Genomic DNA, 143208 nt, shown 5'->3' with positions numbered 1-143208 from the left:
GTAAGAAGAGTAAGAAGTGCTGGACTCCAAGAAGTCCCAATATAAACTTGCCTCAGTGGGAAAAAAATTACCATCTCGCCTCATTTTATTTCCTATACAGAACTAAATGAATCATATAAGAGGAATCACAGGCTGAAGGAGGCAGTGATTTGCAGGAAGATTTGTTTCCACTCCTTTTGAGCAGCACGGAAAAAATGGATCAGAAACATGAGCCCAGAAAGGACCAGGATAGATTTGACTCTTTAGGATTAATTTTCTTTTAAGATGCCTATTGTAAGAAATGTGATTGTGTAAAAGATGGCATAGTTACAGATTAGGAATGATGGGCTGAGGAAATAGCACATAAAAGAAAAAAAGAATAAAAGCAAAAGATGAAATGGGTCAATTAATTATCTTTAAAAATGATTTTTCTTTTTTTGAGTAAATCATGCCTTTCTGAAATGGTGCCAACCTTTGGTCACAGCTCCCTGGTTGTACTGAAAGCATCCTCTAATGCATGCTAAGGAAATTCGGGGTGGGAGTGTGTCTGTGTGTGTGTCTCTTTCTCCACTCCCCAAATTCAGCTCCCAGCCCTGCACTGGCTTTGCTGCTTCCATGGAGAGAGTGACAAAAATTGTCCCTGCAAGTTAACTTTGACCTGAGCTGGGTGAAGGCTTGAAAAAACAGGAGGTTTCTGCTTTCTCTTGCTGTTCAGGTGTGGATGGTGACTGACTGCACTGGAAGAGGTTTTGTGTTCAAAGGCTGAGCTAAAGCTGAGTGTGGCTCAGGGATTAAGGCGAGAGCATCTCCCTTGAAGCTCTCCCTTACAGCACCCAGCACTGCTGGAAACACTTCCCAGGGAGCAGGTTTAGTCCTGGTTCCCTGCAGGAGTTCTGGGGCCACCAAACACTTCTGGTATTCTAGAACAGAGAAGGTTTGATCTGCCCAAGATGGTTAAAAGCTGTCTTTTCCTTCTCTTTTCCTTCTTCACCAGTAATTGCCTCCACAAAGCAATAAAAACAGCAAAACCATCTCAGTCAGACTCATTACTTTGTTTGCCAGAGGGAAACTGGCTCAAGCTGAGGGTCTCTGGGATTGGTGGGAGCCCTGAGCATGTTCCCCACCTTTGGCAGGAATAACTATCCAAAATTTCCCTAAGGGGTCCTTGGGAGCTTATTCTCACTCACTCTTTTTTGGGAACCATCCACTTGGATGCCATGTTGAGTTCCTCTCTAGGTACAGAGTTGTCTGGAAGGTATTTAAAACACTCCCATTACAAATTCTAATTGTATTTTCAACTTAAATTGGTTTCATACCACAGGAGGTGTGACAGTCTGTGCTGGCAGGGAGAGCTGGTGCTGATTTGCAGGAAGGGTCTCATCTCCATGTATTCCTCATGCTCATCTTTCAGACAAGTGGCTACAGGGGAAGACCCCACAGACAACACATCTGCAGAGAAAAATGGTTACAGCAGCAGCTTCCTGAAAGATCTCTGGGTGGACTGAGGCAAACGGAGGCAAATAAATCATGGGGAGAAGGGAGATGGGGACGTGCACTCTCTCCAGGGCTCACAAGCAGGAGGATTTCATCCAGCTTGTTTTTATAACATTATTTTCACTTGGGTTGACAGAACTGGTTATGCTGTACACACGAGATGTGTTTGCTGTGGCAGGAGTAACTGCTGGTCCTCCAGCAGAGCGTGTTTTGTGCTTACAGGCGCCACGGGACACTCTCCATCCTGAGCCCAGGCTGGGGCTGCAGAAAACAGACCTGAACTGCTCTGTGCATGTAAACATCATGTGATTTCTAAGCACACACTGATGGAGAGACACATCTGATCCAGTGGAAAGGGCTGGGACAGGAAAACAGGGTGTTTTCACAAGGCTTGGTCAGGTCTCGTCCCATCCGTGAGCTCCCAAAGTCCTTTAGATATGGGAAGGCCCTGTGAGAATAGGGAAGTGTTGATAATGTCTGTTAGGCCAAATATAGAGATATTTCAGAAGATTTAAGGATTTGTGCTCCTCAGGAGCTCTCTGCAGACAGCCAGGGTCGCACATCTTCTGGGTTATTAGAGCAGTTCTGTCAATACTGGCCAAACTAGGCTAAACTGTCTCCTTGTTTCCATAGTGACATTTCTGCCTGTGTGAGTAATTTTGGGCTCTTCCTTGTTGCACTCAAAAACACAAAGCAAAACAGAGGCTTAGCAGGCAATGTACCTATTGTGCATCAAGGGGATCTCCCAATGGAGCTGCATCCACAGGGACAGCACGGTACAGATGTGCCTTCCCAGGGCAGGGCAGCCACGCAGATTTCCCTCCCCCATTTACTGGTGTATAAATACCCCAAAAAGCACATCGTCTTCAGCTCTATTTCCCAGTTACTAATGGTGTCTGCCCAAGGACTATGCTCTGTTTTGAGAGCATCACATATCCAAAATAACCTCAGAGTGCCGTGCCTGGTAGCTGGGATGTGGAGCAGCATGAGGGCAGTGGTGGTGCTCTGGTGTCCATCCAGATGTGACTCTGAACCTCAATTCCCAATCCTTTAAATGGGAATAATCTACTCTTCAGAGAAAACCACTGTGACTCTTCTGATCTCTGCTGGTTAGTTAGGACCTAACCCTGAACTAAACCCTGCTACTAAACCTAAACTGGGGTTTAGGTCTTTGTGGTGTCCAGTATCACCAGTGTGGTCAGTGCTGTGCTCCAACGCTCTCCCCAGTTCAGTGGGAGCTGCAGCCACATCATTCCTCTAACCTTATGCAACCTAGTGAAAAAAAACAAGCTGTGTTTCCATGTGTTTTACCAAATTCACATTCTCTGATTGCAAAAGAGATGCCCCAGACTGGAGAACAAACGGCCAGGGTCTGGTGATCAACATGATGAATTTGGCCATGTGTGCTGTGTTTGTTCAGTGAAGTACAGTTGTCAAATAATATGCTTCCAGGCTCTGTGAAGCAAATTAATTTTGTATCCTTTAATCAAAAAACCCTTATATTTTTCAAAACAATACCCTCTTCTCATCCCCTGAGGGCCCTGCAGAGCATAAAGCAATGCACAGAAACGGGAGAAATAGATGGAGAAAATAAACGTAGTGACAACATGACAAATCTTTATAATCTGGGAGAAATTTCTGTCGTTTTTTATTGCTGCATGGATCTGAGCCCGGAGTTCTGTTATCTGCTGTGGTAAATAAGGATGAATTAATGCGAAAAAAAGTGTATTTATAGCATGAATATACTGCTGAGTAATATAGTGTGTTTTTGCTGCTTGGGAACACAGAGACCAAGTCTTATTCCAATGGAACTCTTCTGCAGCCCTGACAAGTCCATCCTGCTGGCACATCCTAAAGCCAGGAACATCCAGGGTCATGGGATTGTCAGTGTGGGAGGCAATCGACTTCAGGAATGGAAGACAACAAGCAGATAATCAGTTAAAACCAGAATTTTAAAGAGAATATGTGAATTAACATTGGAACTCCTTGCCATAGGGTGCTGTGGGTGCTGGAAGATTACAAAGCTCAAAAACAAGAGGGGAAAAATTATAGAAGGAAACCTCATTATGGGATCTCAAATACCAGGACAGAACCTCCAGATTGGGAAGTGCCAGTGCTGCATGGGGGAGCCTGGGAGCATTTCCTAGGAAAATGTTGCTGTCTGCTTGCCCCCTTTGTAGTCTCTCCTGGCTGCTAGAGTGATGTCCAGCACGATCCAGCATGGACATGTCCAACTCCTGAGTGAAGGGTTTATCCACAGCCTCTCTCACTCATGCTGCACAGAACCAATATGGACTTAAAATGGCAAGAAATTACAGGATTTATGGTCTCTAAGTGTTTTGACCTTTCTGTTTCAGGGACACAAAGAACAAGGGAATTTGGGTTAAACTGATAAGACCCCTGATGTAGATAAGGCACTTATGTCTTTAGTATCATGCCACAGAAACCAGGGGCGAGCAGGATTTGACTACAAGCACTGAGGCCTTGGAGGTGCCCCTCTTGAGTAGTGACTTAAGAGTGATCTTCAAAAAGGCACAGACCCAGCACCTCAGTGTTTCTTAACACAGATGAGCTCAGTTTTTAACCAAAAAATCTTCCCCCCCGGTCAGTTTTCCACACAAGCTGTACTGTAAGTGTCTTTATATTCACTGTCTGTGATTAAGCTTTCCTAGGGCTCAGCCAGGTACAAGTTTTGGGTTTTATGGCCCTGCTGTCTCAGCAATCTCACCTGGATGAATAAGAAAACTGAACATATCTCTTATCTTATTCTGGAGTGTCAGAAGAGAATGAAAATGAGCTGAATGGCCTCTCTACCTGTTCCAAACAAATTCCTGTCCTCTCATGCAAGTGTGGTTGAAGGAAGCTGTTGTTCAGACTAGTGCCCACCCCAAAGAATAAGCTAACAGGTAGGGTTAAGAGCGGGAAAAATGGTTACTTTTCCAAATCACCAGTTTTGTGTACTGCAAATTCATCACTAAGGCTGGGAAATCTCCCCTTGCCCCAGTGGGAGCAGAGTTGTCATTCCTGTCTGTGTCATCAGCCTTCCCAGCCACTTCTATCTCATGGCATAAACAGAGTTCATGGCCTCAAGGGACGCTCACAGCAGCATTTTGGCTTCCCTGCTCCCTCAGACCTGATCCCTGCTCCAGATTAGGGGATGCACTTCAGTAAACACCTGATTTCCAGCAAGTGCAGTAACTCCAGTGGAACTTCTCCTGTGCCAAGCACCAGGCACACACCTGAGCATCTCAGTGATTCGAGCTCTGCAACTCCCTCTTTGTGCAGTGAAGGTGTGCCCAGGGATGGACCACGTGCAGTCAGTGGTGGCCCAGAATTTCCCATACACCTGAACTGGCCATTGGCATGTTGCCAGGAATGATGGCCATCCCTGCATGATACCTGTAAGGGATATATTTATCAGCAGAGTGTGTGAGCCTACATTTCAAGCACTCAGCAAGCCTCATGTGTTGCCACTAAGGAACACCCAGTAAAGAGCAGCCACAATAATCCTGGCAGAAACACCAGCCTTGGCTGTGGATGTGTGGAGATGAATCTTTGGGCCTTTGCCAAAAGAAAGGTCAGACTCTGCTGGCTCAGATCCCTGTGCCCCCAGGCATTGGGTCAGGTCTGGGAAGGAGGTCTGAGAGCACTGGCTGGTGCCAGCCCATTTCCTGCTGACAAAATCACCTTAGCACAGAGAGAGTTTTGTTTTGAGAGCAGTGAGGGAAGGACTTGCTACTAGAGAGCAAGGAAGACGTTGGAGCACCGTGTTATTACTCACTACAGTTACACTTACGTTTAAAATTATGGATTAAAACCTAACCACGAAGTCTACAAAGAGTAACAGATAAATTCAGCCTATGCTCTGCTTCAATTTTTTCAGATGAATGTTTCTTTTTATACCAAGCATATGGTGCACTAGATTTCAAGTCTCATTGATAAAGACTCCAATCTCTGTCGTGTCTTTATTATATTTTTCCATTTTCTGCTGAGTAGGAAAATGACATTGCATACCATCTGTCAGCACGATCACAGTGCAATTTGCAGAGGTTTCAGGCCAGTACAGTACTAGTGGCAGCTCACTCCTCTCCTCCAGACTTGGGTTCTTGTGGAACCAATATAGCCCCATGAAACAGTCCCTTCCCAAACACAAACTCGTTTGTGCAGCATGCTAATGATAATAATGCAAATGAATCTGTCATGTTCTGTAGCTACTATCCCTAACCACCCTATTCATGAATATATGGTAATTAAGCTATTGCTGCAAATGTAACTGTGTCAGCACTACTAAATTAAGGGCTGTACTGTAAATAAAAATGGGGTCATAAAAAGGAAAGAAGGCAGTAAAATATAATGGGTAGAAATACTAAGAGCAAAGTAGTAGAGGCTTTGCACAAGCAAAGGAAATTACTTTAAAGGCTCCTACTAAAGGACCTATTTTGATACCATGGTTTGAAATTGCAGATAGATGCTGATTCCTTACAAAAATACTTCTTTTTGTCCTCAAATGCAATATTAAATCCCATGACACCTGAAGGTTTGCAATGAAATCAATAAGGGATCATTAGTGTGTTAGCCCTCTACTGTGTCTCCATCCCTGAGCTCATTAATAACTGTGTAAGGTATGACAACATGACTGAATGGACTCCTTTTGTAAATGTTTGCCACAGGAAAATGAGAGGTTCCTATTACCAAAGAATAATTTGTAGTCTGGACTATGCAAAGTCAGGAGTTTTTTTACTTGGAAAACTCAGTCCCCAGTGCAGCCAGTTTTAAAAGCCAAACAGAATTATTCCCACATGAAGAATCATATTTCCATTAAATTGGATGGAAAATGGAGATTTGTAGCAGGAACAATTTTGTTACACAAATGTAAATCATGAGAAACACCACTGAAATCAATATTTTGCTTAGGTTCCATGCATAAATGATATCAGAGTCTGGCTGTAGGTGAGAACTGCAGGGGCACACCAGGCTTACTGGTGGGACCTGGACAACCACGATGCTGCTTAGGTATGAGAGACTTGAGGGTTGAAGTGATGAAAAGACAAAATCCTTAATTAAAAGACATGTCCTTGCTGAGGGGGAGAGAGAAATGATGGGAATGATTCAGTTTGGGGTGGGGGGAAACAGATGCACAGAAAGAAGGATGGACACTCATGAGCCATTTATTGCATATTCTGCATGTGCAGACTTCTCCTGAGTCCCTGATTTTCGTGGCACATAAAAACCAAGGGCACAATGCTCAGAACTGCAGGACACTGCACACAAAGAAAGCCACTGCCTGTAATTAGCCTGGGAGATGCAGAGAGGATAAACAGCCCTGAAGAGGGCACACAGGGAGATTCATCTGTAAAGTGAGAGTTTTCTTCAGCAAGTCAGACAGAAGTTTATCTTTCTCTGAGGGATCTAATCCCTTCTGCTCCAGCACAGAAGCCGATTGTCAGCAGAGATAGGAAGATTTTCTCCAGGATTTTTATTCCTCTTGCATCCACAGTGTGGTTTTCTGCCTTTTTGTCTCAGCCACAACAGAGCCCTGAGAAGGACAGGGCACAGGATTTGATGTCCCCAATATGCAAATCCTAATTGAATACAGATGAGTGTAGGCTGCATCCAGGTGCAGCATAAATATATATACTTATATAAATATATAAAAATTATATTGGGACATGCATAGTATAGAACTGTGTGGTTCCACGGCATTTTGAGATACTGACTGGGAAGTTCTGGCTGAACTCTCCAATCCCTATCACCTGGCAGCCACCCCCCACAGCAGATCCCCTTCAAAATACCTTTGCTTTGACAGTGCTGAGTGTCTGAAGTGGAGCCTCTGTGGATTTTGCAATGACCCCCCTGTTCCTAAAGCACTGGGCACAGAGCATCCAGCACAGAAGGGAACACCTTCCTTCTTGGCATTTCAAGCAGTTTGCACCCCAAATCCCCACTCCTGTCTTGCCTCTGGGGTCTCCCCTTGGCTCACCCTGAGGCTGAGGATGGGGAATATGGTGCTGGGGAAAACAAATACTGCAGCTCTGCAGGTATAGCTGACAGCAAAGCCTTCTCACTGCCCTCTCAGACACGCATTTGACAGCATTTGCTTTTGCCCAGCTGGCATGGGGTGAAAGTAATGACAGTGAGTTTCCAGTTCTATGCAGAGATTTCAGTGGTTTTCTTGAAATGGACGGTGGCTTGGAGTTGCTGGGGAAAGGAAGTCTGTGAACCAAGGACTAAACATAGCAAAAAATAATATGAGGCAGTGATGGAATGTAAAATAGTTCCAGCCACTTAATACAAAGTAACCATGCCCAGCTCCAGAGTAATTATAGATAGAATCACAGAATCATGGAATGGTTTGGGTTGGAAGAGGCCTTAAAGATCAGCCCATTCTACCTCCTGCCATGGGCAGGGACACCTTCCACTATCCCAGGGTGCTTGCTCCAAGCCACATCCAACCTGGCCTGGGACACTGCCAGGGATCAGGCAGCCACAGCTTCTCTGGGCACCCTGTGCCAGTGCCTTACCACCCTCATAGTTAAAGAATTTCTTTCTAATACCCAAAACTCTCCTTAAAAAAGAATTAATAATTGCACACTAAGGAAAAGACCAGGTTTGAAGACAGATATCCAGGGCAAGAGAGCATAAAGGCGACACTTCAAAGGTATTCATCCTAAAGGCTAAAATTAGAGGTGAACTATGGGAAGATAGGAATTAAACTCCTTTGGCCTCATACAAATATTCTCACATGCCTGCGTGCTCCTGGCTGCCAAGCTCTCTGCAGTTCCCTGGCACTGTGTGCCATTACACCATGCTCTTCCCAGGAGATTTATTGCCAGGTCAAGGTCTTTGCCTCCTTTCTGACAATTCCAACGTGCACCGAACCCACGTGTGTGTCTGGTGGGGGGATTTGCTGGGGTGTTTCTGAGGACTCACACTGGGTTCAGGCATCCATGCCAGGATCAGTGTGTCCTGTAGAGCTCCACGCAGGGACCACGAGCACAGGGAGGGGTCAGCAGATCCATCACCCCCCTGTGTGTGCACAGAGGGAGAGGGACACGCTCCCAGAAGGAGCAAATGGCAGTAACGAGCAGGGATCTATGAAGGAGCCATCCCCTCCTGGCTCCTGCAGGAGCCAGCACTTGTGAGATGGTGCAGCTCAGTGTCAGCCCTGCCAGGAAATACCTGGCTTGGTGTGGGCAGCCAAACAGCCCGGGGTCCTCCTGTGTCCATCTGCAGGAGGGAGGCAGAGATGTGAATGCTCTACTAGCAAAAGGGAAAAAGGACACGGAAACAAACTCCTTGGGCAACAGGTCTGGAGCCTCAGGAGCAGCTGAGGGAGCTGGGGGGGCTCAGCCTGGAGCAAAGGAGGCTCAGGGGGGACCTTGTGGCTCTGCACAAGTCCCTGACAGGAGGGGGCAGCCAGGGGGGTTCAGGCTCTGCTCCCACTTATCAAGCAACAGGACAAGAGGAAACGGCCTCAAGTTGCACCAGGACAGGTTTGGGTTGTGTATTAGGAAAAATTCCTTCACCAGAAGGGTTGTCAAGCACTGGAATGGGCTGCCCAGGGAAGTGCTGGAATCACCAGCCCTGGAAGACTTCAAAAGGTGTTGTGGATGTGGCACTAATTAGTGGTGAACATAGTGCTGGTTTAAATGTTGGACTCGATGATCTCAGAGATTTTCTCCAACCGTGCTGATTCTGTGACTCTGTGATCCATTGCAGGATGGAAGGAACATTGTGACATCAGGGATTAAACTAATTTTCCTGTCCAGTTTAGTGGCAGCAGCAGGTGTAAGTCCTGGAGCCTGATCTTCCCCTGACGTGAATCAAGGCTCTGCCACTGTCATGGGCCGAGCTGTCCCTTGTGCCACCAGCAGAGCCTGGAGTGTTTGCTCTGTGTGTGCCCAGTGGAGCAAAACAGATAGAATCTAAAATAATGCTAATAAAGGTAATCCAGAGAAAAATTAAAACTACTGAAGAGGAGGCGTAGAAATCTCCTGCTCATGTCTGCACCACCAGCTGGAGCTCCAAACATCTTGTCAAGCTGTATTTCATCAAGCTGCACCGCTTCTTGCAAATCCAAGTGGAATGGCAGCCCTGCAGGGATTACCCGCTGCCCAGTTAGCAGCAAAAAGATTCTGAAAAGAGCCAGAAAGTTGAAAAGAAAAAGATTTCCAGTTTCCTACTTGAATTTCCACGTTCTGATGACCTGAAGTCATCTAAGGCAGCGATGATTAAAAAAAAAAAGAAAGATAGAAAAAAAAGATCGGTGGCATTTTCTTAAGGGATGGATTATTTTTAGCCATGGAGATTTAAAGTTCCCTCCAAGTTCCTGAACTTTCAGAACTTTTCTTTACTAAGGAGCTTGACAGCAAAGCAGGTTCTCTTTTTTCTCTTTTTCCTGCATTTTCAACTGATCTAATTAAAATATGCAAAATCTGCCTTTCTGCACAATGAAGGAAGACACACTTTTTTTAGTGAGATAAAAGGCATTTTTCCAGAGGATAAATTTCTAAGGATAACTGCTCCCCTTTCCATTTTTAAGGCTCAGCAACGGTCCACTTTCTGGTAAAGAAATGGGAAATAAATAATCATGCCCATTTTACTTGTTATTTTTCTTGAGACTACTGGCACCAGACAGCTTTTGGGACACAAAATGGGTTCTCAGTGCCCTGCTGGGCCTGATTCTGATTGACACCAGTGCCACCACGCACTGCCAGAGCTTGGTGTACATGGAAATCTGGTCCTTGATGGTTAATTGAGTTCAGGTGGCTCCAGAGGGATGAATTCCCAAATGGGATAGACATATATAGCCTTTTAAAATGGACTTTGGGTTGTGTTATGGTGTTTCAAAAATGACACTGCTTTTTAATGATTTGTGGGATTTTTGGGGGTCTTTCTCATTGCTTTTTGAGTGTAGTTTCCCTGCTGCAGCTTTGCCCTGTTTCCCTGCTAACAGGGTGGCATCAGCTTTTCCTGTCACCCCCTGGGATGGCATGGCATCCTTTTACATGTGCAGAAATCAACCTTTTGCTCTTCCAGACTGTGGACACTGTGTAAGAGTCTCTGCTTGGGCAGAACCCAGGGCCAGGATCTGCAGTAAAAGGCAGCAGAATAAAAACCCTACAGAGAACATAGGAGAGGACACTGATGGCACCACTCAGAAGGGAAGGCTGGAGAAACCCCCTCCTATGTTGTCTCCACACAGTAACCAGAGGCTTTTGCTTTAATTTTTTGTCTCACTAGAACTATTTTCTGTCTGTAATCTGAACCTAATCTTGGCTGCTAAATGGACTCTCTCCTTGGGCTCAAGGCTGTTCCCTGGCAGTAAATTCAGCTCATCCCACTGGAACAGGGACAAATGGATGTCATTTACAAAGCCAACTGCACCCACTCAGCATGTACACGTAGAGACAGCGCAGTGAAACCCCTGCAGCAGCCCCTCATGTGTCCCAGCCCTCAGAACTCAAACCCAAACCCTAAAACACAGGTTGGCTGAACCTGAACGGGAAGAACATAATTTTGTGTTCTTGGACTGACACAAAACACAGGCAGAAGTTTTGAATAAATGATTTGCTGTGAATTATTTACTCAGTGCTGCTCAGAACCTCAGAGGATAGGGAGGGCAGCTCAACATTTGCACAATAAAATATTGAGTGGACTCCAGTGCTGCTTGCAGGGGACTAAGAGTCTGTCCCGATGCTGTGACCGATTTAGGTGGTGCATTCCTGGCAGAGCTGCTGGCGGGCTCTGGAACTTTGAGCTATGGAGCCCAGTGTTGTCTGTGTTATGTTTTTTGTGCCCCATTAAAGCTGTGGTTCCATTTCTCCTCATAGGTGGCTGCATCTCTGTCACACACAAAGTGGTCCCTATGCACAGGCTGGAGCAAGTAAACTCTTTCCTCAAGGGAAGCATGAGTGAGGTACAGCAAATTCAGAGTGTGAGCACATACTATTAATCTTTTAACACAGCAAAATTTAGGGGAGTTTGGCAATGATTTTGATCATTAAAGGGGCAGGACATGGGTTTGATGTGTCTATAAGGCCAATTACAGGCTCTTCTTGAGCGCCAAGACTCGGGGCATGAAGCGTAAGAAAGGCTCATTGTAACAGTTATGGTGCTTACAAAGGAAACATAATTTAATGCTGTGATGTTGTGTCCATGACAGAACTGCACGGGACAGAACTCCCACATGGGTGTGGTCCTGCCCATAATGGGTCTGGCTGTGGGAATGTCACAGTGGAAGCAGGATCAGTGTGACCTCCCTCCTGGTTAGCTCCTTTCAGAGGTCAGTTCCTCTCTTCTGGTCTAAGGAAAGTCTTAGAAATTCAGCTTGAGGTGCAGAAAGGGGAGAAGTGAACCACAGTATAACCTGGTGGGGTCAGTGGGAAGGGGAAGGAGGAAAAGTTCCTTTGGTTGGCTATTGGCAAGCTATCCTGACCAGGGGAAAGGTGAAAGCTGGAATCCCCTGGATTCAGTCTGTCTTTAAAGGAGTTAGGAGCCTTGATCAGTTGTCTAAAGGACTTTGACATCTATGAGACAAGGTGGCTGGGAAATGAGGAGGAGATAAGGACTCAAAGCCTTGAGATGGCTGGAGAGTTCAGGTCGAGAGCTGTTCCCTGGACAAGGTGTCACCCGGTGCTGTGCTGGGAGGTGCTGATGGCTCTGGGACACTCATGGTTCGACCTCCCTGCAGCAGGACCAGGCTGCTGGGGGACCAGGCCAGGCCGTGAGGGATGTGAGGGAACTGTTGGGGTTGGGGTGTGGGTGTGGGTTCATGGGTGTCAGGGAGTTAAGCCCAGCCCAGCAGACATTCACTTATACACACTCCACAGGTGGGATGGGAGGGAGGATTGGAAAGAAGGCAAAACCTGTGGGTTTACATAAAACCAGCTTAATAATTGAAATAAAATATTATCATCATCATCCAACTGTAATGAAAAGGGAGATACAAAAGAGAGACAGGAATAAACTCCAAGAAAGGCGAGTGATGCACACAATGCAGTCACTGACCACTTGCTGACAGTTGTCCAGCCTGTCCCCAGCAGTGATCAATGACCCCGGCCAGCTCCCCCAGTTCCCATACTGGGCAGGACACTGTGGCATCCCTTTGGCCAGTTCAGGTTGGCTGTCCTGGCCGTGCTCTGTCCCGGCTCCCTGTGCACCTCCTCACTGGCAGAGCACGGGACACTGAACAGCCTTGGGGTGAGCCCTGCTCAGCATCAGCTACAGCACTGTGAGCAACACCATCCTCACACCGAACCCGACACATGGCCCTGCACCTGACACTGGGGAGAGAATGAACTCCATCCCAGACCAAACCAGTGTGTGTGGGTGTGTGTCTGTGTGTGGGTGTGTGAGGGGTGGCTGTACCCGCACTTGAGTGGGGTGTGTAACGGGGGGGCGGGGTGTATGTGTGCGCGGGGTGGGTGTCTCGGGGTGTGTGGGGTGTGTGTCGGTGTGTGGGGTGTGTGTCTCTGTGTGCGGGGTGTGTGTTGCTGTGCGAGGCAGGTGTCTCGACGTGTGGGGTGTGTGCCGGTGTGCGGGCTGCGTTTCTCTGTGCGGGTTGCGGGTCCGTGTGTGGGGTGTGTGTCGGTGTGCGGGGCTGTGTGGGGTGTGTTTCTCTGTGCGGGGTGTGTGTCTCGGCGTGTGCGTGTGCGGGGCGGGTGTCTCTGCGCGAGGGGCGGCGTGTGCCCGTGAGCGGGTGCGGGGGGCGCGGCGTGTGCCCGGGCGCTCCGCTCGGCTCGGCTCCGCTCGGCTCGGCTCCGCTCGGCTCGGCTCCGCTCGGCTCGGCTCCGCTCGGCTCGGCTGGGGCCCGGCTGCCGCCGAGGGACGGGCGGAGGCGGCGGGAGCAGCGCGGGGAGCTCCCGGCGGGGGTTTTCGGGGAGGCGGTCGCAGCCCTGCCCGCCGGGGCGCGGAGCACGATGCGGCGGCCGCCCTGCCCTGCCCGCCGGCGGCGCGGAGCCGCGGGGCCGCGGGCAGCGGCGTAGGGACCGGCCGGGCAGCGGGCGGGCGGAATGGGGGCGGCCGCGCCCCGCGGCGCTGGGCGCCCGGCGGATCGCGGATGAGCCCCGGGCCCGCGGGCACCCCGGCGGGTACCGCCTGACGGAGCGGCGCGGAGGTGAGCGGGGACGGGGCACCGGGCGGGGGGACGGGGCCGGGAGCCCGGCGGGCACTCTCGGAACTTGGAGCCCCGAGCCCTCGAGCTCCAGGCGCGGGTGGTCGGGGCCGCTCCGTGCCCGCATCCCCCGGAGCCACCGGCACCCGCCTGCCCCGGCGTGGAGCGCTGCTCCCGCTGAAGTTGCCAGCGGCGGGGCCGGGCGGGATGCGGAGCCGGGCGGGATGCGGAGCCGGGAGGGATGCGGAGCTGGGAGGGATGCGGAGCCGGGCGGGATGCGGAGCCGGGAGGGATGCGGAGCTGGGAGGGATGCGGAGCCGGGAAGGATGCGGAGCCGGGAGGGATGCGGAGCCGGGAGGGATGCGGAGCCGGGAGGGATGCGGGACTGGACGGGATGCGGGGCCGCGCTCCCCCACGGGAGTTGCTGGTAGCTCCGGGACTCGCATCCTGAGGGACGGTGCTGGATTTTGTCTGCCCTTGCCCTAAACGACAGCACGCACCGACCACCTGCACCCTCGCGGAGCAGGTTAAATGCCGATTTAAATTGTTATTCATTCGGGCAGCCCTTGACCTGGCTGTAAGTCGTCTGGGCGATCCACGTGCCCTCAGCGTGGGAAAGGTGACAGTGATACCGGAGGGCTGTTCTCTGCTGTGATGCTTGCAGAAGAAAAATGCCTCTTTTATCGACCCCCTTTGAACTACCAGGCATCTCGCAGTTTATAGCGTATCAAATTCCGCAGGGGAAAAAAAAAAAAAAAAAAGAAAAAAGGGCTGATTTTCAAGACTCTTCATAAGTTCATTTGTTTACTATGGAGCCGTGACTTCAGTGGTCTCTTTGGTATAAAAACATTCTGCTGGTGTGATATTTTTGGTGGCATTGACAACAGATTTGTTAGTCATGGTTATGAATATGGTAATGTGCAAGTCTCCCATTAAATTCTCCATGCTCTAAGGTAACATGGTTGAACAGTCACGTACCAAGTCTTGCATTCTCGAGCAGCATCACTTTGAACTCCCAGTCTGTTCGACCACTTCTTCTTAACTTTTCCACTGTACTGTAAAAAATATTTGATCTTTCTGCCGGTCAGATGTAAACCCTAAGTTTTGTGCCCGGTGCATCTCCGTGCAAGCAAGCCAAGCTTATGTAATGCAGTGCCCTGTGCAGAATGCAAGAGGTGATCAAGGAGCACAGAATATCCCGAGTAGGAAGGGACCCACCGGGATCAAAGCTGGAAGGAAAGATTTTTGGGAAAAGGATTGTCTTTATGGTCACAGTGCCTCTGCGTGTGTGTGCCTGTCCCCACGGGAGAGCTGAGAAGGGTTTTTCTGTTCTGAGGACATCCTGCCTGATCCTGGGCAAGGCTCTCAGCCTTCTTCGGTGTTGATTGCCTTCTCCTTAATTACGGCATATCCTGTGTCACTGCTTCCCAGGGCTCCGTGAAGCTGCTCAGAAGCCCTTGAAAACACTTTGCAGCCAGGCAGGTACTGTGTAAATGCAAATTACTGTATTGCTGCTTTAAAAATGCTTTTCAGAAGTTGAAGCGGTATCTTTAGGCAGTTTATTGGAACTGAAGCCAAATGCCTGTTCAGGGAGCTCCAAAGCAGACTAAAAGAACTGGGGTTTTGACTAATACTCCCTCGTAAAGAAATGTAGTGTTGTTTCTCGAGAAAAGGCAGAAAAGCACTCCCCATTTGGGTGTTAGCAGATGTGTCACCCTGTTCAGTCCATGAGTATTCGCTCCCAGTTTCCCTGCATGTAACCTGGCAGTAATTATCAGCTGAAGAAACGCTTCAGCCCCAGAGTCATTAAGATGTGAGTGGTGGATGAAGACATGAAGGTGCTTCCCCTGACCATGACACCCCCCTGGCCTGCTGAGAGCCCGCTGCTCTCTGTGGTGGAGCTTTGCTGTTCTGCCTGGTTGTACTTTTATTCTCAGGTACAGCAGGGATCAGTACACTACCAGCTAGGTGCAAGGCTTCCCAGGCAAGAACTATGTCTCAGATACTGTTACAGAGTACATTTCTAGCATTAAAAGTAAAGAAAAAGGTTGAGGTGCTGGTTTTTAGTCTTGGTTTTTTTGTTGTTTTCTTTTTTTTCTTGTAAAGCAGTGAAGAGAAACTGGATGGAAAATGACTTGAGCTTGAGACTAAGCTGTGATCAGTCTTACTATATCTTGTGAGTGCATAGAACATTAACAGAATTCCTTATTTTTATTACTGGGCTTCTGAGAGAATGATTTTTGTTTTAATGTTCATCGCTTTCACTGTAGTGTATTGATATCTCATTGGTTTTGTAATATATTTTTTAAAAGGTGTTGTTACTTTCCATAAGCTCTTTCTGCTTTGGTAGAATCTCTGCATAGCTTCTAGAATTGCGTTAAAGGTAATGCAAAGCTCAAAATTCTTTGATCAGATTGCTTCCTGCAAAGATTTATTTCAGGCAACCTTAAAAAAATCCTTAGAATGTCAATTCTGAGGTCTTTTCATGTTGTGGATTTAATAGACAAGGTACTGTCAGCTGAGCTATGAGTCTTGCTAATAATATGATTACGTTGTTTTTTGAGAGATGTAGTTCTTGGAAACATACCTTGGAGAAGAAAATTCACAATAGCTATGTGCAAATAATTTTTTTTTCCCTACAACAGATGGAAGAGCACTCAAGGGTGGCTAAAATTAGTTTGAAACAGAATAGATTATTCCTACAAGTACAGTAGTATAATTTGTACAAAATGAGCCAAATCCTACTAATTGTTACACTGTAACTGGTGTAAATATAGAGTAATTTATTTGCCTGGATTTTCTCCTTCTTTCCAAAGAAATGCAGAACACAGGGGATTATGAGGCTGTTGGATTTTGACATGTTTCTAGCAAAAGTCAGTTCTTCCTGAAACCCAGTGGCAGAATATGGCCCCCCACTCTCATCTTGACAACAGCATAATATTCACTCCCTGAGACTCCAGTTCCAAATTTGCTGTAATATGATTGTGGGTAGAGGGTTGCTGAATGACTCAGATGAATGTAGCTCAGAGTAAACAAACATGTAAATCATTTCTGTCTAGAGACAGAGAAAGAAAAACATGAAGAGAGCAGAAAAAAGCCAACCTGCAGGATGAGGCATTTATAAAGTCATGTTTAGCGAGGATCGCCAAGTTCAGCACAGGATGCAACCATCAAAAACTGGGGTCTGGATTTGCCACGGACTTTTATCTCTGGAAGTGAGAGGCACCTGTATGGAGTGAGTGCCTAAATGCAAGTATTGCACACAAGCAGAGTTTTGCAGTTGCTTGGGCTGATAGCCTGGTACAAAGGTGGGCAGGTTCATCTCAGCACCTGCATTTGGCACATTTCAGAGGGTGAGAGCTGGGAACCAGATCTGCTGCCTGTCCCAGAGAGACAAGGTGCTGCCAGGGGTGGATGGTAGTCTCTACTTTCCCAATTTGGGGAAAAAAAAAAACAAGCTAGCAAGTGATTCCTGAAAGTATCTGAACCTGAAATCCTGGAGAGCAATGTGGAATTGGTATGAATAACTGCAGAAGGGTCCAGACCCAGCTTGTGGTTCAGATTAAGAAGTACCAGAGCAGGTCGGTGGCTTTTAAACAGCTGTGGGTTTCTTAGCTAGACAAGCACTAAATCAGAGCAAGGCAAAGGCTGCTCTCAGCTGATTTTCCTGCCAAGGGAGATGGCCAGTAAGCACAAATCACTGCAACAGAGCATCTTGCCAGCCAGCTCCTCTTGCATGCCCAGGCCCAGTGCAGTTAGGACTCAGGGGAGGATGGAGCTGTCCCCGTGTGAGGGAGCTGCAGTGGCTGCAAAGCTGGGGCAGGATTGTTCCTTTCAGCTGTCGGAGCGATTCCGCTTCAGTGTGTTTTCAGGGTAAGTTAGGTTAAGTTCCCTCTTGGGGGAGCAAGAAATGTGCTGGCATCCAGAGTTGAAATGAGGACAGCTGGGGCTGGTCCCCTCCCACTGCTGCATGAGGATCAGTTCCCTGGAGCTCTGCCTCCCTGCTGGATAACCTGCCTCGTGTTTTGGCCACTTTTACCATCATGGTAAAGAGGATGCTGTGTTGTTGTGTGGAGTTCTTCAACACAAAAGTTGTGCTCTTGCTGAGATTTCCTGCCTTGGAAAGTAGTGAGTAGTCCACAAGTGAAGCGTGGCTGTAGGTATGGCATCCTTGCAGTGTTTTCTGTGAGGTGATGGCTGGGAAGGGGAGGAAATGGAGAGATGAGGAATATTTCTCTCTGTGTATGAGTAGCAGGTAGACTTGGGTCCTCATTTTCTCCTTTTTTTACTTTCTTTAGAGCACAGGCTTTATATCGTGTTGGTCACAGTGGCCATGATAGGAGACTTGACTTAGGCAGCAGGATGGTTTCTGCTAATGGGAATTATGGGTGTTTCTGTCAGCTCATTAGACACGTATTATTATTTATTCTCAGCTCAGTCTCTGGATTCAAGCCAGGAAGCTGCTTTGTCCTTATTCCCTTCTCCCTTCTCTCCCTCCCTCTCCCTCTTCACGTTCAGTGAACATGTTCCAGTGAGAACTGAAGCAATTTCCTGGTCCCTCTCACGTGTCCTGCATCCCTTTTTGCATCCTTAGAGAGCAGTCTGATTCACTGTTTGGGCAAGACTGGCTTAAGCACCTGAATAGAGTCAGATAGGTTCCCTATCATGTCTGCTAATTAAATTGTAATGCTCATTACCGCAGGATACTGTGGAGGGCAAAAGCATAAGCAGGTTGAAAAACATGAGGCGAGTTCACAACGCACAGAGAGAGGATAGGAAAGATGCAGGTCTGGGTGTAACCTCTGGTTCCCTGGAATTGCCAGATGCAGGGAGAGGGCAGAAGGGCACCCAGACTGCTGCCCATCACCACAGATGGCATCCTGCGATAGAAGGACCATGGATTTAATCCACTCCTGTGTTTTCCCATCTTGCTAAAACACCAATTCACTTTCTGCTCAGGAATATAGAGAGGGGAGGATAGAGCTTATGGAAAAGTGTTTGTTGGGCATTTTGGTTCCAGAATGATAACCAGGGTAGAGATTTCAGCCTGCTCTCAGAGGCATTAATGGATTAACATAGGAAGCTGCAAGAATTTTATTGTGTGAAGCCTTACTGACAAAAGCAGTGAGAGGATGAAGCCATTTGGGGCTCAGGGCTCTGCCTGGGACAACAAGATGAAATAATTCCCCTCTCTCATTCAGTCTTTGTGTCCTGTTCATTCTGGTTTGTGCTGCATTACGAAATGGAGGTGCTGATCTCTTACTTAGCCTGGAGCTGCAGTTAATGGAAATCTCTGTGTTATGTGTATTGGGGTAGTTGAAAGTTTCCAGGTGGAAAGACCTCCAGGTTTATAAAATTGTCCTAATGCCCTAAAATTGTTCATAATAGGAACAAGAGGAAGAAGGATTGCTAGGATGTCAGTGCCTTGTCACCCATTTCTCCTGTGAGGTCAAGTTGGAAGCAGGGACGTGGTCAGTGACTGAATGGACAGGGGGCTGTGAGGTGGGTCCCTGAGGAGCTGCTGGGAAGGCTGATTCAAAGAGAAGCATCTGCTGCAAGAGAGGGATTTTCTAACTGAAAAGAAGAGGTTATGTGGACAAAGGAAGTAAAATCTGATCTATGGAAGAGGGCAGGAGAGCACAGTGAATGTTTGAACAAAAGATGCAAAGTCCCTGCAGGGACTGTAGTGAAAATTCTTTACCCAGGTCTTTCTGTCCTGTATAATACCATCAGAGGATCCTCATCTGGGAAGAGCAGACTGAGCCTCTGAAGAATCTTTAAAAAATTTGCTTCTCCTGCGATATCCCATTTCTTCAGCAAGAAAACAAAGACTAACTTTCCTCTTGGGAGAGTCTGTGAGGGCCATACTGGAGCTGACTGTGCCCAGTGGCTCCACAGGGCCTGCTGGAAGGAACAGGGCTGCCCAGACACAGCCCTGTGCTCCAGCAGCCTCCTGGTTCCTCAGCAGGGAGAGCAGCTCCTATGGGGTCCTGGCTGATCCCCCATGGCCAGCTTGGATGCACGAGAGGAGAGAGGCACCACGTCCCTGTTCCAGACAGACCCTGAGTCCCTCCTGTCTGCCATGGATTTAAGGGGCACAAGCTGAACCCAGACCAGGGCAGGGAGGTGCTCTGTAGCTGGGAAAAGGGCTCCAGGCTTCTCAGGTTTAAGGTCTAAACCAAGGTTAAACTTCTGCCTTAAAATGCACATCTTTGTTTAAGCCTGGAGCTCTGTGTTTATGGGGTGTTAGGGCAAATGCTCCGACATTTGTCTGTGGGTTTCTATGGATCTTGAACTGATGCCAGGTTGGAGTGGTACCCTCCCAGCTCTCCTGACTTCCTCCCCACCTGCAGGGCTTGGTGCTGGTGTGCACAGGAGCTCCCTGCTGGGATCACTCTGGGAATTGGGAGAGGTTTGTTGTGGTCCTGCAAAGCCGCGCCTGCGCACACCCGGAGCATCTTCACTTCCACATTATCTCCTGCAGCTTTCCCTGCACCCTGTCTGTAACCTAATCAAACAGGCTGAGCAGCTGGTGAGTGGGAGCCTTGCCTGTCAAAGACAGGAGTATGAATATCAGCAGTCAACAAGCCATCACTTCAGCTACTGGCACGAAATGGAATCGGGAAGGGTAGGCACCCCTCCCAAAAATAAACCCATTGCTGTCCACAGGAGCCACATGAACCCCTGGCTGACTGAAATAGTTTGGGAAAAGGAAGGATGAAGAGTAGCTTGGCTGAAAAGAAATGCAGGATGCTGCAGTGGATGAAAGGAAGAGGTGTTTTAGAAGTCTTTTACATACAAAGGTTTCTGGACAATCTCCAGACAAAAATAGTTCATTTACACTGGCTGTACACCTGTGGAGTGGGTCAGGGAGCACAAAGATGAGCAGATCTTTCTGGGTTGTCTTCTGATTTTGCTTTTGATTTGAATGTACTCATGAATGGTTAAAATGGGTGGTTTCGTCCTACAAAAATCTTACAGATTCCTGGTATGTCACTCCAGTCTTCAAGCACAACAGTCAGCAAGCTCCCAAAGTTTTTAATTATTTATGCAAAGAGGAGCATATAGAGAATCCAAGAGCCTGGCAGTTAAATCTCTCAGCAGAGAGCTGGAGAAAGACAAGGAGAGGCTGAGATTCAGGCCACCAACACTGGTCTTTCTGTAGGGAATAAAGATCAGATTTGTCAGAGTTATTAGCTGTACCTGGTTCCTGCTCAGGGACATTTCCAGTCCAAGGCTGAATTAAATTCTCAGAATTTCCAGTTCTTGCCAGGCTGAAGGGAATCGTGACTCTAATCAGCCTCTTCTCTCTCACCAGTCCTGGGACTGGCTATGGGTGAATTGCTGGTGGAAACTGAAGGGCCCCTCTGTGAGCACAGAAGCAGCAGGGGAAAATGAAAAAATTCTCACTGACTTTAGCAAGATTTAGATCTGGGCATGAAGAATAATGTTTTATTTCAGATGTTCTCACTGTCCTCTGAAGTGTTTATTTTTATTCTTTCTTAGGGCACACTAGGTGATAGCACCAAAATTCAGGGTGAAGCATTTGGGGTGTAATAAAGAGCGATGTTGCTGCCATGACCTTCCCATACATTTTGGGATTAATCTTTCTCTCCTGCAAAAATCAGCTGGAGACAAGGCTCCCTCTCCTGTGTCACTGACCTGTGCAGAGCAGGTCAGTTCAGGGCTGTTCTGTGGCTTTGCTTTTTTAGCATCAGAGGTGCTTTTTCCTGCTTCTGCCCTCAGAGCTTCCCCTCAGTGACCAGAGGTGTGTGTGCAGGGCAAGGACACCTGACTCGTGCCAGTGACCTCTTCAGAAGCATCCTTCTGTCCCTCCCAGAATGGGGGCTGATTCAGCCCAGAAGTTTGGGCAGGAGTTCAGGCTCAGCCCCTGGGAAGCACAGAGTTAGAGATGGGTGGTAAAGGCTGAATGTGTTGTTTTGCACGGTGACAGGCTGAGGTGAAGGGAACTAAGGAGTTGCTCAGAGTCACAGAGGTGTGATTCCTGCAGTCCTGCTGCAGAGCCCCTCTCAGAGTCCTTTAATCTGGTTATTAGGCTGTGAGAGGATCCTGTGCCTGATTGTTCCAACATTCAAACCGGGATAAGACCACAAACTCCTGTCAAACCTCTGCTGTCAGATTATTCACAGCAACAACAATGTTACATGGGGTTTTTTTCTTGTTTATGGGCATTTCAGACCCTGATTCAGGTTCTGCAAATGGCTCAGGTGTTCCTGGATGTTTGGCCAAACATGCTTTTGCCAGCTCGTAGATTGGTCTCTCATTTTCTGTGATGCCTGTAGGAAATTTTGGGCAGCTACAGGATGTTGTTCTGTTTGATCCAGACACTGATGCTTGAACCTGAGAGCCTTTTCAGATGTCCTCTGGTCATACTGGCAAGGTGAGAGCTGTTACACACATTAAGGGTAGGCTTTTCTCCTTTTCCAAGGGATCACCAGGCTTGAGTGGGCACAGCTGGGGCACGCAGAGAGAGCATCCACACAGCACTGAGTGCTGGTCCAGAGCACGTTCCTGTGCTTAAATATTGAAGCATCATGAAGAGAATGCAGAGTTCAAAAAAAAAAAAAAAAAAAAAAAGAAATCGAATTAGGCTTTTAGTTCTTGTTCACTTCCGGAAAATCTGAAGTATGTTAATGGCATTATTACTGTGCCCATATTGCAGCTTAAATCAGCTTTATGGATTGAGCCTCTTAGCGTGGAGTTAGGATAGATTAGCAGCATTTCCACCCATTTTACAGGCAAGGAAAGAGAAACACAGCAGCACACCCGTGATCGTGCAAGATTGAGAAGTCCAAGCCAGGCTTCTGCCTTCCTTGAGGCTGTGCCACACAAAGCTGTCACTGAGTTCAGTTTATTAGCTCAGAAGCAAACGAACAGTGTGCTGCTAAAAATGTGAATACACGAGGGGCACCATCCTGCTGTGTAGATTTTGTGATGGATGGATTCCCATTTTATTCATCTTTTATAATCTCAGCATACAGAATATGCCTTTGTGAGTACCAAATGGGGAATCGAGTCATAAAGAACTGAGATTTCAGATATAAAAAAGGGAAGAGTATGGGCAGTTCTTCAGTGGAAGGGAAGGCTTTTATAGGAAAGATCATTTGTAAGTATCATGGATAACTGATGCTGCTCAAAAGTACTGATTTGTTTCCAAATTAACCAACACATAAGGAGACCTACTCATGCCTCATTTAAATTCATTCTTTTTTTATCTTGGTTTGGAACCAGAGGCCCAATCTAATGTTTTCCATCCAACACTCTTGTTCAATCCAATCATATGGATCAATTATCATTATCAAGAGCCGCTACTAAAGAGAATGTCCTGCACCTGAAAAATGAACTCTGGAAACAGCCTCCTCAGTCAGACTGCGGAATTTTCCTATCCCAGATGGACCAGCTCAGTGCAGTGGAGATGCTGGAGACACAAGGGGTGTTTGAATACCAGCTTTTTTGGTTGGAGCATCTCTGGTTTTGTAGGTGTTTGGAGCAAGTCTGCACTTTGCATGAGTGCTTGAATCCCTGGGAACTGATGGATGCTACAAAGTAATGGACTGTTCCTAGTGGAAACCCATCATCTGCTGGCATTAGACCAGCCAGGATGTGTTTGTAGCACTGCTGACAGTGCCTTTCATGTCTGGGCAGCTGGGGAGACCTTATGGGACAGAAAAGCACAGCTTTTAGTCCAAAGGAAATATTAAAACCCAGCAGTGTGTGATTGTGGCAAGAGTGAATCCTGTTTGTATTTGTTACAGCCCAAGAACAGGCCACGACCTGAGCATCTGCAGCCTCCAGGGTAATATTAAAACAGTCCTTGCAGAGCCCCCTCAGTGTTTCCTGCTACCCCACACCCAATTTCTGCACACAAATATATAAGGCCCCAGGAGATGGTCCTGTTTTGGTCCATATTTGTGCTTTACTTGGTTCTAAAGCTCCCCCTAAGGCTGCACACACACCCAAGGCCAGCACAGCACTGGTGATCCATGGATAGGGACATACTCCTCATTGCTCTCTTTTCCTGTTTTTTGGGGTGCTGAGGAGGGGAGATAGAGCCCAAAAGTGAGAGTGACAACAGACTTAAAGCTTTAGCAGGCTTTGGGGCTGAGAAGTGAAGAAGTTCAGTAGCAGCAGGTGACAGACCACATTGGTGGGACATGAAACGGGCACCAGTGCACAGAGATGCTTTGATGTGCTCCCAAGCTTTGCAATACCTTCCCTGCTGAGCTGGAGGAGAGTTTTAATTTGGAGAGTCTAGTCAATGGCATCACAAGTGCAACGAAGCAGGAAGGAGTCCAGGATAGTGACTTCTCTTTTCAGTTTTAGCCATGCAATTAGGAGTTCTGTCACTGGAGTCCCTAAGACAAGTGGATCTGCATAAGCAAAGTGAAATTCAGAGTGCACAAAATGCGTTCAAAACAATTTGGCTCTGCTCTGGCTGAAGCAATGTGAAGGAAGAGCATAGTAAATTAATAACTAACACTAGAAAAGAAAATAGGAAAGGAAGTTAAAAGAATGGATTGGTCTAAGTGTTTTCTTGCTCTGAGATGCCATATAAATTTATACAGACTTAATTAGGAGAGGGTTATTTGAAATCTCAAAGCCAACTATCAGCCTCTCACTTTCTCACAATATTTTGTTACAGCCTACTATAAAAAAGGCAGTTAATTAAAACAGATTTATTCATCCAATCATGCAGGTGTTACAATGAGACACTGTTTCCAGAACCTGGGTATTTTTGTTCAATTTAATGGAAAGTAATAATATCATGTAGGAGGTATCTCTAACAGGCAATATTCGTGCCTCATTCCCTCGGTGTGTTCTCTGCCCTGAGCCCAGCAGGCTGCAGACACTCCCTGGCGATGTCGTCCTGCATTCCATGTGTGAGGAGGGAGGATTTTCCCAGTGGTTTCGTTGGTTGCAGGGCTGCAGTTGCTGATATTGCTTGCTCAGGCTTCACCGTGTGCCCTCAGGATTTGCAGCCCGATGCTAATGGAATCCACGAAGTGGAGTCACCTTGACTTTGCATTTATCAGCTTAAGCCAAGTGCAAACCTCCTGCTGCACTGCAACAGAGGTGTCATTGCTGCTCTGAACCAGCCCCATTGTCAGGAACAATCTGGGAGCTGGATGGCTCTGTGGCTGGTGCTGTGTCCAGCACTGCACAAACCAGAGTGGGCAATCTTGGTTTTTTCCCCCGGGAAGGGATGAAGGGGGTGTGTGTGTGTGTCTGTGTTTGTTTGTTTAAGTGATGTCACCTTTTCCAGGCTTTAAGGACATTCTTGAGGTGTGCTGAAACTTCCCCTCTGCTGTCTGTGGCATTGTCTGGTGCAGTGTTGGTGTGTGTTTGTGAGCAGATCAGGCTGTGGGATCTTTGGCACGAGTGCAGCATCCCCGGAGCTGTCGCTGCCCCTCGTTTTCTTTCGTAGAAAGTTGAAGTCCAGAAAGAAACGTGGGAAACACACGGACAGCATTTGATTTTTTCCCCACCTGAAATGTCAGCCAAGTGACATTTGTTGTCAGTCACAGTGTGACAGTCTGGACTGTCCTGCTAAGGGTTTACAAGGGGCCTCAGGAGCTCTCCTGAAATACAGGGGAATTCTTGGAGGAGTCCAGCTTCTTTCACCCAGACCCCTCGCTCCTGTAGCTCCCCTGGAAGGTTTCTTGGCTAAGTCAGCAGAGATTTGGGCCTGGCAGGATGATTTGCTGAGCAGGTTTTTTGGCTTCAGAGGGCATCTCACAAGTGGGACACAGTTTGCTTTACCTGAGCCAGCACACTCAGAGTGAGTTTGAGTGCTGCTGTCATTAAAAACACCACAGAAAACTCAAAGCACAAATAAAGGGAAACTGGTTAATAATCCTCATATTTAAAAAAAATCCCACCAAAACCTATTTCAAGGTGCAGAATATACCCTTAGCAAAATATTTTGATTTTGCTAAGGAAAATAAATCATCCATGACTGAGCGAGGGTGGACTGTTCTGAGAGACCTCAGGGATGAAATAAAATCCAGAGTACCAGGAGGAAAAATAAAGACTCGAGGTAGAGAAGCATCTGCAACTTGGAATCCCTCCAAATTGCATGCTGTGAATAGATGGCACTTGGAGCCTCAAGGCCTGGCCTTGGGGATGGGACAAGGACTGCAGTGCCACCTTCCCACTGCAGGACCGAGGGGGCAAAACCAGCAGTGGCTGGTGCAGGGTGTGATGCCCAGCAGTTACCAAGGTCAGTCGAGTCAGCAGCAAGCAGCACCTTTAATTATTTTAAGGTAGAACTTGGAGCAGAAGCAGGACAGAGGGGAGAGCTGTAGTTACCACGATAATATGGGTAGAGCCCATATGGCTTCTAGCCCTCCTCCTCTTCATCGTGGAAATCCAGGGGAAATCAGTGGGGAAAAAAAGCAAATTTGTCTGTTCAAGTAACAATTTACTAACAAACACAGAATGCTTGGATTTGTCCATAGAAGATCCTTACTAAGCTGACAGGGAAAGAGTTAATTGCAGGAGACTCTGAGTGTGTCTTTTAGGAGAAATTCCTCAGTGCACAGGATTGAACTGAGACATTTAAGAGCTGCACCAATTCTCTCTCCAGCTGGAACACCCCCTCTTGCAAGGAGAAGGGCTGACAAAGGAGTGGATGAGTTCCTTGCCCTGGGATCTGTAGGATGAGCAGTGGCAGCCGCATCCCTGGCTCACTGTGGGGAGAAAGAAAGTACTTGTGCTCACACAGAGCCAAAGAGGTGAGCAGCTGACTTTGCAGTACCTAAAATCAGGGCATGGCTGATGTCTGTAGTTTTCCGTGCTTGCCTGTATGAGAGCTGGGGAGAACGTGGCTGTTGGGCTCTGTTCTGCAAAGAGCAGTTCTTGTGCTTGTCAGAGGTGCTTGCTGGTGGTAAAATCCACTCCACTGCAGTTTGATCAGAAATCAGTAAAGACAGACCTGGGCTGCAGCTCTGCGAGGAAGGATCAGACCTGGGCTGGGTCAGGTAAAGGCGGGTGAAGAAAGCAAATAGCAAATTTGGTCTAATGCATTGTAGACAGAATTGAAAAGAGGTCGTCACTGGCAGCAAGATCCAACTAAGAAAACACAATGCAAGGGCTCCTCAGAGTGCTGGAGAGGACAGGAAAGTTGGTGCTGAATCTGGCTTCCCACTGGAGAGCTGTGCTAGCAAAGGTAATTAATGAGCAGGGGATGGAAATCTCAGAGAAACAGGCTGAAGAAGCTGGGGAAAGATAGACTGCATCTACTGTAACACTAAACAAAAACCCAGGTCCTTCATGGCACTTCAAAACACAGGACCCAGGGAACATAACCTCAGTATGTTGAGAAGAATTTGGCTTTAATTCATCAGAGTGACAAATTAGTTTTGGGTTAGTTAGGTTTTTTTCATGCATATACTAGAGGTAGCTAGCTACTAAGTACAAACCCATTCCTTTAGTGTAGTTACAGAAAAAGACCTGAAAAATTAGGTTTTGAGGAAATTGTGAACCTGAACACTTTTGGTGCGTCCAAATTAAGTCCTGTATGTAATTAAGCTAGCAGGGATGCAGGGTAATCCTAAAGAGTCAAAGAATTAATTTTAGATTTGTGACAGAAGCAAGATCAGACTCAGTATTTTAATCAATCGTGCAGTCTGTCTAGGAACAGCTTGGAATTTGAGGAAAGTCCCAATTTTCCCTTGTGATGATGCATGTAACATGTCTTCCATGGATATTATTTTCACGGTAATTTTTGCTCTTCTATGAAAACTAGATTGTGGGTAATAAAATTTAATGGACAATGTTCAAGAATGCTAACAGCTAATTACATGAACAAGGAAATGTGTAAAACTACCCGCAGAGCTTGAAATTACGGAGCTGTAGATGGTCATGATGCCAATGCCCATTGAAAGAGTAAGGGGAAAAAAATCCCCAGGTCTTCATTTAATATCTCTGCCATTTGCTCATTGTACAAGCTGGGTTTAGCCCTTTGTAGCTGTTTTTAATCAGACATTTTATCTGCTCTTCTGTATCTGGAAAGAAGAGTGCTGGCAGTATATTGAAGAGGAGAGCTGTGCAGTGACATTTATTGAATATGGGAAGAAGCAAAAAATGAATTCTAGGAACAGAACGGGTTCCTGTCACAGCAACCAAGAGCAGGGCCTCTGGTTGTGCTTGCTTGTAGGCACCTGTGGTGCCACACACCCTGAAACCCAATGAGAGGAGCAAACAGAAGTGCAGGTATGAAAAGCTGCTCGCCCAGAAAGGCAGTGGGACAATCCCCAGTTGGCCACGTCACTGGGACGGGTCTGTCAGATGGATCAAATGCTGCTGCTGAAAGTCCCAGTTAGAGTCCTGATGACTTTTCCACCCCAGAGAAGCTCCCAGGCACCTCAGGGATGTCACCCTGAGTTTATTTTGCCACGTGTGATGGGGTGTGCTTTCTAAGAGACCCCATTCTGGTGGGAACACCGGGCCCTTCACTTCACTGACATGAGAAACCAAAGTCAGGACAGAGCTGGGCACTAATCTCATTTCCCACACATTAATTCTGCTTGTTTTGCCACGGACCTAATGATCTGTGAGGAACTGGATGTGGTTAGGCTGCTTTCCCCAGCCCCCCTGAGAGCTGTGGAGGAGTGCAGAAAGCCTCAGGTGGTTGTGCAGGGGGATCTTAGCCTGGCACTCCTGCCTCCAGTCAGTGCTGAGAGCTGCTACCCTGGAAATAGCCCTCGGAAGGGAGGATTACACTTTGAACACTGTGTTCACAGCAGGAGGAGGTTCAGAGTCCAGGAGTGGGGTCAGCCTGAGCAAACAAAAGCTGGAAAAGTGACACGTGCCAGGTGAAATCATGTCCAAGTGATGTCTGACAGCTGCAGTGGTCCCTCCAGCAGTTTGCAGAGTTACTTAAATTCTCTGTCTGTTTCCTGTGTTTCAGTGAACACCTTAATCATTGCTCACTTCTTGTACAAGTTTTATTCATGTAGCTCCTTTTAGGTGGGGCAAAATATGTGGGGGTGTCTTCAAACATCACCCAGGCATGGAAGTAAAAAGGATAATAAGGATATTAAAAAGGAAAATAATGGGAACTGGTAACTTTCCATCTCCTCTCCTGTGTAAGGATTGGAATTGTCACCAGCAGTGATTGTGCCCCAGGATTAAACCCCTCACTGAGATGGATGGGACTGTTCAAACCTCTCTAAGCCCTTTGTTCCTTTCCAGACTGTCTGCTAACTCCTGTAGCTGTCTAAGCATCAGACACCTGAATTTTCAGACCCTTCAGAGCCATCGAGGACGGAAGCTTTCGGATGAAAAAGCAAGAGGAAACCAAGGGAAAATGAGGATTTGAAAGAACAGTGCTTGTCAGAAGAGACCAGCAGTGCATCATCACTGTACATCTGCTGCTCCAGTGCCTTGTTTGAGGGAGAACATCAGGAGGGAAAACATCAGCAGGGAGGTCTTACTCTCCTGTGCAGTCTTCCACAAGGAGTTCAGCTGTCAGTCAGTGGTTAAGGTGTGGAGTGGAACGAGGTTCTTTACTGCCCTGGATATTCTCTCAAAAGTTGGAAGCGTCTCCTTCTGCTTTCCTTAGAAAACAGGGGTGATGGTACTTCCTATTTTCCAGGGTTCCCATACCAGCTGTGTCAGGAGGCAGGGATTTGCAGGAGGAGGGCCCCTTGAAAATAGTGCCTGTCTGGTGATATCCCCTCTGTTTGCATTTCTGTCTGTAGCCACAGTTAGGACTGTGCTTAAATAAAGTTCTCTAGTGTGTGACATATTTTCTCAGCTGATTTTAAGCTCAGTGTGGCAGTAATAGAGGTGTCTTGCAGCAGAGAAGCTTCAGCAGGCCTTGGCTGTTAAGTAGGCATATACAGAAATGCATTTCTTCCTCTGCCAAAAGTGGTGTTAAACTGGTGGCTGCTTTATTGGATTGAGTCAAAGGGATGCTCTGTGGCTCTGTGTGAACAAGGGTGGATGATATCTAGCTGGAATGATTTAATGGACTTACAAAACTGCCTTCATGGAGAGCACCAGTGATGCTTCTGCGCTGTGCTGGCTGAGTGATAACTCCCTTTCAGCTTTATAAATAGCAGAGCAGGCAATCCTTGGAATGTGTGGGCTTGAGTCAGGGTACAAAATGCCACTGTCGCCCTGACCTGCTACCAGAGCAGAGCACAGACACATCCCTTGCTGCACGGATCATGCTGGAGTTTTATCCAGCCAGGAAAGGACTTAGAGAAGGAGGTCAGTGGCCTGCAGAGAAGATCTGGAATCCCCAAATGGAACAGCTCCCCAGGGAATGGGCATGGCCTCAAGCCTGACAGAGCTCAAGAAGTGTTTGGACAACGCTCTCAGGCACAGGGTGGGATTTTTGGGGGGTCTGTGCAGGGCCAGGAGTTGGACTGCATGATCCCTGTGGGTCCCTTCCACCTCAGGATGTTCTATGACTCTGTCATTCTGTGATTCTCTGATTTCAGTACTGCCAAGTCCATGGGCTCCAAGGCCTGTTTCTCCCGTCTCTGTCCCACACCTCAAATCTGCAAACTTTGGCTTAAAGTTAGGAGATTTTTAAACCCAGAGAATTTGGGACACTTTCTGTCTGGTTTCTGCATCAATGAAGTTCACTCTGTGACTCACACTCTTTACTTCACACCCCAGAGGCTAGAAACTTTTTTTTTTTTTCTTTTTCCCCAGAACACATTCTCATATAATTATTGAACTCCCAAAGCTTAGGGCTGAAAATAAACCCCAGCAAGTGTGGCTAGACTCCCAGGGAAGTGACAAGCATGGCATGACTGTAATCTAGTCTAGTCGTGCAGACTGTGAGCAGCTAGGGGGGCACACAACCCTGGGGAAAGCTGCTCTCCTGGGGTGAAACAGCTCCTTGATACGCTGCTGAGAGTGATGCTTCTTACACGGCCTGCTCCTCGGTGTGGTTTATCCTCAGTCTCAATCTTAATGCCAAAACAGTTGCTTTCAGAGTCACTTTAGAGCCACTTTGCAGACAGTGCGGTGCTGCTCCCTTGGCAGAGATCAGTATCTTGTAAGCCATCTGTCCTGTAAGAAACAATGCTGCCTTGTCAGGGAGATGGTGAGAACGATATCCTACACGTTGTAATCTGTGATTTAGCAGCTCCACGCAGACATTCAGGAAAGACTGGCAGCATAAAAAGCACAGCTTTTATCAGGAGTGCACAGATAGGAAGAAACCCCAAGCAGCCAGGGACGATCTGCAGGTAGCTGTTGTTTGGGGAAATGAAGCAACTCGACACCTTTCTTCTTTGCAGGTTCAGCGCTCACCATCCCTTTCATGCGCAGCCCATCACAATTTTGGTGCGCGTCTGCCGTGATGTGACCTATGGTTTATGTAGAAGCCAGGAAATCAGGTGTGCAAAGCGATGTTCAGGGAGAGCAGAGGAGAATTTGGTGAAATTGTGGGTGCACGAGGAGGGGAGCTCAGCTCCTGCCGCGTAGGGAGCACACGTTGGCTCCTGCCTCATTCCTTTGCCAGATTTGTAACTCTCCTGCCTGACAGAGGGATCTGAGGGATGCACAGAGGACAGGAGGGGGACACAGAGAGGTCTGTGGCACCCCAGGAACTCCCAGCAGGTTCCGGACACTGCTTGTGAGGGATGGCTGGAAGGAGCAGGGCAAGGAACCTTTACAGAGCCTTGGAGGGGAGAGGAGATCAACACCAAGAGAGGAAAAGAAAACGGGTGGAGACATCTGTGGTAATTACCACCTTGGGAGCGATTTTCATTTAACTTCGAGATCTTCCTCCCAACAGAGGTCAGACAGAAAAGGAGAAAGTGAGGCTGTTATCAGAAGAGACCTGAGAGGGAGGAGAAAGAGAAAGGGAGGACAGGACATCTCCTCAAGAGAAAAAGTAATCACTTGGACTGGTCTGTGAATCCAACAGTTAAGACAGACCCCAGGGGCAAGGTATTTGTTAACTGTTTGCTTTTAAAGGTTTGCAAAACATTAATATTTTAAGTAGTTTATTATTCATTAGCATAATTAAGAATACATAAGTCTAAACTCAGTGAAAACAGAATTAACAAATTAGCAGGTGCAGGAATGTGGAAGCAAGAGGTTTGGGAAAACAGAGCTTGCAAATGTCGGCATTAAGTAGAGCAGGGAAATCGTGCCAAGCCTTATTTATGGATTTGTGCATTTCCTTTGCATAGGCCCACTCCTGCAGCCAAAGGAATGCAGCTCAATTTAAACATGAACCCCCTGCAGTTATTCTGTAGCTGAGGCTGAACCCCAGAGCATACAAAATAAAATTCTGCTGAAGAAAAGCTCGTGAGCCTCACCTCGGATGTCTCTTGAAAGCTGAGGTGTCGTGAATCAACACTTAACTGAACAGGGAAGCAAACTGCAAAATTAAATCCAGAAGAAAATGGGAGAAAATTTTAGAATAGTGTCTTGGTGAAAGGAAATACAGAAAGAAAAAAGCAGTGACATTAAGGTATACTGCAGCCAGGGGCTTAAGTCATCCTATGCCCATGTGACAAGTTCCCTTTAGGAAGATCAAGAACTGATTTCCAAGATAATGTCCTGCAGATTTTTCAGTGTGTGACAGAGCAGCCCTGTGGGATATTTAAAATAAGGTTTTTCCCTGGTAGTATGGGACATAATCTAGTTTTTATCATCACTTTCATGGGATGAAACTACTACACTCCAGAGGGCTCTGGCACTGGGCTTGTCTCAACAGGCACCACAGATCTGTCACACCTATTAAGCTATAGGTATACAATATATATGTATATCTGTATTTACAGGGTATCCTGCCCTGTTATCACTTGCTGTCACAAGGATGAAACAAATATCTTCTGTTTTGCTGCACACTTCCAGTCCATACAACATGAGGAAGAATGCCATCTGTCCTTTTAAAAGGACTTTTAGATCTGTGGCTCAAAAGATCAGGGTGTTTGTAGCCAAAGTGCACCATGTTAAGTATGGCAAAGATTAAGAAGTAACGTGGTTACTCCTACAGATCTCTGACCCAAATATCCGACTTTATTGGAATGATGTGGAGGTTGAATAAGCAAGTTTTATACTGCAGTTATTATTCAGGAACCTTTTAGGGCATTAATGGAAGCCAAAACCTGATTGTATGCATTCCTTCACTCAGAAGCAGCATAACAGAGTTACTCCCCTCCCAAGCTGCTTTATGTCTGGGCAGGATTTTTGGTGTCTTTTGGATTTGCCTGCTTAGTACTCCTGAGAACAACATTTTTCCACTTAAAATGAATGTTTTTTTACTGCCTGCAGCCTTTCAGTGGGTCTTCAAAAACTGTCCAGTCTGCAGTTCTAGGCTCTTTCCTGAGCTATGTTAATGAACTAGGATTTGGCTTTGCTTCTTTATTTTATCTGCAGACTATTCTGTTTGTTATCACTGTCAGAAGGAGCTCCCTCCCACTTTCTTTCGACGAAGATGTCTCTTTTCTGGATGGCATTCCCACCTCCCCATAAACCACCCTGCTTTACTGGCCAGCAGAGGCAGTTGTTTTGTCCAGGGACTGTCTGAGCAGAAGTGGCAGTGAAGGATGTGATGACCAGGGCTGACTTGTGCAGAACCACGACTGAGCCAAACCGTGACTGCCCTGCAATCTGTAATGGTCAGTCTCCATCATAAAATACATTCAGAGAGACCTTTTGCTTGTGGAAATGTTTCTCTTTCTCAGCTCTACAACCATCTGGGTGGCTCAGACTGCAGGATTTGGTGGTGAGGTGTGCCTGAACTAGGCAGGATCCAGCGTGATGAGGAAGCTGCATGGAAAGGGACTGTGAGCTGCATTGTCTGGAGCTGGTGAAGGAGATGTAATCTCCCCACAGCAAGCTGTGCTGTATTTAAATCAGTCACCTGCTCTAGGTACTTCAGATATTTGGATTTTTCAGATTTTTTCTTCCTCTGTCTGGAAGCCCCTAAAAAAATCTTTTTTATCTCCTGTGAAGGTTTTAGAAAGGGGAGATGTCTGGAAGTTTGTTCCATTTCCACAGAGTCTTGGTGGCTGCCAGGCACCAGCATGCTCTTGGGAGCAGGGTGGCTGCTCCTTGCCCACCCAGTGCTCTCTGTTTGGCCCCATTTGTTCAGACAGCTGTGAAATGCAAGTGGTGTGCTTGCTCTCCAAGGGGCACAGACTCCTTGTCTTCCTGTCCCTGGTGTTCTACAGATGCAATGAATTTGGCTTTTAATCCCTCCGGTTTGGAATTTAGCTCAGGGGAAGAGAATTCATGGGTCTTGCACTTTTTCACATGCAAAAGGTGCTGCAGGTGAACATAGTATTGTCTAAAATAGCCCTGTTTTTGCAACTAGGAAACACTCATTTGAGAGTTGAGTGCATGAGTTTGCTTCTTCCTTCCAAGAATCTCCAGTCAGGTTTGAATGACAGAATTAGGAATAACCCCAAAATGGAGCCAGAGGTAGAGTTACTGCAGCACAGTAACCCTGGAGGTTCAGAGCAGGGGCTGCAGGTGATGGGTGCTGCATCTGCTGGGTCTGGCTCTATTTTTACACAGGTGCCAATGAAAACAGCCCAGCAGAGCTTGTTCAGAAGTGGGAACTGATAACCACTGATAAATCCACTCACTGCTAGATGAGAAAAAGAGCCTAAACTGTCACTGTTGGTAGTTCAGAGCTTGCTGCCACTGCCTTTTCCTCTCCCTGGCCACTCTGCCATCATCTTGTCTTTTCCCTCCTAACTGGCTGGTTCACCTGCACTTCCAGGCTGAGGCAGGTCTGACAGCTCACCCAGCTCTCCCCGAGATGATGCTCCCGGATTATCTTGCTGATTGAAGAAGTGATGAGCCAGAGTGGGAACAGGCAAAAAAAAAAAAAAAAAAAAAATTAAAAATCTCTTGCTCAATAGCTACAGCAGCCAGAGAAGAGATTACAAGCAGCAGGGACAGCAGCAGTGGACACAGAGCCTGGAGATGATAACGATGCCATGCTACATTAGTGCTGCATTAGCAGATAAGACAACAGGGCAGCGTGCTTGACAGTATTTCTCAGTTCAGTTGACATCTCTTTTGTGGAAAATGAGTACATAGCCCATCTCAAGCAAGTAGGGGACAGAGCAGTGACGTCAGACAGACAAAATGAGCTTTCTGCTCTGCCTGCATTTGCAAAGATAGGTACTATGAATATATTCCAGGGCTTTTTTTTTTTTTTTTTTTTTTTTTTTTAATCTCACAATGGTACATTTTTATTTATTACCACCTGCGTGATGGCTGTGTGGAAAGAAGTGGAAGAATTGCAGACTGTAAATACTTTATTATAATAGTAGCTAAAAGCGTGTTCTGCAGCCATTCCATCACTAGGAAGTAATTTTAATCATTTTAGTAGCCCAGACTGATTTCTGCTGAGGTAATACTGAAATATTCCATGGCTGGGTCAGTACTTCCCCCTCCCACTGTCTCCCAAAGAGGAGCTTTGCATCTGGCTCTATACCAGAGGCTTCTTCTGTCCTCCTTCCCGAAGTTGTGTCTTGCTTTGCAGGTCCTGCACCTCTGCTTCCTTCCCCCAGGTGCAGGGACAACTCCTCTGGCTGTGCTGCGGGGGAAATCTGGTTTGCAGCTGGTTTTTATTGCAGAGCTGCTCTCCCCGTTCCCAGCCCAGCGTGGCTGAGGAGCTCGGCTGAAATTTTAGCATCGTTAACACCCCATCAACGCCGTGTGAAACATGCGCTGGGGAAGTGTCCACTGCAGTCCATCCCTGGGGTGCGTCAAAAGCACTCGGAGCCTGTCCCTGGGCGTGCAGGAAGCTCTGCTGTGGGGAGAGGAGACTTGAGGGAGTCCTAAGCATTTGAGACTTCTCATCAGGCCTGGCTGTCTGCAGCCCGAATTCTCTGTCCATGAATTATGCTCTGCCTGGCAGAGGAGATGTAGAGGAGAATAACCTGTTGCAAGGGGAGCGTGCTCATCTTTGAACAGAACGAGCCAGGTGAATCCTCAGTGCTTTGCAAGAGGAAACAAAGCTGAAGCTTCCAGCAAGGAGCATATATTTTATATAGATATGTATCTAAAAAAGCACATACACACATATAAAAATACGTATCTATCTCCCCATATGCAGTTGGTCGTGACTCATCAATTGATTATGCAGCGGAAGAGACTTCTACCAAAGAGTTGTCCTTTCCAAATCAAACATATATATCTTTGATAATTGTCACCCTCCCCAGGAAGTTAAGAACTGCAGCTGGGACTTGAGTCAAATTGTGACATTTTGCGTTACTGGCAAAGAATTTTCTTCTGGTGTCTGTAAACTTCATAATCTGAAGTTTGAGGTTGTCTTCCTTTGCAAACACTTCCTGGGTTAGAAGGTTCTGTGCTGTACCCCAGGGAATTTATGTGTTCTTAGCTAGACCTGGACTGATGATGAGTGAGAAACATTCCATAGGGAATTTTTCCCTGGGTCTTTTAAGGACATATTTCCACTGTGAATCATGGACCACTGTAGCCTTGCATTTTTATCCCATATGCTAGTAGTGCTCTTCCTTTCTCTCATGTTGGGCAGTGAAAGTAGATTACTCATCCCCAATTTTATTAGCTGTTGGGTCTCATTTTTGTGTTGTACTGTGGTCCTGCAAGTTTTGGACAGCACTTACTCCAGTCAGTGATACATCTTATATAACTTATGAGCTGGATATAAACTTTCTGAGATCATGGGGCTTTAGCTAAAAGGAATTTACACGGCCGTAGACACCAGAAGGTTACAGCAATTTTACAATTTTAAAATATGTCTGAGGTCATACATTTATTCAGTCATGGCTCTCTCTGCCTTTAAAGGCATCGGGAAAAAAATTCTGCTTCTGATGGTGAGTGTGATGCAGAGACATCATGAGAAGCAGTGAGACTTAGGGTTGTAATCTGGTTCCCACTGAACTCCATGGAAAAAGCAATTTTCTGGAACAAGAGGGTATCTTTGCAGAAGGAAGGGAATTGCAGAACGTTACAAAGTCGGTTTTATTTCCTCATACTGTGCTCAGCCAGGCATTGTTAGTAAATAAGATCTAGAGCACTTAAAAGAAGGATCCAATCACAAATTCAATTGGTCCATTAACTACATGTAATATTATTTACCTAAGTGGCCCTTCTGGACTATTTCATAGCTCAGGTTTATAACCTTTTTTAAAAAGATCAATAGTACTGAGCAGGCAGTGTGTGAGCATGATGAAAGTCAGGCCATTTTCGCAGTTATGGGCTGTGATTTCCAGACCTGGAGTCCAGACTAGAATTGCAAAATGAGGAAAATGCTCTCCCTGAAACACCAAAAAGAAGAAACAGCCTTGGCAAGAAGGATGGGGGGAAGCAGTGAAGCGAGATGTGTTGCAAGGGATCAGTTCCTTGATGGGGCTGATACAACTGGAAAATGCAGGTGGCTTTTCCAGCCCATAAACCCTTCTCAGGTCTGAGAGAGAAGGTGTAGTGTCATTTAAAGCCACACACGGAGCTTCACCAGCCTGTGTTGGTGGGAGGGAACACCTGTCATGATGATGAACAAAGCAAATAAAGTCCTGGAAGGTCCTGTTCCATAATGGGCCTAGTGATACATGGCTGTAAACTGGATCTGGCTCCCTCCCTTTCAAAAGTTCCACTCATCCCATTTCATCCAGGTCATTCTGGTTCCCCTGAGGCAAGGGCGTGTGGGAGTGTGTGGTGTCTGTAAAGTGGGAGCTGAGGGATGGCTCAACTCCTAACAGACCCTAAAAACTTCTTGGAGAGACAGCTCATGGAATTTTTAGTGGCAAAAGGCCAGAAACTTTCCTTCCCCAAACCTGACCAGCTGCTTTTCAGGGGATAAAACTCTGATTTCTTGTGCCAGGCACCACAGAAGTGGTGTCAGGATGAAAGGGCTTGGAGATTTGGACTAGTAATTCAGGGAGAAGGGCATCTCTGCTGGGCAGAGGTGACAGAGTCCAAATTGAGTGCCAAGTCCTCCTGCCTGCAGTAGTTTGTTACGTTTCTCTTGTTATGGTTCTCTTGTTTCTCTCCACCTGTTTGTGGTGCAGGTATCACCACTGCATTAGCCCCTCACTGGATATTGTCTGAGGCATCTGCAGTCAGGCATAGGCTGGAAAGAATTTTCCTTGCCCCAGATATTAACTCAAGTAGCAGAAAATGCCTCTCTGTGAGGAGAATTCATATGGAAAACATGTGTTTTCAGGCTCTGTGCACCGATTCCAAGATTTTAGTGTGATGGTGTTTCTATTTTTGCTACCTTTCAGGGATGTCATTGTTGCTTCTCTCTAGGCAGCACCTGTGCATTGCCCTCTCCTCCTCTTACCTGGATTTCATCAATATTTTTGTAATTTTTTATCTGTTAAGCAGGAGACAGGACCAGTCTGGGAAACAAAAGGGTTCTAGGGTCTACCAGCATTGTCTGCTTCACCAAGAGATGCTGCCCCTGGGAGACTGGTGGTGCTGAGGGGTGACAGCTCAAGCAGGGATCTTGTGCTCATTCATTACATCCACAGGTTTGACTGATGCTCTGTTAAATAATTTTGGTAGAGAAAGACATCAGGTTTTGAAGGTCCATCTGTGACACTGGGCAGGATGTATGGCTGAGGGGCAGCTCGACAGATAAAGGCTTTGCTGAAATCTTCCATGAACTCCAGGCAGACATTTTTATTTAGTTATTTTTAATACTGCTTGCTATTATTTCCAGACCCAGTCAGCAGCATGTGTTTGTCAGGCTATGAAGGTGTTGGCATGAAAGGAATTCAGGAAGATCATTAACTTTGTGAGTCTTTCCTGTTTGGTTTTATTGCAGCTTCTTAAGTGCTTGAGGTATTAACATTACTAGTTTTCTTTGGACTGGAGTTGTACTGGGAGATGAGATCTCACTGAGGAGTTAGGATATCTGAAGCTTTCTTTTCTTTCTACAAAATTGTTGGGAGGGAAAGGGATCCAACGCTGGCATGATGTTTCATAAGGTGACATTTGTTATAACTCATTGCAAATGTTACTCACCATCTACAAAACATCCAATTAAACTAAAGAGCAGTGAAAAATATCCAATTCCACTTTAGCAGCTGCACTTGTTGCCAGAATCCCTCAGGTTTTTTTGGAGCCAACAGATTCCCCCAGGAGACCTTTATGGTGACTACTGTCCTCGGTTGGTGTTCCCTGCTCCCATCAGCCAGACTGTCACACAAGGGCAAAATTTCCCTTCCCATTTGGGTTTATCCTTACTTTCCCAAAGATCTCTTTGGTCCTTGGCTGTTATGAGGCCTGTGCTGCATCCTTTTGTCTCCTGTCAGAGTTTCAGTGCGAATTAGCTGGATCCCAGAGGGAAACGTTTTCAAAAACAAAATTTGAAAATGACCTGTGATCCTCGGTCTTTTTCAAAACCAGAGCACTTGGTTCCATGTGTAGTTTATTGAAACTTGAAGCTTCTCAGTCACTGAGATTGTTCCTTAGGTCTAAAAGCTTTAGTGGAATCGTGTTCCCATAGAAAATAAGCCAGTATATTTATGGTTTCTATTCAGATTATGGGTCCCTTTGCCTCCAGTGCCTTTGTAATGTGTCTTGAGGTTGAAACACTGGATTCTGTGGTTCTGTCTGTGCAGAGAGACACACATGAGCGATGTGACAGCATCTCTGGGTATGTAACAAACACAAACTTCTGTCGCACCTGGGGGAGAGCGGGATCCTGAGCGAGCACATTCCCCGAGGTGCCAAACTGGCTGGTGCAGCTCCCTGGCTCCCCAGGAAGTTCTCAGATGCAGCTTTGCTGTCTGCTACAGCCACCCACTGTTCTGCAGTGTCAGCTGGGCTGGAGCTCAGATCCACCCACTCTGGAAAGGCAGAAATGCAGCCGGGCTCTGCGGCTCCTCGGGCACGCAGGGGGTGGTACCTGCAGAACCCTGGGTCCGCTCTGCAGCCACCACTGCCTCCTCCTCGTTATCTTTTATCAGCACCTCCTTTTCCTCCTGGAAGGGGCACTAAAATGGACCAAAACTCCGGCTAATTTGCTGCAGGAAGCTGTTGAGCTTTGGGCAGGGAGATGGAATAAGTCACCCAATTAATTATAGCTGCTGGTGGCTCCTGGTGCTGACCTGGTGTCGTTTGTCAATGCCAAGCAGAGGTAGACAAGCCTGGTTCCTTTTTTCTTTACCTGTAAATACCCAGCCCCTGTTTCCTATGACTCCAGTCACCTGCTGGGATCTTTGAGGCATGGGAAGGAACCCCAATTCATTCTGTTTGCTGCACTTGTTCCAGGGCAGGATTTACTTCTTGTTTTCCTAGGCCACAAAACAACATTGCTGCCTTTGGAGAGCAAGGGTGGGGGCTTTCTACATCAGCCTGTCTTTAGGTCCTATTTATAAATGAGGAGAGTGAGAAAGTATGTTTAAAAACATGCAAGCTTTAAAAATAAAACCGTGACCTAGTCAAAGAGTAAACATTAAGGAAAAATAAAAGACTGTTTTAAGAGACAGAAGCAGAGAAGACGCAGTAAAAATGTTCAAAATGAATCTATTACTGTAAAGAGGAGGGTGTAAATCAGCAGCTCACATCACTGACAGTTCAGAGATGGTGAGGACCTGGCTTAGCAGTGGGAAAGGAGGAAATAAAAAGAACTTTGAGTGGGAAATAAAGCAGAGATGAGAAATCCACTGATTTGCATGTGATAGATTACCCATGAGCATCAAGACCGTGCTTCTGACCAGACAAAAGACATCAAGGGCATAGTGTTTGAGCAAGATAAAAAATTATACTGAGTGTCATCGTGAGTGCCTCTCCTGAGCAGTGGTGTCACCTTTATGCTTTCAGATAACTCTTTGAGGTGGGGGTGCTCAGGGGCTGTTGAGAATACAACATCTTAAAAAGGGATGGGGAGCTGTTCCTGTGATGGCCCTTGGGAAGTTTGTCCCCTGTGAGGCTGTGTTGTCACTGATGCATTGTTGGGAAATAGAATTATTGGGATCAATAAAAGAACTGTGCAAGCAACAGGCCTGGAAGTTTTAGGCTTGTGTGTGAGAAAACCTTCCATGGGAAAGTCCCTGTGTGAAAGAGAACAAGCAGGCCTGAGAAACAGAGAGGGAGTGAAAAACTTGCAGCTGTGCTATCCGGGAGTGAATGAGGGAGATGGGCACAGAATTCCTTTGATCATAACAAGACTGTGGAAACTTGCCAATGTAAGTCCAATTATGTAGAAATAGAAATGTGTTTTGATAAGCTTTAAGCCACTTAGGAGTTAACAAGCTGGTATACTGGTATACAGTGCCTTTGGACTGCTAATAAATCAGAGTTTGTGGAGTTCGCTTATCAACCATATTGGTTTGGACTGTCTCTCTCCCTCCCCCCGCTGGGGCCCGGACTCCTCGTCCCGTGGAGCTTCTAACAATGCATGGTTCTCCTCTCTCACAGGTTGCCTGGTCACTATGAACAATGGCCCAGCTATACTACAAAAAGGTCAACTTCTCCCCGTACCGAGACCGGATCCCACTCCAGATCGTGCGAGCGGAGGCAGAGCTCTCGTCGGAAGAGAAAGCCTACCTCAGTGCTGTGGAGAAGGGGGACTATGCCAGTGTGAAACATGCCTTGCAGGAGGCAGAGATCTACTACAACATCAACATTAACTGTATGGATCCTCTCGGTCGCAGTGCCCTTCTAATAGCCATAGAGAACGAGAACCTGGAGATCATGGAGCTGCTGCTGAGCCACAGCATCTACGTGGGGGACGCTCTGCTCTACGCCATACGGAAGGAGGTGGTGGGAGCTGTGGAGCTGCTGCTGAATTACAGGAAACCCAGTGGTGAAAAACAGGTCGGTGGAGTGTTCCCGTTCAGTTTTGAGCCATTATCCTGCCTTAGGAAACTGCTGCTGCTCAGAGCAAAGTCCTTGATGTAGGTCCAGAGCAGACCTGGGCAGTCCTGTGTGGATGGTAATTCTCCAGCCTAAGCAAACATGTCTGCCTGACTTAAACTCTCAGTTTTTTCTCTTTCCCTCGGTGTTCTTTCCAGCCCCACAGTGTTTGTGCACACACTGATTTATAGGTTGATTTATAGACAAGCACTTTCTAAAGGAATTTGTGGCTCTCTGAAATTATATTACAATCTGTAAATGTGAACTATTGCCATGCTGTTGTGCTGATATTAAGTGGAATTGCTTTTCATAAGTAAATCCTGAAAGCACACAAGCTTATTTATAACTGCAAGCAAACAGTCTGCTGGGTTTCAGTCCTTCGCTGGAGTGCAGACAGATCATCTTGGTCTCCCTCTCCAGAGAGCTCCAGGGCAGAAATGCTGAGGCAGGACATAACTTACAGCAGTGAGCAGCTATGACTTGTAGGAAGGATCCTTAGCTGCAAAGCCATCCCTAAGTTACATAAGGATCTTTGTGGAAAAACCACGGAGTCTGAATGCTGTCACTTCAAGTGTCACATATTGCACAACCCCAACTGGTTTTTTCTGGTTTTCTTTTCGTTTGTAAGCACTACTGCCAATAATGAGAATAATTTATATACATTGCTGACCACTGATAATTTTTGTATACTTGCTGCTTGGAAAGGAGCATCCAAAACTTGGATAATCCTTATATATCAAACCTACTTTTGAAGGGAACACATCCCTCTGCGTGTGAAAGATTAATACCAGTCAATCATAGAAGAAAATGTTTTCAATGCATAGGCCCTTTAGTACATGGTTTTTCAGTAGGAATTTTATGTAGCCAAAGCAAACAATAAGGATCAACCCTGACAGAATTCAAGAGTGCTAAGCTTATTATTTAGAAATGGCAGCATTGTGCATGCTGTAGCAGTGTGACTCCAATGTGTGGTTAAAAAACTAGAGAGATAATGAAACTCCTCTATCTGACCTAAAAACTGAAATGTTAGTACTGAGTTTTAGTCTGGCAAAATATAAGTAGCAAAATACAGACCATTTGTGAAGAATGAGCCATTTTTTCCTTGGTCTTCTAGAAATTTGAGCATCCTGCAGCTCAACAGGACAGAGAGCAGAATAGGAGAAAAGTTTTTTTCAGTAGCATGAGGAATCGCCACTGATTATTGCAGGTTAATGACAAGTTTCTCCTGAAATGTCATGGAAAGCAAGTGATGGAATTCATGTGGATTTCTGTAACATCCCTTAAATACCAAAACTTGTGTCCACTCAAATCCACAGCCCTGCTGGCTTAACTGGACAGACACAGAGGTCTGTGAAACGAGGTTGATTTATTGCAGCTGAAATTCAGCTCCAGTGTCTCTAGTTCAGTGATCCATTTCATAGTAGGCCTGTTCCATTTTCCCCTATCTCTGTGCCAGCTCTCCTTCTGTAGCTAGAATTTTATCTGCTGCAGGGTTTACAACTTGGAGGAGAGCAAGCATGTGTGGGGGAGAAGAGATGCGGTGCCAGTTTCAGCTTTATTTACAAGGTTTGTTACAAGACCAGGTTTCGTCAGTGTATTTTAAACTAGCACTGGCTTGGTGCAAGATTCTATGAACAAACTAGGATTAACTTCCCTGGCTGGAGCTCAGGCTCTTCTGTAGACTGCAGGAAGTGTTTGCTGGTAGAGGGCTGCAGGACTGGACTTCCCTTTCAGCTGTTTCCCTGGCTGCTCATGCAGTGATGGTGATGAACATTTATTTCATGTGTAGTGGTAGAACAAGCTGGGCCAAAGTTGGTTAGTTTGTCAAATCACAAAGCTGTTACAGGAGGGGCTTCTGAACACAAGCTCCTGATGCTAATTCCACAGCAGTATCAATATACATTCATTAATTGTCCTTGCTGGACCCTTTCTCAGAAAGTCCTTTGGGAGCCCCACACCTAATTGCTTTCACAAAAAGCACCTGATAAAGCAGAGTAGCACAGCTTTGTCCTCATCAGCTCCTTCGATGTTCTAAAACATGTAGAAACCCTGCTTTTTTCTTCGAGTAGTAACAAAAAACCTGCACCTCATAGGAAGGTTTCTGTCTGGCTGTAAAATTTGTAAGATGCTATCACTGCACTTCTTATATATTAGGTTTAGTATAATCTATTAATTAAATGTACAGATGGTTCAGTTTGCCTAAACAAGCCTGTGTGGGGAAGGCTTCTTGGCTCGTGTGTGGAGCCTGTTTGCCATCAGGGGCTGGCTGCCTTTGCTGCACTCTGGGCAGAGGCTCAGGAGCAGTATCCTCTGATTGCTCTGTATTAAATATTCATCCACCTGAGCCTGGGGTCTGGGAGGACCTGTTGGTTCTATTTTCCTGCTGCCTGCCCCTGAGCAGGTTGCTGTTTGCCTCTCTCCCAAAGCCTAGTGTGTCTCTGGCTGCCGGGCATGAAGATCTGCTCCTATTTGCGTCTGTTCGCATCAGCTCAGTTAATTGTTGTCTTTGCATCTCAAAAGCAGCCGAGTAGCATCATTCAGCATAATCCATTTCATGGGTGTGTATCTCCAGCCTTATCACCGTACCACAATCCTGGCAGCAGCTCTTACAGGCTCATTCCAGCCTCTTGAGGAGTTACACTGACTGCATCTAGTTAGGAAAAGGGACACCCAAAACAAGGTGGAAAACCTTGGCCCCTCGCAGACTGGACCTGCAGAAGCAGGTTCAGGTTCACTCGCCAGCCACAGAGTCTCCAAGAGGAGAGGTCCATACCCGCCTCTGAGAGCTGCCCGAGGGGAAGAGCCCTGCTTTCCACCTGTACGATGACCTTTCCAGGGAGCAGAAGTTAAAAACCTTTCAAATACAAGTAGTGACCTTTGCTGTGCTCCTTATGTAAGAGAATCAGGGTCCCACTGATGATGTAAGGGCCGGGGGGAAATGGATGAAGGGGTTGGGCGGCACAGAGGCTTGGATCCTGTTATTAAGTGAATTTTTATGAGTCATTATTCTGCGAACCTTTGCTAGACTGCTGTTTTTACTGCGAATGCCGTGACAATGGCAGGGGTAAGTCATAGCCAGTAACTATAACAACCCGCTGCTCCCGCACTGCAGCCTGGCTTGGGAGAGCAGCAAATTGCTCTGTTTACATGTGCAGCCTGTGAGAGCCGGCAGCATGAACCACCTCGCTCCAGAGCTGCTGCAGAGCACAAGAGATTAGTGTTCTGAGCAGTGATGTGCTCGAGTAGATGTGTTTCTTTTCAGGTTTATCTCCGAGCAAGGTTTGTGGGTTATTTTAAGATCTTAGCATTTCTCCTCAAATCCGTGCTGCCCGGTCCAGAGGACTCAGAGCAGTGGTTTTGTGTGCTGCGCCGTGAGTCTGCTGCTAAAGCTGGGGAGAAGGCTGCACCAGTTACAGGCAGGGTAATGGCTAATGAACTTATGGCTAATGAAAGATACTCTTGGCTATGGGAGATTTTGGAGTCAGTGAGAGAATCGTCATGGTGCAGCCATGGGAAGAGTGTAGAGGTGTTCTGGTGTGCTTCACTCCCAGCAGAGAGTAAAGCCCAGGCTTGAAATGACCCATCCTCCTCTTCAGCAGCCAGAGCTTTTCTAATTCGGTGATTTTTACAGGTTAACTTGTTATTTCCAAATGTTACATAATTTACTCCAATTACTCATCCAAGCTTTTTATAAACCCTAGTTCACTTTGACCAGTCACACAGTTGGTCACTTAAATCATAGCATAGCTTGTTTTTCCCCAAACACATGACAGGCATTTGGAAATCAAGCAACCTCTCCATGCATATTAAGAGGAACAACAAAACAAACTAATATTTGTGGAACCTGGAGGGTGTGCAAGTGTCGCTTTTCCTGCAGAGGTTTGTAGTCAGAGAACATGTATTTCCCAGGAAATAAAAGTGAGCCCAGTCTGGTGCTGTGATAGTTATTGTTTGATTTTCTGGGCAGTGCAGAGGCTGCTGTTGTACTGCACAGTGGCAGAGGAGTAGTACAGGTGTACTTGGCATGGCAGTCCATCCTCAGTGATGAGTATAAATAAGTGTTCTTTAAATAAGACAACAGACCACTGAATAAAGAGCAGGGATGGGTCTGAAAGAGCAGGGATAGGTCTGAAATAGCAAAAATCAGCACCTGCAGATGCAGTATTGACTTTGGCCCAGGTTTAGTGGATCTTCTCTTTGGGGGTAGAAATGTTAAAATGCAAAGTTGTCTGTGCATGGGACAGGTCCAGTACGTGCAATGGCAAAACAAGGCAGTAGGCACACATCAAAATCTGGCTGGGGTCCTATGGGGTTGAAATTAGCAGGGAACTTGAAATTATTTTTTTTTTTCTTAATTCAGAATTACTGTAGGAGCAAGGGAATGTACGTCTGAATTCTCCTTTCCTGTAAAATCTTCTGTCTCTCAACCCGTTTGATCTTTGAGTTTTGCTGGATTTTTTTCTAGAAGTGCTATCAGATGGTTTTTTTAACTATACAAACATCAATACAGTGGGTTATGTTTTCAGCCAAGCTGGAGATTGCACCTAACCTTTGCCAGCAAAGAGCAGGAAATTCATGTCTGAAAACTCCCATTTCCCCCCCATATTTGATTCACTCTCAGTTTACCAGTAATAGCTGCATTTCCTGACACTTTGAAACCTGTTGAAATCAGTACAAATTTTCCAGTTGAGGTGTTCAGGGGCACATTTTTTCAAGCTGCTTGGGTGAGTTGTGGGAGTGGTGGCAGCAGCCCCCTAAAGGTGCAGCACAGCTCTCAGATCTCTCCTGCTTCTCTGCCTCCCCGCCGGAGCTGTGCTTGCAGCACACCAGACACGGTCTGTGCTGCCTGCTGAGCCCTCCTTCCTTCTTTAAGGAGCTCTAATCAGTCATCTGAATTACTCCACGTTGGTAAGCACCTCCACGGTGGCTGTTTTCTTCACAACAATCAGAGCTGACATCAGCTGTTTACATAAGGAGGGTAGGAGCATCTCTGTGGTATCTGCCAAACTTAGCGATTTGCTCGTGGCAGATGGCTCCAAATTAAGCTGGTTCACAGATGGGACTACAAATGCAATTCCTCAATAATGAGAATAAAAAGAAAAGGGATCTTAGGATTTCTGGCTGCGGTTCGGTTTGTTGTGATGGTCCAAAGGCCTTCTGGAAGCAATGTGATCCATATGTATTCCAAAAGAAGGAGCTTTGCAGGTACAGCCTCTGGAAGAGTGTGGTTGTGAAGAGGAAACTACAGAGAATAAAAGGCAAGTTTTCAGTCTTAGTTGCTAATCAGCAGATTGGTAGAAGATTGCCGTACTGGATAGTATTAGTGAACCTAAAATTTGACCTCAAAAATCCTCTTTCAGGGGAGTGAAAATCCACCTTAATCTTTGTTCAGATCTCATAGATCAACAGCCTAGAGACAGCCTTTTGTGAAACAGAAAATAGAGGCTGCATTAAACCATTTTATTCTTGCCCAAATCCAGTAACTTTCTTGAGACAACCTGGTTTAGCTTAATTTCCCTACTCACACAGAGTTCTTGTCCTGTGTGCAGAAACCAGTGCAAAGTTTAGCTCTTAACCACTGACAACCCTTGATTTTAGACTTGCTTGTGAGATGTACAAGCTCACTGCCAGCCCTGTGCTACCACTGATGGGACTGTTTTAAGTCAAAAGAAACAGTTCAGTTCTCATAAACCTCACGATATGAAATCTAGATTCTGCAGGCAGTTGGAAAGAGGAGAGCTTTAGGAGCAGGCATCTGTATCAAGGAATTCTGTGGCAGTTCTGCATTGTGGCTGTGGAGCACTGTAACACAGAGGGGAACAGGCTGATGGGTGGGACTCAAGCCAGTCATTTCCATGTTAATAGGGTCCAAAGTGAAAAGGAAAGGCTGAACCTGGTTAGAAACACGCCTGAGCAGGAGCAGGTTCTGAAGAACAGAAGCAGTTGAGAAAAATGCAGCCACAAGTTCTCAGCATGGAAATATTTGAAAGGCACAATAAGGAAGAAAGATCATGTCTGAAAACAGAGAAGCAGCTTCAAAGCCTAATGGCTCCATTAGCACCCAAGCTTTTCATTATTTTTATTGATGCAATAATAATTCACAGTTATAGTTAACATGCCTTTGACACTGGCGGCTGCCTTCAAAATGAATTCCATCTAATTAAACTAAACAACAGAGAAATCAAAGATCACTTCAGCTAATGATTACATTTAACTGTGAAATTCCTCCCTCCCTCCCTACCCATTGCCTTGGTCCCCAGGTAATCTTAAACCTAGGTGAAGAACTGGAGTGAAACTTCTCCTGGACCCAGTGAGCAGCATCAAGGATAAGGCAGTGACAGATACCAAATTTCTGACAGTGGCTATAAGGCACTGGCTCCTTCTCCTGGGTCGATATAAAGTCTGTTTCCTAGGATGCTGGTGGGGGTCAAGCCAAGAACTGCATCACAGCATGCACAAACATGCCATGCTTGTAATTTAACATATAGACAGGTGAGAAGTCAGGAGTTATCCAAGATGCTTCCCAGAGAATTGTCTTTACTGATCTGTAGGAGTGATCTTAGTGCTTGCCTGCTCTGGGCACACTGTACAAGGTATTTTTAGTCAGATGTGATGGGTTCTCAGGATTCAGCTGGGTGGATGAATTATTGTAGGGGAACTGTCTGTAGGGGGAAAAAAAATCCCGTTTGTGCTGCTACACAAGTAAACTTCTGGGCTCTCTGTAGATCTGATGATTAAGGAGTTTACTTTCAAAAAACCAGTATTATCTACCCAGCATCCACGAATGTGTCTACTGTACCCACCTCCCTTTGCTCCTAAGCCCCAATTACAGCATCCCCTGTCATCACCCAACGTGTTTGCCTCTGGTCTCTGTGAGTCCCCAGATCCAGAAGTCTGACATGGCTGTTTAGATTCCCTGATACAGCTTTTGGGAGACTCTTCCTGGTGCAGTAGTTATAACACATTTTTTCCAAGGGAAGCTTCTCTCTGTGGGAAAAGTGAATGTTACAAATTGCAGACTCCACCAAAACAGAGCTCTGGGATCTATAAAGATCTGTGAAGAACTGCAGGGCAGCTTAGCAGAAGTCCCTTAGCCCTCACCTGGCTGTTGAATAGAGCTGTGCTGGGTTGGCAAAGTCACATTTATGGCTTGTTTATCCCTGTATGAGCAGTATTTTGCTATCCCATGGCAAAAAACTGCCTGATGGGGTAGCACTTTGGTGGCAGTGGTGGTGGAATATCAAAAAGGCAGTATTGGGAGCAGTATTGCTTCTCTCTGAACTGCTGTAGCAAGGGAACGCTGTGATCCAAGGTCTTTGATCTGTCATTGCCTTGGGAGGATGCTGGAAAACTGCTCGAGAGGCTCAGGGCCCTGTGAATCGTTGGTGCTTAATTCATGGCAGTGAGAGAGGGCTGGTGTGCTCCAAGTGCTCCCCAGGCAGGAGATGACGAGGCAGTGCCAGGCTCTGCAGCATCAGGGGCACATCTTTACCTAGAGGCTTTCAACTTCCTAACACTGGGAATATCAGAGGAGGTCACTGCCTGAGTGGGAATAAAGGAAGATCACAGCCACACAGATTTTTTTTTTCTCATGCAAGCCCCTGCCACCTGCCTAGATTGTCATTTCTTTGTTGTTGCAAACTCTGGAGTCTTTTCAGAAGCTGCAGTGTCTTCTTGGTTGGTAAAACAACAGTGCCAAAAGCACAGCTTAATACTCAAAATGGGGAATAATGAACCTCCTGGTTTGTGAGCATCAGGATGTGTTTTGTGCACCATCAGGCAGTGCTGGGCTGGTGCCAGATGCAGTAACTCACTCCTCTCTCTGACACTGTCTCATGATCCAATCTGATTTAATTTTTTTTTTCTAAAGGAATGTGATTGAATATGAACACAACCCAAGGAAAAAGCCCTCCCTTTTCAAGCCCTGTTAGCAACATATTACCTCTCCTAAACTTAATGAAACATGTCTCATCCTCACAAGGTGGTAAATGACAGGAAGAAGGGATGTTTTATGTACAAAGATGATACAAGAGGCTGTAGATAGCATGATTATTAACCTATATTAGCACATCTTGTCCTTGTTACCACTAAAAATAGATAATACAGAGACCAAGAAAAATGAATCAAAAAGCTGGACAACTCTCACTCCCAGAATAAAGCCTGAAGAATATTAGAAAAATAGTAACCATAATAAAATAAAGATTACCTTGAAGACAGAGACTGCACATTTCCAGATAACCATGGGCTGTCTTTGTTTCAGTTGTGTTTGGGGCCAGGGGAAAGCTTATCCATAAAACGAAAAAATATGTAAGATGCAGCAGTGATCCTAGGTCCTTAGAGTAGTTAAGAAATTTAGAGGACTGGATTAAGCAAGCTCTTTAATAAAATTCATTTCCAACCTTAAAAACAGCATTAAAAATAAAGAATAAACCCTAATAACTTTTACTCAAAACAGCTGCTCCCATCGCAGAGTAACTCTTAAAATGGTAATAAAGAAAGGTGAAAAAACCCAAACAAACAGCATTTTATGTTTTCAAATGAGGGGGAAAAACTCCAATCATCAGGAATATGTGAACTAGTCTGCCTGTGCAATCTTGAGGAGGTAATGCAGTTCACTCCCACGTCAGTAATTCTGGACTTACACCTGTGTTGGTGTCACAGTCTCAGGAAACAGCTCCAGCAAGCAGCCAGGGGATCTCTGCCTTTTGGGAATATCCATAATATTGCATTTTTGGGAGACCTGTAACATGCTGTGAGCCAGGTCCCCATGTCACTTAGGCCACTTCAGCAACTTCATTATTGTCCAGATTGTGATGGTCCTGAGCTTTAGTGCCACATTTATTGCAACTGGAGAAGTGTCCCCGTTCAGAGAGCCCCAGACCATGCAGGTGTATGATGGAGCCAAGGTTCCCTGGATGTGGCTGGTGTGATAACATCACATATGTGATAAGATCATGTAATATGTGATAAGCTGGGGCTACAATGGGCTTGTAAAACATTCCTGCACAGAGGATGATGCCTTTCTGTGCTGGGTCCTAAAGTCCTGGTCACAGTCTTAGATTGCTGCTCCTCCTTTGTCCCTCTGTAATTTGTTGGCAAAGAGAGGGGCAAAGCAAGATGTGTTCCAACCCAAGACTGTGAGTTTCAAGGTCTTTAGTGTCCCTTCGTGGTCGCCAGCAACTGATGCCTTTTCCTGGTCTTAAAATCGAAGACTCACACACGGTTAGAAGGGGAAAAGGGATTTTACCTCGGTATTTATTTTAAGGACCCTTAGGTGCACACATCCAGGTCATATGCATGGAGATGCACCCCACCAAGTCTGCCCCCAAAGATCAGGTATAACATTATAGGTTTTACTAATTAGCAGATCTATCAAAGATTCCCCAATGAGAGGCTCAGGTGAGCCCCCCTCCCCAAGGAACCTTCCCCTGGATGGTTCTATCTTGGTTTACAGAATGTGTTCTGGAGAGGACCTTGGGCTCTGGGGCACACTTGATCCCTAACTACGAAACCTCTAAAATGTTGAGTCTCTCAGCTTGACAAACAAGTCCAAGAATGTAGGCAAAAAGCACTGGGAATACAGAAGTTGTAAAAAGGTATAACAGGGGTATAAAAGAAAAGGCAAAAAAATCTTCATGGCATCAAGGAGAAGGGGCAGCCAGGAGAGGCTGCAGTTGCTCGTGGCACAACACTGCCCTGGTTCCTGTAAATAGGGGAAGGCACTCAGTAGCCCATCTCCCTGCTGGATTCAGCGGCTCTGAACGGCAGCAAGGCACGGCAGTTCAGGGCAGAGGGAGCTCAGGTTGTGCTCCAGCTCAGTACAAGAGGTTCAAACACAGGTAACTCTTTGACAGCATCCCTCTGTGACTTGCAGAATCAGCCACAGAGACTGCACTCTTTCTTCATTTCATCATCAAGTGCCTCATCTCATCTCCTCCACATGCATGGGGAGGAGAGGGCTCAGGAGAGAGGGACACAGAGAGAGAGGGCTCTGACTGCAGGAACGTGCCACAGGCCATTGAAATGCATATTTGCAAAATCCTTTCCTCCTGAAGGCACCTCTCCGAATCCCTCTGTTTTAATCCCCAACAGAAGAAGTTATTATGTAGCATCAGCCCCAAATGGTGACATCTTTTGACAATCTTTCTGGCTGTGCTGCATTTCCTAAACACATGGCTGAGCACAAGCTCTGATGCAGCTCTGCCACTGTCAAGTGCACTAGGTTTCAGTTTAGTTCTGAGAACTAATCCCCTGGGCCTACCTCCATTTCTAAACACGTGGATGAGAAGCCAAATTAAAACTGGAAGAATCTAGAGCAGATCTATCCGTATTTTACTTTTGCATAGTGGTTGTAGAGAAGGATATTTGGTTATACAGATAGAAAAGATCGACTTTTTCACATTCTTTCAGTAGTAATGTATTACATTGTTAATTAATTAACAACTATTAGTTCTATGATTCTAAAGCATGCTCTTTTTTATTCAAAGGTACCTATTTTAGTGTTAATGTGCACCATCTGGTAACCTTGTATCAGCATTTGGCTTGCTACAAGGCACTAAAAGGTACTAATTTTCACTGGTTTGCAGTATCAATCTGAGAGGCAGAGGTTTTATTTGGCTTTACAGGCACATTTGTAAGTCACAGAGGAGATTTTAGACCAGAAAGAGCCTTTTCTTCAGCTGGATATTTTGGGACTGCTGTATTGGAATCAGTGGAAAGCTCCAGTAACAGCAGAGCTTGCCCATAAGTACATCTACAACATGTGCCTTATGCCAAAGCTTGTTCATAACCAGTATAAAAGCCCTTAAATGACTTTACTTTTAGATAGCAGTTTGTGTTGTTCATTATATTTCATTAACCAAATTACATCATTTCAGTCAATGAATTGCTCTTGAGAGAAAAACACCAACTCCCTGTTAATATAAATACTGGCATCACTCTGATACCAGACGTCTCTCAAGGCATCTCTGCTTAAGATACTGAGTTAGTGAAACCCACACCAGTGTATCACCTAAAATAAATGCTGAAATTTATACAGCCATGTACTGTTTTCCCAGGGTCTCACATAAGGTTCCTTCCAGTGCCTAAAGGGAGCTTACAAGAAAGCTGGAGAGGGACTTTCCATAAGAGCATGTGGTGATAGGATGAGGGAGAATGGCCTTGAGCTGAAGGAGGGCGGGGGTGGATGGGATATTGGGAAGGAATTGTTCTCTGTGAGGGTGGGCAGGCCCTGGCACAGGGTGCCCAGAGCAGCTGTGGGTGCCCCTGGATCCCTGGCAGTGTCCAAGGCCAGGTTGGATGGGGCTTGGAGCAGCCTGGGATAGTGGAAGGTGTCCCTGCCCATGGCAGGGGTGGCACTGGATGGGCTTTAAGCTCCCTTCCAACCCAACCCATTCTGTGATTCCATGAGAAGGGAACAAAGGCCCGTGGGGTTCTGTCAATGAAGGAATTTATTCAGGGTTCAGGCAAGGAGCAGGATTCAGTTGGCTGTGCCAGTCACCAGATGTGCATTTCTCAAGACACATTTTCCTGTTGCTGGTACCAGGACTGACCTGCAGCCTGGCAGCACAGACTCTGTCCCTCGTGCTCTACTCACAGAGCTGCAGCCAGAGGCACCCCAGGACTGTGATTCTGAACAAAACCCCTGCTAAAGCTCCTTCTGCCCACTGAGCCCAAACTGATGTAGTACAAAATCATCTTTATAGGATGACAGGAAGTGGCTGTGCCTGTGGCCACACCTGTGGATGGCACTGTGCTTCCCTCGTGGGGCTGCTTGCAGAAAACAAAGTAGAAGCAGGAAATCCTTGATCAATAAACTGCCCAAGCTTCCATTTCTGTATTATATTTGTAGCTTTCCAGTGAGGCTCACACAAGTTTGTGTTGGCAGTTAGAAAAACCTTCTCTAACACGAAGCTGAGGCAAAAAGTTACACAAGCTGAAAACGATGCAGATTAATGCAGTTACAGCTTATCGTGGTTGTACTTACAATCCATTGCACTGATCCAGGGGAGGTGATAGTTTATGAAATGGAGATGGCTTGAAAACAGGGCAATTCCAAATGTAACAGGTAAAAGCACTATGAGTTATTTTCAGACAAAACATTATTATCCATAAAAGGCAAAAGGTGCATCTCCATTAGGCTGTTAGTTTGGTCGAGGAGAATGTTTTTGAGCTGAATCTCCTTAGTTTTCCCATTTATTGCAGTGTGGTTCACATTGCTGAGCAGTCTTGGAGCACTTGAGCTGGGTTGCTTTTATACAACACTAAACCAGAGGAGCTGCTCCAGGGACAGATACCAAACTAGATTAAATTCAAAGTAAAATTCTTAAAAGACCTACAACAAGGCCACCAGATCTTCAGTGCCAGCTTTTTTCTTTTTTCTTTCTCTGTAGTTTAATTCCTCTTACACTGTACTCATGACTAACAGCAGAGATGCCTGCTCTCTTTCTAGCCAAAGCTCCTTTCCAGACGTGCACTATTTTTCTGGAAAACTTATTTTCCCATTCAGAGGAGAGCTTAGCTGCATTGAACAGCACTTTTATGTGAGCTAATCCTTCTCCTTTAATGAATTAAGCTTGTTTCTTCAGCCTCCTTTTCAAATAAAGGGGATTTTTCACTCGCTGCAGCATCCTTCAGAGCAGCAGTGGTACAGGGGTAAGCAGGCACCTTATGAGGATTAAATCTAGGCAGATGATAACAAGCATTCAGTCACTAGTTGTTACTGGTAGCATTAATTTCTCAGATGAAAAGAACCAAGATGAAATGCAGACAAGGTATTTGCTCCTGTGCAAGTAGTGACAGTAAGGTTCTGAAGGACTTGGGTTAACAGCTGGTGTCAGGTGATGAGGTTAATGGAAGAGAGTTCTGTTTTTCAGGTCACTTAACGAAAATAATCTTGGAAGAGCTTAGCAGAGCCCTTGGGGTAGAATAAATTATTCCTCTTCTGCTTCCATCACTGCAAGTTAACCCAAGACACAGGAGAAGCTGATCTGAACGAACTCAGCTGGGTGGAGCATCACAGGAGGAACATCAGCATTGTTGTAATCTCTGCTGCCCCTCCAGTGAGAGAACGCAGCCCTTGAGCAGAAGCTTTGCATGGCCACAGCTTTAAAATAGACAGTTTAGGATGCAGGTTATCAAAAAACCCTGTGTGAGAAGACAACAAAAATACTTATCACAAGATGGGCAATTTTGAGCCAATTCATGGCCTTTGGGTCAGGCAGACACCGAAAAGAGGCCGCAGCTGCCCCTGGTCACACTGTCCCCGTTCTGGGCTTTGCTGGTTTGCATTGCTGCTCAGAAATAGCTCCAGCTCCTGTGACTGGAGCCTTGCACTGATCTGCTCCCCGGGAGCCTGTGTGGCTCTGCACCACCATTTCCCTCTTTATCCCTTAATTACAAGTGCTGCCCAGGAAAACACACCTTCCCCGCCACTGCTCGAGTCCTCATGAAGCAGCGCTCTGTTTTGGGGGAAAGGGCTTGTGATATGAGCCAGAATAAGGGATGAGAGATCACTGCATTCATTCCCAAACCTTGGGAAAGCCATTTTGGTGTCCCCTAGATCCAGATTTAGAAAGCCTCTGGAGCAGACAGGATTAGCACTATCCCCACCTGTAGCATCACTGCCTTCTCCTTGAGTGCCCATTTCATATTCCAAGCAACATGAATACCTCATCTGTGTAAAGCTGAAAATGCTTTTTTACAGCCCTGGGTACAATAACTTCCATGTAGAAAAACAAGATTAAACTCGACAGTAATAGAAGTGATAGAGGAGGGAAAGCGTTCTTCCTTTGAGGCACAGGCTCTGAATACAGCAGCCAGTCACTGACTGCAAAAGGACAGGAAGAAAGATAAATGCAGTTGTATTCAAGCATCAGGTCTTTAAAAAAAAAAAAAAAAAAGAGCTGCTAAGAAAGAGAAAAAAAGAAAAAATGAAAACCTCACACCTTTCTCTCGACATTTAACAAACTGCCTAAACAAGCTAAGCAAAGGGAAAGGAAGAGAGTGCAAGACCTTACACACAGAGCTGCTTTCAGGCTTTTGTTACTGGGTATCTTAAAATACATTTGGCCAACCTTGCTAAGAGACACCAAGCCCTCCATGACCCACAGCAAATCCTCAGGACTGTTTTCTCTCCCTCCTGCCTCTGTGGGCACCAGCCTGCTTAGCAAAGCCTCTCCACACTCATGTGTCTGCAGGTTGCCCGGGATTTAACCCCTCATGTGGCACATCCAGGGGAGCAGATTTATTCCCCAAAATGCCTGCAGCCCCCCAGTGAGCCCTGCTGCTGTAACTGAGCCTGTACCTCAGTGTGGTGACCACCTTTGGGTGGTCATGAACAGTCCCTGTCACCTGGTACGTGTAAGGATTTATTGATCAGCTTTGGTTCTTTAGTGCTCTAGGGGCTCTTAACTCCCAGGGAACTGAGATTCCAAGACTGGAGGTCTCATCACCAGCCTTAGGTGTATCCTACAGCAGGATTTCTTACCTCGTGCTCCTCCATCACTGCTTTGTTTTTGGGTTTAGGCAGACTGAGGAGCGCTCCCTGCCATTAGGACTCTTTGGCAACAGTTTCTCCAAGACACCTTTGATGCTTGCAAAGGGAAGCAGCCCCACTGTTCCCCCAACCCAGCCATGCCCCCTGGAGCAGCGGGATGTGCCAGGGCAGGAGTGGTGGGCACGGGGAGAACAGAGTGTTTGAGTAGTGATTAACACACAACAAAGAGAGCTGCCTGCCTGCAAGTGGAAACACACTGGGTGCTTGGGATGTAAGAGCATTCCCATCTAATTTTGCGCTCTGCATATAGTAATAAGACACAACAGGGTGTGCATTAAGCTCATCTTTTGAGAAGTGCAGCAGTAGCTGAATAATGCACACCCTGGAGGGGCTTATTTGTAGTGGACTATGGCTCATTAATTTTACATTTAATTTTTTTTCAAATCTGTTTTAAAAAAACCCCACAAGTCTATTCTGAGGGCAGTTATGTAATGTATCCTTACACTGAAAAATATTTTCAAATAGAAACAGTAGGAAAAAGTGAAGAAGAGTTTTGCCCAGCTTCAGGCCAGGGTTTGGTGTGTGTAGGACCAGCTATGAGCAGGTTCTTGGCCTGCTGGTGCAGATATATGGTGCAAATAATGGTAGTTATGGAAATCTATTCAGTGTTCACTCTTTTCTAGACCTTTCTTTCCTTTTGTGTAATTACCTGGGCCTTTTTTCTTCCTTTTTTTCCCCCATTTTGTATCTGAGCCAATACCCATTTCAGACCAGATTCATGTGTAAATCATTTGAATGGGGATGGGACTGACTTTTACACAAGACTGGCAGGATTTGGGGGGAAATGGTTTTGCCAGAATAGCAGTGTGTGGATAAGCCTGCCAACAACAGGATGTAAAGCACAGAGGGTGTTATAAAACCCCTGTTTTGTTATGACATCACTCCAGAGGTATGAAGGAGGGACTTCTGAATTCTGCTGCTCCACATGAGATACGCCTTCAGCCCCTTGTGGTTTATCCCTTCATGCAGTGTTGAAACTGGGGGTGGGTTGGATGGTCGGGATGGACGGGGATGAGAGATCTCTATAAGCAGATCTTGGGGCACGCTGTTTATTGCAAAGGGCGTGGGTACAAGGGCACTGCTTAGAGCTGCCAGCTGCAGCTCCAAGCAGGCCCAAGGTGTAGGAGAGAGGGAGAGAGTAAGAGCAAGAGAGTAAGTAAAAGAGAGTAAAGAGCAAGAGCTAAGAGCAAGGAGCCAGGAGAGCTAAGAGTGTTAAGTAAAAGAGTTAAGAGCAAGAGAGCGAGGTCCTTGTTACAATACAATAAATCATCTTCTGTACTGAATATTCTAATTCTCACTAGCCAATCTAATACAAGGTACAAATCCTATAGCATTTACATACAGCCTATAAGAGTTCTTACATTACCATAGAGTGTTACATTTTAACTCCTAAAAACTACTCTTTGGACCCCTTCTGCTGAGCTGGTAGGGTCTGCTCTGACCCTTGGACCTGTCTGCAAGGAGAGGGTATTGTTCAATCAAGAGGGGATTACCTTCAGTCGGCCACACCATTGTTTTCCAGTTGTTCAGTAACTAAGGCTTTATATCTCAAAGATGGCCTTCATTTCGATGTCGCTTACAGTTTTCATATTCTCAAAATCTTTTGTCAGGCAATCATATTTATAAGGCTTTCCTGTTTCATCTTCCCCAACAATGCAGGTTCCAACCTTGATGATGGACACCCAGTTTTCGGAGTTCACTCCGGATATCACCCCGATCATGCTGGCGGCTCACACCAACAACTACGAGATCATCAAACTGCTTGTCCAAAGACGGGTGACAATCCCACGCCCGCACCAGATTAGGTGCAACTGTGTGGAATGTGTCTCCAGCTCGGAGGTGGACAGCCTGAGGCATTCCAGGTCGAGGCTGAACATCTACAAAGCCTTAGCCAGCCCTTCATTGATTGCCTTATCGAGCGAGGATCCCATCCTGACTGCATTCCGGCTGGGCTGGGAGCTGAAGGAGCTGAGCAAGGTGGAAAATGAGTTCAAGGCTGAGTATGAAGAGCTTTCACAGCAGTGCAAGCGTTTTGCTAAGGACCTTTTGGATCAAGCACGGAGTTCCCGGGAGCTGGAGATCATTCTCAATCACAGGGATGATCAAAGCGAAGAGCTGGATCCCCAAAAATGTCACGATTTGGCAAAGCTAAAGGTAGCAATAAAGTATCACCAGAAAGAGGTAAGAGTCGCCGAAATGTGAAGGCATTGGGTAAAACAGTTCATTTCTGGAGTTGCTATGGGTTTGTTCAGTGCTGGCTCTCAGGTGGGATTTTTTGATGTGCCCATGGATTAGTCACAAACCAGGAGGCTCAGGGCACCTTGGTGACAGTGTGACTCTGATGACAGTTGAGGGCAACAGGACTGGGACTTGCTGCAGTGGGTTGTGGCTTCTACAGCACCAATAATTTCTGTCTCAAAGCTGCTTGAATCCCATCTCATTGTAACCCACCCCCTGCAAAGAGCAGCCTTCAGGCATTTCCAGGTCTGCTAGCTCTGAAAGTTTTTCCCAGTGGCTGTTTTTGTACAGGAACCCAGAGCTAGAAGGGGTTGCGTGGCTCCTGAAGGCTGACTCACTGGATTTCTCATGGAGTGCAGGAAATAATACAATCCACAATTCACTTCCTGCAGCCACCAAGCACTTCCAAGCACCCACTCAGCACTAACTTGAAAGGGCCAGGGAAGTGACAGCAGCTAAAGAGAGCAGGAGAGGTTGGGAGCACTCCCAGAGTCCCAGGTCTCCAAGTTACCAGCAGTTTTGTGAAAATACTCATGTGGTGCAAATATTTCTTCACATCCGTGACACCTCTTGATCCTCGGTCCTTGATCCATCTCTGTTTTCAGAGCTGAGAAGCAATTCCCAGAAATTCCAAATCCTGCCTGTAGTTCCAGAGAGGGAAGCCATACTTCAGCTAAAGGACACAGAGCCTTTCAGAAGCCCTGCAAATCCACAGATTTATAAGTTGATTCAGTAAAGGCCAGGACCCCCAGGAGAATGCTGACAACAGTTTCATTAGTTGGCTCTGGATTTCCTTTCTCTTTCCAAACCCAGACAGAATTTAGGAGATGATATATTGCTGTCGGGCAGCAATGTTCCAGGTTATCTGAAGGAGGAGTTTGGTTGCTTGGTTGAGGAACTGAATTTCAATGTGTATTACATTCTTCTGTGTCTGAATGGTCACGTGAGTGGCAGAAGATCCTGTCACACTCCTCTTTGCACTGTCTTCCCCACATCCAACACTGACCCAGCATGGAGTGACCCATCCCACCTCCCTGAAGGGCTGCATCCGAGGTACAGATAGCCAAGAGGTGAAAGATGCAGATTTCCTTCCATCCCTTTGGGCTGTTGTGCCTCCCCAGTGCCAGCCCCTCGATGCAATGAGCTGGAGCCAAAGCCTCAAACTCCCTGGGCTCCAGCACTTGGCCACTTCCTGCTCTTACTGGGCTACTCTGGGGAAATGTCAGCAAGGCTCACTGGTGTCATGTCAGGTTGTGTTTTTTGCTCTGAGACGGGGTTAGGTAACACCACAGGTGCTTTAGGGACGAGTAGTGAAGAGTTACTCTGGAGAAGGGCAATGCAGGTAATCAGGTCAATGTTCATTGAATCTGAGAAGGAGCAGGGATTCTGTTTTTCCACTGGCCTGGCAGGACCAGACTCTGGAGCCACAAGCTCCAGGTTACCCCAGCACTGCTGTGTGCAGATCACTGCAGTCCCACTGTGTCACTGGTGGCATCCAGGTGTAAATCTGTGGCTGCTCTCGTGTTCACACGCAGAAGCTGCAAGTCTGAAGCAGCTCCCTGTGTTTGAAATGTGGTGCTGAACAGTCCTGAAGCTCTTTTATTTTAAAATTTTTAATCGTTGCCTGCTTTCTTGACAGTTTTTATTTTTTTTTTTTTTAGGCGTATTTGACTGAATTCCAAGCATATGGACAAATTCCATGTTTTGTGACATTTTCATGACAGTTCCAGCCTAAAAATGATAGCAAATATGCTCTGCGTTGCCAGCTGAAGTCAGTGCTGTTTTCAGGTGGAATACTGGTGGGCAGGGGCAGAATGAATGAGGTTGGGAAACCAGCTACTGAACCCTGTCATCCCACGTGGTTATTCACAAAAACCCTGAAGCATCCTGCAGGGCGGCTGGGGTTTTCTTATCATGATAATTAGGCCATCTTATCATGGTAATTAGCACAACACAAAACATCAAGGAAGATACAAACATCCTTGCCAGCTTCTGAAAAAATGAGTAGGAACATTTGCCAGGGAGACACTGAGAAATGTTTTTCAGCCCTGACTGAAGAGTATCAGACTGAGAGGATTTTTGTGGGGACAGGAAGGAAAACAGAAGCAAGTTTGGTTTTCATGAAAGACAGTTCTGCAGAGAAAAACAGCAGACTTTTAAAAGTAGATCATCTTGTTCTGCTGAAGCTTTTTATGTCTCGACGTTAAATGGGATTGGGTTGGATGGAGAAGCTTTTTACATCTTAACGTTGACAAAGATAAAAGTCAAATCTCTGGTAGCCTAAGAGGAGAATCCAGTGTGAACTTTGGTTATTTTCTGGGGTGTCGGTTGTTACTGCAGTTGTTAGTTCTGTGTAATTTCACACTGATTTCAGACGAATTTCCTGAAGCTTTTTTCTTTTTGAGTGAAATAAATCTGAATTTTTCCCCCCAAATATGAAATTATTCCATTTCAGGTTAATCAGGGAGATAAGGTCAGCTTCAAGATTCTTTTCAGGGAAGCTGTTAAGGGGAAATGGGTGAAGAGATTGTGGAGTTTGTCTCTACAAAGGCTGGAAAAATCTCCCATTCTGTTTTTTTTTCCCCAAAAAAACCCCTTGGGAGGTACAAGTTTTGATTATTCTCAAACATGACACATGCTAAGCATTTTATAAACTGAGAAATGCGTTGCTCATGAGGAAGAAGACTGTTCTTCTTTGGAGGAGGGCCAAAACAACGGAGAATGAATTTGTTGCTTTTCCTGTTTGTTTTTAATAAGCCCCTAAATCCTAGAAGGTAAATTACTGTTTACACAGAAGGTTAAAAAAAAAAAAAAAAATCAATTACACAGGAAAGATTAAAATGTGCCCTTAGGAAGCTTTGGAGTATATTTTATGGCAGCAAATGGTAAAAACATGCTGTGAGATGTTCTTAAGCTCCCTCTCCCTTCTCATCGGAAGTGTAGAATGGTTGTGTCCTCAGTTTCAACTTTCTCCAGAAGGTGGGAAGGACTTAATAGCTGTGAGCCCTGTTTGCATGGCAGTCACAAAACACTAGGGAAAAATGAGGACAGCACTAGTACACTGTGGAACATGATGAGTTAGACCCAGCACGGACACATCAGTTCTCTCAGTCCTCTGTTAAAGAAATTCTTTTCCAAGGATCACAGTAATTAAGGTCTAAGAGACCAGCAGGCTTTTCATAAATGCTCTGTAGTATGTGGCATTTGTCTTCATGTTATTACTTTTCTCGTTCTTTTATTCATGACTAATTTTGGAAGGAGAAAGGGTGCTGAGGGCCTAATAGGAAAAGGCACAGCTCAGCTGTTGAGGATCAGTCTTCGCTGTGCTCTCCTGGCACCACATTAGCTCTGCATTTGTTAATTTGTTTGCATTTCTAAGAAAAGATGGGGAAAAGTCATCTCTTAGGATCTTGCCAGTCTCGTAAAGCACAGTTGTGTGTACAGGGTATATGGCAGGGTTAGGGAATCAGAGCAGGGGCAGCATGCAGAGAGAATTTTTATGTCCCTTTGAGTTTTTTTTTGCTTTGCCAATAATGTAAAACAACCACAGCACAGCACTGAATGAGGTCTAAAAGGGCAGATTTCTCCTCGTATTGAACATTCTGCTGAGCCACAAGGACAGCAAGACACATTCCGCTTATTCCTGCTTCCCCGCTTGCCATCACAGGTTGTTCACATCTCCGAAATGAAGTGAAACATCACAGTAGTGGGGGTTCTAATGTGTTTTTCTGGTGCTGGCAAATAGCTGTGCAGGTTTAGTTTATGTGTCTGTAAGAAGGTCTACACAATGCAAGGCACTCAGCAAAACCCCATTATTTTATCTATGACTCTATTGCTTAGCACTTCCACAGAATTAGATCAAAGGAGTGCACAGAGAAATTCCCTCTCAGAAACCCTTAACCTCCATCTCTCTTCCTCACCGTGCTCTAATCAAATGGCAGGAGAGGACAGAAGCAGAATTGTTTGCTTTTCTGATTTAAAAACAGTGCTCTTTGCCGTTTTTCTCTTCAGGATGAAGCTTCAACAGTTTCAGTCCTTTTTTTTTTTCTTTTTTTTTTTTCCCAGGACATTTACATAGACAAGCACCTCCTGAGATGCAGTTCTGGAGTGAATGAATAATCATTCCTGCCATGCCGCATATTTTTCCGCTGTGTCTTGACTCTTGTCAACTGTGTGGCTGCAGTCAGGAGCACAGCATCCCTCTCCAGGGAGCATGCATAAACCTGGGAAATTTCTAAGGGCACTTCACTTAGTGTATAAAAAGAGCTTATAAAAATATCAGAGAAGCATGAAAAATGAAGTGCGAGGTCTGTGAAAATCAAAGCTCGTCGCCTGCGCCTTGTTTACCCGTTTTGAAAGCCATTCAGGTGTCTTGATGGATGGCCACAGATCTTTCTTTGCTCGCAGGCAAAGCTAAGTTATTCTCCTGTGGGTTTGTCTGTTTTCTTGCCATACTGCCTGGAGGAATAATGATACCGGGCTGAATATTGTATTGTGCTCTTTAAAGGCACAATGGAAAGTCTTGCTTGAGCCTGCACAGTTCAGAAGAGTAATAAAGAGGCTTTTACTTCCAGATTTCTTGAAGGAAATCAGCAAGTCGTGAAAAGGTCTTTATTAGGAGTAGCTGAGGGAAGCAGAGCTGCTCCTTGTAGAAGCTTTCCTTGGTTTCTAGGGAACTGGAACGTCCGTATTTCTTAGTGTGCTCCATGGTGAGGATGGCCTCACCTCCTGTGCCACAAACCTGAACGGAAGTTTAGGGATTTCGAAAGCAGTGAGTGTCCAGATGTGACCTTCCCTTTTCCAACACCCATCCTTTCATTTGTTCATTGTTGTCTGCAGCAACGTTCCCATCTGGTGTGTGAGCAGTGGCCTGTGCTAAATGAAGCTGTTTTGTCTCAAACTCCATCCCAGCAGCAGCTGACCACCTTAGAAAATCTTCTGTGAGCGTGGCACTAACTGAGCTATTGTCAGCAGCCTCAGAGGATGGAATTCAGGGTGGCAGGTGGGGAGATTTATCTGTGTTTTCACCCTTAAAAGAGCCATCCCTGCTGATCACTGGTGGTGCATGACTCAGAGCCCTCCTCTACGGGCTTGTGCAGTTGCCAGATCTATTTGTTCAGTTATGGGAAATTGTCACGGAAATTTAACCTGTACAGCTGCATCATCGTGTTACAAAAATTAGGACAAGTGGCACTTAAATCTTAACTCCTCTCCAGACTTGGAAGAAGAAATAATAGTCTGAGGGCTGATGGTTCACCGGTTTGACAAAGTGGACTGGAATGTTTATTTGAGGGAACAGCGTTATTTGGTACATCGTTCACGTAACGCCGAAATGTTCTCCCTTGATGAAGGTTAGCCACATATTGCAGCTGTCACGGAACAGAACTGCAGAACACTGTCTTTTGACAGCAAAATCATCTCTGACTAATCTTGTAATGCACAAATTTGAAAAAGCACCCTAAGACTGGTATGTAGGTCAAGGACAAGGACTTGGATTGTGTTATGGTGATGTGTAGCGGGCAGAAAATGCCAGGATCATTCTTTAAGTAATTTTTGGTGCCTTGTGCCTCTTACTTAATGATCTCCTGGACGAAGACAGGATATATGTTAAAAGCTAAAGAGGTTGCCACTGTTTTAACAGCATTCAAGGATGATTTAGTGAGTTTGACAGTTCCCTTAACTTCATGTTTCCCATCAGTCTTCTTGCCAGCCAGAGAAGAGGCTTGGGAAGCCAAAGCCAAAGTACAGGACATGATTGATGGGCTTTCTATAGACAACAGGAACTGGAGAGGAGAAGTGATGCCTTGTGTATTGTAACAGCCAAGTGTTCAGTGTTCCCATATCTGAAGGTCTGAAGTGTGTTTGGAGTCAGCTTTATGTCAGTGGAGAAGAGTAAATCACATTATTTCATACTTTGAATGACACCCTGAAGTAATAAACTCAGGGGGGAAACTGGGGGTATGGATTCTCTCATTTGGATATAGAAATGATCATTGTTATTTACCTGATTTCTGGGAATTTCAACTTCACTCCTGTGCCTTAGAGAAGTGAGTTATGAAGCTCCACTCAGAAGAGAGCTGAGATTCCACACTCCTCACACCTCATGTGTAGATCAGGTCCATCACCATCTGGATGAGGTGACTGAGAACAGTCACCACCTTCCAGGTGGCTCTGGGAGAAGTGAGATGAATAGATGGGTTTGTCATGACACCCCCCAAACGGAGCTCTTGTGCAGACTGACATTTAAAAGCTGTGAATGCAGTTTTTGTTCTTATTCTCTCCAAACCCCAGCGGGCTGAGTAAACTTCCTTCAGCAAAGCGTATGTTCTGCCAGGGTGATACAGCCCAGGAGCAGAGGTGGGCTTTGGACATTCCCACGGAGGTGAGAAGTGTTTGGAATGTGCTAATCTGCTCTTTTGTGGATATGGGAGTAAATTTACTCACTCAGGAGAAGGTAAGGCAGAAAGAAAAAGGAAACCAGAATTACACAGTTTCAGCGTAAATGCGTCTCAGGTCAGAAAGGAAGCAAAGAAAAAGAATTTTGGAACTTTTTATTAACACTAATCGGGTAAAGTAGGTATTTAAAAATACTCCTGAATGGCTTTTAAACTTTTCATGCTTGCTTTACTTATCATTTATTTAATGTAAATGTTAGTAATTCACCAGAGAGAATGAGCCCAGCCTTTTACTTAAGAGTCAATACCTTCCCCACTTCTGCTAAAGCCCCTGAGAGCTCCCAGTATTCATTTCCAAAATCTGTAACTCCTGAAGTGCTGCCTGAAAGGAGACTTAGGAGATGCTGGTAGGTTTGTCTCTAAACGGTTTTTAATGTTTTTCCAGTGCTTCTGTGTCTGATATCCCCTGCTCAGCTCTTGGGACCCAGGTGTGTGTAGGGAATTAACTCACGGTGGGGTGTATTGCTCACACTCAGCACTTGCTCGTTCTGCAGCACTCTGCCTTTGGAAACCCAGCCCAGACCTCCTGCATCTTTGTAAGAGAGCTGTGTCCTGGAATGTTTGCTGGGATACATCCCTCAGGAATTTATTTATCAACTGTAGTCAGCTGTCTGCTGGAATAAATACTGAAAAGTTGTGGTTCTGTTGGGCTCTTGCTCGGGGTCTGACCCAGAGGAACCTGTTCTGGTGGGGAGTCTGCTGCAGGAGCAGAGTTCAGCACCTTGCCTTGATTCAGTGCAGAATTTAATGCACCTAAATCCTGCTGACACAAGCCATAAAAACAAACCTACAGCTAAACACACGCTGAAGCACTCTGGGTAGAGATGGATTTAATTTCAAGCTTAAAGACTTTATAATTGCTTTTTCCATGGGTAGGTATCCAGCATTTGCGAGCGTCTGTCTTTGTCCTAGGATATGTGGGACCTTTTAATTTAAATATTTAAGCCAATCCAACTGGAAGGTGTTAAACCCATGAATTTTGACGGAACAGTGGCAGGCTTTTAGAGGTTATTCACTCTTTCCTTTTGCCAGCATTCACCTCACTGCTGAATTTCCAATTGCTACCACTTAAGCTGAGTTCATGTCTGCTACCACCAGAGAGATCTATTATGGATAGGAGACCTTTAGTTAAGATTCATGTGTCATCATAATTCAAAATATTTTAAGAACAGATGAAACTAAATTCCCATCTTAATTTGAGGCCATATGTTCATCTGTGGAGGATCTGGAGTTTGTTTTATTCACCAGCTGAGCGTTTGAGCAATTTGGGTAGCACCTGGTTTTCTTGAAGGGCTCGTCCAGCTCAGCCGTGTGATCTCCTTGATGGCAGGAATGCTGGCATTTGGATTTTCATCAGTGCTTCGCTGCTGCTACTCACAGGCATGTGAGCAGCAGCTGTGTTTTTGGATAGGATATTCATCCTGCAAAAAACTATTCTCTTGGAAGTGTCTGATGAGGAATGTTGAGTTGTGTAGTCCCTTTCCCTCATGTTGTCCAGCTCCCCCTCCAACTACTTTGTCTCATTTCTCCCTATATTTTTTCCCCTCTTGGAGAAAGTACTTAATTAACAGGATGAACAGCCATTAGGTGTTTACCCTCTGCAACTCACACTTCGGCAGCAGAATGTAAATAACTTTGCAGTCATTAACAGGGTTGAACTTTAAAAAGAAATGTGCTACAAAAGAGGGTTTTCTTGTTCATCTCGCTGTTTGCAACACTGCAAACTTGAGGAAGCTGGCATTTCTTATCAGGAATATATGGTCTCACAGGGCTCACTGGCTCTCTGCAGCAGGCATCAAATTAGGCCACACAGAGTTTCTCTCCTGTCTTGGGCTAATTTTGAAATGAGGCTCTTTGACTGTTGCCCACTGGAATTTCCCTTAAGAGCAGTCAGCCTGATGCAACCACCTGAATTTCCATTCTTCCTCAGAGGATCTTGTTCTTGGTAAAAATGGAGGCAGAGGGGTTTGTGTGGCCCTGGAAGTGTGTGGTGCTGCTTGAGTGGAGAATGGCAATGGCATTTCTCCTTTTCATGGGAGACAGGGATTCACAGGAAATCTACGGTCTTTGCAGACCTCTCTAAAATGTATAGTTATGCTGCTGCATCAGACTCTGCACACAGGCTGCAAAATCTAGCTGTGTTCCTGAGAAAATCTGCCTTTCCAGAGCCAAAATAGCTTTAATTGTAGAGGGCAACAGCAGACAGTATTATCCAGTAGCCTTGCACGTTTGAGATGCTCTGGGGTACAGTGATGTTGGTGAGGTCTGACCTATTGAAACGAGTGTCACATGGGAACTAAAGGTAATTTCATGGCTCCCATGCCGTGTTTGGCTCTCAGTGGTGACCTCCCTGTGAGCTGCTGGAGCTGACTGATAGAAGAACTCGGTCCTGCTTATTAAGACAGAGCTCTGCAGTTCCAAATTAGTGGTTATTCATCTATGAAGAGCATTCGCCCTCGCCATCCACAGCAAGAGTACAGACAAGAACTCCAACAAACTCCAAACAAGAGGCTGTTGGCAGTCACGATAATCAGAATAAAGGCAGAGGGATGCTGTGCTCAGCCCCTGTGATGTCTATCAGGGAGCTATTTCAGTTGCTCCCTGAGGCATTCACATCTCAGCCCATCTGTGTCTGATCCTAAATTACTTATGACTGTGAGAGATCAGGGATTTCCCCATAGATGAGGGGAGGGGGGCGAAACATAATTTCTGTGTTTGACAGCATGCAGAAAGCATTTAATTCCCAAGAAGTGGAATTTAGGTGACTTAAAAAATATCAGTAAAGATTAGTTATTAAGGAAGAGACATTCCATCCAGCAGCTGTTTTTTTCCCCTTAAAAATGTCCCCCTTGGTATAGGATTAGGTGGCAATGAGCATGATGAACACTGAAAATGAAATTCTCTAATAGCACAATCCACTGGCAAGCCAAATGTTACACAAAGACCCTGGCAAGGCTGAGAGAAGAAAAAGAGAACATAAAAGACTGTACTGCAGTAATCTCTAGAGTGCTTCCCAAACATGACTGGAGTTGCTGATCTCATTTCTTGGAAAGGCAAAGTATTTATCCCCATTTTCAAAAGGCAGGGGACTGAGCACCTTGCTCACAGGTAACACAGGGGTGTTGAGCTCACAAGGAGGGGCTCCGAGTTGCACCTTACCTCCCAACCATTCAGTGAACTGTTATCTTCAGCTAGGGACACGTTCTGCTCAACAGGTAATGGACAAAGAGATTGTTTTTGGGATTAGCTCCTCCAGAAATGCATCTGCAGGTGGGGACCACCCTGGACAATGTTTTGTACAACCACAGGCTTCAGTGCTTGTGTGGTGATTTAACCCCAGCCAGCAACTCAGCCCCAGGAGCCACTCGCCCACTCCTGCCAGTGGGATGAGGGAGAGAACTGGAAGAGAAAAGTGAGAAAACTCGTGGGTTGAGATAAAGACAGTTTAAACAGGTGCAGCAAAGGCCATGTGTGCAAGCAAAGCAAAACAAGGAATTCATTCACCACTTCCCATGTGCAGGCAGGAGCTCAGCCATCCCCAGGGCTCCATCAGGTCTCACAGTGACTTGGGAAGACAAACATCCCCCACTTCTCCTTCTCCCCAGCTTCATGTGCTGAGGGTGGTGCCGTGTGGTCTGGGATATCCCTGGGCTCAGCTGGGCTCAGCTGTCCTGGCTGTGTCCCCCCCAGCTCCTTGTGCCCCCCAACCTCCTCACGGGTGAGGGTGAGGAGCAGGAAAGGCCCTGGCTGTGTGTAATCCCTGCTCAGTGATAACTCAAACATCCCTGTGTTATCAGCCCTGTTTCCAGCTGCTGTGAGGAAAATTAACTCCACCCCAGCAAAACCCTGCACAGCATCATATGTTTAGTTCCTACATTCACTGAATGAGCATAAATGGCACCTCTTGGTGACATTTCCTTTCACTAATGCAGCTGTCAGAACATTCTCCATCCTGTCTGTGGGGTGATGTCTTGTGTTGCTGTTTGTGGTACAGACTGGAGGCTCCTGTAATGCAGCAGTCCTTGGATAAAATGCTTGTCAAGTGTTGGAGAAACAGTGCTTGATAGTTGTATGTTCCCTTAGCAGAGCTTCTGGTGCAGTACATCTGCCTCTGACTCTGGACCATCCACAAAACTGGGACAATATGCAGGTTTTTCCCTGCTTTTTGTTGTGCAGAAACTTTAAGTGATACCAAATCCTGTCACACAAGATATATTCATGTGGAATGATAAAAGGCTGTGATATAAACAGGCACTATTTCAGTCTGTGGCACATGAAAGGCTTTGCAAAAATGTGAAAAAACACATTTGGGGTTATTTACGTGGAAAATTAACTTTCACTCAGGAAAGGCCTTGGTATGAGTACTGTTGAAGATGTCAAGTTGTTTTCCACTTCGCTGCTCTGCTATTTGTAAAGTAGAAATTTCCTTAACTTTACGGAGAAATTTGAAATTATGGAGGATAACAAAAATTCCACAATATTGTCAGAGTTTTCAGGGTACTTCACATCTAAAAGAAGATATTTTTCTATTTTATGTGCATTGATTTGCCACCATGACTCCTAGACAATCTGTAATAAGTTGAGCATTCAATGGTTTAGTCTAGTCAATGAATTTGGTGGTTTAGTTTAGTTAACAGCACCTAGAAGCAAAGTCACCAAAAAACAATCAATTCTTTAGGCAGCACAGCAGTGGCTTGGTTGGCTTCTTCATTATAATTCAGAATTCCAGCGTTTCTGCACACTGGAAATTTTGTTTTTCAGCCAACTGCACTACTGGAGATAAAAGCATCAGTGCTTACTGATTTTAAATCTGTGATTAATAAGTTGGACTAATACAAGTTAGTAAAAGTCTACTTTGGTAAGTGCTTGACCTCACCTTTAATAAACACAGCATTTGGTGGTTTATGACATTAGGGAGTCTCTTTGTGTGGTGTTCTTAAACTTCCCTTGGGCAATTTTCATTGAGGTTGCGACCAGCTTGATTGGAAAATTTAATGGCTTTTTCCATTTCCATTCCCTTTTGCCAATCTGCTCTTTAAAGCTGCTCTTTCATGATGTGTGAATTTGTCTCCATTTGAAGAACTAACATCAGATACAACTGAGAAAGCAGATTTTAGAAATGAGCTATTAGGCAGAGAAGAGGCACTTTTAAGACGCTTGCAAGTTGCACAGCAACCAGAGGAACATATAGTCATTTGATTTCTCAAATGACTTTGACTTTGACTCAAGGGAAAAACAGTTTTATTCTCCCCTTAGAGCTTTCTATCATATGTGATAAAGAGAAAATGTGTTTATAACATTTTCTCCCTCAAAAAAAAAATTCAAAAAGAAGAAAAAGTTGTGCCTCATCTCAGAGAAGCAGCAGCATCCCTTGCCCTGTGAGTCACTGCAGAACACATCCAGTAACAGCTCCTGATTGGGATCTTGAGAAAACAGAGCAGTGTAACCTTCTGTTTCTTCCAGGTTTTAAACACAAAGCGCTGACCCTTCTGAAATCAGAGTTAAAACACAGCCAAACACCAATCAATGCTTGGCAGTTTTTCAGTTTCTGTGGAATTGTTTCTCTCACCTGCCCAGAGCAGCTGTGGCTGCCCCTGGATCCCTGGAAGTGTCCAAGGCCAGGTTGGATGGGGCTTGGAGCAACCTGGGATAGTGGAAGATGTCCCTGCCCATGGCAGGGGGTTGGAAGGGGATGAGCTTTTAAGGTTCCTCCCAACCCAAACCATTCCATAATTCTGTGATTTTATGATCACTGTCCCCAGATATGGAATTTTACAGTAATACTTTCTCATTATTACAAGCAACAGGTCTTGGCTTTTTCTGGAGACCATCACCCCCTGAGCTATTGCCCATTTTCAGCTGCCTGCATGTGCTGGTTGATTCCAAATCACACACTCTTCTGATACTCTTTTCCCAAGCTCTCTGGAGCAGCATGTCATCAGTTATGTGCCGATGCAGAAATCATCAGGAGCTTATTGTTGTAATAATACATAAAGATGCAGCTTCATAAATGCCAATAGTTCTCTTGCAGATCTTATTTTGGGTCATCGAATATATTTGAACTACCCAGTCCAAGAATGGTGTGATTCTGATATAAACAGCCTGTTAAGACATATAAAATATATTAACAAAATCTAAAAATACTTAGAGAAGTGAATGACTTCATCAGGATGAGCAACTAATTTGTCCTTTTGTTTGACCTTGGTTTAGTCATTTTGAACAAGGCAATGACAGTGCTCTGCTTGTTTAGAGCACTCTGAGAACTCTGCTTAAAAGTCCTCCCAGTACTGGCCAGGTTTTGTGGTGAATGAATATTTAAAAGATTTGGGTGTGGGCTAAACATTTTTGAAGAAAAACAGAGTTGTCTTGATCATCTTGCAGATATCTCTGGTTAGTTCTGAGTCTGGGAAGCCTTGAAAAAAAACCATGGGGCTGTCCAGGTATAATCAGGAACATGAAGTTTTCTGGCACTGAGCAGAAATAATGTGGCTTGGTTTGAAATCCCAAAGGCTGTTTGGGATGAGAGCAGCCTGGAGGAGCTGGAACCTGAGCCTGTGTGGTGTGGACAGGGTGAGATGCAGTAAATCACCATCACAATGCTATTTTTTACAGACTGAAAGTGAACTGTCAAATGTCACTTCTGCTGCTGTGATCAAAGGTTCCTTTTGGCCTCTGCTTAATCCCCTACATTTTACAGCTGCTCTCTTCCTGAACAGCGAGAGGCAGGGTTCCAAATGTGCTGTTCTGCTTCCCACCAGATGTCACCTGGCCACACCTCATGCTGCTGTTTGCTGTCTCATGCCAGCCCTGCCCACACACACATATTGCAGCACCCCACACACTCTGGGAGATGCTCTCCCTCTCACACACACTCTCAGAGCTTTGCACCTTTTCCCTCCTGTCTCATCTTTTAGTCACTTTTTAAGGATGCTGACAGTGACTCCTTCGAGGCGCTCGAAACCTGAAACATTCTGAACAGAAACGTGCTCCAACACATGGGGAGAGAAACAGCTCGTAGTAATTTTCGTGGTGCTGCTTTTGCACGAGGCTGTGTGTGTGGTGAGTGGCTGATCCACATAGGGATGCTGCAAATAGAAAAAAATTTCTTCCATGAGAAGGAATCCTAAATCCTACATAGAAAAAAGAAGAGTGAAGTCTCCCTCCTTTTTTCCCCTTGATCTCCAAAATATGCTTTTCCAGCCCATAGCCGGCCCCCAAACATAATCTGAGGGTCTGAGTGGGCTCTAACACATCTGTGAGGGGGAGTGCACGTGGAGTACCAGTCAGTAATAATCCTTCTTTCTTTTTTTCTCCCCAGTTTGTTGCTCAGCCGAACTGCCAGCAGCTACTAGCAACACTCTGGTACGACGGCTTTCCAGGATGGAGGCGGAAACACTGGGCAGTGAAACTCTTGACCTGCATCACCATTGGACTGCTTTTCCCTGTGCTATCCGTGGCATACCTGATTGCACCCAAGAGCAGGCTGGGACTGTTCATTAAAAAGCCATTTATCAAGTTTATCTGCCACACCGGCTCTTACCTGACCTTCCTGTTCATGCTCCTGCTGGCGTCGCAGCACATCGTCAGGACCGACCTCCACATGCAGGGGCCACCTCCCACCATTGTGGAGTGGATGATCCTGCCCTGGGTTCTAGGTAAATCCCACACCCCATCCTGCTCTGGGTTCTAGGTGAATCCCACACCCCATCCTGCCCTGGGTTCTAGGTGAATCCCATAAATCCCACACCCCATCCTGCCCTGGGTTCTAGGTAATTCCCACACCCCATCCTGCCCTGGGTTCTAGGTAAGTCCCACACCCCATCCTGCCCTGGGTTCTAGGTGAATCCCACACCCCATCCTGCCCTGGGTTCTAGGTGAATCCCGTAAATCCCACACCCCATCCTGCCCTGGGTTCTAGGTGAATCCTGTAAATCCCACACCCCATCCTGCCCTGGGTTCTAGGTGAATCCCGTAAATCCCACACCCCATCCTGCCCTGGGTTCTAGGTGAATCCCGTAAATCCCACACCCCATCCTGCCCTGGGTTCTAGGTGAATCCTGTAAATCCCACACCCCATCCTGCCCTGGGTTCTAGGAGAATCCCGTAAATCCCACACCCAGCAACGCTGAGCAACAGGGCCTGACTCGCACCCATGGCAACTGTGTGGGGACTCATCCCCGAGCCCAGCATGTGAAGAGATTTGGCAGCCAGCTCCAGAAACTGCACAGAACAGCTGGGCTCCTTCTGGAACAACAGATCCTGTTGGCCCAGGGCTGCTCTGCTGTTCTGTGCCATCTGATGTGCCTTTAGACGTGACCTGAGTAAACCGCGGCAGACGCGGCTCCTTCCCTGCTCCCCCCACGCTCGGTGCGAGGAGCGGGTTGGGAACGAGCTCCTGGGTCACACACAGTGTCACTGCTGCTGCTGGCTCAGTCCTGCTGGCTGGTACAGGGCACAGGCAGTGCCCAGAGCCTGGCTCTGCTCTCCCTGCTCCCTGACCTGCTCCCGGAGGCAGCAGTGCACAGGAACCAGCCCGGCTTATTCCTGCCAGGCTCCCAGATAAGGAATGCAGGAAGGGGAAGATAAGCTTCACTCTGTGCTGATAATCACTGACCACATCAACATCAAGTGCTCTGATATCAGCAGGGGGAGTGTTGACTGTTTGAAAGTTAAATGTGAGGCTCTTACTCCAGTCTGGCTTGGGCAAAGCTGGGAAGAGAAGGAGGTGTCTGTGCTGAGGGCAGGATGTTCAGGTGAGGCAGTGAGATGGGATGAGGTGGGAGAAGAGCAGAGAAGACAGCTGGATGTATTTTTGGTGAGAAAGGAGTATTTCCCCTTCCAAACTGAGCTCCAGCACAGCAGCAGGTGGAAACCTGTGAGCTCCATCAGGATCCTGATCTCTCCTCTGGTTCGGCTCCCACGTCCCTTGCTGTGCCATCAGCATGTGGCACCACTGGGAGCTGGGCTGTCACCAGGCACTCTGCTCATGGGCAGTGGTTCCCACACCTTTCTGGCTCTCCTGCTTTCCCCACACCTGCTGGTTCCCTTCTCCTGGTGACCCCAGGACACCGCTCCTTGTTTCTGTGGTGGCTCTGGATCAGGCTGGCTCTGTGCTGAACAAACCCAGCTGTTCCCATGCCAAACCTGAAACTGCTGATGGAAAATGAGGAAGGAAAGTAAGAGTTGCAAACATGTTCACAAATCACTTTGGATGGTGAGCCAGGGCACAGCTCCACCACCAGCCTCATTAGCAGATGAAGCTGATTTATGCATTGAAATGCAGGTGTTGGTAGAAACTTCAGAGTGAGCTCAGGAGGTTAAATGTCTTTCCTGAGCTTAGGTGATATCTTCACTTTATCTTTAAATTCGTGGTTAAAATTGAGGGAAATGGTAGGCATTTCAGCAAAATTGATTTGCAGATGAAAGAAGGATAACCCATTTAAAAAACCTTTCAAAAGCACCTCTTACAGCTGTCTGTTCTTGAGTTCCTTTGTTTCGGATAAATAGGGATACTGTATGACTGTATATTAAATGGAGAAATTAGAACAGTTTCACCAGATTAAAGGTTATTATTTATGAAATATTTTCCACTATAAAAGGAGAGAGAACAGGCACACACAGCATTGCTGTAACTATAGTAACCAGCAGCGATAACTCACTATAAATACAGTGTGTGAGTTCTTCAACAGGCTCCTCTCCATTGATTTACTTTATTTTATGGGTTTGTGTGCATGCAAAGACGTGGAGGCAGCTGTAATAAGATTACCTGACTGGCCTTGACATTATGCTTGTGTGGCCATTGACCTGCTGGCTGGCAGCTGAACAGCTCAGATTGATATTTGGGGGCATGCAGCAGTTCATTGCAACTTTGCCTGCTCTTCAGATTGAACTTCAGGTCCTTAAAGCTGAGTTGCAAGCAGCAGATCAGTGACCACTGCAATATCCCGTGGTTAGGAAGGGGCAGCAGTTTGGGTAGTTATGTTGGTAATGCACTGGAGGTGTACTTGGTTTTGGTTTGTTTTGTTTCCTTTTCACACACGTTTCAGGTTTTCATTCAAGGATAATGTAAACTGGGTAATCCAAAATACCTGGGGTTTTAAAGACATTTTCAGAAGCACCCAGGGGATGAAGGAGCTTAGCTGCTGTTTACTTTTTAATGGGACTTAGGCTTTCAAAAATACACAAACAGTTCTACAATAAAGAAAATAGAAGTTACTTATAATCAGAACTGTGTCAGGTGAATTTAGCAGTCTGGTGATGAACTTCAGAAGCTGTCCCTCACCCTTTTCAGCTGCAAGGAGGTGTAGTGAGCATTAGCAAGTGCCAAAAATTATCACCAGAAGGCATTTCAGAGTTGAGATGATGGACTCTGGCCGTATCCTTGGGAACAAACGCTCACCTCACAAAGCCCACAGCCATATCTGACATGAGGTGAGTCACTGCCGAGGGATGTGGTGCCAGGCTGCAGTGCCCTGTTTCATGATGAGTCTTACCTTTCCTCACAAATAATCCCCTGTGGGCTTTTTGTACAGCAAGATGCATAAATACATCTGGCTGAGCACAGAGAATGGATCTGCTTCTTCCTTCTTTGGTGTGATATTTCCAGGTCAGGGAGGAGCTGTGCTGGCACGCAGAAGCTGGTTCTGGTGTTGCTAGAGAAAGTCAGGGAAAATCAGTGCTGTCCAACAGAGCAGTGAATTGCTTATAGTGTCTGCAAGAGCAGACAATCTATTAGAAACTCTACCAAATACAGCTGCTTAAAGAGTTTATTCACGTAGAACAAATTTCAGCAGAGCCAATTCACTCACACTGGTTATAAATAACATGTGTTTCAGGCAGTCTCCTCATGTGCATATCTGGAGCCCTGGGTAGGAAACCAAGGTCTTTTTCAGCTCTCTCTAGACTACATTCCCCACAGACTTGTAAAATATAATCAGCAGCATTGTACTTTGTAGAAGGCAGGAGGGATGAGGCGTTTTTTCCAAGCTGTTAATGTCAAATTGTCTGGTATTGCATCATATATACACACACAGAGCTTTAATGGCAAATAATGCCTTGTCATGACAATGAACTCCCTTTCTTTCCACAGGTTTCATCTGGGGAGAAATCAAGGAAATGTGGGATGGTGGATTCAATGAGTATGTACATGACTGGTGGAATCTGATGGATTTTGCAATGAACTCCCTCTATCTTGCAACTATCTCCCTCAAAATTGTTGCCTACGTCAAGGTAGAGTAACTTGGGGGAGGGAATTTGTAATGTGCTGGTGAGGGCTGTAGTACACAGGGTACAAACTGTACAAATCAAAATCACAGAGCAAAGAAAACAGCAGCTTTTCAAGCAGCCCAATTTTGAAAATTCACCTGGAGAGCTTATTTTGTTTGGAGAATGAACATCCTGCTCATTCTGACCCTTTGATTAAAAGTTAAATAGATTGTTTGGGCACTGGGGAGAAATTTCTCCACTTTCTGTGCCTTTTGTAGCTACTCAGTTGCCAAAGCACTTTGTTTCCTGTGCTGTGCTGGCACTGGACCTCCTTCAACAATGCATAGGGAAAACATGGCTTTTAAATAAAAAGGAAAAACAAGGGAAAACTTACCTGAAAACTTCTAGAGCCAAGATGCTGTAGTCCTACAGATCTGGAGATTAAGAGTCAGGAGTTTGTGAAAGGGCTACTGAGAAGAGCAAGACTGATAGAAACGCTTCTATCTGATAGAAAGGGGTCAACTTGTTCTTCAATATGTAACCTATGGGCAGGGAAATGACAAAGGAGCAAGCTGGGGCTTTAACACCCTTTAGGTTCTTCCCTGTCATGTTCCATTTGAGGGGAGAGTGCACATCAGAACTCATCCTCAAAAGCACCTTCCACATTTATCAACTTGTGATGCTCCAGATTAGCATATGCACAGGGTTTGAAGCCAGGGGATGGCCTGAAGCACTTTCCTTCTGTCTCCCTTTTTTCAAAGACAAGACACAAAAGGCATCCTGTAAAATTCCTTATGCAACAGCTCTCTTTGGCTTCAGCTGGAGCTTTGTGCTTGGCCTACTTCTTCCCTTGGTATGAATCAGCAGCAGTTTCACTGCAGTCAGTGAAATTACTCAGGTGTAAATTGAGTTACTGGGATCTGCTCCTTGGCCACTCCTGCTCTTTCCAGTTTTGCCCTGGTGGAAAGGCTCTGCTTCTGACAGCCCAGCTCCCAGTAACCAGGACAAGCACTTCCCCAGAGGAACCCTGTTTAGTCCTGCCCAGCAGGCAGAGGGGGAAAGAGGAGAAAATATCACAAAGCCCATTGACTCCAAAATGCAAACAGCCCTGCTATGGGGCCTTTGTAAAATCCTGAAGGCTGCAGTCGTGGTGAGTCAGCTTTTCAAAGGGAAAAGCTTTAAGCTGGTTGCTGCTCCCTGAAGAGGCAGCTCTGTAACAGCATCAAAGCAGGAACAGATTATGTCTTTTATTCTCCCAACATTCAGAACCAGGGAGGAAATTACAGACTTGAAAGGTTGGTCTTTAAACTGCAAGCAATACAAAAAAAAAAAAAAAGCTGGAAATGGTAAAATGCACGGACAAATCTTAAAATGTTAACAATCTGGTTCTTTCTCACACACAAATTACTAGAGGAGCTGTGCATCCACGGGTTTATGCAGTCACACACTGGGATTTAAACTCGCAGCCAAAGCACAGGTACAAAGGCAGGCAGTACAGCTCTGTTTGTGTTCCCTGTAAGAGCTACAGAAACGTGCAGGTAAACTACAAAACCCCATATAGCAGCACACAAAGGAGGGTTTGCAGGAATAGATCTGTTTGAGCCCAGATCAAACCCTCTTGGATTAAACCTGGCTGATCTCAGGTCAGCTCCTGATGAGGGCCAGTGTCAGCTCTGAGAGGGTGCATCAAAGCTTCTGTGGGAGCACTCCTGGAACGCGTGGTCACAGAAGTTCCCTCTGCCCTGTGTCACTCGGGTTGCACTGTGCTCAGAAACGTGAGGGTTTATAACGTTGATAATGGCTTCAAAACATTTTGCAACATGATTTGTTATTTATAGAAGAGCCCTGAGCTGGAACAGGCTGGGATATACGCCAGTATACCATATTCTAACACTTCTTAGAACTTCAAAGGATTACACGGACATTTAACTTTCTGCCAAATAGCAGAAAAAATAAATTGCATACTGACACTAATGTTTTCCATCCTTGTTTTTACGTGAAGACTTTTTTTTTTTCTCCTTGATTTGACTGGTTCCAAGACCTGGCTCTCATATTGTCTGATATCAATGGAATCTTCAGGCTAATTATAGGGTAGAAATACTTTCTTAATCAGTTTTCATTTGCTGCATTGAATTATTGTGTAATGAGGAAGGGTAAATGTGACAGCATGGTGTAATTTATTTGTACTATTCTGTGTACATCTCTGCTGTGTTTCATCTTCTGAATAGACATTAAAACAAACTACTCCAGCCTTCCCAGATACCCAGCTTCCTTAGGTAACTCTGAAATCTGCTGTTTCTCTGTTACCTGTGATGCCAGGCTCCTCTGAAGATTCTATTTGCCAAGCAAGGAGATACCATCAGTTTATAAAGGGCCAAAATACAGCCTTAACCAGTTGCTTCAAAAATAAGTGTGGGACACAGAAGACCTTTTCCCATATTTTTATGTGCAATCTGTGCTCAACCTTAGCAGAGAGGCCCTGGGCTGCTGTGTCCAGCCAGCCTGCAGAAGAGAATTGGGAATAGCTGTGCAAATCTGCTGTCCAGGCTTCCCAATCCCAGCCACCCACCCCCACTGCTGGATATCCACGAAAAGTTCACCTCTCTGCCTGTCTGTAGGCATTTTAAGACCCATCTTCAAATCAAGTTAACAGGCTCAGGCCATGATGTTCACGTAATAAAGAACAGTTTGGAAATGTCAGAAGCAATCCGAGGTCATGCTGAAATGCCTTTGTATCATGTCTCATCTCCTTCATACAGAGGGACAGTTTGAAATATCAACCTACGTTTTGCTGAGCCCTTGAAAAAACGGGGAGCTCGTGTATTGGACCTTCAGATTTGAATAGAAAGTCTCTGCAATCTCATCTGTCAGTGTGATATTGGTACCATTTCCTTTTCAAACGTACCAAAATTATTTTAGGGGCCCTAAACACGCTGGTTATGGTGTTAGCTGTGTTATTGTGAGTGCAGCTTTGCCTTTCTATGCATGTTAAATGAGCAGAGACAAATGTTAAAAGGACAATTACTCCTTGATGTTAAATGTCTTTGACTCCATTCTCTGTGCCACTGTCGTTTAGCCAGAGCAGTTACATTTTACAGAACCAGAGCAGTTACATTTTACAGAACCAGCTCTTTTGTGTTACCTGCTCGCATCTGGCTGCTCTTTGCTCAGAAAATGCTTCTGCTTTTACAGTTACATTACAAACCCAGTTAATGTTGTAATTGATGCACTCAACTGTACCCAGTGTTTCAGCTGTAATTAAGACCTCTGCTTTAGCAACTCTCCTAAAATTGCCATGACAAATTAACTAATAAGAAAATTAATACGAAGAAAGCCCTTTGGTTCTGGGCTGCTGGTGCTTTTTTTTAGAGATTACATGGGAAGGAAAGCATCCAATAGTTCATTGCTTTTCTTCTTCCCTTCCTTCTCCCTCCCTCCCATTGTTCCTGGAATGTGCCGTTGTTTATAATGTGCAGTCATACTTAGGAGGAAAAAGAACAAAAGTAATTGGAAATTTACATCTGGAACATGCCAAAATCGGAACCCCTTTAACTGTTGAAAGAGGAGATTGTGTATGAACCCATGGACCTAAGGAACCCACAGACTGTGAACTCAAAAGTAAAACAAATGAAATTCAAATTTCTCAGTTTAGGCTAAGAACAGCCAGCATACCCAAAGCCTCTAAAGAAAACCTGGTCCCACATCTCTCACCATCAGGGGATCATAATGTAGTAGGCAGAATTGATAAAAAAGCATCACTAAACCTTCATCTCTGCCCTAATCAGTCCTGAATCCTGAGTCTGACAGCAGCTGAGATGTAAGGGGTTAAAAGTCCTTCTTGTGCCACAGTAGCTGGTTAGGATTTACCTGTGAAGGGTTAGAATCAGCAGGTGTGACTCTCTGAGTTACTCAGAGTCATTACAACACAATCACTTTCATACCCTTGTTCTTTCTTCCAGTACAACGGTTCTCGCCCGAGGGAGGAGTGGGAGATGTGGCACCCGACTCTCATTGCAGAAGCCCTCTTTGCAATATCCAACATTTTGAGTTCCCTGCGTCTCATATCCCTGTTTACAGCAAACTCGCACCTGGGACCCCTGCAGATTTCTCTGGGACGCATGCTGCTAGACATCCTCAAATTCCTTTTTATCTATTGTCTGGTGCTTCTGGCTTTTGCCAATGGACTGAACCAGCTTTATTTTTATTACGAGACCAGTGCCTCGGAGGAACCCAACAACTGCAAGGGGATCCGATGTGAGAAGCAGAACAATGCCTTCTCCACGTAAGACATCCTCTCCTTTCTATTTCTGAGGCTGCTTCCCCTGTCCCCTCTCTCCCCTGCCTTTGCCTGCTGCCTGTCACTGCACTGACAGAGCCTTTATTTATTCATTTGCAAATACCAGGTGAGGTGGCTGGCTCTGCAGGAAAGGTGTGAGTTAAGTGGGGCAGACATTCTGCTGAGCTCTGCTGTCACAAAGACTCTTAGGTCTGGCAGTGGGAGACCTTTTAGTTCTGGACCATGGAGTTTCCCTTCATGATCCTGCACCTTAAGTCGTATTATGTCTATGCACAATTTCAGTATGTTTGAGAAAGGAGGTGTCCTTTTGCCACAGTACTGAAGAAAGGAGGGGAACTTGAATAAAATGTAGAGAATAAGAGATAAACGTATTAAAAACAGGTATTAATAAATAATGTGATACAGCAGCAATAACAACAATCTCACCTAGACCATTTTTCTGGATGCATGATGTTGCAGGCTTCTCTGATTTCCATGCAGACTAAAATCCCAGCAGAACCTTTTTTTGCTGGGAATGCTGGTACTTTACTGAGAGGCTGGCATGGAAATTGCTGTGAGGACAGCTGGCAGAGCTGAAAGAGAGAGCACATGCTGAAAAATAACATGAATTGTCTTTCTGATGTATTTGTTTTAATTACTAATAGTAGAAATAATTATAATAATCAGCCCCCACCCAATTGTTCTTGCTGCTTGCACAGTACTTAACTCACAATGGCAGGAGAAATAAATAAAGCACGGTCTAGAAAAAGGCCCACGCCCTGCAAACAAGCAAAACAAAACTGTTGTCCACCACTTCAGGCTAAATTAAATAAAACTTGTCATGATGCCCAATAATTCTCCACCCTCTGTCAGCTGAAGGCTTGGGGTTAAGAAAGGATTTGGGACGTATTTGCACCGTTATCAAAACCAGATGATGGCTGAGGCCACATGACTTGGTTGGGAGAGGAAAGGCGCCAGCATTGTCCTGTGGGCTCTCTCCTGAAAGAAACATGGAATTTTCATGGGATAGAGCCCATCCTTCAAGAGCATCATGACCTGGTAGACCAGACATGTGCCATTTCCCTCTGCAGAGCAGGAACACCATAGGCTTGATTAATTTTCTCATGAAACTGATCTCTGTCTGGGGGGACGTGAGTGGACCTGCACTGTGCTGATGAGAAGCAGAATTGAAGATTTCAGACTCTTTTCTGTTTCAGTTGCTTCATGTGCCCCAGAAATGTGTCGTGCTGCCCTTGCAAAGGAAATAAATAACAAATACTATTCCTTTTTCTGCGTCCTTATTGATGCAGCAGCCAGAGGGAGGAAGGTTTGGCAAGCACAGTGTGTGTTAAAGGGCAAATTCTACCTCAGGAAGGGTCAAACCCACTGGATTTTATCCAGTACCAAATCCTGCCTTTCTCTGGAGCTGCGGTGAACAGCTCTGTCTGGTTCTGCATTCTGGTTTGGGCCTGTCACCACTGCAAACCAATTTTTTTACAGATTTCGTTGTGTCAGGTAAGTGGAGAAAGCAACAGCAGGATTTGACTGAGGAAAAAGAGCATTGGGCCAGCAGGAAAAAAATACCCCAAACCAACCAACCTGAAGTCTGTAAGAAGGTGTAATGTCTTGGCAGCTAAAAATTATACAAGAAGCACTTAGCAGAAAGTGTGTAGATCAGCTTAAATACAAACCACAATTTCTCCCACCCCAACATTCATTTAAACCCCCTGCCAAGGGAATGTAGCACAGAAAGGAAATTGAGGGGGCTCAGCCTTTGTGGCAGAGGTTTGTGTAAAACAAAATCCCAGTGGGAGGGGATCCATTAGGAGTGAGGTCTCCTGGCAGGGGACAGAACACTCTGCAGGTACTTTTTGTTTGAGGCTCGCTTAAGAAATTTATTTAACGTGTTCTTAAAAGTTTAAATGGTCGTTATTAACACCCCCAGCACAAGCTGACATTTGGCTGGGGAACAGATGCACAGCATGGGGCAGCAGCTGGGAAGGAGCAGCTGCAGATCCAAATACTGGGTTGGGGGGGGGAAGCAAACGAGGCTGGAGCTGGGTACCCTCACTTTGCTTGTGGTTCATTCCTTATGAAGAAATAAATCTGAAAAGCTTTGAATCAGTGCACTTTGATTCCCACCAGCATTCCTGGGCAGTCACACAATGAGCTCTAATTCTGCAAGGGGAGGAAAGAGGATGCCCCTCGAGTGTGTGCAGCTCGTGTCAAGTGTGACACCTGTTTACTGGCACATTATTTCCTGTTACTCTCAAAGGGTGGGTTTTAACATTTTCTCGGTGAGGAATTTTTCTGCATTGCACACACAGATCATGGAAAAGTAATATTCCTTTGTGACAGCTACGAGGGGAAGTCATGAATAATTTAAGCATTTCTGCTTTGGCCTTGCCATCCCTCAGAAAGCAGAGTGCCTGCTGCTTAGGCAGATGATTGGAAAATATGTTTATAGCTGTGATGCTGGCAACTGAAGGAGGGAGAGGAGAATGAGGAAGAGGAGGAAGGGGTGGAGGAAGTCACAGCTCCCTCCCTGCCTGCTGTGTCCTTCTCCCTGGAGGGTCACCCTGCCATTCCCCCTGGGATGCAGGTTCCTGTGGCAGAGGGGACACTTGCTCTCTCTGAGCTGCCATGGAGAGTGGTGGAGCTTTGAGAATTCTCCTGTTTGGTTAAGATACAAAGTACACTCAGCAGGACAGGATAGTCTCTCAATCACAATTTCCAAAATTCCAAAGTAGTGTGAAAGTGTGAACCCCCCCGGAAATATGGACTGTGAAAAGAAGCTGTGGGCCCATCCTGTCATTAAACACTGAGGACCTCAAACCTGAGCCTTACTGCTGTGCAGAGCTGCAGGAACCACTTGGTGTCTTTGTCAGGACATGCTCACATTTAAATATGCTGGCCTTAGTCTGGACCCAAATTACACACCTGGTTAATGCTGTGCATCCAGAACAACACATTGATCACTTCTGGAACTGATTTCAGTTTAATGACAGGAACTCTCCTGTGCCTACAGCCCAAGCAGTACTTCTACTGTTAATAGTAAAAACATTATAAATATTTTAAAAGACAGCCAGCATTCCACCACTTCTAGTAGAAATGCTTGGCATTCTTTGGTGAATCCTTTTTACCATCTCAGTTATTTAATAAGCCTGACAAACACCCTGAGCTCTGGGAGAAAGGATTTGTGCTTTAAAGCATCTTTATGATTTTGGCCAGTGAAAAACATAAGCTACATCCACAAAGTATAAACAAAATCCTCATATAAGGCAGGGGGATACATGTGAACAAATGCCTGGAGATGATGAGAGAACAGATTCCTGGTATGTCAAGTAAAGCATCTGAATTATTCATATTGATTTATCTAGTAGTCGCATCTGAAAATATCTGCTGACCTCAGGCCAACATGGAAACTCTTAAACAGGCATATAAGTGTCATTTTTGGATGATATAAATGCCATATTTTGGAAAGCCAAAACAAAGATGCCCAAATAGAGCAATTATTTAGATTGCTGATTACACATCTGACGTGATTGCAAAAGGTCACTTGTCTGTGGCTGAAGCAAAGACAGACCTGGGATGATCTCATCAGCTCAGTGGGGTCAGGTCTAGTTCATCTAAGCAAGGAAGGCTTCAAAAGAGGAGAAACACTTGAGCTGAATTAATGTGATGACTCTCTTTCATTTGAGTCATTACTGAGCAGTGGCTGCAGGGTTCTCTCAGGGACTCTGCCCTGCGGTGGGTGAGAGCTGCTGCACCAACCACTCAGAGCCACCAGCGTTTTTGGGCAGGTGCACTGCAAACAAAGCAGAGTTTTGGGCAGGTACATTGCAAACAAAGCAGAGTTTTGGGCAGGTACATTGCAAACAGAGCAGAGTTTTTGGGCAGGTGCATTGCAAACAGAGCAGCATTTTGGGCAGGTGCACTGCAAACAGAGCAGTTTTTGGGCAGGTGCACTGCAAACAGAGCAGCATTTTGGGCAGGTGCATTGCAAACAGAGCAGTTTTTGGGCAGGTGCATTGCAAACAGAGCAGTTTTTGGGCAGGTGCACTGCAAACAGCAGAGTTTTTGGGCAGGTGCACTGCAAACAGAGCAGAGTTTTTGGGCAGGTGCATTGCAAACAGAGCAGTTTTTGGGCAGGTGCACTGCAAACAGAGCAGTTTTTGGGCAGGTGCACTGCAAACAGAGCAGCATTTTGGGCAGGTGCACTGCAAACAGAGCAGTTTTTGGGCAGGTGCACTGCAAACAGGGTCACAGCAGCTGAAGCAACTGCAAGCTCTCAGCCTGTATCAGAGCAAAAGGTGCAAGAGGCTGTGATTTCTGCCATCTCCCACCTCGTGGTGCCTTCTTGTTGTGCACTGTTTAACTGCTGCAGTCACGCTGTACTTGGGGATGGGTTCCCTGAGCATTTATCCTGCAGACATGGTAATGATGCAGGCACTGATTAAACAGGAGGGTTTATGGATAACAGCAGTATCACAGCATGGCAATTTTAATTAAATGGAATATATTGTGGCTGTTCTTTGCATGTGTGCAGAGTGGGAAAGGGAGTCTTGAGTTCCTCAGGGTAGTTCTGCTCACTGCATCTCACAAGGACACGGACTGGGCTCTTGGACAGACAGCAAATGCTGTTGATGGGACAACTCTCACATGCACTGGCTGGTGGGTCACTGTGGCTGAGCACAGGGTGTCCCCATAGAGGGATAAAAGGCTCTGCTGAGTGGCTTCTCTGTGGTGTCCCCCAACATCTGTGTGATCCCTACCTTGAAGGTCATTTTCCATCCCCCAGCATCAAGTAGCCAGCTAAAAATCCATCATTCTTTGCAGGCTTTTCGAGACCCTCCAGTCACTCTTCTGGTCTGTGTTCGGGCTGCTGAATCTCTACGTCACCAACGTGAAAGCCAGACACGAGTTCACAGAATTTGTTGGGGCCACGATGTTTGGGACCTACAACGTCATCTCCCTCGTTGTGCTGCTGAACATGCTCATAGCCATGATGAACAACTCCTACCAGCTCATTGCTGTGAGTTACCTCCTTCTCTTTTTGCTGTTGTTTTTCCCCGTGTGCCTCATTTGTCTGACTTGAAGCAAGTGGGTACCTTCTGGGATGCTGAAGACTGCTGCCCCCAGTTTCTGACAGCAGGTAGTTGGGATTTCTGCTCACCAGCCTGAATCATGCCTGCGGAGGAGGTTTTGCTCTGTTTGCAATGCTTCTTAGCTGGAAAAGGCTCATGGGCTGTGATCTGCCCCTGTCTCCTCCTGTGGAGTAACCTTGCTGACCATCTTGGGTGTATAAAGGGAAACCTTCCCACTGCTTCCTGATGTTTGGTTTTAACTTGGGGGGTGGGTGTTGTGGTATATTTTTTTTATCCTATTTCTGTTTTCTCATGTGAAACCGTGTGTATGGGGAGCCCAGTCCTGCAATTTCTTTTTCCACAGTCTTCCCACTTGAAATTAGATCATGTCCATCTGTAATACCAGAGTGTCCTGGCTGTAAAACCATAATCTGAGTTTCCTGAGTAATCCCAGTGCAGGATGGATCTGAGTTGAGGCAGCTCAGGGCTGTAGAGCCCTTACTAAACTGAACTTTCATTTGAATGTTCAAAACTGGCTTCTCCACTGTAATCTCATTCTGTGTACCCAAAAGCCAATCTGTACCTTGATGATTAAATTTGTCAACAGACTGAAAGCTAAAGCAGCGTGGCTCTGCATTTTAAGGCTCTTAAGGTCAGGAACAGTATGGAAGCAAGCGAAATCTTGTGTGCACAGTACTTCAGATAAACCAGTGGGCACTTCCTTTCCAGTTCTGACCACTATCATGATGGGTTTGGAGACGGTGAGGTGATGGACTGCTGCATCATCTGGGAACAGAAAAGGACTGGGGGGAGCTGTTTGTGTCCTTGGCCGGTCACTCGGTACAGGCAGAGTAGAGGCTTCCTCCTCTGCTTTGGGTGACGCTTGATTTACTCTAGAAGATAAACCAGAGAAAAAACAGAACCAGCACCAGTTCTCCTACTGTTTCCATTCCCAAATTCCTGGACGAGTCTCTGTGGAAATGTGTGGGTGAGCTCCTTTCCTGGCTAAAGCACAGAGGGGAGTATTGAGTTGTTCTCTTGAACAGGTTCCACAACTGTTGTTGATTATCTGCTGATTCAAGTGGCTCCTAAATTCACTTGGTCAAACTGAGCACAGACCCGTCAAATTGCTGATACTTTTGGACATCTGATCTTTATCATGGTAAAAAGTATGAGAAAAACTGGACCACTGACCTTCCAGATGAGCAGAAAAGCAGTTTATCACAAAGGCATCGCTGCTTTATCAGTCTGTTTCAATGCTTTAAGTGCTTTCTCTTTGTTCACTGCTACTCCTCACATTCCAGGGGGACTGGAATGAGGGACAGAAAACAAAGATTCTCTCCTTGGCCATTTTCTCCAATTCCCCTTCCTTTATTGTCATGGAATAGGCTTGTCACTAAGACAAAGCCCAAGCCTAAGACTGGCATAAGAATAGCAGTATTTGCTATTCACTGTGCCACAAACCACTCATCATTCTTTCCCTGAATAATTCGAGTGATGCAATGACACATTACACACAATCCCACATGAATTAGAGGGACCCATCATAACAATTAACTGAAGTGAACGGTCCAGAGAGGGCTGTTGTGTCAATGGTTTTGTGTCTGGAGCAGCTGGGAGCAGGGACTGGCCCCATCAGAAAGTCTGCCCTTGACAGACCCGGGGGTAGGGGACTGAACTCCTCAGATAACCGAGGCAAAGCACAGAGTTCAGCGTGCACCATGAGCCCCTGCTCGGGAAAATGACACTGGAAATGCTGCAGGAGGCTTCTTTGTCACTTAAACTGTCTCGCTGCAGCTGATCCCGAAAGCAGTGACATTTCCCTGGAAGGCAAGAGGCAGTCACTTCCAATCTCTTCCCGGGCAGTGCATGCAGCTTGGGTTTGGAGGCTACTACATTTCTGCATGCTTTCTCTGAGGGATGAATTTCCTTCATGTGTCTTCGAAGGGCAAACATCAATTAATCGCTTCCCCGAAGAAAACAAGTCGTTAATGAACACTGAGCTTTACAAATGTGGGTAGTTTTTTAACCTCCCTTAATCAGGTTCACCCCCTGCTGAATCACAGCAGGCTGGGCGCTAGACTGGGCATTTCTTCCTCCTGGTATTTATATTATACTGGATACACATGGAATGACAGCATTCCAGGGGGGAAGGAGGGGAAAGGAGTCCTTGGGGTGGGTTGGAGGTCTTCTTCTCCAGTGTACCAGCAGGAAATCCTGTGCCACGAGCATCACTGCGGAGAAATAAAACAGACGTGGGGGATGAGACGCGAGTGCATCTCTGCCTGCTGATTCCCCTGCAGTGGAGTCGGGAGGACATCTTCATTAATCCCGTTTGTTAACGAGCTCCAGGCACTGCTGCAGTGCAAACAGGCTTCCTCCCCTCCTCTCTTCCAGGGACAAATACACCTAATGCATTTGTAGCAGCTGTTCTTCAGATTTTCTGCTATATACACACACATGAGTTTCTGCTGGGAGGTTTGAGAAAGGAGACTCTGAGCTGCTCTTCCTTGGCCCTTCGTTGTGTCTCCCCAGTCTGGGGATCAGGGCTTGGTGCTAATTAGGTGCTGCAGGCGCACAGCGTGAAACCACCGCTGTCTGTGGAAGGCAGGGGAAGGCAAGCAAAGAGTAAAAACCTCTGCACAGCTTCGAGTGGTTCTTGACTCAGAGAAGGAAGAACGTTCCTGCCATAATTTTGTTGGGTTTTTTCCCTCAGCTATTTCAGACTTCAATAAATACATACTTCTAGGAGTGCCCTGAAGCAGTTTCAATATCGATTATTTTCAGACAGCCCATTTTTCTCTTTTGCCAAACTGTAGTTTGGTTATGGCAGACACCATCTTTCACCAAGAAAGCAAACAAAATCCAAATGCAATCCCCCAAATTTCCATACATTTCGTGCTGTTTCAATATGGGAAGATCAGAATGTTTTATACAAGCAGCACAGGATGCAATGGGATGTTATGCATTGCCAGGTCCCTCATCTCAATACCTTCCCAGACGTGACAGAAATACCATCACCTGAAGAAGGGAAGAGGAATTTGTCACAATCACAAAAGGAAGGACAAGGGAATGAGGTGAGAGTAGCCAGGTGGCTCCATCATTTCTAAGTGGCAGAAAGTAACTGAGTGGGTGATGAGGACACTTTATGTGCTGGGCTGTTTCTCATCGGAGCCACTTGGCTGCACCTGAAGTCATACAGTCCTCCTGCCAGTTGGTAATTTTTTCAAAATAAACGGGATAGTTGGTGTTCCTGAGGGTGCAGGTGCATTTTGGCCCTGGTGGTGCCCTCGAGTGCAGGTACATGCTGCAGCGAACTCATACTCACATATTTTCTGGAAGCTCTTCCTTATGGACAAACCTGTGATATTCTGGGGAGTCAGGCAACAATTAGTCACTGGAACTGCACCAACAGTTCTGGCTGTGCAGCAGCAGGAGCAATATTGATGGGAGAACAGCAAGCAGGGGCCATGTGCAGGACGAAAAGCACAGGCTGTGAGCTGGTGGTCAGAGCTGCAGGTGATTTAGGGTGATAAATGGTGCACAGCACCTCTGCAGCACGACCCACCGGCACATTAAAGAGAGATGCGAGCCCTGACAGCCTTCAGATGTTTTAGGATAAAAGCACAAAGATGCTTAATACCTTGGGGATTATTTACACCAAAGTGAGCCTGAGAAAGATTCCCTCTAACTCCCGTGTGTGAAGGTGTTGCAGCCTCGAGTGTGTAATGCAGGGTCTATGTGTGATGCTGGAATAATGACTTCACTCCAGCAGTGCGTATAAAGTTACAAAATCGTTCTGTAAATTGTATTTTGTATCCTCCTGTTGGTTGGTGTGTCTGTTATTTCAAGCTAGCTCGTCTCAGCTGTTACAGCAAAAGACTGCAGCCTTTAAAATAAAAGGAAAAAAAAGAGTTTTAAGTGTGACTCTGAGAGTAGTATATGACGAAATTGGAACTTAGTTGCCAGTATTTGGGTTGGAGGAATCAGGGCATTGGGCACCAAACTGCAGGTGCAGTTTTAGGTGATGGAATGAAATAGAGTGGATTAGCACACAAAGTGAAGGATGAGAATGAAGATAAGAGATATTTTCATAGCAAAGCAAATGCTGTACAGTAAACAGGAATGGCATGTGCAGCTAAAAAATAAATAAAACTTTGACTGGAAGTGTAGGGGATGTTAAACATGGGATTTTCTCAGACTAGAGAGTTTAAAAATTAAGGCACAGAGAATCATAAAGATTTTTCAGCTCCCTATTACATTGTTTCCAAGATAACATTGGATTTCCCTCAGGTGGCAGTTTCAAACTTTTCTTCATCTGCAAAGCACACAGATTCCTCCACTTTTCTGCACCAGCTGAACTCCCTCAGCACCATGGCAGTAATTGCTACCCAGTTTAATTCACAACACCAGCAGAATTCTCTTCCCCACTGTCATTTGTGACCCTTAGGACTGTCAGAGAATGTTCCTCTGCTTGCACAACCTGCACAGTTATTACCTGGTGGTTTTGCTAAGGAGGAATTTTATCAATCAATAAACTTAGTTTGAAATACAACAGCTGGCCAGTCCCTGCAGGTGGCAGGTTTTGGGGTGGTAGGCATTCCCCTATAGAGGTAAGGCCAGCTCCTAAATCCAGACTCAAATCTAAGCTCTTGTAAAGCATCAGGAAATGTTCATCTCACCAGCCCCATTTCAGAACCATTAATTTGAATTTCTTGGAAATTAAGCTGTCGGTGGTTTTTGACTCTGTCATACAGCAGGAAATGAAATTATGCCCTTGTTATGTTGCCAGTACAAGCTGGGATTAATATTTCTTGAAGCTTTTTATGGTGCAGCGAAACAAGGAGGTTCTAGAAAGAGGATGAAATGGCTCTTCCTTGGTTTGCCAGCTGAGTGAAATCCCCCTCTTTGTCCCTCAGTTTTGTGGCCCTCAGAGCCTCCTGCTGACCAACACACACATCTGCTGCCACTGCCCACGTGCAAGAACCTGTGTTTGAGGTGCAGGTGACACACTCAAACCTTTTCTTCATTCCACAGCACAACTGTAATTACCCAGATCTCAATTACTGCGCTCCTAAAACTCATCCACGGCATCAGCAATAATTAATTGCAATGGGAAATTCTCCTGCACTTAGTGCCTTCAGTGACACCTGGACAGGGAGACAGGACACGGGTGAATGGCCTTGACCTAAAGGAGGGTGGATTTAGATCAGACATAAGGAAGAAATTGTTCCCTGTGAGGGTGGGGAGGCCCTGGCACAGGGTGCCCAGAGAAGCTGTGGCTGCCCCTGGATCCCTGGAAGTGTCCAAGGCCAGGCTGGATGGGGTTGGAGCAGCCTGGGATAGTGGAAGGTGTCCCTGTCCATGAGGGGGGGTGGGATGAGATGATCTCCAAGGTCCCTCCCAAAACAAACCATTCCATGATTCTGTGACTCCTGTTCCATTTCCCCATGGAGTACAAGCCATGTGAAGAAATGCTGGATCCCCACTCTCTGTTCCCTCCTGAGGAGCTGTAGCCCACCTCTAGGGCAATGGGATTGATTCCCAAGGCTGAGTGCTCTCTCTGGACCCTGTGAGTGGCTGTGGGGGGACTCCCAGCAGGTTTTTATTGGAAAGTGAAGGGAAATAGGTTGCAGCCGTGGTGTGTTGGGATGCTCCCATACAGCCAGAGGTCCGTGTGTGAAATTAGCCCTGGAGCCTTGCTCCAGACTGGCAGGCAGCTTAATTGCTTTTTGTTATCAAGCTAAAGGATTCATTTGAAGGTGTAGAACTGTTTGTCTTTTTGCTGGCTTTGGCCTAATTACATGTAACCCATGGACTTGAATCAAGCTGTTAATATTCATCTGGTGTTTGCAGAGCCTCTAAATAGAGGCACTCGATGTGCTCCAGCTTCACATGCTGCATCTTCTGTTGTTAGACCAGACAAAGCTCATTCTCCATCCTAGGATCCAATCCTGCCACTCCTGTGAGTGCTGTCAGCAGAATCAGGAGGTTCATCCTTTCTGTTGCATTTTTCATCTTTGAAACCACAGGTGTTTATGTGTCCCTGGGTACCACCATGGCCAAACCATTTTGGGGCTTACTCAGGGCAGAAACATTACACTTAAATTAAAAAAAAAAAAAACCAAAAAACTTGCAATCTGTGGATGGGCCCTGGCTGATTTAAGATATTGCAGGGAATTTGCTGGCATTTATTTCTGGAATTTTCAGGGCTGGGCTCTGGGATTTTTTTTGGTGTAGTTAACACCCCAGTGCCCCGCCTGACAGGTCAATAACTCTCTGCCCATTACGTGCGAGCAGCACAGCCAGGTTTGCTCTTGCTACATGATAGAAGTTGAAGCATCCAGATGGAGCCACATAGGTTGCAGCCCCCTGCATTATCCCATCTTTTATTTAGGCCTGACAAGCTTAATTAGCATTATCTTGTGCTTCTGCATCGAGGGGACTCTGTTAGAATGGCAGGAGAAAGGAGGAAAAGTGAAAGACAAAGGAAGAATATCACTGAGGAAAAAGCAGTGCAAAACTAAAAGGGATTTATCTGGGAAGAGCCTTCCCCTGGTACTGAACAAACAGCTATATTACTAAGAATTCTCTGAAACATGGCTTTTTAGATGCCAGTGCTTCACAGATTTCCTTTTCAACACGCTGCAATCTTGCAAATAAGTTGATGCTGATCATATAGATTAAAGAGGACACACACAACCCCTTCTAATTAAATGGGGATATGATTAATAACCTGGATGCTTTAGCTCCTTGTCTGTTTCTGTTTGCTGATCCTGTCCCCTGTAGCCCCGTATCTATAACCCTTGGTTTTTGGGGGAGAAAACAGGGGCTTCTCTCCTGAGTCAGTGCTATCTGCACAGCTCAAGGTTCACCTACAGACTCGAGCAGTCTCATACATTTATGATCTATCCCTTCCCTCTGGCTCAAGGATGTATTTAAATGGTCAGGACACAGGATTTGTAAATTTTGGAGCAATTACTCAATTTTTGGCAGCTAGGCTCAGGCACTGCATTTAAGCAGGCTGCCTTCCAGAGGTGTTGGGCACCTGCTGCTCCCTCTGGTGCTGTGACCTTTACAGGCTCAGTAAAACACCTAACCCAGCTCCACTCCTCTGCTGAGGAAAGGCAGTTTATGGCCAGTCATAAAAGGGCAAAACACTGAAGCATTTGGTGCCTGAATACATGCACAGAGTCAGGCTCCCGCGAGGAGCAGGGAGTGGGACATGAGGAGCAGCAGCCTCGCTCCCACCTGGCTTTGATTCTGAGGAGATAAGGGAATTCTGAGGAGATAGGGGCAGGTGAAGCCTGGCACCTCCCAAACCCCCTGAAAACCCCACAGGCTGTTTGTTCCAGCCCCGTTTCACAGTGTCCTGCTGCAGTCCTCACCAGCACACCGTGACTCACGGGCTGCATGCTGGCTGCTGGCCTCTCCCCATGGCTTCAGGCACACGTGGTGGATGGAAGTGTCATGGTCTGGCCTTCCCCTTTGAAATACACCTGCAGCGACTCAGCTGGAGAAGGAAGACAAGGTCAAACCAAGTGCTTTGCACACGGGAGTGGAAAGTGGTGAATTCTGCAGTGTGCTCCTTCTTCCAGGGCAAGTTTGTGCCAGAGAATCATCCTGGCTGTGTCCAGCAGAGAATCCAGCTGTGCCAAGGCTCCCACCCACCAGCATTAGGTGGCCTGCACTGACGTGATTGAGCACCCTAAAGCCAGAAGAGAGAACTGAGTTTGATTCCTAAGCTTTAGGAATGGTTTCTCAGAGAGGAACAGGCACTTTGCTAAGCCCAGCAGCATCTCCAAGTGCAATGCAGATATGATCCCTTTGCAGTGATAAGTTTATAGACTCTTAGAATGGCTTGGGTTGGAGAGGACCTTTGAAGATCAAATCCTAGCCTGACTGGCTATGCAGAAAATCAAAGACAATATTCTGGAAATAGGGCAAGTTGAAATGAGGCCGAGTTTGTTTATTTTTTGCCTTGCTACTAACAGAGTCATCAGCACTCAAACACTTTGGGTTAGCCATAACCCAAAGGTGAGGTTGGGCCTGCTCAGCCCACCAGTTCTCAAGTTACTTGATATTTACCTGGCTGGAGGTAGTTAACATTATCGGCACAGATGCCCCTTATCTCTCTGACCTTCAGCATGAAAAGAGGCTCTTATCAGGCAGTGATGAAGGAAAGAGAATGGATGGCAGGAAGAACAAAGCCTTGGTGATATCTTCCTCATTGTTTCTTCCTGCTGAGGCTTTTTAGAGAACTGTTTCTCTGCATGACCTTCCCACTGCTCCGATTTATCTGACTATTAAAATAAAAACGGAACTTAACTGGAATATGGCTGCAGAAACAAAAAGGTGTCAGTTCCCATAATTTAGCTGCATTAAAACCAGCACAATCCCCAGTTCTCTGTGTTCTCTCCAATATAATATTCCCTGGCCTTCTCATTAGCTATCGTTGTTTCCATCCAAGATGCTGGGAGATGAAAAGTTTTTGATATATCTCTATATATGTATATATAACCTAAATACATTGTGGAATGCAGCGCATTGCAAGCTATAATAAAAATTTTAATTATGAATATCTTCTGCACATGGAAGTTATAAATAGCAGAGATGCTAAAGCATGCATTTTCCAAGTACAAGCAAACTGATTCCCCGGGGCTGGGGGAAGCAGCCGAGGTTCTGGGAAGGGGTGGCCGGTGCCACAGCTCATCTGACAGGTCTGCTGTGCTGTCACCCAGGAGGGAACGTCCCTGCTCTCTGCCTGACCTGGTGTATTCAGGAGCCACTTGTGGTTTTCTTTTCCATTGCAACCAACCCCATTTCCATAATTCCTGAGCCTCTTTGGCTCCAAAGGTGGAGTCCTTTATCCATCTTACAATAAAATGCAGTTGCTGTGCTGTGTCTTGTTGACATTGCACTGGCCATTCCCAAGGGGGGGCCTTGGACACTACAAAATCAAGGAAACTTTTCCTAACTTCCTCCATTACAGCATGCTCTTTCATGGCTCTGCCAGCTGGGATCTTGCCCCAGCTTTCAGGTTTTTATGGCTCACAGTTGCAGTGATGGCTTATCTGCTATGTAAAACTTCAGATTTGGGTTTTTTTTTTCCTTTGTGCTCTGCTTGCTTTCTGCACCTAAGAGCCTTTGCTGCCTTTTGCCAGACAAGGGTAGCTCTTGCCTGGTCAGTTACCTGCATCCTGCTCCAAGAATTCCCTTTCCTTGTTCCCCAGTGCTAGTACTTATTTATGAGTATTTCTTCAGGACCTGCCTGTGCTTCATGAACATCCTGGTCTCTGCTGGAGCCAAAATCCCCCTGTGTCCCTCTTGGAGCTGCATCCTGGGGAGCTGCTCTCCCTTTCCACCCAGCTGCCTTGCCTGCTGGTGCAGGGGGTGCTCCAGGTGTGTTTTCCCTTATTTTCCTCTGCCAAGGGCTCGCTGTCCCAGGGCACTGCCACAGCTCCTCCTCAGAGCCACTGCAGCTGCTGCCCAGGACTTTTCCTTGCCCACTGCAGCCTGGGCTCATCAGTACTTTCATCTCTTCTCTGGCTGTCTCATCCCCTAACTGTTCTAATTGCTTTTTCCAGTGCTAGATTGTCCCCCTTTAGTAATTTTCCTTGTATTATTTTTGAGATTGATCCTATTAAGTTCTTACCCTTCAGTATGTCATCCCCAGCTTTGAAAGCGAAGTCATTTGTTGCCAGCTGCAGCTGAATTACCTATGCATTAATTGCCTTTGTAGCTTCCTGATTTTCTCACAGACTTTTTCTTCCTATGACATCTTTTTCTTTGAAAAATGTTAAGCACCATTTACGTCAAAGAGCCTGCTTGGATTTTTGCTGCTTGCTTCTCTGAGCTTGTCACCAAACCCCCGAGCTCTGCTGATGTTATTACCAGTCTGCCCAACAAATATTACAAAATTAACAGCTTTGAAACTGCACAAGAGTTGCCTGTGTCGAGTTCTGTAAAGATGAAGTTTTTCCTGACCCTCTTCCTGCAGTGCTTTCTGTTCAGGACACACAAGGGCATCTTTCTTGTGCTAGCCTGCTTGAAAGCCAGCACTGATATATTTTCTGTGCTGTTTCCTGCTCTGGATTTAGCACAGAGCAATAAAGAGGCACGTGGAGAGAGAAATACATTAAATAGAGTCTAATGACTTCTCCTACGCTTTGCAGCACTGCTAATTACACAGCAAAAAAGACACCTTTGAAGTTCCTGTGCCTCTCAGGCAACCAGCCTCCCTTACTCAGTAGCCTGCAAGGAAAATGTTCCATGCCCCCCCTTCCTTCCTAGAGGGAAGTACAGCTTGGGCACATCCTAACCCTGTGGGGCTGCTGGTGGCTCTTCCCTGGGGCGGGTCAGCAGCAGAGAGCTGCTCCTGCTGCAGAAATCACTCCAGCTCCTGCCAGCACTCCTGACACGACTAGAAAGCTCCCCAGCCCTCCTTCAGAGGCACTCAGCCACAGCCAGACAGCCTGGTCCCCAGGGCATTGTCACAGCCATCTATATCTGCAACTGACAGGCAGCAGCCTGGTTTGCAGCTTAGCCCACAGCCTGTTGTGTAATAAAACACAAGAAAGGCACACGCAGCCCTTTTCGTGCCAGCCAGAGTGATGCTGGAGATCTTTATATGTTATTCCTTCCAAGTGGGTGAGGGGAGGATTTGCATCCCAGGAACACACTTCCCAGAGGAAGGGGCAGGAGCCCTCGGGCAGCTCTGCATGGCACAGAGGAGCTGGAGCAACTGATTATCCTGGGATGGTTTGACAGTGGAAAAGTTTGATGATCTCAGCATGCCTGGCTGCTGAGCATTACCATCACCCCAGCTTTAGGTTTTCTAGAATCACAGAATGCTTTGGGTTGGAGGAACCTTAAACATCTCGTTCCACCCCTGCCATGGGCAAGGACACCTTCCACTGTCCCAGACTGCTCCAAGCTCCATCCAGCCTGGCTTTGGACACTTCCAGGGATCCAGGGGCAGCCAGAGCTTCTCTGGGCACCCTGTGCCAGGGCCTCCCCACCCTCACAGGGTAGGACTTTGTCCTAATACCTAACCCTGCCCCTGGGAGCTGAGTGTTTGAGCCACGGCTCTGCACCAGCCTGATGCAGAGCAGCCCTCAGAGTGCCGCAGCTGAGTGCAGGGACGCCTGCAAAATCCACTGCATCACCAGCATCCATCGCAGCCTGTCCCCTGAGCCAACCAAAGCTCAGGGCTATCCCAGGGCTTTCAGGGATGCTAGGAACTTAAGAGGCAGGAGATGGGACTCCCATGCCTTGATTTGCCACAGGCTTCCCACGGGATGTGCTTCAGCTCCTGCGTGCTCAGATAAATTCACAGTGATTTCCTCCACCAGCTTCCCAGCCACGAGGGAGCTGGAATACTGAAGTCATGGAGAGGTTAAGGAAGCTGGAGGCTGTGGCAGTGGTATCCACCTCATGCAGAAAGCTGACAGCATCTTCCCCTGCTGGGTCTGCGCTGGCTGGGTCAGGACTCACTGCTGTCATTTGGCAAAGTATGATCCAACCTGTATGGCCCAACAAGGAGAGGGGGATGGAAATCTTTATAGAAAACATCTCAGAAACTGTAAACAACACATTTCTACACAGAGATGAAGACAGAGATTAATGCCTGAATTATCCTGGATAATTAGTGTAGCAGGTAATCATTTAAAATATGGCACATCTGTGAATATATCACTTTGACTGGATTAGAAAATATTTGCAACTGGTACAGTGAAATGGCTCCAGCCATCCCACAGGAAAATCTTTGTGGGAGATTAATTCTCACTTCAAATGGCAGAGATTTGCAAGAGGATTATGTGGCCAGGATGACACATTCACATTGTGATAGGAAGTGAGACAGGCTTTTTTATTCTCACAGCAAAGCTGAGTGCTGGTTTCTTTGAGTTCATGTGTTCTCTGAGCTTGAGGGCTCGGCCCTCTTAAGTAGAGTGTTTGATAGCTGAAATGCTGAACAGTGCTTGAAAGAAAATGGTGACGAGAACAAGGGCGAGAGAGACAGAAGCTCTCAAAGAGAGGACAGTGAAATCCCAACTTAGATCAAAATTCCTAAAGCAACAAGGTCACGCTGGCAAAACTGGTGAATGTGGGGTTTTAGCTTATTATAAATGTTACCAAAGAGTTGTCATCTAAGAACACTGCCTGAGACAGCACAGGTCCAGGAGGATCCTGTACTCACTGCTCAGACTCAGGCACCTCCCAAAAATGTGTCTCTTGCCCAAGGGCCAGCAGTCACTGGGGAGACACCCCGAACCTGGAGCACGTCTGGTGGGGCCACATTCACAGCCTGTGCAAGGACTGATGTCCTGGCTCTAACTCACAGCTGCTCCAGGTTTGAGCTGGGCACAGAACAGATACTGAAGTGGTTTTTTGGTACTCAGCACAGGGAGGAGAGTTCGGGGAGCTGTAGCTTTGTGTGGGGATTTTACTGCTTACAGCACTAAGGAGAGCTCTAACCAAGAAAATGGTGGTTTCCTGGCACACAAAGACATTGTCAGTAAAAGTGAAGTGGCTCTTTGCTATATATTTCCAACACAAAACTGCTGCCAGGAGCTCTCATCTGATTTGCTCAGGTTTGCAAAACATCAAGGTGAATAATTGAGACAGGCTGAGTTTGTAAACCCTGGGGGATTTGCAGCAGCAGAACAGAGAAGGGAAGAAAAGATACTTCGAGCTTTGTACAGAGGGTCTGCTCTGTCTTTTAAGAGAGGTTACAGTGCATTTGTTGAGGTTACAGGTGGGGTGAAGCCAGCATCCCCCAGCCTCACCCACAGACACACTTAAACCAACAGGGATTTGTTCACACCAGCCTCAAAACTTCCCAAGGGAAAAGTCCTGCTGAGCTTCACAGCACTCAGCCCCTTGTAGTCACAGAATCCGGGATGGTTTGGGTTGAGATGACCCTGCCATGGGCAGGGACACCTTCCATGAGACCAGGTTGCTCCAAGCCCTGTCCAGCCTGGTCTGGGACACTTCTAGGGATGAAGTGTCCCATCCAGCTATTTTAAAATGAAAACCAAAAAGTTAAAAAAAGTTAAAAAAAGGGGTTTTTTAGCCCTTTCCCTCCTTTCCAGGAAACAAATTTGCAATCCCCAAGGTAGAGGATTGCCTTACCTTCCTCTTCAAACAGCATCCGACAGCCGCTGCCAAACTGCGTCTGCCCAGGACGGGCCCTTTTAGAATGTGCTGGAGGAAATTGCTGCCAAGTCACAGCTCCTGATCCCACCACTGACACCGCGCCTTTGATGGCCCTTTGTAGAGGGGAAGGGTGGATTTATCACAGAATATCACAGAACATGCCGAGTTGGAAGGCAGAACATTCACACCTACTCCTGCGTTGACAAAGAATTTAAAAGATAGGTCTCTATCCAAAATAAACCTTTGCACTCTCCTTCAGTCCCTGCCCTGCCCGGAGCTCCCCAGCTGCCCCAGGCAGTGCTGCCAGGTATTTGGAGGTCCTGCTCAGCCCCAGCAGGGCTGTGTAATTCAACCCTGGGCTCATGCAGCTCTTTCCCCAGGAAATGCTGTAGGTGCTCAAACCAGCAGCATGCAGCTGCCCCTGGGCTTTTCCTGGTAGTGAGCAGGGGAGGTTTAGTTTGGATATCAGGAAAAATTCCTTCTCCCAAAGAATCTGCAAGCACTAACCTAGGCTGCTCAGGGCAGTGGTGGGGTTTCCATCCCTGGAGGGATTTAAAAGGTGTGTGGATGTGGCACCTGGGGACAGGGGTTAGTGGTAGCCCTGGGGAATGGTTGGACTTGATGATTTTAGAGGGCTTTTCCATGATAACTGGAAAATGATGTAATATCTAATTCTATATCCAAGTGAAGCACAGAAAGTGCAGCTCAGGCCCCTTCTCTGGGGATAGATTTGCTCTCCCCCCTCCCTGGTCCCTCTGGGCTCACCTGGCCTGCAGCGCCCATCATTCCTCTCTTTTCAGCTCAAGCTGCCCACACCTGGAAAGGTCTGGGTGGAAAGATGGGCATGAGGGAGCTTTTAGGTGCAGGGAGCAGCCAGCCCTGCTTCTGGAAGGGGCTGGGGCAGCTCTGCCTGGGACTGGGAGCAGTTGATAGGCAGGAGTTGTCCTGTGGGCTGGCGGGTAGAGACAAAAGTACTAAAAATGAGCAGGAGTTGGTCTTCTTTTTTTTTTTTTTTTTTTTTTTTATGGTGGCAGTTATTCCTTCTGCTACAAACTGCATTTTTTACTACCCAGAACTTCACTTCCAGCAGCACCAACCTGTGATACTTCACAGCAATGCTGCAGTTATGGGGTCTGATGGTGTGGGAGGAAAAAGGGCTGTGTCAGGCTGCACCTCTGAGTCTACCTATGGCTTGCTGTGGTAAACTGGCAGAGGACAATCATGTTCTCAGCTGGTTCAGACCATCTGCAGAGATTAATGTGCTCCTGGGCCGCTGAGACAGTCGTTCTAAATCGAGGGCTGCACATAATTTGAATACATTACCAAAATGGAGTTCAGCTGCACCTCACTGTCAAAATGTGAGCATATTTTACCCGTGTCAGGGCACTGGAGCATGGCCAGGGAGCCAGTGTAGTAATTTCTTGGGCATGATGTTCAGCCATATTTTATTAAACTCCCTGTCCTACACTTCAGTGCCTGCCTGCGAGAGCTGCAGCCCAGCACCCCGTGCTCAATAAGCTGCTTGTTCCAACCTCGCTGAAATCTCCTTGGGAAATTAAAGTCCTGCATTGTCCTTTTCTCCCACCTTGCGTTGTTCCTTAGCCTGAATCATCGTGGCTTTGGTTTAATCTTGTGTCAGACACCGTTCAGGCAAATGCTGAGCAGCTGAAATGTCACAGCCATCAGCTTAGCACTGTCCTCTGCAGTGGTAACAGCACACAAATCCCCCATTTCAGTTCAGTGTACTGGTGTAAGCTGTGCTCAGTGCAAATCATTTCCCTCCCTTTTCTGCCTAATGTCAGAATTTCTGCAGAACACACAAAACAGGGGCGTTTTTTCAGCTTTAAAACCAGCACAAAGCAGCACGAGATCTGTTTTGGATCTCTGGCTGCAGGGAGCTGCCTCTGCCCTGATGTTGGAGGGAATATGCTCTTTGTTACTGGGTTGGCTCCATGGACTAAATTGCAGAGAGTACTCCCCAAATCCAGCTGTTTTGGAGTCTGTAAGGTCAGGCTCTTCCATAACTCAGCAGTCCTTTCCTGGGGACTGTACAGACCCTCTGTCTATCTGTGCAGCTCTAAAATGATGGTGTTAACTTCCCACCTCCACTTTGTTGGGTTGAAAAACACTAGGGCACAGCAAGCCATCATGGTGATAATATAAATGCAAAAAACCCCCACCAACCTAAGAGTAAAATGTCTCTTGGCTTCTGTAAGGATAATGCAGAGGCAAGATGTAAAATACGGCACACATAAAATGTGTCATTTCCTTATAAGAGCAGAATTAATGGAGGCCATAAAAAACAAATAAAAAACCACTATGGAAGACCTTTTTCCCAGGGAAGAATATGAGAATTCATTGGGTTTAGACATGAGGAACAGTGGTTTGTGATAATAAAAGTGCTAGCAAAAAGCAAAATAAGAAATGTGTTTTCTTGCTTCTTGCATTGGTGAACTAAGAAGCAGAACCTCTTAAGGACAAAGCTGGCCTCTAGCACATGGAATTCTCCTTGCTGGGTCTTGCTCTCCTCTCATTTCTCAGTGGCTGGTACTTTTTTACTCCAACTGCATTTCACACCAATTGTTTTAAGCCCACCCCCAGCGAGGGAGATGTAGGGAGTGATGCTGCTCTGCCTGTGGCTGGAGAAATCCCTCCTTGCTCACTCCTCCCCTCCTCAGCCGTGGGCCCTGGCTCCAGGAACACCTGCCTGCAGCTGTTGATGGTCTCTGCCTTTCTCTCACAGGACCATGCGGATATCGAGTGGAAGTTCGCACGGACAAAGCTCTGGATGAGTTACTTCGATGAAGGTGCCACTCTGCCCCCTCCTTTTAACATTGTGCCCAGCCCCAAGTCGGTGTGGTACCTTTGCAAGTGGATCCACAACCAGCTGTGCCCAGGTGACGACTCTGACAACGAACAGAAGAGGCACGAAAACCTCAAAACTTTCACAGTAAGGAGCTCACGGCTTTGTGCTTCATTTCTGGAGGGTGTTGGGCTGTGAGGGATCAGCAGAGGGTTGCTGGATCATAACTTGCTCAGAGCCATCAGGAGCTCTAAAGACAGGGCCAGACAGGTGACACCCCTATGCCTTTCTCTTTCCAGGAAAGACACGCTGACAACCTGATTCAGAATCAACATTACCAGGTAAACTCTTGGGCACATAAAGCTTTTACCTGCTATTTCTTTCTCCTCCTCATTTTCTAATACTTCAATTCTTGCTTGCTTGCAGAATATATTTTGCTAAGTGTAGCTCCTCTAAGAGGATTTTGCTTATCGTGGATTAAAGCATTTCCTCATTGGAGGTGGATGGTTCAGTAAATCTGTCCTTGTCTTTCAGCCCCTCTGGAATAGTGGAAAACTTGCAGGTATCAGTGTGGCTGTGGAAGTCAAGGTCACATCCCCACTGCCATCAGGCTGTCAGGCCATCCTGATTAAAACTATTTCTGCAGCATTTTTGCACTCTTGAATTGTTCCTCTCTTGCTCTTTTGTGTAAAGTATCCCTAACTCAGACTGTGGTTGGGATGTTCTTTTGTTTGGGATGGCTCAGGAAAGGAGGAATGATTCCTTTGCTGAATCTTGCTGGTTTTGTTTATCCTCAGCTTGCCTGTCATCAAATACTCATTAAACTCAACCTACAAAAGGATGAAACTTTATTAAAAACACCAGCTTCAGCCCTTGAATTCAGTGGGATGTATTATGCCAGCGTGCTGGAAGGAAAAAAAATTCTCCAGATTGTTAGGTGGTACGTTAGGCTCCACTGCCAAAAGCCATTAGTAATTTGTCTTCCTGAAGACATCTCCTGCTTTCTGAAGAGCACTTTTATCTGAAGTTGGTGGTTAACATAATTAGTCACCTTTGACAACTGACATATGGTGCTTTCTGACTTCGCAGCACAGCTTACGGCTGCGACATTGGGATCTCTTAAAAACCTCCCAGCAGAGCCTTGGTGCAGGCACCATCTTCAGCTTGGTGGTGCTCAGACTTGTTTATGAAGGGGGGGGAAATGCTGGGCAGGTTTGGAGTAGTCTCTTCCCTTCACACAACGTGCACAAACAGCCTCGGTGTGTTTTGGCTGGCGCAGATAAATGGACAAGCTCAAAGCAGCAGCTTGCTTCTGTAAAGCCATCAGGGAGGGACATGAGCAGAGCAAAACGGAGCTTATCCAACCAAAACCATGGAGTGTAGCAAACAGGTAACACAGGGGAGTGAGAGTCCTTGGAGAAGTCACTGAGGGTGTGATCTGACCCTTCCAGTGCTGCCCACAGATGGTGCAGCCATCCTGAAAAGAGTTTCTGCCCTTAGGGAACACCCAGGCAGCTGCAGACATGGTTTGAGGTGAATGTCCATTGTCCCATGGGGTCCTGGCTGTTCTTCACATTATTTATTGCTAACACAACCTCCTTGGCTTTCAAATACTTGATAAACCACCTTCAAATGCCAAATTCAGCCCATCAGGATACGCAGTGTGCACACATGAGATTGGTAATAGTAAAAACTTTCAGCAGCTGAGTTAAAGAGCACATCTAAGAACTGCTTGGAGAGACCACTCCAAGAATTTTTTCTCGACATATACAAATTCCAGTACAAAATACCTGCTTTGCCTTTAGTTAAAAACTGAGCATCCATAAGATGGAAGCTGTATCACCCCTTCCCAAGGTTTGCTCTGCTTAAAAGGAAGCATTTTGTTTCTAGTGGTGAGTGATTTTTAGCCAGCAGAGTCAGGACAGCTGCTGTTGGCAAGAGCTCAGGGAAACGCAGCAAGAGCAGAGTTTGGGCTGAGCTAGCAATTGAATCACTTGGATTGTTTCCTATTCCAGGAAGTGATAAGAAATCTTGTGAAAAGATACGTTGCAGCAATGATAAGAACTTCCAAGACCAACGAAGGTTTAACTGAAGAAAACTTCAAGGTAATTTATTATTCCTCAACAATAATTTGTTTTATTAATTCAAACAGCCACTCACAGAGTTTGCACTAACTTGTTACATGATTTGTGATGTGTGGAAATGGGATTATGAGTGGAGCTGGGAATATATCTGATGGGCCTGTGGGGTTTTTTGGGCAGAGTGAGTTATTATTGAGTGTCTTCTATATGATCACCTCCCAGATTTTAATTTTCAATGTGCTATGCAGACAAAAGCACTGGAAAAGGGTAGGAATGAAGTATGGGATTTGAATCAACATCACATTCCCAATCCTAATGCAGACAGAGCCAAAGAATAGGTTGGGGTTGATGGATATTAAGAACACTGGCCAACAAAGTTAAATTTGGGCCTATCAGCTAGACAGGATTCCTGCCAAATTGCAGCAGTTTTCCCTCTTCTGTAACTCTTTTATCTGACTTTTTTGGAGGGGCAGGGTGTGGGCAGAGATCAACAGGGCCAGTCCCCAGCCTTTGGAGACAAAAAACCTTGTGAGGTCCCCAGTTCTCAGCACTACCAACACATCATTTTTGTGTGTCACTGGCCTTGGATGTGATGTTCTTGTGTGATTTGGTATCAGCCACTGGCACAACTGACCCGCCCTCCCGAGGGAATGTGGTCATTCCTTCATGTCAGATAAGGCTGCTGGGAGTAACTCCTGTCTCCTCTTGCCCCAGGAATTAAAACAGGACATCTCGAGTTTTCGCTATGAAGTTCTTGACCTCTTAGGGAACAGGAAGCCCCAGAGGAGGAGTTACTCTACCAGCAGCACAGAGGTGTCCCAAAAGGATGAAACAAATGAGGACGGTGCTGGAGAAAAATCCAGAGCCAAGAGCGTGTCTTTCAATGTAGCCAACAAAAAAAAGGACTTCAACGTGTCTGCTCTGATTAAAACCATGTCTGGGATCAACATGGTGGAAGAGAAGCCAAAAAGCAACGGCATCAGCAAGCGCTCCTTTGTCCGAAACGGGAACAGAGTCCAGAGACTCTCCAGCTCCAAGAAGGAGTCCTTCAAGAGACTGGGCCTGCTCTTCTCCAAGATGAACGGCCACGTCCCTGAGCCCAGCTCAGAGCCCATGTACACCATTTCAGACGGCATCATTCAGCCACACTACATGTGGAAAGACATTAAATATTCTCCGATGGACAGAGAGAGAGAAGAGAATTGTTCCAAAAGTGAAATTAACCTCAATGAGGTGGCCTACAGTGGGAACACGAGACTTACGGGACAGAGCAAGGAGTGCCCTGTGGTTTGTACCAGCTCCCTTCACTGTGCTTCCAGTATTTGTTCCTCTAACTCCAAACTTATAGACTCGTCAGAGGATGTGTTTGATTCATGGGGAGAGGCCTGTGACTTGTTTATAAACCAGTGGAAAGACGGGCAGGAGGATCATGTCACCACCCGGCTCTAAGCAAAGCTCTCTTAACTCTCACTGGAAAACTCAGCCAAGTATTGGTAATTGTTTGCTCTCATCTGTTTCCTTTCTGTCCACAGGTGGAAAAGAAGTGTAAACCTACTTATGTTATAGCCTATTTTATAGCCATCTGCACCTTCTTTAATTTACTTTTTTTACACTCACTAATACTAAACTAAAGGTTTCACCGTTTATAAGGTCACCATACACCACAGGAATCCCTTTGGATGCAGTCTTAGTCTACAAACCCCACAGACTTCAGGCATGCAGGTGGCTGAGGAAAGGATTTCTCCAGTGCTCCCATCATCATCCCACCCCAGCTGGGTTTCAGTGCTGCTGTCCAACACCATTGGCTCTGCATCCTGCTCAGTTTTGCTCAACAACACAACCAGCTGGTGAGCAGGAGGCTGAGAATCACGCTGAAAATATTTTTTAAAAGGGTTTCAACCTACAACTGGGTTTTTTTGTTTCCTTGAAGCAATATGACTTCTGATTCTTTTGATTGTGCTTGTTTTTTTCAGGCCACTATATTAATATTGTGAATTGTTACTGAATATGAGACCCCTTTGATCATCCACCTGGAACATGTTTTTGTTGCTAACATATTTGCTTATTTACCTAATCTCCCTTTTGGGGAGCAGAAGGACCTTCCAATTAGGCTGACAGTGGGAGCCAGCACCTGGCCTTGCCTCCAACTTCTGTGTAGATGAACCGAAAAGAAAGCAACCCAAAACAACCCTGGCTGCTTGAAATACAAACCTCAAGAGTAGTTTCTAATGGGCTGAACCAAACCCCAGCTCTAAGCTTTGCCCTTATTTTGCAATTCCTAATCTTACTTCCAGTGCTGCATTCACTTTTTGCTGCCTCTCTGATGGGTGTCGGGCTTCAGGGGGAAAACCATCTCCTGAGGGAGAGCATCTTCCCTGGGCCCTTGAGCTGCAGGTCTGAAAGGCAGCCTAGGAAAGAGCAGCTCCAGCTCTGCAGGTCCTTCTCTGAGGTGCAACAAAAAGGAGTGTGGCAGGACGTGGTATCTTTTATTATCTTTTATTTCCCCAGCTGTGGGAGTGTCTGGACAGAGCTTAGCACCGTCACTGCTGTTGTCCCAGGGAGCATCATAGAGGGGGAGAAGACAACCCCATCAAGGGCAAGGTGGTTGAATTCTTAACAGGGGTTTTAGGGGGTTTTATTTTTATTTTAATTTTTTTAACAGTGGGATACTTGAACTTTCTTCTGCAGTGTTGCTAAGGAACACAGATGATTGGCACTCAGCACCACCTCGGAGCTGTTCTTGGAGGTCAGCTGCTTCCTTGGAGGAAGCAAGTCCTGCCCAGGAGCTGGGGAATGGCTTCATTCCTGCCCTCGTGCAGGGCTCTGCTCCCAGGAGGGGTTATTGAGCTGCAGCATTTCCCCAGGGTGGCTGCCAGCTGTCACCTCACCTGGGAACGGGCTTGTGAATTGCCTCTGGAGAAACATAATGCTGGAAAATCTACACCTGCCCCTGGAGTGGGTCACATTTCACCCCAGCAAAGGGCATGAGCAGCTCTGCTGGCAGCAGGGAGGGTCAGGAGCAGAGGGATAAGAGATGCTGGGGCATCTGCAGCTGGACACTGCCCAAGTTTTAAACCTGGCTTCCTCCTCTTGTGAAGGAAACTCTCCTTGCGGGGTTTTTCCTTTGGGCACTTGTGCAGCTTCACCCAGAAAGCCCAGTGGAGCACAGAGAGAAATGTGAGTGATGCAGCAGCTCCTGGGGCAGAGCTGAGGTGCCAACACCCTGGACTCATGGAAGAGTTCAGTGCAGACCTCAGGGTGGAGACTGTGGCTCCAGGCCAGCCCTGCTTGAGATAAATCAGCAGCGAAGAGCAGAGACTCAAAAACGTTTCTGTATTCCTTGCTTATAATGACACCAGCCTTGTTACCAGCAGGCAGTGTAAAACCCCAAATATTTAAGCCTCTGGATGTGTTAGTTAAGGCAGAGTGAAAGGCATTTTTGTATCAACAGATTTCAGGCTTTCACACTAATTGCAGGGTTAGAGTTGTCTTTGAAAACTGCATTTCCTCTTCGTTCATGGAAGGCTGAGCAAACTGACATTGGTGGTACACAAGGAGACTTGCAAAACCCGAGGGTGGGGAGCAGCTTGCTGATCATTCCATGAGGAAATCCAGCACCCCTGGCTGAAGGAGCAGATCCATTGATAGGGGAGAGCCACAGTCTGAACACCCCAAGGCAATGCTCACCATAAAAGCCCCACAGGTCAATAAACCAAACGGAGCACGTTTCTGCAAAGATAAACGTTAGCAGGAGCTGCTACAGGGGGGTGAACTCGAATCCTTTGATGCCTCACCTAACCCACACTGCAGTCTTATGAACTCTACTTGACGTGGGGCCAGCAAATCTTTGTGGTATTTCCTGGGTAAGGAGTAAGAATTGAAACAATTCAAGTACAGTTATGCAGATTACATCAGCTGGGCTTGAAATCGGGCCAGAAACAGGGTTTATAATCCTTGGACAGCGGAAAGGCTCTTAAGTGTTCCATGAGAACAAGCACACACAGCCGCTGGTGACGCTCACATGGTGTAATTCGAATGCATTACCAGGTACAAACACCACAAAGAAATGGAATTAACTCTGCAGTGCTGCCCCCAAAAATGTAAAAATCCCTTCCCTGCAGACTGTGTGAGTCACGTTCCCCTGCTGTGCCCCGAAAGGGCAGGGGTGGGAGCTGCCACGTCGCAGTGGCACGAGGGGTAACAGATCTGCAAAGCCCCAGTGCTGTGCCAAAGGGGGAGATGCTTCACGTGGCTCCTTGGCTGGGGCTCCCCTGGGCTTTGTTTCATGACTGAGATCCTTCCTTGCTCCCAGCTACGAGTGAGTCTGAGCTGACTTTGGAATGCAACACAAATATTTGATTTGGCGGCGATTAATACACGTGTCCAGGAGTTTGCAAAACTCAAATTGGTCCCCCAAAAGGCAGAATTCTCTTTGATTGCATCTATGCATCCCTGTTGATAGCAATAGACTTTGGAGCAGCTGTGAATTATTATTATGCTAAAACAGGAGCTTCAGGGGAGTGAAATTGAAGTAGCTTCTGAAAAATACATTTGATTTAAAAAAAAAAAACCACAAAACCCAGGTTTTGCTTAATTCACTTGCAGTCACAGTATTTGGGACTTTGCCAGTATTTTTCTGCTTTCAATTGCCCAAAAAGAAAACATGTTTTAGTGAAAGTTATTCTTTCCCTCAGAGAAATGAGTGAACGACCCCTGTGCTGTCTCTGCAAGGGCCAGGGTAGGAGCTGATGGGACACTGAGTTTCTCCTGTGAGGAGTTAAACTTTTCCTTGGCTCAGCTGGTTCACACCTGGCCTTTATTCTGTGGGCTTCAAGAAGGATCCCTGGACATAATGCAAGGAGTTTGGAGTTAGGAGTAACTGAGATCTCAACCACTTACCCTTTCTTAGGTTTCTTGCTCTTGAAGTTGCATGTTTTTCTCACCTCCCATCCCAGTGCCATTTTCACATGGCTTTTTAAAGCAGCACACCTGCAAATGGTCATGGAATGGTTTGGGTTGGAAGGGACCTTAAAGTTCTTGTTCCAACCCCCCTGCCATGGGTAGGGACACCTTCCACTAGGCCAGGTTGCTCCAAGCCCTGTCCTTAGACACTTCCAAGGATGGGGCATCATCACCAATTTAAAAGGTAACAAGTAACACCCAGGGTTAAGCATTTAATAGAGCTGGGAGGTGTTCGTACTCAGGTCAGAGATTACATAAATTGCTTCAGAAACAAGAAATTAACTGAACTATCTGTGCAGGTTATTTGGAAAACTGCATTTGTACATCGCTCACTCACTGGTAAATATGTAAATACTCCTGTGTTTGTACCTGTGTCCCCTCAGAGGAAGCATGGGCAGTGTCAGAGCCAGGAGGGAGCTCAGCTCCACTCCCCGCTCTGCCTCTGCCTCCCCCGTGACCTTGGGCAAGTCACTCAGCCTCTCGAATGCCTCAGTTTCCCCATCTGTAAAATAGGGATAATAATACTTACCTACCTCGCAGGGGGGGTTAGTTCATTATTTATAAGCACTTTCAAATTTAAAGGCGCTATATACAGTCAGTAGTTAATATTGGTAGCAGTAGTATGTACTTTTATTTTCTTACAACTAATTCAGGTTAGGATGTAACTGTATATCTGTTACGATAATTTTCCATGTAGGAAACTCGCATGGTTTCCCCATGAAGGGAATTTAGGGGACTTCTGCAGTAGACAGAGAGCAGGAACAGCATACCCTGGAAGCCTAAATTCTGACACCTTTGCTTTTGTGATTTATGCCTCACTCACCCTTAATGTCACCTTCCTGTATTTGTGTTCCATCCCTTTCCTGACAGTCCATGTAACATGATTTTTAGCAGAAACAGCCACTGTAAATATCAAGAATATTTAAATAAATATATTAATGTATGAACATAAACCCTTACCTTTTAAAGAGGTTAAAACTGGTTGGTACAACAGCATTTTAAGCATGGGGGGGCTCCATAGGCAGCTCAGCACTGGTGCACAGCGGGATACCGGGGTAGGGCTATAGGAAAATGTCACATCATCACCTCTGTAATAATCAGTTTTCACCCCATCACTGGCAAGGACAACTCACCTGGGTGTCACAGGAGGGCAAAGGGAGGCTGTGACTGGAGCAGGGTGGCCCTGCTGCCTGTTCTGCCCCAGGAGAGGCGAAGGCAGCTCCCGGACACTCAGCCCAGGCAGCAGAGTGTGGCCGACACCGTGGCTGCTGGAGGAGCCTGGACAGCAGAAACTGCACCCCTGAGAGGGGCTCCTCACCCCGATTTCTCTGTACAATGTTCTGCAGTGTTCTCTCTGGATAAAGGTCTTGGGTTTGAGCAAGAGGAGCTCTAAGATGGGACTGGCAGGGTAAGGGCACTCTGAGCTCCCTGCCAGGAACAGGAGCACTTGCAGGTCCCTGCACTGGGGACCTGGATGTTACTGACAGTGCAAGCAGAGATATCTGGACAGTCAGCAACAGTGTAAGCAAGGATCTGAATTACCTCTGGGTTTTCTAGCAGCTGGAAACCACACAAGCACCCACTGCTCTCACACCATTACCTGTTTGTCTCGCTGCCCCTCCCAGATTCACTTTGATGTTGCTACTTTCCTTTTCAAAAGGCCAAAATCCCAAAGAAAAGCATATTTCAGTTAACCAGGAGGAGGTTCAGCAGTGGTTTAACTCCTGGCCAAGTTCCCCTTTAACCAGTGAACTCATCCTGCAGGGTCCAGTCTTGTCCCACAGACACAGAAAGCTCTGTGCAGCCTCAGAGGCTGATCCCCAAAGGAACAGGAACCCCCTCCCACCTCTGCTGCAATTCCACACACAGAACAGCAAAAAATAAGCAAAAATATCTGAACCACCAGGGCTGCCTACAGTTAATAAAAGTTGTCACTTCACTGAGAACTCCTGGAGTTGTTTTTGGGGTGGATGCACTGCAGGAACCTCTTCCTCTCAAGAGGGACTTCCAGAGGGCACAGCAGCCCCAGCTGAGGGAGGGGACAGGGCTGGTCACACCTTCCCAGGTGGGCTGGAAGCATCAGGCACTCTAATTAATGGCATGGTAAAATTAATTGGAATCAGTGAGCCTGTGGTGGATAATAAATCCACTCACTGGAGAGGCATCTAAAATAAACTGTCCCCCAACAGAATTTGCAGTGAATGTATGACTCAAAAGAGCTAGAAAGTCACTCCCTTACTGGATTTTTTGGGAGGAGATAAAGAATACTTGGGGCATTTATAATTTGATTAAATTTCATTTTCACACTTCTTTCCCCCTTTCGGGCCCTTCTTACAAAAGGGTAATTTCTATAGTATTCATATAACTACCTCCACCCAGACCCACTACTGCTCTGGAGGCAATTCCTGACCAAGAACCATTGTTTTAAAAAGAAAACATGTTTCATCTAAAGAAGTATACTTAAAAAGCAAAAGTGTTTGATCCTTATCCTCCAAACCTTTGATAGCATTTTGTGCTTCAGGGAAACACTTCCACCTGCTCTGGTTTTTTTAAGGTGTGAAAAGCAAAACAAAAACCCCAACCATAACAGCAACAGAGCTCAAACCACCCCCAGCTTTAGCTCTAGTTCATTCCTTACATGCAGAATCATGGCTTGGGCAGGAAGAGACCTCTGGAGATCCAGTCCAACCCTCTGCCAAGTGGGGAGGGTCTCCTGACAGACCCTTCTCCATCAACACCCACCCACTACAGACACCAGTGCAGCCTGTCCCCCCTGGCCCCCCCATCCCTGCTCAGCATGGCCTATTTTGGGGATGTTTTCTCTTTTCTCCTCCCACTGAAAGAATTTCCACATCAGCAGCACGTCCTGAGGCAGCAGAGATGCTGTGCTCAGGGCTCAGATGTGCCCTGTGCAGGAGCTGACAGAACACTGTGATACCTTTAGCCAGCAGAGTGAGAGGCCTTTGGACTATAAATAGTTGTTTTTCAGCAAGGTGGCACTTTTGGGTCTATTTTTCTGGGTATTGTACAGTTATTTAAAAACTACTGAGGGTGTTTATAAGGCAGGGCTGGGGGCTACAGGGCTAAGGATTTTGAGAAGCAGAAGACAGTAGTAGATGCTTAAGTACTCTATTTTCTATATGGGAGCCCTGGAGACCCAGGCTGACTCTGCAAACAGTTTTTTTAGCAGTCAAGTTTTATTGTCAGATTAAATCTTCATTAATAAAAAAAGCAACCACAGAAACAGCCTTCACACCCGAGAGTATTTTAAAATGCCCTTTTATTTCATGGAATAAAAAAGGTGAGGCTTTACCCCCCACCCCCCCCCCACCCCCTCATTCTTTATTTCAGTTTTGCTCAAAAACTCAAAGGCCTTTTCCAGGCAAAAAAAGCTTTTAGATGTTGTAAGAATTTTGTGTATGCAAAGACAGAATGGGGACCTCAGAATCTGCCAGTTGAGTGGTAATAGCCTCCCCTGGAGAAAAGGGGGAGAAAAGGGCAAGAGCAAAAAGCAAAAACAGATGCTTAGTTTTATGTACTTTTCTACTTGCATCTCTTCCGTCCGTAGTGCAGACTCCATGTCAGACCCTCGTATAACCTGTACAAAATGAAACAATGTACATAACAAATAAAATTATTTATTTTATGTGTATTTTTAGCTTAACTGTAAACTGAAAAAAAAAATAAAAAGCATTTAATTTTTTTTCCCAAAAATGTAAGCCTATTGAAAAATCAAGGTGTTTCTACCTTTTCAGATGTAACATTTCCAGCTGCCTATTGATAATAAACATTTATGAACAGCAACAGATCTGACATTTTAGAGTTTTTAACAAACAAGTGCAGCACAGACTTCTCAAGGGCTGTCAGTGGTGAGAGGAGCACTTAAGGGCTCTGATGCTATAAAGAATTTATTGGTATTTTAATAACAAAAGACATCTCACAGTCCTGCTTACCTCCAGTGAAGCTGGTCACCCAAATTTGAGCAAGAGCTGCACAACACCTGGCTAGGGGAAAAAAAACCCCAAACAACCCCCAAATATTCATTATATCTTGGCTACAACAGAAAATAGCAACCCACTAGAAGTGTTGGCAAATAAAATTCACCACATGAATGCAATTACTCCTGTACAGGAAAGTCTAAGTAAGTGTAATTTCTTTTTAATTTGCTCCCCAAAGATATCCTCAGACCAGCACAACTGCATTGGCCACACAATTAGCAATATAGCTAATAGTGTAAGGGAGTCATTAAGCAACAACTTTTAACTGTATTAACATAATTTGCTCATGGAAAGCTGTCCTCCAGCAAATCTTATTAAACTCCTGGAGATACATTTCAAAAGGCTTCCATCTCTGACCAGAGGCTTTTGGTCAAGCTTCCAGTAAAACAAGAGTTTCCATGAGTTAAACCATGGCCATATCCCTTTCTTTGGAATGCAGAAGATTCCTGCACAAGGGAGGCAATGTGGACACACAAATTGACACTGACCATGGCAAAAGCTGTGCAAAATCCAGGACCACAGGGATCCCCAGTTGCAGAAACTTAAATTATTCCCATAAAACCAAAAGGCTACACCATTTTTCTTTTCAGTAGACAAGGTCTTTTTGCAGCTGGGAGTGCACATTCCCACTCACATCAGAAAGCTAAAAGTTCGGAGTTCAGGCACAGTGAATCCCCAGTTGTGCTTCTTATTCCAGAAAGAGGGACTGAATTTCACCTGACAGGGATTTCCACCCCCTCCATGTCCCTGCAAAGCCAGGGAGTGACCCAGCACTGGGGCAGATTGCCCAGAGAGGGTGTGGAGTGTCCCTCACTGGAGATATTCCAGAACCACCCAGACACAGTCCTGTGCTCTGGGGTGACCCTGCCTAAGCAGGGAGGTGGCACCAGAGCCCTCCCAAGCTGACCCATTCTGTGGAGAAGCTTTGCAGTAAATTTTATTTCCTTTTAGTTGCACTTCCTGAAAAGTTACACAAATCACATATTCACATAATCATCACAAGTGTAAAAATAAGCATTTTTTGCTTTCAGTCATGACAAATACTAACAAAGTACTGGTTTAAACAGAGTTAGAAACCACATGTCTACAATTGATTGGAAAATGAAAATAGAAAGGAATTAGGGAACAGGAAAAATACAGAAGGAAAGGATAGAGAGAGTTGCATGGTCCATTAATTTCATCATTAGAGGATATTCCACTTTCTCTTAAAAGTTCTTTTTCTCTAACCCAACAAAGTCAAGCACTTACCACAGCTATCAGCACAGACTGCCCCTTACCTTGAGTCACAAGCACCCCAAAGCTTGTGGCAAAATGCTCACCTGCTCCAGGGAAGGCAAGATTTAGCACCTGCAATAAAAATATTGCCATAAACTGAGCCTAAGAGATAAAAACACCCTGTCAGGCCTCAGGCACCTGTTCTGGGGCTGCAGATCACCCCACTTGCAGAGAGGACTGGGCTGCAGTCAGTGCCTGGAACGCCCTCTGAGCTGTTTCCTATGTGCTGCAGCCCAGCTGACTGTGAAATCTGGTAAGCAGCAGTGTCTAGAAGCTTCTAGATACAGGCCTGCCCTGCAAAATTTAATCTCTGGTCTTATTTCAAAGCTATGAAGTCCTGGTTCAACGGTTTTATCTTCCTCCCTTATGAAAAAAGCAGTTACTTGGAATTCTGGGTCTGGATTTATATGTCGAGTATCTTCCATATATAATGCAGCCTTTGATGGTGTAATTTTATAAAAGAAAAAGGTATCCCAGCAGCACTGCTGAGAGAAAGGGAACCTAAGAGTGAAATTAAAAAAAGCCAACAGAGCTAGAAAAACAGCTTTCTGTAGGAATTGGTTTGGTTACGTGACCAAGGGGAAAACAGCACAGGAGCATTAGCAGGAGACAGCCCAGCAGGCCAAGGCTGCTGGCAGGCAGCAGCAGCACAGGCTCTCCCTGCAGTACTTGTAATAATTATCTTCAATAACAGATGGATTTGACAGTTCCAGAGACATCAGAGAGATGCCATCAGCAGTGATGCAGCGGCTGTCAGTGCAGGACTGGTGCTGACACGGGGCACAGGCTGGGCACGGCCCCAGGGGGGACACAGCACCTCTGCCAAGCACCAGGCTTGGGGCTGACTGTGCACTGAGGGGTGCTGAGGTAACAGAGCCACTCTGGAGTCTGGCATCACGCAGCAAACACAGACTGGAGCCTGCTCCTGCTAAGGGCAGCAAGGTTTGCAGGTTTAGAGATTGAAAGAAATACTTAATCACACAAGAAGCCACACCCCAGAGCACAAAAACTGGGGTTGGTCACTGCTTTGTTCATCCTGCAGCTTCAGAAGAATCACAGAATCATTCAGGTTGGAAAAAACCTCCAAGACTGAGTCCAGCCTGTGAATGATTCCCCACTTTGTTGCCAGCCCAGAGTGCTGAGTGCCACATCCAGCCTTCCTTGGACACCACCAGGGATGGAGACTCCACCACCTCCCTGGGCAGCCCCTTCCAATGTGTAACAACCTTTTCCATGAGAAATTCTCCCTGATGTCCAGCCTGAGCCTCTCCTGGCACAGCTTGGGCCGTGTCCTCTGTCAGGGAGGAGAGGCTGGGCTCTGGGGCTCACATGGAGGGAGAGCACTCCATGGTGCAGCCAGTTCATGGAGTCTTCCTGCACAGCCTTCAGGGGTCAATTTAATTTGAGCCTCTGCCTTTCATCTATAAAAACACAGTGAAGGAAAGGAGGTGGCAAGCATGACTTGTGGAAATTTGGCTGCGTGACTCTTCTGTTCTCCCTTTTAAAGGCTGAAAAGCCCTCCACCAAAAAAAAAAAAAAAACAAAAAACCCCCACATTCCAGGAACAAATCTTTGCTTTAAAAATTTACTACTAGGCAACATGATTCAAAAAGCTCAACAGAGAACAAAAAATTTAAAAACATCAATCTGCAGAAAAAAAGAGTAATTCCAAACAGAAATCAATACTCATAGATATTTTCCATCCTTCTAACTAAAGATAAAATATGGTTACAGCTTCGAGTTATATCCCAACACCCCTAGTCACAGCAATGCTGCTGGGCATGAAAAACACAGAGCACTGGTCTGGTACCAAACTGTAACAGCAATAATCAAACTAAAACATGTGCCAAACAGGTCTGGAAAATCACCAGGCTGCCACTGAGTTCCTCACAAAATAAAAAATACCCCAGACCCACATCTTGGAACATGCATAAACCCCTACAAAAAAATCCCCCAAACCTCCAACCTCTCAAACCAAGCTCCAGAACTCTGTGTAATCTTGATGTGAATTATCCTACAGCCCCTGAAAAAGCTGATTAGCCACAAACCCAGGAATATTGTGAGCACAGGGACGCTGCAGCCAGAGCTGGCAGTCTCCAGCTGAGGAGAGGGCTGAAGCACAAAGCAGGTCAGCTGTGGTTTGGGCAGAGCTGTGGCTTTTTTGGCAGCTGTTTCAGTCAAAGGCTGTAGAGCTGCTGTACTGCAACACAGCTCTGGGAAACAGAATTGAAATAAAAGACTCCAGCAATCACTTAAATTTCTGTACCATTCTGAGCTCTTTTGCTGTTAATAAAGAGGTGGCATTTCCTATCCATGGAGAGCATTCATCAGCCAGCTCCAGGACACACTGAGAACTCCTCCCCACAGCCCCTACCTGCTAGTTGAAAAAACAGATTTTGAGCCTTAACAGCCCTGGCAAAAAAATACATAAAACAAGTCACAGAGGTACTTCTGTATATCAAATCCATAAATAAGTTACTGACTACATATGACATTATTATATCAAAGTAATTTTCATGTATATCAAAGTGGCCAATGATACCACAATTGCCGTTATTTATGGAGCAAGCAAAACCATGCCATAAACAGAACTCTCTACCAGAATTACCAGCTTTTCCAATTAAAAAAAAAAAAAAGTTGACTTCCAGAGACAGACTAATACCAGAAGATAAAACACCAACACTGTGCTGTGATAACCATGTGTGTAGAAAAACCAGCAAGGCTGTCTCAGTGACAGTGGAAGAAATGAGGCATAACTCCTAACTAAAGCCTGAAAGGGGAAGATATTCCCTTCAGTGCTTGACAGCCACTGCTTGGGATATGACAGATGGCACCTGACACTGAGGTGGAAACACTCTTGCTGACTCCAGCATTGAAACCATAATTCTAAGGTCAGTGCCACTTTAAAGCCAATAAAATAAATCACAGGCTTTACTAGTTGCTTTAAGAGGTTAGGCTAGTGAATGCTTTTTCAGAGAAAAAGAAGAAACCCCCTCATGGTATTTTCTCCAAAGAACATCTGTGCAAGTCAAGTGCTCCTCCAGAGGCAGGAACACAAAGGCCACCTGTTACTTCATCAACAATTTTGTGCAAATGTTTTGTTTTAAAAACAGCAGAGCAGCTCAAAATCAAATTAGCTATTCAGGGATCATTTTCCTCTTGCTTTGACTTTTCACCTGGCTGCTCCATCTTGAAAAGCCATTATTAAATTGCCAAATTAAATGTACAGCAATTAAAAATTGGAGGAGACAAACTAAAAGCTGAGCTTGCAGCCCACCCTCCCATTACAGAGTTACATTATCAACACCAACAGTGCTGCATGAATTTAAGTCAAAAATGTAACAAGCCACTTTTCCCTACCATTTTTGCTTCCAGGGTTACTTAAACTGGATACCAAAGGAAATACAATATTTTCCCCTCCCAGTTCTGCAGTTAATATCTTTTTCACCACCACCTAGCTATACACAACTGAAAAATGATTTTTAGAAAATCACTGAACAGTAGAAGGGGCCAATAGAGTTGATTTAAATTTTGTGTAAAATGCTATTTGAGGACCAAGCACGTTGTGCCAGAATTTAGAGGGGAAAAGGTACAGTTACCAGGAATTATTCCACTTCCCTTTTCATGCTGAAAGCTTTTGCTGCTTCCTCACAGAAAGCTGGAGCAGCCTTATCCCACACAACTGCATTTCTTCAGTCCAGGCTGTGGGATAGCTAATTGTCAGGAACATTACACCTGCCAGTGATAAATGACCACTCAATGTTCACGTGTTCAATGCTTTTATTTCGTGCCATCAGTGCAAATTAACCACCACCGTATGTGCAACAGCTTTCACAAAACAAATCTCACAAATATACAACAATATACAGATCAAAACATTATTCTTACACTTTGCAGAGCCACGAAACCTAAGCACTATGAAGTCAGACAGAAGAAATACAGCTAATATGTGACTACTAGAGGCAAAGCAGCTTTGTTTTGCGAAATCTGAGAAAGTCTCCTTATTTTAAACATTATTATCCCCCTCTAAATGACCCTGTGCCCGGTGTTTACCTGAGCTGTAATGGCAGCCTGATTCAGTGCTTCAGCACAAACCAGGTGTTTCAGTGTTCAGTGCAAGCCCCCAGAGATACACAACACGCCTTTAGTGCCAGCATGTTTTTTCACATACTTCCTGTACTCACATCCAAGCTGTTCCCTGCACTACAGTACTTTTTTCCTACACTTTTCCTAATCAACTAAAGCAACATCTTGTCACCTATCAGTAGCATAAACCTAAAGAGAAACATGAAATTTGAACAGTTTGATCAACTGACTCAACCCTCTCAGAGAGAATAAATTTACAAAACAATATTAAGAGCTGGCAAACAAGAAATGAGAACCCAAAAAGGAGCCCCCAGCTCCCAGCTTTACATTCCCTGAGGTGCATCAGGAGGTGCAGGGCTAGGGGAGGCCACGTAGCCAACCTGGGGCGGTGCTCCTGAACTCCCAGCCTTTGCCACTGGTGGGGAATTTCCATGGGGAGGATTTATTGGATGCCAGGTACCAATGTAGTGATAGGCAGGAACCACAGAGTCAAAGCCAGGCACAGGCTGCTGGCTGAAGGGGTCTGACACCACTGGGTAATACACTGGCCCATAGGACAGGGGTGGAGGCTCTGCATTTTGGAAGTTACCTTAAAAAAAAAGAGCAAAAAGCACATTCACACACTTCAGCCACACTGATGGCCTTGTAATGCAGGCTTTCATGAGCATGAACACAGCATTACTCAAATACAAACCATTTGCTGATGCCTCCAAGGGAACCTGGTGGACTTCAGTTTGCCCAGCATCAGGGAAGAGCTGAGGCACAGACTGATCCAGGACAGGAGCTGGCTCAGCATATGCTGGGTAAACTTCTACTGGAGATGGAGGCAGCACTGGCTGCATGTACATCATGGAAGGCCAACAGCTCTGATGGCAATACTTGGAAGAAAGGGAGAAACAGTCATGCATAACAGCCTCATACTCTCCAGCCCTCCAAATCACTGCTACTTTCTGATCTAAGCTTAGAAGAAGTGCATTTTTTTCCTTCCTAGCCCTTTAAGACAAATAAACAAACAAAACCCCCCATCAAATCACTACAGCCTACCAGGAAAGATACTGCAATACCTGCAGCAACAGCCACACTGCTGTTGTGTCAAAAGTCTTTACAGAGAAAGAAGATTCCCACTTATTAACTGTCATAGTCAGATTTTTCCTATTTCTTCAGTTGAAGGAGCTCACAATGCTTTTTTTACTTCCCTGAGCAGCAGCACTGAAGCTGCACTTTACTGCTACAGAGAACTCTTCAGCAGAGCAGGTTTCCAGAACACAGAGAAATGGTGCTAACCAGTCTCAGCTCAGCTGCACAAGTCCTAGGAGACTCCATCCACACATCTCTAAGTGGTCTTTGATGTCTTATCTAAGTATACAAGTTCTCTCAAGAATGGCTCAGGTTCTTCCCCTTTTCTTCATAGAAAGAATATTTATCCACCATCAAAAAAAAAAACAACCCCAAAAAGGTAAAAAACCAAAAGTAAAACTGAAAAACCACCACCACAACCCACAGTAAAACAATTACGATGGTGTACTTCACATTTTGAGTTAGAACTTCACTTCCCTGAGTCATGCTTTAATCTCCACCAAGAAAGTCTATCCATATTAGTAGTCCAGTGCACATAATGCACATTTAAGACACTTGGAAGTTTTGAATACATCAGTACATTTGTCAAGAAACCCAGCAGTTCTTACAGGCAATTTGCTATACTCATTTTAAAAGCACTTACTTGTAATCCCATATTAAAATAATACCGCAAGACCTTTGTATCTGAAATTAAAGAATATGACATTAAAGAGCAGAGGAATATAAACCAAGAAGCAAAAGCAACTTACACACATTAAGAACATTTTATTTTAAGTTAGAATAACTTAATGAATTACAGTATTTCACCACTACTTTTTCTTTGAAATTTCAAGGGTAAAGGATGTATCTTGAATATGAACAGTTGTTAAACTAGTTTATCTTTTTAACTAAATCCAGTTAGATGTTTGTGCAATAGTAGGGCATTTGTCTGACCAACTTAGTATTTAATTTAATGACATTAGCTTTAATTTTAGTTTATTCATCTCGATTATTCAAGTGATAACTCAGGTTTTTTTCAAGTCTCCACTCTCTAAGCAACTAGGACATAACACAGAGCAATCCTTAGACCTTCTCTCCTAATTCTGGGGCCCTCCAACTGTTATACCAAGCTCAATGGAGGCAGGAGTAAGGAGTATATTCCTTCCTCACAAGGAGTACTCAGTTCCCAGCTTTCTTACAGAGTCCTTTTTTACTTCTGTCTTCCCTCTGCTGAGCCATTTGTCCCCAGCCAAGTAAATGATATGCTGAGAAACAATCCCAGGTGCATGAAGGAACTTTGAAACCTCTCTCCAAAAGCAACAGGGTTTTGAACTTGGAAACAGATTTCCAACTATCCAAAAACTGTGAAACGGCTTTAAACCTTTAAAGTTGACCCACTGAAAGGGCAAAAGAAAAAAAAAAAAAAAATAGAGTGTGTATTTAATCCCAGGATGCAGTTCTGGAACTGTGCATGAGAAAAATTGATTTCTTAGATTCCAATAGAGATTTGCTTCAAAGGCTCAGGAAGAGCAAGCGACCTATGCCACAGCACAGACTTTGAGCTCCCAGCTGTACTAAAGCTAAGGGAAAGCAGGGAGACAACTCAAAAGGAACCACTAAGGGATTCAACTTAGCAACGCCTCCAGAGTTACCATATTCCATCTTCACAAATACCCACCCCTCCCCTAAACCAGGCCTTGGCTCCACAGTGCTTCCCTGTCCACCCATCTCCCACACCTTCCCAGCCCTGCTGTCTGTGGCACTTTGTGTTGTGTTCTGCTGCAGGAAGGCAAAAGCACCAGCAAAGCAAACCCCAGCCTTAAAATGCACGAGGATTTGTTCCTCTGTCACTGCTGCCAATTCTCAATTCTTTTACTGTTCAGCACCATCTATCAGGGCAACAACCCATGCAGCTGTTTTAGGAAATGCACACAGATCCTTCCTTACTTAGTCCTGCAAGTGTTGATGGTCTGACTGTAATACTGCCCACAGTCAGTAAAATAGTTAAAAATAACCCAAAGGCTTACGCAAACTTTTTAGTATCAAGCTGTAATTCCATCTACATCTGGAAAAAGTTGGTGTTTTTTTAAAAAAATCCAATTTTGTTCTTCAATTGTTTATGCAAATCTATGCAAAGCAAGCATAAGAAGAGCTGAATGAAACAGCTGCTTCCATAGCAGCAATAACAGTACAAAGGAACTGCTGGGAGACTGAAGTGACAAACTGATACTGGAAATACTGACGTCTGTGGAATGCTGGAACAGAAGCCAGTACAGTAGGAGACCAATTTTTGTTTATATTCCTCTTTTAGATGTCTGGAAATCAAGTCCATCTTCAGTAAAACGTGACAACCTTATGAAGCAACAGCTAAGCCAAAAAAAGTTGCCCATCCTGATACGAAAATATAAAGACCATGTCGACTCTTGATAAAAATCTCATATCCTGATACTTTTTACTGGTGCTCATGGGAAGCTCTGGCCAGTACTGAACACAGTGTTTCTGGATCACAGTAATTTCAAGCAGGCTTTTATCAACAGCTCCTTCAAATACAAGGCACCAGGCAAAGGCAGGACACCTGAGGTCACTGTGTTAATAAACACACTTCACAAGTCCTAAATGCCATTACAACAAGATACAAGATGCTATTAAAACTGGAACAAATGCAGATACAACAAATAATGCTAGAGCCCACATCAGGATTTCCTCCCAGGTCCAGGGCTTCAGTCTGTTGACAAGTCCTGCTCTCCCATCTATACCAGGCCTGGTGTCTTCAGCAAAGCACACAGAACTCCAGATCAAGCACACCCATGTACCTTCCCCTGCCCTACACTCCAAAACCTTATGGGTTTCCTAATATAAAGGGATATAAATTATACTCCAGCACTGTAACAAATGTTCTATGCAATTCCTTATTAACTAGCAACCTTTGAAATTCCTAGTCTGTGCCAAGAAGGACATGGCCCATATGATATGGACTGACTCAGCTGAAGAGCTCTAGGCAGGGTCTGGAGAGGTTATTAATCCACATCCACTCCAGATTCTTGTCAGCACACTTAACACCCCATTCTCCCAAGTGGGGAAAGTTAAGGGCATTCAACTAAAGCTGGAAAGCAGGAACTCTGTGTGTGCATGGCAACAGTCAGAGAGATGGTACCACAGCAGGGAAGAGGAAACAGAACAGCCAAGATTAACAGATCTTGGATTTGAGGGCACAGGCAAGACAGCAGAGGAACTGCAGAGCATGGCAGCAATGCCTGTGAAAGCAGCAGGCTTGGTCTCTGCACTCTCACTGCTGAACAGCTGAAGTGGACCTTAAACACTGGCCCAGCTGATGGCACTGTGTGACAAAGCTACACACCCAAGGAACAAGGTGACTTTACCTTCTCCCTGGGCTTTCACTTATTTAGGGTGCTGTCTAGAGCTGCAATAATCACATATTTGAGTCAGATACAAACTTTCTGTTCAAAACTGGGAATGAAAGTGTTTTAGCATGAATATCTATAATATTATTTCTCACTCCCTGCGAGTTGCACAGAACTGTTTTTTCTCACTATGTATTGTCACTTGGTGTTCTGCTAAGCTTCCAAGGAGAACACAAGTCAGAAGTGTGCTGGAGAGCAGCAGGAATAAAAGCACAAACCATCATTACCTCGAGGCAGATCACTGCCACTGGGATCACAAGAGTAAGCTGGAAGAACAGCACCAGCTTCTCCCACCTCACTCACTGGGGGAAGAGGAGCTGAATAAATTGGGAATGGCACCGAAGAAACTGCTACAATTGGAAGGAAACAAATGTCACCCAAAACATCAACTTTTCCATGGTATGTCAAATGAGTAAGGTGCTAAGTTACACAATGCAGCGTGTACTTTGACACCTCAGTGCCCCTAAATACAGGCTCTGACAAAATTCTGTTTAGCAACCACTTTGAAAGGTGTCCAGAAGAAATTTTAAAACTAGATGGGAAGGTTTCAATCTCTCAAGCCTTAACTACATTTCTATCTGCAAGCTGTATATCCCAGTTAGAAGAAAAAAACCAAGTAATTTTCAATCATGTCTTCATAGTAGAAGGCAGGCCAGACTTCTAGGACAGATAGTTATGTAAGAGAACAACAGAGAACAAACTAATCACTTCATGTCCTCAGAAGTGTGACAGTAAGCCCACAAAAATAAGGGAAGGTTCAAGACATGTCAGGACAAAAATCTTTTGGACACACAACTGTTCAATATTCATTTAGGTGGCCCACACCTCTAACACAGCAGCAGGTTGGCACCAGTGAGCAGACAGCTCTGAGAACCATGCTGACTAAACTCTCATGCAGAGCAGAAAAAAAAAAGAGATAAGAAAAGTGAGACAGAACTGAGCAGAATGGAAGGCAGAGATTTTTTAGATGCTAAATGAGAAGTTACAGAAGACAGGAGAAGTGCTCTTTGCAAGAAGGAGAACAATATTTTCATAACAGCCATTTTCCAAGAACAAAGCAGGTACAGCACCTAAGGTGGCAACTGCACCCTGTGACTACCCACAAACCTGATCTCTGTGCACAGAAGGAACCAAGGGTCACAAAAATGAACCAGACCCTGAAACACCACACCCAGTGACTCTTCTGGCAGTGACAGTGTTCTAGAGGCTTCACTCCCTCAGCTCAAGAGGAAAATTAGCTGTAGGAAAGGGGAGGTGAAGGGAGCTGCACTGAACATATGTCTTCTCAAAAGAATTTTCTAGCAAACACTCGGCATTAATAGTTAAAGGTGGCAAGGGGGGGAACCCAAAGCAGAGACCTCAAATTCCCATAAAAATTCAGGGACAACAGCCCCTTCAAAACAGGAAGTCAGCAGCCAAGTAAGTTTAAACCAAAGCAAGTGACACTTTTTAAAGCCTTTTAACACTTGTTTTGGATGGGGGGGGAGGAAGGGAGGGGAAAATGTAACTGAAAACTTGGGAAATCCAAGTCCACAGCTGCAGTCTGTACACTCTACCTGGCCTCCCCACAGAATAGGGAGATACTATGACAGGCTGAACTGCTGTTTGTGGGGGAGCTGCTGTTATGACACTGGCTGGAGTGGAGGCAGCAGAATTTGAAGAGAGACCTGTAGCTGGAGCACTATAAACATCTGTGGAGGTAGAAACTGTTGCAGAGTTCACCAACATCTGGAAAAGAGTCAAGAATATTCAGCAGTCTGCCTCTGCAACTGGCTTTGACACAGACTATGAAAATACCACATACTTCAAAAATTCTCACTTCACATTAAATGCATTTTGTAAATCCTAGCTGTAAAGGCACTAACTATCCAAACTCTCTGAAAATTGGCTTGAAAATACCAGCTTAGTGTTGCAGACACCTGCAAGGCATCTTCTGTTTTGCTTGTACTTGCAGGGAATTGTATTCTCTGCTGCCAGAGGCTGTGAGGGGTCCCCACAAATGGACACAGTCCAAGCAGAGTGGTCACCTCTCCACAGGGCCACCACAAAAAGGAAGTGTGACATGCAACTCAGAGTACCAGACACTACCTTCTGTGGATAGCTGTAGGAAACCACTTCATCTCGAGGTGACACAAAGACTGGCCCTTCTTCCTGAAGGGATTCCAAAGCAAAGCAGGGTCCATTTAAGTGGCAAAGAAGCCACAAGGCACACATAACACACCCTTATATAATTTATTTTTTTTAATTTATGGACTATACACCCAGAGTGCCTTTTGTAGCTCAACTAACCACAGTTTTATTCTGGCGTGATCAGGACTGCTTTCACACCCACTGTGGAGCAGCAGGTGACTAAAGATTTAGTTTCAAATTTAAAAAAATTTAAAAATTCCAAGGTAAGTTCTATCACAGATGAGATCTCTCCAGTTCCACAGAGAAGGAGTAAGATTAACTGGAATACAACCTGAAGGGAGGCCTGATAAAAGCAAGTGCTGTCTGGAGCAGAGAAAGAAAAGTAAACAGCACTCAAATACACACTCTCTCTTTGCAGAGGGAAATGTGGAAAATCATGAATGTATCCAGTGCAATCCCGACAGTACTTGCAGACTCAGATAAAAACCTCACCATTCAGGGAGGAAAAGGAGGGTGAATATATAAATGAAATAAGCATTCCTTTCTTTTATTAAGTCTCTGGCCTACTATGCATCCAAGGACAGTTTCCATGAGGAATGCCACACACCTCAAGGATCTCAAGTCAACAGACTGAGTAAAACTTACCAAGTTTGCTGTAGGTTCTGCTGAACTAAATACTGTTGCAGTCTCACAGTTGGGATCTGGAGGGCATAGGCAAAATTAAGTTGCAGAGCTGCAATAAATCTAATCCTTCAGAAATTTATAAAAAGGTCATAATTGAGTTTGAGTTAAACCAAATGTTTATCAGTGAAGACTAAACTTTTACTTACCTGGAGGTGCATAAATATACTCCTCATGAAATTTCCCTACAAGGGAGAGAGAGCAAGAAGTTTTAATTCAGGGAGGGGAAAAAAAGGGCAAAAAAGCGTAAAACTGGAGTTACTGCAATTACATTTCAGTTCACCATTAATAACCTGCTTTCAGTATCATCTCACTTTGTTTCTCCTCTAGGAGATGAAAGTAACCTACTTTTGACAAGGAAAAGCACACTGACAATCTCTTAGATTTTTTTTTTTGCCTATTAATCCTTTAAGAACTTACCATTTTCACTTGCTTCTTCCTCCTCCTCTAAGGTACTCAGGGTCTGCTTGTTAGATGGAAGAGAGTTTGGACTTCTCCTTGCTACCCAAAATCCCCCTGGACCATGGACAATGGGAGCAGGATTACTCTGGCTCTGAAAAGCAAAGTCAGAAGCACACATTTAGAAATAATTTAAAACCTTTCCATGCTCTATGGAGACAGACACACAGAAACAGGCTGGCAGACCCAGCTTGCTGCAACCAAAGCTTACTAGAAGCATCATCTGTGTGTCCACTCCAATGCAACAAACACTTGTTTCCTCTTCCTTTTATTCTGCCTTCAACACTTAAGGCAATTTATTCTTGAAGATCTACCACTGTCCTATGCTATGCAGTCAAGCTGCTCCCTCCCAGATCTTAGCCTGCTTTATCCCAAGCTCTAACACAGCTGCAAAGGAGAGAGCAGATCCCAGACAAGGCTGCTACCCCCAACATGTATTAGTGCATTCCTCATTCTGGAGCATTCCCCCATACCAGCAGCAGATCAGTTCATGCAAACACTGATTATTGTGGAGAAAAGGTTACTCTTAGCCACAGCTAGGGGAACCAAAAGTTGGCTGCTGGCACAGACACCACTGTCTGCACCAGGCTGACCCACACGTGCAACCCTGACTATTTCAGAGAGCAGCACACCCCAGGGCTGCCCAGAGCACTCCTTCAGTGTTTCACAGGTCCTTTGTCTTTGCACTCAAGTCAGTCTTTAGCTGCACCCCAGTTTAAGATTAGTTCTCTGAAGGAGGAATACAGGATTGCTTGAGGAAAAAGTTGATTCACTCTTTTGTGATGGCTAAGGTGACACTCAAAACTCTCCTCAGAAAACTTGGATGACTACAAGATCAATAAAGTGCTCAGAGAGGCTTGAAAGATTTCCAAGGTTGATGCACGGGTGGTAAGTCAGAAGATTCTCCCACCAGGCTTCTAGCAGCATGGCAGAGTCCTCTGTGAGATGCATCTTTCTCCAGGAAATGTCATATTCCTTTACTGAACAAGACAAGGAACAGATAGAGAAAAAGCTTTGGCACTGACAATAACAAAGTCACTGAATGAACATGAAAACCTATTCATTAGGAGCTGCAGGCAAGTCTAGCAAGGGGGAGAAAAAGCCAGTGAGCTGTATTGATTTCATGTTGGAAAAAAGAAATTGCAGGATAATATGTCCTTATTCCTTGGCACTCTTTGAGGAAAAATCAGAGCAAAGATTACAGATCTAGTACATCAGGGAAAGAAAAAAAATGACTGGTGCTGAAACAGCCCCTGAGCACATTCCCTCTGCCTCACTTAAATACAAGTCTAACACTAGTTAAGTCACTGCTTCAACACAGCAAAAAAAAAAAAAAAATCAAACAATCTGTTTTCCTATTCAGATACCTAAGTATAAATTGATTTTTTTTAGCATACCCAGCTTTGGACTAGGTTTAAACTACAAGTGAAAAAAAAGCAGCATTTTAAAGAATACACTCTGCCACTTTATCTACAACTCAACAAGAAGACTGCTTTAAGAAAACTCTAGGTTTATAATTTTTTCCTGTTTCTGTAGCAGAAGAAACAGTGTCAGGAACAACATGTTAATCCAAAATATCACAACTACAAATTTGTAGGAAAAAATCCAGGCTATCACTACCCAGTTTCTGAATCTTGCTGCCCAAATGATATATTACAGTGTGGCAAACAAGTGAAAAGCTTTCTCCCACGATATTTAGAGATAGACAAGATATGCACAGGAGGAAAAGATTTTGTTTTCCAACTGCAATAGAAAGGAGAAACTATCTTCATGAAAATATGCTAAAAAGAAAACAAGTGTTGCTACTGAGGATACAAAGAAAGACGGGGACTATCTAGAAAAACTGAAGTTTTAAAGCAGGTTTTACAGGAACTAGACTAATTTCAGTCTTCCATTCTCAAAGATGCATTCACTGTTAAACCTTAGTCCAAGAAAACCAAATAAAGCTGCTGTGTATTTAGGTAAGGAGCTGCTGTGCATTTGGACAGTTTTCCCCTCCTCCTCTCTCTTGGAGAGGCTTCAGCTTACCCTTTGTTCATAACTTACAGGCAGAGTAGCAAAAGCAGAGTCATCATCTCCTTCAATTTCACAGAAAGTTACAGTTTCTTCTGGCCCTCGAGGCTCCTCTGCAGCCCCTGCCACAAACCCGTACTGGCACTCCTTGTTCACACACTGCAGCTGGCGGCGGCTGCGGCTGTAGGAGCTTTAGGAACGAGACACGAGGTGAAGAATCACCACCACCTGCACTTTCACCTGGGTTTGCCTGCTCAATTTTAACTCAAGTTCTTTCTGCAGAGCCACAAGAAACCTTCTGTTTCACACTGTGATGCAAAGAGACAATTCATGCCCCGCCATCCTCCCCGCCTCGAGGCCTGGTAGAGCAATGTTTGGTACAAGAGGTTTGCTGCCGTTCACCAGGAGTGCAGGAGAAGCTGCCATGGCTCTGACAGCCTTTCCATCCTGGGCTGGGGTAAAATGCTGTTTGAGGGCCAAGCATGTTGGGCCTGCTTATAAATCAGGCAGATCCCCTGGGTTTAAAGGGTATTTGCACTTCCTGCAGTTATCAGGAAGTGCCTCCCAGCTGTAGTTTTACCTAAACAGCACAAACTCTCTCCTAACCAGTCTGCAGCAAGAGTGAACAGAAACCAAGCGGCCAACTCAAGTTTTCAGAGCTTCCTACCTCGGCATGCCGGCGTCACGGTGGTGTCTGGGAGGGTTCTGCTGGTGATAGGGTTTGTAGAGTGCCATGTTTGCACCTCCCTGGGAGCAGTGAAGGGCAGGGAAGCGTGCTGAGGGAGCACTGGGCTGCAGCCGGGGTGGCAGCACTGGCTGTCCCCTGCTGTAAGCCACAGCCATGAACACTTCCTTCCCACGGACTTTCTTGAGCATCCTCTTCCGTGTTTTCATATCCATTTCTGCAGTTTCCATTAAGGAAAGAAAAGAGATTTACACCTTCAACCTGAGCTATGGTCTCAAGTGATGAGGAGAAGACTTAGTATTTGCAGCCATAGAAAAGAAAGGCAGTGGCCTATTCCACTTTAAGTATGGAAACTACAGACCTTTCTTTAGAAGGCTCAATCAGGCATTCTACATGATGAGAATACAAGCATCTGACATGGGAGTACCTTCCCAGATCCAGCTGACCAAATTCAGTGCTAAAGGCTCCCTATGCAGGCTGCATTTATTTATAAAGTAAAAACCTCACAACTCCTCCTCCAAATTAAATAGAGCCCATATTTAATTGGTTAGGGAAGGCCTGGTCTGTCCATGCATCTCTGCTAATGCCAGATCAGACAAGCTCTCCAGTTCACTGACATGCCTTTTTATATGGTTCTCAAGTGGCAAATTTGTCCTGGGCAATTTTGAGCAATACCAAATTTGCTCTGTATTTCAATGGATTTGCTCTTTTGCAAGGGCAAATTCATCTCTCTCTGAAAGGTAACTTTACACCAAACCCCCGTGGTGACCAAGTTTTATATCACAGGGTGAATTAAGTTGCTTCCAATATCCAAAAGACTGCTACAGTTACAACTATCATGAGCACCTCCCCTACTTCCCCAGGGAAGGAAGCCTTGTACAAACCTATTCCTGAGAAGTGTCCACCTGTGACTTTCTGATAGGCTCCTCCTCTTCTGTTGTGAGCCATATTCCAAGCAAGGACAGGAGCCACTTTTGTCACTGGCTTTAAGTTTGCCAAAGGAACTGTGTGCCTGCAGGAAGGACACCCACATTAGCAGTGCCCCAGGGAGACACTCTGCACAGCAACATAAGCTGAAGCAACACCAAGACAGAAGAAAATAGTTTGTGAAAATAAATCATCTGTTTCTCTGGCACCAAGCACACCTTACTGGTACTTGTTTAATAAAAAAAAGACAAGCTAGGCTTTAGTCTCAACACTGTTTACTTCCTGGGTCAAGCCTCTCTCCCCTGCCTGCGTTTGTATGCCTCCAGAGGTACACCTGAAAGCATGGGACAACAATTTTTGCAGGATGTTGTCAATCCTAGCTTTGGAGGAAGGTGAATGATTGAACAGCAAGGGGGAGAAAATGGTTAGACTCACCAGAAGTGCCAATTATTTCGTTGCTTGGGTACAACATAAAAACTCCAGAGAAACACAACAGCAGAGGGCAATTTACTCTCTGTGAATTAAGCCCAAACTGCAAAAATCACTTTTACATTCCAGTGAAGTAAGAGCAGCAAGATTTCACAGAAGGCATTACAATAATGATTTTAGGTCATTAGAAATCCAAGAGGGAAAACAAACCCCTCAACCAGAAAGAGTTTAAACTTAAGTCATCACCACACTGCTTACTTTTCTGCCAGCTCCTCAACAAATACAGTCAACGTGTTGCTATCCTGTCCAACTTCTTGGATATGAGCATTGTAATACTTCTCTCCTGGTTCCAGACATACCTGAAAAGAGAACAAGGGAAGCTCTAAAAAACCCAAACTGCATCAGAATATTGTCTACAAACCACTAATAGCAAAGGCTGCTCCTAAGCCAGTCCTACGTTATTGAGTTGGCCCAGGAGTCTCAAACAGTACTTCAAATTGCAGACAAAATAAAAAGCACTGTACTAACTTCAGGGAGGAAGGAAAAAAAGACATAAAATCAGTCTTGTGAGCGACTTGAGAGGCAAGATACCTGCTCCCTAACTTATTTTTATTCCCTGTGCCCAGAAGATAAGTGGCAAGGAAGACTGCTGCTTAAGAACTTAAGAAGAACAGAAGATGAAGTAGGAAGAGGAAAGCTCAGCTCAGGGAGAAACAAGTCACTGAGTGAATCATCAGCACTACCTTAAAGAGTGATAAAAAAATACATCCTCACTACATATGACATCAGAATACAAAGAAAACTGACCTTCCTTTCAGCATCTCCTGTCCAGATCATTCTACTCCTCCCTTCATAGCTCTTCCCTTTTTATTTTATAAAAATATTTTGCTACTTCACTGTTGAAGAAAGGTAAGACTATCCAGAATTGTTGCTTAGCCCAAGTGCAAAAATCTAAAGACAACTACATCAAAAGCACCCGCTCTGCATTTTGAGCTCTGCCTGGAACTTCCACACTCCGAGAATGTGCATGACTGGTTCACATTGAACTCCCAAACTACTTTTTTATCACACTACCAAGTTTAAAAGTAGATTTTAGAAAGAAATTACATTTAAAAGAACATCTACAAGAAAGAGAATGAGAAAAGCCTTAGGAAATTCAATGAAATCAAATGATTTCATGGTTTATCATAGTCCATTTAAAGCAGTTTTAACAGTTTATCATAACTGGGTCTCCTTTGAGTACTAACCTGACACTTGTCTCCTAAATAGTACTGTCTCCCAGCAAACACCATGTAGTCAGTTTTTTGAAGCTCTAAAAATAAATGAATAAATAAATAAAGGGGAAAAAAAAGCCTTTAAACTACTGTTCTTTCTTTGCATATCCTACAAGTACTTCATGACAGCATCCAACTATGATTTATAGGCCACTGGAATTAATACTTCCTGTGCATGCCTGAACATTCCCCATAGTAACAGTGGAGTAACTCTAGATATTCTTATAATAGACCATAACCAGGCTAAGTCACATGAGACCAGTAACATCCAGATAATGCAGCAAGCAGCACTACTACTCCAACACTGCAGCTTCTGTGGTGGTACAGAGTTAATCCTGCATTTAATGCAAATCCTGGAATTAAGAGTGCTGGACATCTCTTATCTTGCCAGAGTCCTGGTGGCACTTGGCAAACATGAAATGTCATCCAGGAAAAGCTAACATTGCCTCAAGTCTCCTTGCTGTTAGATTTCAGCTTTTTTTTACCTCTGTTCCTTGCCTGGCTTCGCTGCACGTCAGTATTCTACACAGATAATTGGTTACCAGACTCTGTTCCAAGAATTTTAATGATCCTCATTACTGATTACGAAGTGGTAAAATGCTAGAGGTTCTTCAGCATGCAAAGCACTTTGGGTCAGACATCAAATATCACTTAAAACCTTATCTTTCTTGGAAACGCCTTGCTTTACAGATCAGCCATTGTGAAAGCCAAAAAGCAGCCAACCTTTCCCAAGCCATGAGAACCATGAGATCTCTGCAGAATGCTCAAGCCCAAGAGGGCTAGGAAGCAAGACAAAAACTTATCTGACAGATCTCAAAGCTAAATTTGAGATCTTCATTATTATACAATTCTGAGGCCAAAATCGTGCTCTAAAAAGAAGTCTTTGCACACATGCTGTAACAAAAAACTCCACATTTGAATGCTTTCCAATACAACAGAATGGCAACAGAGTTCTGTGCTCTGCTTTGAATCCTACTTCCTATACACAGTCAATAAGGAGCAGAGATCAGATTTTTTGCAACCTTGTACCATTATACAGTATCAGAAGCTGGGTATTTTGTACTTTGAATGGCAGACAGGAAACCAAGAACATGTCCTACCTATAGCTATCTGCTGGGTTCACCTCTATCCTTCACATTTCAGCTGTGAACAAACAGGTGACAGGACTCAGATTCATAAATTTAATGCTAAGCCTACTGCAGGAAGTTTTTTGGCTTTCCCCTTTCCAAAGATACCTTTTCTGCTGTCCAGCCAAACATCAAACTCCACATTTCGATAGATGGCAGAGTCCAGTGCCTTTAGCACTTTATAAGGAACAGGCATCTTTGGAGGATTTTCTGGAGGCTAAAAACAGAATTGGAATGGAGCATTAACAAGTGCATTTCACGTGTTCAGCAGAGCCTCCTTATCTGTGAACCATTTTAAAACGTACAGATGCTATTTTCCAAAATTTTCACTTCCACTCTATTTCCCTAAAAGCTAAAACTCAAAGAGTATGAAAACAGATTCAGGCACTCAGGTGCTGAGCAAACAGACTCTGGAAAGCACTGGAACAGGTTCAAGAGTAACACTTGGCATGTTCTGTACCCAAAAAGAATCAAAGGAAGCTAACCAGACCAATGAAGCCACAGCTTCAAAAGTTGGTGAGAATTTCAGTTATTGTATCTGAAAACTAATTCTGTAGAGTTTCTAAAAGTATTCTGAAGCAATTTATACTATGGTCAAGACAAAAGTGAACTAATTTAAACCATCTTCTGGGAAAAACAAACAGCAAGTCAGGAAACATCTGCTAAGCTCCATCTTTTGGGGGAAATAAAAATCAGCTAGAGAAGAACCAGAGAATTTCAGAAAGGAAAAGAGCAGCTCCAATTTAAGAGAAACTCAAGGGCAAAACCAAAGGGACAAGCAGATAGAAGAAATAAGCCACCCCCTTGCCAAAACCCCATTTTTAGAAAGTGGTAAAGAGGATTTAGTCCTAACAAGGGTAACATCATACAAGAGAAAAAAACACCCAAAAGCAAACCATAAGGGTATTTTCCCCTAACTGACAAACCTTTTGTTCTTCAATGCCTTGTCTGAACTTGGTTTCCTGTGGATTGTCCATATCATTGCCCTCCCAGTTGTCCAGCCTAAAAAATTGACAATAAGATTACAAAAGATACAACACACGATTTCTAGCCAGGATTAGTATCACCAACTGTTCACACAACCTGAAAAAGCACCACGGTGCCATCAAGTGGTACATTTTGCCTTAAACACCAGCGAGGTGCAATGCAGTGCAGGACAAGCCTTTTCCAAGCTTTAAGAACATGACCTTTGCTTGTTCCAACACCCACCCCTAACGAGGGCTACTGCCTGTGTTAGGAAAGGATGAAGGTGATCCCACTGAGTTCTTGCACTGTCAGGTACAAAAGACACTCTGGGCCAGGTCCCATCAAACCAATGCTGTCTGCAGGCATTCAGAGGCAGCTCTCAAGCCTTTCAGAGCTGTGGAGGCTGAGAAGAGTAGTAAGTCTCTCATTAAAAAAAAATTAATAAAAAAGCTCTAATGAAATAAGGAGCAATTTTACTTACAAATAAGCTGTCATTTTAGAGTAACACACAACTACAACACAGCCTGCAGCAGAGGATATTCAATTATGTGACACTTCCCAGCTCCAAGGAAAGCACACTCTCTTCCATGATATACTTGAGCTTTGTGTTTGTGTCATGACATAGGAAAAAAAGAGTTAATATTTCATAAAAATTCAAAGAAACTTGGAAAAGTTGTCCTCTGCAAGGTTTTGAAGGTTTTTTTTTGCCTCCCTCCTGCCAGATCCCCTTCCCCAATATACTACCTCTTTTCTGATGGATTTCTGGGCACTTTTTCATGGAGACAACCAAAGTTTGCATCCTCACTTCCTACAGGACCACTGTTTCTGTTCTTCTTGGATCCACTTCGAAACACCTCAACTGCAGACCTTAATTCTTCCTCATCCATGCCAAACACATCTTTGTAGAGGATCTCATATAACACAGCTGAACAAATCAATACAAAGCTCAATAATATGAGATACGTAAGAATTGCAGCAGTTTTCAAGGCAGGCATATCTTCAGGTATTATATACTGTTACAGGGCAGCAGGGATATCAAATTTAGGGACAGGATCATAAAGTAACTCAGTTGGGAATAAGGGACCTCTGGAAGCCATTTGGACCAATATCCCACTTAACAGATTAAAAAAAAAAAGAGTCTAAGCATAACAATATGCCATAAGTGAGCTTCCATCTCTCTTCTCCCCACCCCTGAAAACTGAAATAAACCCTGCCTCTAAACATATGAAAACACACAATTCCCTTCCAGAGAAAAATGATTTCAAGTTTACCCTGGCAAATAGCAGCATTTTCCTGGAATTGTTTTGTATACACAGAGTCATAGTGGCCATTACCAGAACAACACAGTAAAATCTGGGAAAATAAAAAAAAAGAAGGTTTTAAGGCTGGAATGATGTAACCCCAAATTCTATCTGATACCCTCTCATTCTACAGCTGACATCAACTCATCAAAAAAAAGGTTAATATTATCAATATAAATAAGAAAAAGCTGCAGCATCAGCTCCAAGCAGAAATTTAGGTGAAGTCTCTAAGTAACTTTGTATCACACAAAGAAAAAAAACACCTGTACACCCTGCTGTTTGTTTCCCACTTACCTCCAAGACCACCAATTGCTCAGAAGGTAAAATAAATACAACACATTGAATGCAGCACCCCAAGCCACACTGTCCCAAGTGGCAAAGGCACATCTCATCCTTCTCTATGAGAGACTATAAGAGCATTTACTTCTCCAGCCTTTAAAACCTTGCTTTTAAGAAGCATAAGAGATGCTTTCTGTAACACGTGCATTGACACACCATGCAAACATGTCCCACCAAACTTCTTGGCACACAACCACAGTCAACTGCAACGGGCAGAAGCCCTCAGGCAGCTGTCAGCACACTACCAGGGAGGATGCTTCCCAGAAAACCAGCTCCCAGAGGGAGCTGAGATGCCAGGACTCAATTCTGTGTGCTGTGTGGATTCTGCCAACACAAGCTCTCCTCTCGTGGTGAGGAGCAGCAGCACCAGAAGGAGCTGCTGCCCGTACTCACAGTGTAATGACAGACAGCTGCCAACACTTAATGAGAGCTCTGGTGGGAAAGCCTTGGAGGGCAAGCACACATTTAGACCATGCTGTTTGATTTTTAAACTCAGCTCATTCTGGAATTAAATTAAGCTACAAGGAAAGTGTGTAGGTGAAGAAAGAAGCACATGTAAATGAAGACAGCAGTGCTTATCAACAGATCGTTAACAGCTGCAGCAGCACAGACTCAGAGCAGACTGGCCACTTTGGCAAATAGAACAGCCCACACTGCAATCCACACCACAGCAACTTCATCGGTATCATGCCTGAAATAGTCACATAATTGTTCATCCAGAAAACACCAGAGGGGTCAGATGCAAGGTAATACAGAGTATTTGTCCTTTATGCACCTTCCTTTTGCCCCCAGCAGTAGTTCTGATGTAGGTAAGCTGTTCTAATAGCTCCCATTCTGAACTGGGACCAACTGTTATGTCACAAAAATCAATCAATTTATTACACTCATCCCTTCCCAGAAAAAAAATGCACACCTCATCCAGCTTCATGAAAAGTAAGAAAACAGACTGGCAGGGGAACAGAAGGAAAGTGCCCTCACTTCTACTGACCTTGTCTTCAAAGTCATTGCCTGTAGCACATGTGGGTGGCTTCCCGGGGTACCGGTACACAATGAAGTCTCGCCTAGGTAAGCAGAGGGAAAACAAGACTGGCAAGAGCAGACTTTCAGTAGAACTGTGTTATGAAGAAGTTCACAGGGAGCAGATTAGAGCTGTTGGTTTACAGAAAAAAAGTCAAGCAAAGCATTTTTCCTGATAAATGAATAAAGAAATAGCCAGGTGAGAAAAGCCATCTTGAAGGGAAAATAAAAATTATCTGTGAAAGACCATGATATTTACTCACAGATTAAGTACTTATGCTTACAGAAGGGTGCTCAGACACTAAGACAATTCAGTCTAAGTGGTGTAGGCACCCTGCAAAAGGCCTAGAACCTCCGTGCAGGGAGCTAGTAATTCTAGCTGAACTTCAGTTTGTTCCTTTAGCATTGGGACACAGTGAGCCTGCAAAAGGAGGGCTCTAATTTCTACCACTGGAGAGCCAGACTGCTTTTTCAGATAGCAGCATCTTTAGCAGGACAGCAGCACCTGCACAGCTCTGTGTTACCTCTGAAATAAATATCAGTGTTTACACAGCAGGTAGGGCAGGTACTCCTCACTTCTGGAGCTTTCAAGAACACCCACATGAGTTTTAGTCACTTCTAACTACCACACAGTGTTTCCACTGCACAAAGCTCCTTGGTTCTCCCCATTTTCCAGCCTTCAGCCACTAGAAGCAAACACCTGACATTCAAGTATAACATCAGCAAAAAGATAACAAACAAGCATCTCTGGAAAGTGACCCTGCCCTTAATCCCCATTAGATCAGGGGCTGTGATGGCACCATTTACATGCCAGTTAAGTAAGTTTTTTAGGGAAGCATTTCTCATCATGTTTCACACATTCACATTTCAGTGGCAAACACATCGAAGGTTCTGGGGCCAGAACCCCCACACCAAGTGCAAAACAAAGTAAGTCTTAAGAAAGAGGTACTTACTTGTATATCATTGATAAAGCACTCATTTCCAGCTGGCCAGCACTTTCCTATGCAAGATTAGGAGATTACATGAGATAGCAGAGGCATCTAAACATCAATAACTGTATTCTAGGTTTCTGTAGAATTAAAACACCTACCTAAACTCATCAGTTTGTTAAAACAATCAATGCACTGAAAGTTGAGATATAAAGATTTGGGAGAGAGTGAGGTAAAAAGGGTCTGCTCCATGGGATGGTCATAATTACCAAAATGAGTTAGACTGAGCTGCTGCCAGAGCTGCTCCAACACATCACTCAAGATACATATTTTAAACCCATATTTGTTTCAGAGACTGCTGCATTTACCAAAGTTACTGGTTAGACTAAAGAAACAATACTTTGACCCCAGGTATCTGAACACTAAAGAAAGAAGCAGGGCATTGCAAAGCCTGACAAAAATTTCATGCAAGGTACACTCCATGTATTTTGCTTTTTCTTTCCAGAAAAGAACTGCAGTTATTAATAGGCTTTTATTACCCAGCCTGCAGAGATTGCACCTTTGCACCCACATAAATTCCCCACTGAAACTGGTATTGTTTATACATGTACAGTTCATTTGCATTTATTCAGTACAAACCCTTAGTATTATTTATGTAAATGAGACACCAAGATTTGGGTCTATCTAAAAAAATCCCACAAACTCAAATAACTACATTTTAAGTCATCACCTAAACACCTTCCTGTTCTAGTCTCCTCAAATTTAAATCTCTTAATAAGTCTTAAATCATGCTCACCTTTGGATCTCCTAGTCGTTCTAGGTATTTCTCAAATGAGCCTTCCACATACTTTTGACAAAACAAAGAAGAAAGCAAGTACAAAAACTTAGGCAGTTAGAAAGCAAAGTTAAAATTAAACCTAAACACTACTTAACAGCTACCAGCTGTTGATCTGGAGGGGCCAGGGCACATGGAACACGGGAATGATTTGGGGTATCAATGTGAGAATACCAAGAGATCCTCAAAAAAAATTAAAGACACGAGTCCAAGTAATACTCAGGTCCCTCCTAGATTAGATGAAGCACTTAAATACGACTACAAGGAAAACAAGTAAACACCCCAAAACACAATCCCCAAAAAACCACACCAATACCCTACAAACCCACACTCACACAAACGGCTACAGACAAAGACAACCAAAAAACCCTCCTCAAAACCCCCATGACTTCATGTAATTGTTCTGGGATTTCCCACCATCTTTTGATACTCGTTTCCTGCTCCAAAATCCTACACATTTCCCACCTACTAAATTTTGCAATGGTTGCTCCCCAGAGAATATACTATACAAGTAACTCACCCTACTCACTACTTGGGTTTCAGTACCTTGCTTGTTTTCAGAAACTTCAGAACCAAAGTCAAATAAAACTTGTGCAACTGCAACCCAACGTAAGGAACAACCATCCTATCATTTCTCCTTCTCTTACAAGCACCAAGCATGGCAAAGCCTGGTGTTCTCAGTGCTAAACCACTGACTCCCTCAGCACTTCCCAACTACACGTACTCAGCTTATATACGCAACACACGGTACTTACGGATTCAAACCTAGACTGGTGCTGCCTCATAAACAAGACACAAGCTTTCCTAACTTCTGCGTGATGAATTTGAGATGAAAACAGCTGGAAAAATAACGGTAATAAAGGAGAAAGTTTCAGAGTTTAATTTATGCCTCGCGTTAGGCATACATTCTACAGACTGACGCCACCACAAGAAGAGGCAGTGCAGAGGCTCGGGGGCACCTGGGGCTGAGGGAAGCCCAAGCGCCCGGAGCCGCTCGCACCCATCCCCACACGCATTCCCACACACATTCCCACACACATTCCCACACATCCCCACACACATTCCCACACATCCCCATTCCTCCCCGCTGCCAGCATCGCGCTCTGAGCACCCGGGCGGCTCTCCAGGAGCTCTCCAGGAGCACCCCCGGCCCACCCCGGGCCTGAGGCGCCCCGGCTGCCCCCAGCCCGGCCGGCTGCGCACTTGCTCCGAGACGGCTCGGAAGAGGCAGGAGGCGTCCTTGGCCGTCATCTTGCGGTACAGCCCCAGGCTGCCCAGGTACTCGTCCATGGCCACCTCGCTGAAGGACTTCTGCCCAAAGTACTTTTTGGAGCCTTTGTGCATCTTTCCCGGCCGGGGCGGCTGAGGCGGGCACGGAGACGCGGGCGAGGCGCGAGGCGCTGGGCGCGCGGCCGCCGCTAATGAGGCGCCGCTAATGAGGCACCGCGCCCACCTGCGGGACCGCCCGGCCCCGGCCCCCGGCCCCGGCCTCAGCCCCCGGCTCCGGCCCCTCGCATCCCGCTGGAGCTGCCCCCGCCGGGGCCATTTTAGGCTGTTCTAGGCCATTTTAGGATGCCCGGCTCCCGGCGGGGGTGCGCATCCCCAGCCGTGGGAAGCGTCTGCTCCCGCACCTGGGCTTGGCTAAGCTGGCTCCTTCCAACTTCATCGCTCGACTGCAAATAACCAGCGGGAACATCAGTCCAGTGGTTATCTACAATTCCCTCTGCGCTTCTGGGCTGGAGGAAAGTTGCTAGCAGTGAATTTGAAATATCGGCTCCATAGAAATCATTAAGGGAGTAAAAATCTTAGTCGCTCCTAATCAAGTATTTGGGGCAAACTTTGGGGGATTGGCAGAAATGACTCTTGCACAACTGTGCGGCCTGATTTATTCCACCTGTAGCCCTTTGTGCTTGATTTGATTAGAATGCCTCTATGAACATTTAATTTGCTCATAAAAATTGTACTTAGACATCAGATGGGCCAATTCAGGAATTTCATTTTCTCGTTTTAAACAATAAAACAAAATCCCCCCAAATGAATAATGTCCTTGTAGGAAGGGCAATTAGCACCATTTATGAACTTGTAAAATTCTAGCACATTAGAAACCTAAGAACATGCATGAACATTTTAAACTCCCTTTGGTTTTCAAAATATTTACTTAAAAAAATGGATGTAACATCAACATAGTTGTCAATTGAAATACTTTAAATGGGAAGCTCTGATCAGCATCAAAGAATCACAGAATGGCTTGTGTTTGCAGGGAGTTCATCCAGTTTCAACCCCCTGCCATGGGCAGGGACACCTTCCACTGTCCCAGGCTGCTCCAAGCCCCATCCAGCCTGGCCTTGGACACTTCCAGGGATCCAGGGGCAGCCACAGCTTCTCTGGGCACCCTGTGCCAGGGCCTCAGCACCCGCACAGGGGAGAATTTCTTCCTTATGTGTAATCTAAATAGGGAACACTGGGTGTGCAGAAGTCCAGACTAATGGTTTATGATGAGGTAACACCATGTAAATGGAGTGATTGTATTGCCAAGCCCATTCCTCTCCTGTTTTACTTTGTGGGTAAATCACCCAAACCCAGGGCAGCTGTGGGCAGTTTGGCAGCAGGTTTGCAGCTCATGCCTTTTTCCCTTTTGAGGCGTAAATCTCCCACTTTTAAGCTCTCTTTTCAGTGCTTCTGTAAACACATGAAACAAGAGCTGAAGGCATCTGCAGAACATCACAGGAACATCAACAAAGACAATTTATTTCCACCTCTACTCGGCAAAAATGGTCAAGAGACCACTATGCATATGCCATGCCTGTAAAGAAGTAGTTTAGCTTGTCCTCATCACTGGAGTGACCATACCAATGCAGATTTTATGATATAAATGTCTGTCTGTGAAACTAAACAGTTTATACTCCCTCCTTATTAAGCACTGTGCTCTTTTAAGAGCTGAATAAATAAATAAAGCTGAATGAGTTTGGCACTAAATTGGAAACCACTTAATATCAGTTAGTATTAAGTGACATTTTCTTCGAGGGTTTGGCCCAGCTGGTGGATCTTTAGTGTTGAAGGCCACAGTAGGAGATGAGACATTTTATTCCAACATTTTTATTTCTCTGTTTTGTTTATTGTAAGCCAAAAACTTTATCCAAGAATGAAGCAAACTTTTCTGGCTGTCCAGGAGGAAAAGGTTTCAAAGCTGACAAGTCCATTGACTGCAGTGTCTCCACAAGAGTGCTGTAAAAACAGAGCAAAACCAAAAATTAAAGAAGAACGATCCATCCCATAGGAAATTTTTTCATAGTTTTCTTTCTCTTCACCTATACATAATTCTTTAGCATGGAAGTATAGTAGTATAAATAAGTATATGTATAAATAAGGATATGTATGGAAAGGAAAAGAGTGCACAGAGCAGCAGGCCCCAGCCAGCACTGCTGAGAACACAATTCCATCAGCGTTCAGAGAAAAACTCAACTTTTCAACTTTTTAATCTTCTCTGGTTGCAATGCTGGGAGACTGAACAAGATCTGAGACTCGTCCCCATAAACCATATGAGGAAATCCATCCTATCTGAACACATGGCAGAGTTCTCTCCTCATCACAGAACCAGAAAGAACAGCTACATCAATCTGTTACTTGCTATTATCAGGCTGCAAATAAGGCTCAAATGCTTGGCACTGCCCAACACAAAGAAATAAAAATTCCAAAGCTGACAGGAGCACCAAGATAATGAGTTTAAGAAACTTGCTCAATGTAAACGAATGCCAGGCCTAGTCTGTTCAGAAAGCTCTTCTGAAACATGAAATCCTGCTTGCAGGGCAAAGGAACAAAATGCAGACTAAGTAATGGGAGTTATATTTTCTCTGCTTTCAGTTTAGAGGTCATCTGTTATTTTTAGAGTGGAGTCAATCGTGAGAAAACAGTAAGATACAGTCAACACAGGAGACAAAACTGGCAGGAATCAGGATGAACTCTAACAAAAGGCGCTGGGGGTTTTGGTGATGGTGGGATTTTTTTGTGTGTTGTTTGCTTGGTGGTTTATTTTGGGGTGGCGGGGTTTTTTTGTGTGTTTTTGGTTGGTTGAGTTTGGTTTTTTCTCCTGAAGTGACAGGCAGTAGATCTGTGAAACTCCTTGTCAGAGGATATGGTGGATTCACAAAGTTTAGTTAAAAGGGCAGCCTGAGTAAGTACTTGAAAGACAGAGGTACTTAAGTCACTAACCAGATAACATCTGATTTATGAATCCCCCTGAATCCAAGTATTCTTTTAATCTAAATACATGTACCCTCAAATGGAAAAAAATAATTAGAAGAGGCCATGGTCAAAACACTTGGTTAAGTGCAGTAAATGACTACATGGTCTAAATTTATCCATTCTTGAAAGTCTAATATCCAGATGGAGGTTGCAGACAAGGATGTACATTTCCTTGTTACATTCTCAGTTCTGCCATAACATGGACTGAACATTCTTGTCCAGCAAGAACAGCCACAGCAGCTGCATACCTGCAGTTACAGTAGAGGACATAACCATCTTTGTGGAGCTGTTTGGCCAGCTCAAGCTGATGGTTGTCCATCAGCTTGTCATTTATTACTACTATTAGTGGTTTTCCTTTCTCTAGAGTCTCCAGGCAGCTACCAGCACCTACAAGAGAACCAGAAAACACGGTGAGAGATGACACACCCTCCTACTTGCTGCCGAAACAGGATTCTTTGAACAACCCACCCCTAGCTGTGGACCTCAACATGCCCAGCCAGCCCACCGCTGAGTGGGAGAGACTTCATCCCACGGAGCTCCCTCAGCAGGGCCCGGGAGCCCCGGGAAGCAGACGGGGCTCTACCTGCGTGGCTGATGACCAGGTCTGCGCTCTGCAGGTCCTCAGCCAGCGAGTCCTTGAAGCGGAACACTTCCACCGCCACGGCCGGGCTGCTGCTGGGCTGCGGCTGTGGCAACGAGCCCCGGCCCACCTGCAGCACCAGCTTCTGGTACCCGCGGCTCTGCAGCGCCTGCGGGGAACGGGAGGGATGAATGGAGGGGATAACGGGGGTGGGGAGGATGGTGGGAGATGAAGAGAGGGATGGAGAAGAGGGGGATGATGGGGAGGGGTGACGGGGGTGGAGTGAAGGGATGAGGCGGAGATAGAGGTGTTCTCAGCTCGGGCACTGCGGCGCCTGGCCCAGCTCCCGACTACCCCGGCCCGGGTACCGCTGTCCCCTCCCGTTCCCACTCCGTGCCACAGGCCCTCCCTCCTCTTCCTCCAGCAACACTTCACGCCTCTCCCCGCCGGAACCCCCCAACCGCTCCGGCCCGCTCAGGCACCCCGGCACCGCTGCCGGGACGCGGCAGGGAGGGCGGGGCAGCTGGCGGCGCGCAGGCGCCAGCCCCGGGAGGGCGGGCCGGGGCCGGGGCCGGGGCCGGGGCCGGGGCCGGGGCCGATGTCTCGGCTGCCTGACCTTCAGCGCGGGCGGGGAGCCGGCGGCGGCGATCAGCTCGTCGAAGCTGGTGGTGCCCACGGTGACGAACACGGATCTCATGGCCGCCGGGAAGGGCCGGGCCGGCCGCGGGCCCGCCAGAGGGCGCCGCGCGCCCGCTCAGCGCTCCTGAAATGGCGGCCGCGCTGAGGGGAGGGACGGGGCGGGCGGGAACGCCTCCTTCCCTCACGGGCCCGACCCTCCCGTCCCCGAACGTCGCTTGTCTTCACGGTCCTTCCCCGTTCGCTTCGTCCCGCTGCCCCCGCCCAGGCGCTGTGGGGTTTGCCCGCACGTTGCCACACCAGCAGGGATGGTGGCCGCTCTAACGAGCCCACTGTCCGCCAGCGTTTAGACCAAGACTGTCTCTGGTTTTCAGACTTTCAGGGAGGAGAGGTAAAAGAGAAATAAAGGAAAAGGGAATTCGGAAAGTTTTGGCCTCCGTGTGTTATTTCAGCATTGGGGACCCACGTAACTCAAGGACAGCCTGGCTGGGTGTGTTCAGAAATGCCATTGCCAGAGCAGGGCCACAGCCACCTTCCCTTTACAGACTGACATTGGCCCAAGCCTCCCACAACACTTGTTG

At 45.6% G+C, this 143208-nt stretch overlaps 2 protein-coding genes across 2 annotated transcripts; one reads left to right on the top strand and one right to left on the bottom strand.

Moving 5' to 3' along the window:
- Nucleotides 1–40981: 40981 nt before the first annotated feature.
- On the top strand, nt 40982–104707 carry TRPC5 (transient receptor potential cation channel subfamily C member 5). Its single transcript, XM_069014952.1, has 10 exons — nt 40982–41359; nt 57615–58136; nt 71967–72303; nt 75738–75877; nt 79813–80135; nt 84969–85164; nt 101118–101324; nt 101477–101518; nt 103193–103282; nt 103973–104707. The coding sequence occupies exons 1-10, from the start codon at nt 40982–40984 to the stop codon at nt 104705–104707; spliced, it is 2970 nt and encodes a 989-aa protein (XP_068871053.1).
- A 13190-nt stretch (nt 104708–117897) lies between these two features.
- Nucleotides 117898–142819, bottom strand: ALG13 (ALG13 UDP-N-acetylglucosaminyltransferase subunit). Its single transcript, XM_069015884.1, has 27 exons — nt 142608–142819; nt 141995–142160; nt 141660–141798; nt 140294–140394; nt 138373–138587; nt 137925–138008; nt 137131–137181; nt 136359–136405; nt 135377–135449; nt 134020–134101; nt 133493–133673; nt 132709–132784; nt 131891–131999; nt 130629–130693; nt 129640–129740; nt 128910–129037; nt 128008–128242; nt 127374–127530; nt 125289–125421; nt 125018–125053; nt 124833–124888; nt 124146–124208; nt 123614–123785; nt 122285–122407; nt 119300–119340; nt 118274–118457; nt 117898–118168 (listed from the first exon to the last, which is right to left on the bottom strand). The coding sequence occupies exons 1-27, from the start codon at nt 142686–142688 to the stop codon at nt 117903–117905; spliced, it is 3165 nt and encodes a 1054-aa protein (XP_068871985.1). The 5' UTR covers nt 142689–142819; the 3' UTR covers nt 117898–117902.
- Nucleotides 142820–143208: the final 389 nt, after the last annotated feature.

Source organism: Aphelocoma coerulescens, chromosome 4A, assembly GCF_041296385.1.
Source record: "Aphelocoma coerulescens isolate FSJ_1873_10779 chromosome 4A, UR_Acoe_1.0, whole genome shotgun sequence".
NCBI classification, from domain to species: domain Eukaryota; kingdom Metazoa; phylum Chordata; class Aves; order Passeriformes; family Corvidae; genus Aphelocoma; species Aphelocoma coerulescens.
This window is presented reverse-complemented; position numbering and strand designations above follow the sequence as displayed.

Coding starts and splice junctions, on each gene's coding strand:
- TRPC5 (XM_069014952.1), top strand. CDS start 40,982: ATGGCCCAGCTATACTACAAAAAGGTCAACTTCTCCCCGTACCGAGAC. Junction 41,360..57,614: donor AACCCAGTGGTGAAAAACAG/GTCGGTGGAGTG, acceptor CCAACAATGCAG/GTTCCAACCTTGATGATGGA. Junction 80,136..84,968: donor CAGAACAATGCCTTCTCCAC/GTAAGACATCCT, acceptor CATTCTTTGCAG/GCTTTTCGAGACCCTCCAGT.
- ALG13 (XM_069015884.1), bottom strand. CDS start 142,688: ATGAGATCCGTGTTCGTCACCGTGGGCACCACCAGCTTCGACGAGCTG. Junction 136,406..137,130: donor AACGACTAGGAGATCCAAAG/GTGAGCATGATT, acceptor AATCTTGCATAG/GAAAGTGCTGGCCAGCTGGA. Junction 125,422..127,373: donor CTGCTTTTGCTACTCTGCCT/GTAAGTTATGAA, acceptor TTTGCTTTTCAG/AGCCAGAGTAATCCTGCTCC.